The following is a 144,179-nucleotide window of genomic DNA, read 5'->3' as shown; positions in this document are numbered from 1 at the left end:
AAGACTTTCCTAATGTCAAAACTTTTGCATCAAGGTACCTTTCAATCTTTGGAACAACATACCTGTGTGAACAAACATTTTCAAGAATGAAATACGTGAAGAACAATTTGAGAACAAACTTGTCCGATGATAATCTCAGGTCACTGTTGATGTTAGGGACAACAAATCTAAAGCCAGAAATGTCTGCTATTTTGGCATCCAGGAAACAATTTCACCATTCACACTAATACAGGTGTTCATGTGTAGTGTATGAATGTGTTATTAAATAATAACTGAATAAAATAATATTAAATAAATAATTAAAAACAACATCCATGTTTTGATTGTTTTTTATTTGGACCTCAAGTGTGTAGTCGGCCCCCGAACTGCTGTTTGATAGTTAATGCGGCCCTCGGGCTGAAAAGTTTGGAGACCCCTGGTCTAGACTCTAGACAGTATTTGGTCCTGCCATGAGGGCAGGGGACTGGACTTGATGGTCTCTCGAGGTCCCTTCCAGTCCTAGTATTCTATGATTCTGTGATTCTATGAGCTTTCGTAGGCAGAGCCCCCTTCTTCAGATGACAGGAGAATGGGTACTTAAACCTAAGCAGATAAAAATCAAAGACAATAGCTAGATTCCTAAGATAGGAATGATACCACTCAGGGTATGTCTACACTACCCTCCTAATTCGAACTAGGAGGGTAATGTAGGCATACCGCACTTGCAAATGAAGCCCGGGATTTGAATTTCCCGGGCTTCATTTGCATAAGCTGGGCGCCGCCATTTTTAAATCCTGGCTCGTTCGAACCCCGTGCAGCGCGGCTACACGCGGCACGGACTTGGTAGTTCGGACTAGGCTTCCTAGTTTGAACTACCGTTACTCTTCATTCCACGAGGAGTAACGGTAGTTCGAACTAGGAAGCCTAGTCTGAACTACCTAGTCCGTGCCGTGTGTAGCCGCGCGGCACGGGGTTCGAACGAGCCGGGATTTAAAAATGGCGGCGCCCGGCTTATGCAAATGAAGCCCGGGAAATTCAAATCCCGGGCTTCATTTGCAAGTGCGGTATGCCTACATTACCCTCCTAGTTCGAATTAGGAGGGTAGTGTTGACATACACTCTGAGAGCTGTTAGCACCTTCAGTGGTTATTAAGTAGGTAGATACACCCAGGGTCTCTCCCCAGCTGTATTGGAAGCATTCCTTCAGATCCTGCTTACATACAGTTCATCAATGAGAGCTCCCGAACATAACTCCCAGCTTTGTCAAGAACCTGTTCTGTGACCTCAAGTCAGTCATTTAACCTACCTCCTCAGTGAAACTGTCACTCTGCTGATGAGCTATCTCCCAGAACTGTTAGGTAATGTCATTAGGGCATTATGTGGTAGGGAACGCCAATTATGATAAACTAGCCAATTAGCCCATCATAAGACAGGATTTTCAGGTCTCTCCTCCATGTCAGTCTTCTCTCCTGAGCCTCCAGTCTCTCTCTCTCTCTCTCTCTCTCCCTCTCCTACTGCCTTCCCCTCTCTTGCTCTCTGCTCTCCTACGCCTCCTGACTCTCCTTCTGTCTCTCTCTTTCTCTTTTCCTCCCCCTCCTGCCTCTCACTCGGGGGACCATGGAGCCCAAATGGCCTTTTAGACTCCATGCTCCTCGTGCTGCACAGGGAACATGGAACCCAAATGGTCGCTTGCGCCACTTGCTTCCATGCGGTGGCCTGGCTGAGGAGCGCAGAAGTGAACCGAGCGCCATGGGGGGAGGCGAAGGAGGGCGGGATGGTGACGTTCATGGCCAGGGGGTGGGGCTTGGAGCTGCTGTTATGCCACACATAACCGCCCCGCCTGCCTTCCCCTCCCACCGTGGTGCTCAGCTGACTTCTGCGCCGCTCAGCCTGGCCGCCACGGGGGAGCAAGCAGCTGTTTGGGCCCCACACTCCCCATGCAACACAGGCTACCCAGAGGGAACAGCCAGCATTTTAGGCAACAGCGCTGCCTAGAGGGAACAGCCAGCATTTCGGGCAACAGCGCCACCTAGAAGGAACAGCCAGCATTTCGGGCAATAGCACCGCCTAGAGAGAACAGCCAGCATTTCAGTGTTACAGACTCTCAGACATTGTGCTACTATATATATGATAAATGATTCGTATTCCAAACAGATCAACTACTTATCTTTAAAAACTTACAGGTAGAGCCGGGGGAATTTTTCTTCAGGAAACAGGGTATTCCCTCAAAAATGAAATTTTCATGGCCTGGAACTATTCACAAATTGGGGCAAATCCACAAAACAGTTAAGGGGGCGAAAAAAAGAAAAACACCTGAAAAAAATTCAGAGTTGTCAAAGTGTTTCAATTCTATTTTTTCATTTTAAAACAGCATTTCATTTTCAATTTGTCTAATTAAAAACAAGCAAACATTTCAATAAGAACCAAACTACGCATTTTCACTTCTAATGTGAAATCAGTGCTGCTGTATGGCTCAGAGGCGTGGCACATTATCCAGAGCAACATTAGGAAAATTCAGACGTTTGTCAATAAATGCCTTAGACACATTCTCCAGCTAAGATGGTACGATAGAATGCTAAACGAAACCTTGTAGACCAAAACAAATAATAAACCAATGAAGGTCCAGATTAAGAGGAGAAAATGGCGATGGGCAGGCCACTTCTTGCGTAAGGTCTGTGAGGAATGTATCATGAGACAAGCATTAGAATGGAATCCAAAGGGAAAGAGGAAACGGGGACTATCACGTACCCGCCCCCACCCCCGGGGGATGTAGGATCAGGGCGCCCTCGTTGGCGGCACGAAGGCTCCGATTCTGAGTTTATTCTAGGCCCGCGAGGCACAGGGGAGAGGCTTACTTGTGTATTGAGGCCCGACCCCAAGCACGGTAGCCTACCCCCCTTCGAGCCACTTGTCCCTCCACCACGGCTATCCGCTAACGGGTTGTAGTCCGCGCTTGCTTTGGGCATCCCTTCTCCCATCGCGTGCCAGAGTCAGTAGTAAGAAGAAGAAAAAAAAGTCCCTCTCAATGTTCCATCTTCCCGTCTTTACCGACGGTCAGTCTTAGGTTGGGTAGGGGAACTCGGGCACTTCCCCGCTCCTGAGCTCCAGCCCCAGACCCGAAAGTAAGGACGAGCAGACCCTACCCGAATGATGAGCCACACGTCAGTCACTCACCACCCCTCTCGGGGATGTTGCCGTCCTTCTTGACATCCCCGTCCTGGAACCGCTTCCTACGGGTTTAAACGCTTCCCCACTAGATGTTTCCTCCGGCTATGGGAAAATGCCGCTCCAGCAGCTGTGGTGATTGTCTCCGTTTGGGTGCCGGGGTTCCGGTCTCGACCACCTGGGCGTCTCGCGACACGCCTTCGGGGCCCTCCGCCTTACCAGGTGCTGCCTTCCTGACCCCGGCATCCTCGGTGGTTTCTGCGCTCCAGCCAGCTCTGGGATGTCTGGTGGCTTCTGCCCTCCTGCCGGCTCTGGCTGGCCCCAGAATCCCCGGTGGTTTCTGCCCCGATCAGCGGAGCCAGCGCTGCTTTTGAACGTGGCACGCAGCTCAGGGCGCATGTGTAACAGCACCGGAGGGGGCCGCGATGGTCTGTTCCCGGGCCGGGAGCCTCCGGCGCATCCGGACCCGTGAGGAGGGAGCGGCCCGTCCCGTCACACACCGTCCCCTTTATGTCTTGTCCGGCGGTTTCTCCCATTTCTTCCCCACTCAATCTAAAAAAAAAGTTGGCATTACTATGCCTCTTACCCGGTCTGTGCACCACTTCAAATTCATAGGGTTGCAGTGCTAGGTAACAGTGCATTATCCGTGGGTTTGTTTCCTTCATCGAGTTTAGCCATCTCAATGGCGCATGGTCAGTGACTAGGAGAAATGGGTCCCTGAGCAGGTAATAACGTAAGGCCTCGACTGCCTATCTTACAGCCAGTGCCTCCTTCTCAATTGTGGAAAACTGGCGTTCTCTGGGGAATAACTTACAGCTTATGAATAATATGGGGTGCTCGCTACCCCCTTCCTCTTGGGCCAGGACTGCCCCGAGTCCCACCTCTGAGGCATCGGTCTGTAAAATAAAAGATTTGGAAAAGTCAGGCTGCGTTACTACCGGCAGCTGGGATAACCGAAGCTTGAGAGTCTGAAACGCCCGCTCGCATGGTTCGGATCAACTGATTTTCCATGGCTGGTTGTTCTTCGTTAACTCCATTAACGGAGCTGCTATTGTCGCGAAGTTGGGCACAGATCGCCTATAATAACTGTCTAAGCCTAAAAACTGCCTGACTTGCTTCTTTGTTGTCGGGGCCTGGTATTTTTGTAAGGCTTGTACTTTCCCTAACAGAGGTTTTAACTCCCCCCTCCCATGGTGTACCCGAGGTATGTCACCTCGTTCTGTCCAATGCTGCACTTGTTCGGATTCGCTGTTAAGCCTGCCTTTTCTAGTTCCCCGAGTACGGCCTTTAGCTGTTGTAGGAGTTCTGCCCAAGATCGACTGTAGATAATAATGTCATCGTTATAAGCTGCCGCGTAGGATTGGTGTTTCTGCAGTACTTTGTCCATCAACCTTTGGAAGGTTGCCGCAGCCCCATGTAGACCGAAGGGCATAGTAATAAACTGAAAAAGCCCGAAGGGGGTAGAGAAGGCCGTCTTCTCTCAGGAGGCTGGGGTGAGGGGAATCTGCCATTACCCTTTGGTTAGGTCTAAAGTTGACAGATACTTCGCTTGCACCAGTCGTTCCAACAACTCATCTGCCCTTGGCATCGGATAGGCATCAAACCTTGAGATTGCGTTAACCTTCGAGAAGTGTATACAGAAGCAGATGGCCCCATCTGGTTTAGGCACCAGTACTATGGGGCTACGTCATTCACTCTTGGACTCTTCTACTACCCCTACCTATAACATGGTCTGGAGCTCCCGCTGGATGGGTTCCCACATTTTGCAGGGTAAAGGCTTGATCGTATCGCGGACCTTCTGTCCCAGACTAGTGGCTATATGGTGGTTAGTTAGTATCATATGCCCTGGCTGGGCCGAGAGGACATGGGTCAATCAGTTTACTAACTGCTGCATCTTGGCCTACTGCGCGGGATCTAAGTTCGCCCCTATGGTCACCGTGCCCGCTCTCTCCGTCTCTCTGAGACATGGCCCCAATTCTAGCTGTCGAGCCTGGGGCATAATCAGTAAAGCCTCACTAGGGTGCCACTTTTTTAACACATTTACGTGGTACACCTTGGTATCCTGTCTACATCCCGACGGTTTAATTTCATAGTCCACGGGTCCTAACCAGCGCAATACCTCATAGGGCCCCTGCCACCGTGCCAACAACTTTGACTCTCTAACTGGTAGCAGGAGGAGCACCCTATTCCCAGGGTTAAACTCTCGCACTTTCACTGTCCGATCATAATACTGCACGGCTACGTCTACACTGGCCCCTTTTCCGGAAGGGGCATGTTAATTTCAGCTATCGTAGTAGGGAAATCCGCGGGGGATTTAAATATCCCCCGCAGCATTTAAATAAAAATGTCCGCCGCTTTTTTCCGGCTTTTAGAAAAGCCGGAAAAGAGCGTCTACACTGGCCCCGATCCTCCGGAAAAAGCGCCCTTTTCCGGAGGCTCTTATTCCTACTTTAAAGTAGGAATAAGAGCCTCCGGAAAAGGGCGCTTTTTCCGGAGGATCGGGGCCAGTGTAGACGCTCTTTTCCGGCTTTTCTAAAAGCCGGAAAAAAGCGGCGGACATTTTTAAAGTAGGAATAAGAGCCTCCGGAAAAGGGCGCTTTTTCCGGAGGATCGGGGCCAGTGTAGACGCTCTTTTCCGGCTTTTCTAAAAGCCGGAAAAAAGCGGCGGACATTTTTATTTAAATGCCGCGGGGGATATTTAAATCCCCTGCGGATTTCCCTACTACGATAGCTGAAATTAACATGCCCCTTCCGGAAAAGGGGCCAGTGTAGACGAGCCCCACTTGTTTGGCCTGGGCCTCCTGCAAATTGGCCCTGGCAAATTCCCCGAGCTGCTGCAACTTCTCCCACAAGTTTATAATGTAGAGTACCGATCCCATGGCCCTAGATTCCTGATCCTCCCAGGTTTCCCTAAGCAAATCCAAGATCCATCTTGGCCTCCATCCATACAATAACTCAAACGGTGCGAACCCAGTAGAGGCCTGCAGTACCTTGCGAACTGCGAATAGTAACGCAGGCAACAACCAGTCCCACCCATGGGGCTCCTCCGCCACAAATCATCTCAGCATGGCCTTCAACGTTTGATTAAACTGTTCTACCAACCCATCACTCTGGGGGTGGTAGACAGATGTGCGTAAAGTCCTCACCTCCAACAACCTGCACAACTCTTTCATTAAAGTGGAGGTCAAGTTAGCTCCCTGGCCAGTCAGAATTTCCCGGGGGATACCTACCCTCAAGAATATATCTATCAACTCCCTGGCTAACGTCGAAGCCAGGGTATTCCGTATCGGCACCGCCTCAGGGTATCATGTCACATAGTCAACCACTACCATAATATACTGAGAGCCCGTCTTTGATTTTTCAAGGGGGCCTACCAAGTCTAACTCTATGCGTTCAAACGGGACTCCTACGACTGGCAGCAGCACTAACGGAGTATTAGGGGCAGGCTTTAAGTTAGCTCGTTGACACTCCAGACAAGACTCACAGAAATCCCAAATCTCCCAATATATCCCGGGCCATAAAAATCGTTGGGTGACCCGCTGCTCCATTTTTTCCCAGCCTAGATGTCCTGCCCATGGATTCACATGTGCCAAGTCTAAAACCTTACGCAGATATGAGCTTGGGACCAGGAGTTGCCGCCATCGCCCCTCCCCGCAGGGTCCTTCCACCACTCTGTAGAGGCGGTTGTTCCATACCTCAAAATGGGGCCCCTGCGGGCCCTGCGGTCTGGGGTCTTCCTCCTCTGTCATCCCTTGGGCTTGCTCCCAGGCTCGACTGAGTGAGGGATCTTCGTGCTGCTCCTGCAAGAAGTCTCCCTCTCCCTGGTTTTCTAAGTCTAGGGGCGGCCCTTCCACTACCTCCCCCTGGGCTCCGGCCTGGGGACCTCCCCCCGCTTGTTCCCCTTCGGCATCTTGGGGCTCCTGCTGGCTCCACTCCAGCAGCAGCAGTCTGGTCAGAGAAGTCTGACTGTGCCCAGCACAATGGAGCCCTGGCAGATGTTGCCCAGAGTTGGTCAGAGTTGACATGTGGAATTAGGACCCCCCTCTCTTGTCGCTCTTCACCCCAGTTCCAGCAGCAGCCGATTTTCCCCAGGCAGCGGGTGGTGTTGCAGGTGCAGGACCACAGGGATGACAGGTCTCCCCTCTCCCTCCCGAACTCTGTGTCCAGAGAGCCACTGAGATAGGTGGTGATGTCCTGCTGGGTGGGGGCCTTCACGATGCGCTGGTGTGCAGCCTCCTTCATGGCAGCTTGGGCAATGGACTTTACTCTGCGGTCGGGGCATGTCAGGAGGTGGAAGGCGTGGGTTGTGAGGGCCACATTGCACAGGCCGCTCATCTATGAAACATTGGCCACCCCCCTGTCTGTGCAAGCTGTATATAACGTCAGTGCTGGCCCTCTGGGGGAGGTAGAGCCACTTTTGAATCAGCCTCCAAGTGGTGCTCTTTGCCTTGTTGAGGGGCACCTTGGCCATGATCGATCCCCTCAGAACGAAGGTGATGCAGGGAATCAGGAAAGTATCCAGCGCATTGATTTTCTGCCAGGGTATGAGGGAGTAGTCGATTTTATTGGTGTCCCTCAGGATCGTGTTGATGGTGTCAACCGGAGTCTAGTGGGTGTGCCCAGGTGCTGGTAGAACTGATCCTTTCTCAGGGCTATCACGGCTCACCTAGTCTCTGTAGTCACCGACGGTATGGAGGGAGGTGCACTTCTTGGCGTCAAATCACAGGCCCATCCACTCCGCAGCACAGCTGGTGATGTCCAGGAGTTGGTGCAGTCCCTCTGGGCTGTCTGCAAGCAGCACCAGATCGTCAGCTTAGGCCAGGACGCTGATCTTTTGGCCTTGTATGTTGAATCCGCCTGGACTGGTTGAGATGGCTTGCAGGAGCAGCTCCATGGCCAGGTTGAACATGATGGGGCTAAGGGGGCATCCCTGCTTGATGCCCCACCTGATGGGAATGGGGGCCGTCTCTCCTCTTTGGTGTGGATGGTAGTGAAGCAGCTGCTGTAGAGGTTTTGGAGCACCTGGAGGAAGGAGTCTGGAATTCCAAAGTCTTCCAGAGCAATCAGTATGGGCTGGTTGCGTATGGACCCGAAGATGATGGTGAGGTCGAGCCAGGCCACAGTGCACTCCCTCTGGGACCTTCTGGTTGAGTCGATGGCCAACTGGAGGACAAAGCCTTTTTGCACTGTGCTGATAGTGCCCCTATTCACTGCACAGTCTGTGAGCCTCACTGCGAGGTGCTGGTATAAAGTGTATATAGGGTGCTGGACAGGGAGATGGGTCTCCAGTTGCCCAGGTTATCTGTCACCCTTCTTGTGGGAGAGAACCATCACAGATATCTTCCATGCGCTGGGGATGCACAAGAGCCACTTACAGAGGTTGTAGGCTGCGGCGAGCACCAGGCATCTGGGGTCTCACTTCTTCAGGAGCTGGTACCTGATGCCATCCTTCTCCGGGGTGGTGGTAGAGCTCCTCATGAGTCTGTCTTGGACTTCTTTGGGTGTGAAGTCTCTCTCCAGCTCATCAGTGGGGTCAACGCAGGGTAGCTGGAGCAGGCACTCTGGGCAAGGGATGTCTCTCTGTACTTCACGGTTGAAGACATCTGTGAAGTAGACATGCAGTCTCTGGTCGGAGATGGAACAGAAGTCCAGGGTCTCATCTAGGATCACCCTCATAGACTTGGGGCGGCTGGTCCTGGAGAGGCACTGGAGGTGGGTAGCAGCAACCGGGTCTGTTCAGCAGGTGGCATCTCCCCCTCCGCCCTCTCTGGGGACAGCGGCTGTTCTCAATGCTGAGGGCCTGTGCGGGGGTGGGGGCGGGGTCAATCATCTTGCTTGTAGCCCCTCCGGTTGGGCGTGGCTTGTTCAGAGAGCTCAGCAGTCAGTCTGCAGAGCGTGGCTTCCAAGTGACCACCCTGGCCAGCCCCTCTTTCCATAGGTGCTGCCACGGCGTGGCCATGTGCACTCAGGGGTGCCGTTCCCCTTGGCTCTCTGGTTTGACTAGTTTGGGCTGGGTGGGAGTCATGGCAGTGGGCTGTGGATCTGTGGGATCACGAGGTGGGGATCTGCGAGCAGCAGGATGGAGCTCCCTTGGTGCATCCTGAGTGAGGTGGGACCTTGCTGGGCGAGTGAGGCTCCTGTGACTTTGGTCGATGGGTGCTGGTGGGCTGCAGGCCTCTCTAGGGGCGTTGGTGGTGGAGCTGAGGCTGGTACAGGTGGCATCTGGCTGGCACATCCTCTGCTGGCTGTGGGACCTGTGGCGGGTGCTGCTTTGGTCATGGCGGGCAGGTCTGGAGGGGGCAGCAGACATCCCTGATGGCTCTGGGCCTGCGTTGGTTCTGCCCAAGTGGCAGGGGCTCGGGGAGTACCGGTGCTTATTGACATGGGGTGCGGGTGCTGATGGGGGTGCTGCACATTGTGCTGGGATGCCTGGTGGCAGCATCCAGCTAAGGGACCCTTCTATCCACCTCTTGTTTTCTGGTTCCCCCCATAGCAGTGTTGGCTGACTGGAGCTGTTGGGTGGGGGCGTTGGTCCACCTCCCATCTAAGTTGTGCCTGATGCCTCCGATGTATTCTCTCAAGTTCTGGGAGAGGTTGGAGGCCTGGGTGGAGGCAGGGGGACTCTTTCTTGTCAGGTCTGAGAGGAGGAATCGGGAGTGCTGGCTGGTCCCGCTGGCAGTGGTGATCCGGCTGCTGGTCCCAGGAGGGGAGGTCTCAGCTCTCTCAGGCACCGGTGGGGCGTATGGGTCCTGATGTGAGGCTGGAGGCGTGCTCTGCATCAGTGGGGTCACAGCCATGGGTTCCATGGGAGCTCACTGGTAGGAAGTGTGGGGGAGGGGAGCAGGGGGAGGGAGCTGCCCTGTCTGATGGGACTGGGCAGGTTTTCTGGTGCCCCTTGTTGCGCCTTTGAGACTGGAACGGCTCACCACATCTGGCACAGCAGAAGCTGAGCCGCTTCCGGTGGTTCTTCCACACGTGTTTGCTGAGGGCCCCAGCAATCAGTGCCCCGTGGAAAATGGGGCAGTCTGGGCAGGGGAGGCAGCCCTCGGGGAGTGGGATGTACCTGAAGATGAATTCCTGGACCTCTCTTTCCGCTGCAGCTGGTTGGGCTTCTGCGACATCACCGGGCACCCATGGTGGACTTACAACCGGGACAGAGTGGGGGAGCGGGGGAGGAGCCCTTGGGCTTTGGGCAGCAGGGGGGGGGATAGTCTGTGAGGGTATGTCTACACTACCACCCTAGTTCGAACTAGGATGGTTAATGTAGGCAACCGGAGTTGCAAATGAAGCCCGGGATTTGAATTTCCCGGGCTTCATTTGCATCTCGCCTGGCGCCACCTTTTTTAAATGTCCTCTAGTGCGGACTCCGTGCCGCGCGGCTACACGTGGCACGGACTAGGTAGTTCGGACTAGGCTTCCTAGTCCGAACTACTGTTACTCCTCGAAACTAGGAAGCCTAGTCCGAACTACCTAGTCCGTGCCACGTGGACATTAAAAAATGGCGGCGCCCGGCTTTATGCAAATGAAGCCTGGAAATTCAAATCCCGGGCTTCATTTGCAACTCCGGTTGCCTACATTAACCATCCTAGTTCGAACTAGGGTGGTAGTGTAGACATGCCCTGAGGTACCTGCCATGGGGGGCTGCGGTGGGGGGCAGGCTCTGGTACGCTGGGGGGGGTGAGTACCTCCCTTATTATACAGAAGTCTGGGGAGTGAAGTTGGCGTGATGGTGCGGGGTCATATCAACCTTGAAAGGGGTAATGGAACTCAGAATGGGCCAATTAATATGAAACCCCATCAGAGGGAGTTACACTAAAGAATCAACCCCTGATGGGAAGATGAAACTCAGCTGAACAGGTGGCCAAGGGTAGTATAAAGGCAGGAAACAGAACAGAAATGGTAGCAGTGAAGGAATCTGCAACCATCCTCCTGGAAGCTTGGCCCTGAGGGAAGGGCGTACCCAGAAAAGAGAAGATTGGAGAAGAAAACTGGTGGGAGGTGGGTAGGAAGCACCCCTGGGAGAGGGCAGCAAGGCTGAAGACAGTGCAGACCTTGGATGTGTGCTGTAGGGGGCCATGGCTGGAACCCAGAGTAGTGCACAGGCCCGAGTTTCCTTCCAGCCACTGCTGGAGTGGCATGGCCTGGACAGCTGCGCGAGTGAGTCCCTAGAGTCTAGACCCCAGAAAGCCATCCCCAAGATGGGGAGGGTTAGCTCAGTGGTTTGAGCATTGGCCTGCTAAACCCAGGGTTGTGAGTTCAATTCTTGAGGAGGCCTTTTAGGGATCTGGGGCAAAATCTGTCAGGGATGCTACTTGGTCCTGCTGTGAGGGCAGGGGACTGGACTTGATGACCTTTCAAGGTCCCTTACAGCTCTAGGAGATAGGCAATTTCCATTCATTTCAAGAGAAAGTGGCTGGAGGGCTGAGTCATGAAGAGGATGCTGAAGTCCCTGGCGGGAGAAGAGGACAAAGGGTGGGGAGAGACTGCCAAGGGAGATGTCAGACCCAAAAGTGCTAGCTCTCAGGATGGCCAAGAGAAGGCACCAACCACCTTGTGGTGAGCAGAGCACCCTGCAGCAGGCCTGCTGAGATTCCTTCAGTATGATGGCTGCTCCAATACTCTCAGCCCTCCCCAGTGCAGCACATCTCTACTGGACCAAGATATCACAGTGCTTTGGCACTAATTACTCAGAACAGAGCTTTTATGGCAGGGAGCCTGTTGAGTTCTCTGGCCCCTGAGGATGTCCCATCAAGCCTAGTTCCATGATCCATGATGTGACCCACCCCTTGACCCACCCCTTCCAGGAACAAACTTGGCAGCTGGTCACTTTGGAATAAGTCATCCCAAAATATGAGGAAAATCCATTTCCTGAACTATTGTAAGTCCTATTTTCATTTTCCTATTGGACTTATAGACTCATAGACTTTAAGGTCAGAAGGGATCACCATGATCATCTAGTCTGACCCCCCTGCACAATGCAGGCCACAGAATCTCATCTACCCATTTCCAGAATTGTTACAGCATGCAGAGCAAAGCCATCTGGTTTTGACTATCTAACTTGGCTCTTTGTTCATATTTTCTATGAGTCAAAGGAAAGCCCCAATAGGACAATAATGGCATATAAATCTAAAACCACCAAGGGAAACACAGAACAGCAGTCAAGCTGATGATATTGCATAATCTTTTTTTGAGCTGGAATAGGTCCAATTCTTCCCCATAACTTGTCTTTGGGAGCAACCGAACCGATTCACCTCCTTGTGAACGCTATGCATAGTGTCTGAGCTTTGCAAACAAGCAATAAATATAATACCCACATGCACGCAAGGTAATATTCTAAACCTTTGCACCAAGCAGCGTTGCATTCTTTGGGCAAAAATTATTGCATGCTTCCTGGCATGCTCTGGTAAGTTCATCCTGGTATTTCTGTCTGCAGTTTGGAGACAGGCCTTAAGGGAAAAAAGTGATCCACTCATAGATGTAACAAATATGAATATGCTGACGGAAGGATTCCATGATAGGAAATACTTTCTAGGACAGACATTCTGAAAGCATTCCATGGTCTTTCATCTGTGAACTGGGGCAAACCATGACGTGACATTAATTAGCAGCACTATCCATGGGAATGAGTAATCCAGTTCCAGCACACACAAAGTACCAGCCGAGTCACATCACGCACATGGCTATGCCACAGCCACCCCGCAGGCTAAGTGTGGCTTTGCAGCTCCCTGCCTCAGTTTCCCCATACCAACGTTTTCTCTTTCCTGGAGATTCAAGTGACTCAGACAATGGCAGATTAAAGCACAGGTCCACAGGGCCCATGCCCAGTTCGATTTAGGGACCCCAGGAATGCTGGAACCTGGAAAGAATGCCAGAACTATGGTCATGCCCTCACACCTCTTTCTCCTGAGATCCCACTCTCTGGGCAGGCTAGAAACCAGAAACAGACCAAGGTAAGAGATACCCAGGGAGCCCCAGCTGCTGTGGAGAGCCCTAGATCTTCCACCAGCCCACACAGAGGGGAACCGGGGGGCTGAGAGCAGCCCCCCAGTATGTTCCCACCACCCTGCAGGTAGAGAGTCCAGGGCTCCCCACAGCAGCCCAGGATCCCTACTACACCCAGGGCTGCTCTTAGGAGCCTCAGCAGGGAGAGAGGATGATCAGTGGGCAAAGCCCCATTGTGAGTGAGGAGACTAATCGGGTGGCACTGCTAGCAGGGGCTACATTTTGCAATGTGGGAGCTCTCCCACCACAAAGCACAGTCCGTGCCAGAGTCTCTACATGTGTTAAAAAGTGGGTGGGCTCCCTTACATTGATGGAGCAGAACACATGGCCATAAGCTGCAAGTACTCAGTTGGTATTTAGCAGGCCCACCCATGGGGAGGGACAAAGTGGGCAACTGCCCTGGGGGCCCACTGATGCAAAGGGGCCCCAAGTTCCATCAGAAACCAGAGTCCCGAGACCCTTTGAATTGCCACCAGAGTGCTGGAATGCCACTCCACACCGCTCTAAGAGCTGGGGGTGCCACAGTGTGGGCAGTGCTAAGGGCTGCCAGACCTCGGTCCCACTCACTTTTAGGGGTGCAGAGATGCCCCCCACACACCTTGCCCCGGGACCTATGGTGGCTGTTGGACCTGCTGGTATTTAGTAAATAATAATGCTACATGATGTAGAAAATCGATAAAGGACAGCAAAGGGACACAAGGAGACCTCTATGGCAGCAGAGCTAAGAACAGCAATAAGAAGTTTTTTAAAAGTATATTAGGAACAGAAAGAATGCTAACAATAGCATTGGTCCATTACTAGATGGAAATGGTGGAATTATCAATAATAATGCCAAAAAAAACCCAGTAGTGTCCAATAAATATTCTGCTCTGTATTTGGGAGGTACAAACAAGTGATGCACCCATATCATATGATAATGCTCTTTCTATTCCACTAGCACCTCAAGAAGATGTTAAAAAGCAGCTACTAGAAGTCTCAGAGGGGTAGCAGCTATTTAAAGTTAGGCATTTTTAAACCATCAGGCCCAAAACAACTGCATGCAAGAACTTTAAGAGCTGACTTAGGAGCTCATTGGAGTGTTGTGACTGCCTTTTTCAGTAAGTCTTGGAATTATGGGAAAATCCCAGAAACATGGAAGAAAGCTAATGTCATGCCAATATTTAAAAAGAGTAAACGGGATGAACTGATTAATTAGGGTATGTCTACACTACAGCGCTAATTCGAACTAACTTAGTTCGAATTAGTTAATTCGAACTAAGCTAATTCGAACTAGCGCATCTAGAACTAAAAACTAGTTCGAATTAGCGTTTTGCTAATTCAAACTAGCGTGTCCACACTGATTGGACGCAGGGGAGCATTTAAGAGCGGCTGAAACCGGTTCGGGCAGGGCATCAGGTCAGTAGTTGCTTTGTGTGGCTGCTGTCTGAGGCTATCTGAGGCTCGTGCTTAAAGGGACCCCCGGACAGCCGGTTCTCAGTTTTTCCGCTTGCTTGCCAACCTCGCCGAGGGACAGCAAAGCGTTTTTCTCTGCGCCCGTCTGTGTCGGTGCTTCCCTTCGGGGGGGACTGCCGCAGGTGGTAACATGGAGCCAGAGCTCGCCCTGCACTTTCTGGTGCAGTTTATGGACTTGCTGCTGCAAGCCTGCCAGCAATGGCTGGAGGCTGCCTGATTCCACCTGGTGCACGTCAGCCCCCTGCCTCTCCACCTGGCCACCCTGGGGGCCATGGAGCAGCTGCGGCAGCTCCTGGGCGCCGGCATGCCCTGCCGCATCTGGCGTCTGGACACCAGCAGCGACTGGTGGGACCGCATCGTCCTGGAGCTCTGGGGAGACAAACAGAGGACCCAGAACTTCAGGATGAAGAGGGACACCTTCCTGGAACTCTGCGAGTGGCTCGCCCCTGCTCTGCGCAGAAGGGACACTCGCATGAAGCCCGCCATCCCCCTCCAGAAGCGTGTGGCCATCGCCCTCTGGAAGCTCTCCACGCCGGACAGCTACCGATCCGTCAGGAACCAGTTTGGCGTGGGGAGATCCACTGTCGGAGCAGTGCTCATGCAGGTACGGCACTCGCCGGCCACTGGGCTGGAGGCAAGGGGGGCTGCAAGGAGGGGATGGGCCGCCCCAGGGAAAACAGGGGCTCGGAGGGGGAGGAGGCAAAAGTTCCCTGCACCGGAGGGGCCGGTCTCTCCCGGCCGTACTGCACGCTGCCCCGGGGGGGGTTGCTCCCGGGAGTGGGGCGCGGGGCACTGCCAGGGCATGAGCACTCCCAGCCACCCAGGCACCCCACTGATTCCTGCTTTGCTGTGTCTCTCCGCAGGTGGTCAAGGCCATCAACCGGGTGCTGCTCCACAGGGTGGTCCGCCTCACCGACCCAGACGCCGTAATCCGGGGGTTCGGCGCCCTCGGCTTCCCCAACTGCGGGGGGGCCATCGACGGGACGCACATCCCCATCCATGGCCTGGAACACCAGGCCTTCCAGTATGTGAACCAAAAGGGGTACTTCTCCGTCCTCCTGCAGGCCATGTGTGACCACCGGGGACAGTTCACGGACATTAATGTGGGCTGGTCCGGCAAGGCACACGATGCCAGGGTGTACCGGAACTCCTCCGTGTGCCAGAGGCTGCATGCCGGGACCTTCTTCCCCGTGGACATGCCCGTCTGCCTGGTGGGTGATGCGGCCTACCCCCTACTTCCCTGGCTCATGAAGCCCTACACGGGGCACCTCAACCCCTCCCGCCAGACCTTCAATGCGAGGCTGACCAGGGCCCACATCATCATTGAGGGGGCCTTCGGGCGACTGAAAGCCCGATTTAGGTGCCTCATCACCCGCTTCAACCTCGCCGAGCACAACATGCCTCCCATGGTGGCAGCATGTTCTGTGATGCACAATTTGTGTGAGAGGAAGGGGGAGGCTTTCCTGCCAGCCTGAATGGCTGAGGCTGACTGCATGGCTTGCCAGTGTGCTCAGCCCCGCACCGCCGCCATCTGGGAAGCCCAGCGGGGGGCCGTCCGGATCCGGGAAGCCCTGCGGGAGAGCTTCCAGGGGGAGGAGGAGGACTGAACTCTCCCTGCATGCCCCACTGGGGCCTTCTTCCACCCTCCCCCCCTTCCCCTTTCCCTTCCCTAACTTCCCTTCCTAATGTCAAATAGGGTATGTCTACACTACCAGCCTAGTTCGAACTAGGGTGGTAATGTAGGCAACTGGAGGTGCAAATGAAGCCCGAGATTTGAATTTCCCGGGCTTCATTTGCATAAAGCCGGGTGCCGCGATTTTTAAATGTCCGCTAGGTAGTTCGAACTAGGCTTCCTAGTTTCACGAGGAGTAACAGGAAGCCTAGTCCGAACTACCTAGTCCGTGCCGCGTGTAGCCACGTGGCACGGAGTCCGCACTAGCGGACATTTAAAAATGGCGGCGCCCGGCTTTATGCAAATGAAGCCCGGGAAATTCAAATCCAGGGCATCATTTGCAACTCCGGTTGCCTACATTACCCCACTAGTTCGAACTAGGGTGGTAGTGTAGACATACCCATAAAGACACCTGTTTTGGCAAAAAAAACCTCTCTTTATTTTACATAACTGGGATGGGGGAGGGAGAAGTGAGGATGGGAGAGGGGAGGGGGAAACCTGGGAGGAAGGAGCTGGAAGGGGGTGGAAGGGGAGGAAGGGAAGGGAAAGCTCAGGCTGGGGGGTCCGGTTGGCTCTCCCATCTCGCAACACTGTGGGTGCGGGGACCTCGGGGGGGAGCGGGTGTGGAGGGTGGGGCAGGAGGGACGGGGGGTGCGGAGGAAGCGGGAGAGGGAGCAGGGGCAGCAGAGGGAGCAGGGGCAGCAGGGGTGGGAGGAGGAGTGAGAACTGGGGCAGCCGCAGGAGCCGGAGCAGGAGGAGGCAGGAACCGGTCCACCAGGGTCTGGAGGTGGCCTCTGAGGCCACGGCCCTGCTCCTCCAGCGCATCCACACTCCGCTGGCGCAGCCGAAGGTACTCCCAGACCCAGTGCTCCTGGTTGTGGAGCAGCTGCTCCATGAACCGGAGGTGCTGCCGCTGGTAGTCCTCCTGGTTTCTGGCATGCCTGCTGGCCCGGGCGCGGGTGGCTGTTGCAGGTGGGGTGGTGCGTCCTGCAGTCCCAGGTGCTGCGGCTGTGGTGAAACAAGAGCAGCGGTCAGTTCTTCCTGGGGACAAGGTGGGTGAAACCTAACCCCCCTCTGCAAGGCCAAGGCCCCTGCATGACACCCAGCTGCTGCTCCATGGTGGGCAAGGCCTAGGCGCATGGTCCCTGGGCTCCCTCTCCCCCCCACCCTCCTGTATACATAAGGGGAGCATGATGGTACTCACAGGTGGAGGCCTCCCCGGCCTCGGACGACACAGGAGATGTTGTCTGTGGGGTTCCTCGGGGGACCTGGGTCGGCTCCTGGCAGGCTCCTGGCTCGCGGTGTCCTCCGGCTCCTCCTCCTCTGTGTCCAGGACCGGTCCCTCTGCCCCGGGGTCGATGACCACCCGGGGGCCATCAACGGCGTGAGCCCCCAGGATGCGGTCCAGGGCGTGAAAGTGGGGGCAGGCAGGCCCGGGAGTATGACTGCCGCAGGTCCTTTATTTTGCAGCGGACCTGCTCCCGGGTCCGCTGGTGGCCTCTGGTGGCCAGACTGTCATCCATGCAGCCGTAGACAGCCGCGTTCCTGTGGCTAGTGCGGAGATCATGGACATTGGAGGCTTCCCCCCAAACCTCGATGAGATCCACGATCTGCGCACCTGACCAAGCGGGCGCCCGCTTCTTGCGGCCCCGGGCAGGCTCGTGGGAGCCGCCAGGCTCGTCCCGGGAAGAGGCGGAGGGCTGGGGGGCATCGGGTGGCTGGCTCATCTTGTGGCAGGTGCAGGGTCTGCTGGCTGGGTGCTGGCAGCCTTGCAACTGGCACAAACTGTGTAGCCAACCCGTCGTCCTTTAAGGGCTCCAGGGCTGGGAGGGGGGCAGACAAGTTTCCCTGGTGTTGGCCAGAGTGGCCACCAGGGCAAGCTGGGAAGGGCTAGCCTCCCACTAGTTTGAATTAAGTGGCTACACAGCCCTTAATTCGAACTAGCTAATTTGAACTAGGCGTTAGTCCTCGTAGAATGAGGTTTACCTAGTTCGAACTAAGCGCTCCGCTAGTTCGAATTAAGTTCGAACTAATGGAGCGCTAGTGTAGCTCCTATCAAAGTCAATTCGAACTAATGTCTGTTAGTTCGAATTAACTTTGTAGTGTAGACATACCCTTATAGACCTGTCAGTCTGAGACAGATCCTAGGTAAGATAATGGAGCTGCTATTATGGGACTTGATTAATAAAGAACTAAAGGAAGGTAACTTAATTAATGGCATTCAACATGCCTTTATGAAAAATAAATCCTGTCATACTGACTTGACATCTTTTTTTTATATGAGATTACAATTTTGATTGATCCAGGTAAATATTGGCCTAATAAACTGACACTTCTATAAGGTATTTGACTTGATACCACATGGCACTTAGGTTAATTGTATCTTTCTAATTATTTAGACAATCACACATTAAATGGATTAAAAGCACTCTGCTGGGTCTCAAAACGGAATTGTAAACAAAGGACATCCTCCAACAGTTGTGTTTCTAGTGGGGGACCAAAGGAATAGGGTCTTGGCCTTACCCTATTTAACTTTTTTATTCATGGGCTAGAAGGAAACAATCATGACTGAAAAATTTCAGATGCCCTCAAGGTTCGGGGGAAATAGTAAATATGAAGAGAACAATCTGGATCTCATGATAAGCTGGGCTCAAGTAAACAATACGCGTTTTAGTACAGCTAAACGTAAATGTGTACATCTAGGACAGGGTGGGGGAGACTATCCCGGGAAGCAGTGGCTGACCACTATTGGAGCTCAGCATGGGTAATCAACTGCACATGAGCTCCCAGAGTGGTCAAAAGAGCTAATGTGATCCTAGGGTACAAAAACTGGGGAATCTCAAATAGGAGTAGGGAGGTTATTTGACCTCTGTATACAGAACTGAAGTGACTGTTGCAGGATGACTGTGCCCAGTTCTGATGCTTGTAATTCAAGCATGATATTGACATATTGGGGAGAATTCAGAGACGAGCCCTGAAAATGATTAAAGGATTAGAAAACATGCCTAATAGTTAGGGTTCTACCAAATTCTCAGTCCATTTGGGTCAAACTCATGGTCAGAGGACTCTAAAAATTCTAAATTTCATGATTTTGGGTATTTAAATCTGAAGTTTCAGGGTGTTGTAATTGTAGGTATCCTGACCCAAAAAAGGAGTGGGAAGGAATTGCGCTAAAGATCGCTACTCTTACTTCTGTGCTGTTGTTGTTGCTGCTGGCAGTGCCTTCAGAACTGGGCAGCTGGAAAGCAGGGGCTGCTGGCCGGGAGCCCACGTTTAAGGACAGCAGCAGCAAATCCGAAGTAACGATAGCATGATATTGGTATTGGTACCCTTACTTCTGTGTTGCTGCTGGGAAGGTAGTGCCTTCACAGCTGGGCACCTGGTCAACAGCTACTGCTCTCCAGCTCCCAGCTCGAAAGGCAGCACAGTACTGAGTGTGGCAATACTTGTGACCCCCTGCAACTCCCTTTTGGGTTAGAAGCCCTAATTTGAGACAAGCTGGTCTCCTTTGTGAAATCTGCTCTTTTGTGTTTTCACCCTATATTTTACAGATTCCTTGGCAGGAGACCAGAATTCATGGTATTCGATGTGTTTTTCATGGCCATGAATTTGATAGGGCCCAACTTACAATGATAGACTCAGGAGCTCAACTTAGCTTAACAAAGAAAACTTCAAAGGAGGACTTGATTACAATCGGTTAGTACCTTTCTAAGGAACAAATATTTGATAATAGGCCCATCAGCCGAGCAGAGAAATGTATAGCAGAGGGGTGGGGAACCTTTTTTGGGGTCGGGGACCATAGACAAATCAGTTGGGGGCTGTACACAAGCAGGGCCAGCCCACAACATTTTGGCATCTGAGGTAGGGAGCTCAAATGACGCCCCCATGCTCTCTTGCCTGGGCCAAAACTTTGAAAGGTCTCAATTCTGCTTTCTTCCTGTTCTATTCTACCACCATCTCTGTGCATCTAGAGCAGAGAGAATACATATGCACGAGCAGCAGACACAATTTTCTACACTCTGGGTCCTAGTGGCGCCTCCCCACAGTCCAGCACCTGAGGCAGCCACCTTAGTTCACCTCATGGTAAGGCCAGCCCTGCAGACAAGTGAGAAGCAAAAACCAAAAAAACCCAAACCCTCTCCAAAGTGCCCTCCAACTGAGAGGGAGAAAGATACTCCCCACATTCCCCTAGCACACCAGAGCCTTTGGCAGGGCAGCCTAATAGATTTTGTGTGCTCCAGCCCCATAGTGGGGTAGCAAGGGGACTGGAGCGTCAGCGTGGGTTCCCCAATGCTGGGGGGTGGGTTGCTGAGCCTCAAGGGCCAGATCCAGGGAAGCTGGGGGCCGCATCCATCCCCCCAGGCCTTAGGTTCCCCTGCCCACCCTATAATCCCATGGCTAAAAACTGAAGATAGATAAACTTAGACTGTCAGTAAGTCATAAATTGTTAACCGTGAGAGTAATTTAACCTTGGAACAATTTCCCAAGGGTTGTGGTAGATTCTTCACCACTGACAATTTTTACATCTAGCTCGGTTGTTTTTCTAACATTATTTTGGGAAGTTCTGTGGCCTGTGTTATCCAGGAGGGCGGACTAGATAATCACAGGGATCCCTTCTGTCCTTAGAAGCTATGTAATCTGTGCCTGTCCATATAGCTGTGTTTTAAGGCAGAAGGCTATCTGTTTAAGTAATGCTTTTTCCAAATGAGGAGCTGACCTTTCTCTATTCAGTGTATATGCAGGGTCTGGGTTCTACCTTTGGCCCAACTGTATATGCAAACAATGAATTGCTCCTCACAGAATAACCTGATCATGTTCTGATGTTCTCTGTATCCACAATGATTATTTTCAAGCTGCAGCAAATTAAATCTAGGTGAGGCAACTTCACTGAACTAGAGTTAATTATAAGCAAGTTCTGTTCACAGCCTGCCACTCTGATTTAGAATATTAAATATATGTTGTGTACAGTGAATATAGTGTAAAGGATTATTCTTATTTGTAACAAGCATTATTTTCCTCCCTTCCTGGCTCAAAGGGGAAGTGGAGTATTAAACATGTTATGACATGAGGCTATAAAGCCAGAGAACAATCATACAGAGTTGGAAGAGAATGCCATCATATTTAAAGGCAGGATTTTTTGTGTTCTGTAGCTCCATCTAGTGGATAGTTTGCAATTTCACTTCAACAGCTGAAGTCTCATTCATGGATTGCACCATAGACTAAGCAGGCTTCCAGTATGCCCTAAGGATTTAAATTTAAAGTAATATTATGTGCCCAATCATGCATTCCCTTCCTACCCTACATTCCCATTGATTTCAATAGGGCCTTATTTGCTAATTGAAAACTTGGACCCCAAAATATCTGAAACACATTATCTCCACACACAACATTGCTCCACACGATGCACAGGAATTCTGCCCACCAGCTGGAGCATGACTGACCAAAATTGTGGCCTGAGTACAGTAAACCAACATGCAGTCCTCCGCTGTGTCAATTTCTACTGGTGCAGCAGCCAAGAAGACTGCCAGTGGGTGCAGAACTTTCGTTTGCACAAGGCCACATCCCTGGGTCTGTGTGGTGAACTCATCCAGCCCCACACAAAAGAGAGCTGCACTGTAGAAATTGCAGTGCCAGATGATTTACTGTCAGATGGGAATCAGTTTGGATTCAGGAAATCTACCGTGGGGGCAGTGGTCATGTACGTGTGCAGAGCCATTCATCAGCACCTGCTCTGTGGGTCTGTGGCTCTTGGCCATGTGCAGGCTGGAGTGGATGGCTTTGAAGCTAGGGGTTCCAGAACTTCAGTGGAGTGACAGCTGGCACGTATGTCCCTATTTTGGCACCAGATCACCTTGCTGCAGAATGCCTCATTAGAAATGGCTGCCGTTCTACGGTTATACGAACACTGGTGGACCACTGAGGACACTACCAACATCAGTGCAGGTTGGTCATAGAAGGTGCAGTGACACACATCATTAAGAACACAGGACTGTTCAGAAAGCTGCAAACAGAAACTTTCTCTCCCAACCAGCTGATTACCATTGGCAATGTTGAAATGCCAACAGCATAGGTGATGCATATTGTAGGCAGGGAGAAGCTATGCCTTCCCAAACAACCTGGTGTGACCCCACCCACACTTCACTCTGAGGCCATCTCCAGCTTGCCCTTCCTTCTTGGCCCCTTCCCAGACAGGCTGCTCATCTTCAGGGAAGCATGCTGGGCTGGGGCAGCCAGGACTTGGCGGGGTTGGGGCTGGCAAGATACCTTTTTAAGTGGTAACAGCTAATTTAGACCCCCATCATTTTGTATGTACAGTTAGGATTATATTTGGCCACGTGCATTATTTTGCATTTAACAATAGTGAATGCCACCTGCCATTGTATTGCCCTGGTTTGTGAGATCCCTTTGTAAATCTTTGCAGCCAGCTTTGGAGTTAACTATTTTAAGTAGTTTTGTATAGTCTGCAAACTTTGTCACCATACTCTACCCCTTTTTCTAGATCATTTACTCATAAGATGAACAGCACTGGTCCCAATACAGACCCCTAAGGGACAACACTATTTAAATCTCTCCATTCTCACCATTTATTCCTACCCTTTGTTTCCTGTTTGTAAGTTGCAGACCTGGCAATATTTTCATGATCATCTAATGATTCTTCAATTCATTTAATGACAAGCCTTTCATTAGCTTAATCACCCTCCCTCTGTTTATAAACAACTCCCTACCCCAAAGGCAAAGCTGAGAGCAGCTCAAGCTCTGTTGCATGTGGGGTTAGGACAGTGTTTCTCAACCAGTGGTATGAGTATCCTCAGCGGTACTCGAGAGAAGTCTGGGGGGTACGTCCACACAACTGAAATTTGAAGAAAACTGAATTTTTGTTTTAAGTTTTACAGCGCTTTATTATTTTTGTACCTTTTACACCCAAAAATTACATCGCCCGCCCGGCTACGATTAAGTTGTTTAAATAAATGTGTTGCAATGGTAGAAAAAAATTGTGTGTCTGAAAACTGTAGGCCATTCGGGGTACTTATAATTTTTTTTTAAGGGGGAGTACTTTATAAAAAAAAGGTTTTTTATTAAAAAAAAAAAAAAAGGTTAGAACATACCGAGCTCAGGTATGACAGTCAGAGGTTCAAATTTCAGGGGGAAGGGGTTGCTGCCCTGCTTAAGTAGTGCCCCTGGGCAAAGGGCCATCTCTTTTCTCCTCACTGTAAATACTTCCCTCTGAGCAGCTGCCCCACAGTAGGGCTGGCAATTTTCTACTGAAATTTTTCTGCCATGGAAATTTGCATTTATGACGAAACAAAACTTGCCATGGAAAGTTGAGCTAGTGAAGGATGGGGAACCCTGCAGAACTTTGCGTCCTATTGGCCTAAGTCAGATCAGAAATGCACACTTAATTCACACTTATGTACTGGCTTGACACTGACTGTCCTACTCAGAGGGTGGGCTATGAGGCCAAAGTTTACTTTATATCTCCTAGAGTGATACACAAACACTTAATTCACAGCAAGCGGGGGAGTAAATTGACCTCACACTCATTGTTCCCGCTAATTTTTTCCATTCATGTGTGCAATACATTTTGTTATGTGCACCGAGGCATGTGCAGATAGTGCACCACCAATAAAAACACATACTGCTGGCTGTGGGAAGCTGTGGGTGCTCTGCTACACAGCTGGGTGGCATTTGAATCTCTCCTGGGCGGCTACACAAGTGCTCAGCTGACAAAGAACACAGTTCACACTACACACACCACCACACATTAAAGATCTGTGTGGACACTGATACTGCACAGCCAAGTCCGCACTTGCCAAGTGGGGTAAATCAAAGTGCACTGAAGAACTTTTAGTTCCCAGCAGGTGGATCTCTAGGGACACTTGGGGCATGTCCAGCTGCTACGGGGTAGATTTACACCCCACCTTCCTGAAAAGTAAGTGTTCATGTAGATAAGCTTTTACTTGGTTTAAGATTTCTTTTTATTATTATTTGTACTTTAGTATTATTTGTGCCTAGAGACCCCTACTGAGATCATGACCCTCAGCATGCTAGCTGCTGTAGAAAGAGACAGCCCTGCCCTGAAGAGTTCACAGTCTAAACAGAAAAGCTAGATAAAGGAAGCAGTATTATCCCTATTTTCTAGATGGTGAGTTAAAGCCCAAAGAAATTAAGTGACTTGCCCAGGTTTATATAGGAAGTCTGTAGGGTATGTCTACACTACAAAGTTAATTCGAACTAACAGCCGTGGTGCTACACTAGCGAACCGCTAGTTCGAACTTAATTCGAACTAGCGGAGCACTTAATTTGAACTAGGTAAGCCTCATTCCACGAGGACTAATGCCTAGCCACAGGAACGCGGCTGTCTACGGCCGCATGGCAGACAGCCTGGCCGCCAGAGGCCACCAGCGGACCCGGGAGCAGGTCCGCTGCAAAATTAAGGACCTGTGGCAGGTCTACTCCCGGGCCTGCCAGCCAGGGGCCGACCCAGAGGCCTGCCCCCACTTTGAGGCTCTGGACCGCATCCTGGGGGCTCACGCCGTCCATGCCCCCCGGGTGGTGATCGACCCCGGGGCAGAGGGACCTGTCCTGGACACGGAGGAGGAGGAACAGGAGGACGCTGAGAGCCAGGAGCCTGCCGGGATCCTGCCCAGGACCCAGGACCCCTGAGGAACCCCACAAAGCACCTCGCTTGTGTCGTCCAAGGCCGGGGAGGGCTCCATATGTGAGTACCATCATGCTCCCCTTATGCGTAGGAGGGGCTGGGGGGAGAGGTAGCCCAGGGACCGTGCGCCTGGGCCTTGCCCACCATGGAGCAGCAGCTGGGTGTCATGCAGGGGTCTTGGTGTTGCAGAGGGGGGCTGGGTTTCACCCACCTTGTCCCCAGGGAGAATTGACCGCTTCTCTTGTTTCAACACAGCCGCAGCATCTGGGACTGCAGGGTGCACCACCCCACCTGCAACAGCCACCCGCACCCGGGCCAGCAGGTGTGCCAGGAATGAGGAGTACCAGCGGCGGCACCTCCAATTCCTGGAGCACCAACTCCACACCCAGGACCACTGGGTCCAGGAGGACCTTCGGCTGTGCCGGCGGAGCTTGGAGGCGCTGGAGGAGCAGGGCCGTGCCCTCAGAGGCCACCTCCAGACCTTGGTCGACCATTTCCTGCCTCCTCCTGCTCCGGCTCCTGCGGCTGCCCCAGCTCTCACTCCTCCTCCTGCCCCTTCTCCCCCTGCTCCTGCTCTTCCTGCTCCCCCTGTTCCTCCTGCCCCTGCTGGCCCTGCTCCCCCTCCTGCTTCCTCCACACCCCCCATCTCTCCTGCCCCACCCTCCCCACCCATTCCCCTCCGACGCCCCTGCACCCACAGTGCTGCGAGATGGGAGAGCCAGCCAGACCCCCAACCTTGAGCTTTCCCTTCCCTTCCTCCCCTTCCACCCCCTTCTAGCTCCCTCCTCCCAGGTTTCCCCCTCCCCTCTCCCACCCTCATTCCTCCCTCCCCCCACCCCAGTTATGTTAAATAAAAAGAGGTTTTTGTTGTTAAATTGTGCAGCACAGAACATGCTGCCACCACGGGAGGGATATTGTGCTCAGCAATGTCGAGACGGGTGAGGAGGCATCTAAATCGGGCTTTCAGTCGCCCAAAGGCCCCCTCAATGATGATGTGGGCCCTGGTCAGCCTCACATTGAAGGCCTGGAGGGAGGGGTTGAGGTGCCCTGTGTAGGGCTTCATGAGCCAGGGCTGTAGGGGGTAGGCCGCATCCCCCACCAGGCAGACGGTCATGTCCACTTCCCCGACCCTGATGTGGCGGTCAGGGAAGAAGGTCCCGGCCTACAGCCTCTGGCACACGGAGGAGTTCTGGTACACCCTGGCGTCGTGTGCCTTGCCGGACCAGCCCACATTAATGTCTGTGAACTGTCCCCGGTGGTCACACACGGCCTGCAGGAGGACGGAGAAGTACCCCTTTTGGTTCACGTACTGGGAGGCCCGGTGTTCCGGGGCATGGATGGGGATGTGCGTCCCATCGATGACACCCCCCCCCCCACAGTTGGGGAAGCCGAGGGCTCCGAACCCCCGGATGACGGGGTCCAGGTCGGCGAGGCGGACCACCCTGCGGACCAGCACCCGGTTGATGGCCTTGACCACCTGCAGAGAGACACAGCAAAGCGGGAATCACTGGGGCGCCAGGGTGGCTGGGAGTGTTCGTGTCCTGGCAGTGCCCCACGCCCCACTCCCGGAAGCAACCTCCCCGGGTGGCATGTAGTACGGCCAGGACAGACCAACCGCTCTGGTGTGGGGCACTTTCACCTCCTCCCCCTCTCCCTCCATTTTCCCTGGGGCGGCCCATCCCCTCCTTGCAGCCCTCTTTCCCCCCGGCCCAGTGGCCGGCGAGTGCCGTACCTGCATGAGCACTGCTCCGACAGTGGATCTCCCCACGCCAAACTGGTTCCCGACAGATCGGTAGCTGTCCAGCGTGGAGAGCTTCCAGAGGGCGATGGCCACACGCTTCTGGAGGGGGATGGCGGGCCTCATGCGAGTGTGCCTTCTGCGCAGAGCAGGGGCGAGCCACTCGCAGAGCTCCAGGAAGGTGTCCCTCTTCATCCTGAAGTTCCGGGTCCACTGCCTGTCTCCCCAGCTCTCCAGGACGATGCGGTCCCACCAGTCACTGCTGGTGTCCAGACGCCAGATGCGGCGGGGTACGCCGGCGTCCGGGCGCCGCTGCGGCTCCTCTATGGCCCCCAGGGAGGCCAGGCGGAGAGGTAGGGGGCTGACGTGCACCAGGTGGTGCCAGGCAGCCTCCAGCCATTGCTGGCAGGCTTGCAGCAGCAAGTCCATAAACTGCACCAGAAAGTGCAGGGCGAGCTCTGGCTCCATGTTGCCACCTGCAGCGGCATCCCCGAAGGGAACCACCAACATAGACGGGCGCAGAGAAAAACGCTTTGCTGTCCCTCGGCAAGGTAGGCAAGCAAGCGGAAAAGCTGAGAACCAGCTGTCCAGGGGGGTCTTTTTAAGCACGAGCCTCAGATAGCCTCAGACAGCAGCCACACAAAGCATCTACTGACCTGATGCCCTGCCAGAACCGGTTTCAGCCGCCCTTAAAGGCGCCCCTGCGTCCAATCAGTGTGGACGCGCTAGTTCGAATTAGCAAAACGCTAATTCAAACTAGTTTTTAGTTCTAGATGCGCTAGTTCGAATTAGCTTAGTTCGAATTAACTAATTCGAACTAAGTTAGTTCGAATTAGTGCTGTAGTGTAGACATACGCTAAGCTATCTATCCTCTCCAGGCAGGTGCTCTTCCACCAACACAGCCCGAGATAAACTTAGCCTAGAAGATTTCACCAGCCTTATGTTCCCTGCTCCATTTCACAGGGAAGAGAAGTGGATTGGCTTGCAGCTAGAACACAGAACTGGTAGGGAAAGCAGGAAAACCTTGGGTTCTACTTGCAATTCTGCTGCAGACTTCTTGTATGACTGTGCACGCTGTCATGTAATGTTGGTAGGGTATGTTGGGGAAAATATTTCTGTACTTCACTTGGGTGTGGAGAGACTTAGGACATGGCTACACTAGAGAGTTTACAGTGCTCTATAAGCTCTTTAATGTAGCTGCTCTAAGCTGACAGGAAAGAGATCTCCTTTTATCTAATCTGTGTCATCTTAGTAGAAGAAGCTCCCTCATCAACACAGCACTATCTACATCAGCATCCATGTCTGTAAGGCTACGTCTACACTGCGGAGTTATTTCAGGATACCAGAGAGATTCTGCGTCTTAAGAGAAAGCCCAATATATTGAACTATAATGGGCTTGCTATTCCAACATCCCCGTAAACCTCATTGCACAAAGGGTCATTTTGGAATAGTGCTTTATTTCAAAATTTGGCTCTGTTTAAACACCATCAAATTTTGAAATAAGCTATTTTGAGGTAAGGGTGTAGTGTAGACACACCCTAACTTACGTTGTTCAGGGGAGTGATTTATTCAACCACTCAGCAACATAGGTTATGCCCACATAAGCTGTGGTGTAGCCGTAGCTTTAGCTAACAATTTTCTGGATGGGTTTACACAAGCTAGTGCTTATCAACAATAATCTGTGTTCATTTAACTAGTTAATTTTAACTACTAAGTGCCATCAATTGTCACGAATATGACAGAGGCATAGGAACTTTTAATAAATGCCTTTGAAAGTTCAGGCACTACGTTTCTCTTCACAAATGAGGAAGAAGAGTGTACAAGCTAAAAACCTGACCTGGTGGAGAGTAGAAGTGAAAACATCTTTAAAACAATCAAATAATATGGAACAAACGGAAAAAATGAAGTTGATAGTAATGAATACAAATAAGAAGTAAGGGACTGTATAAAATTGAAATGGGAAGCAAAGGGACACAAGGCAAACTCTACAGCCAGCAGAGGTAAGAACAATAAGAAGGTGTGTGTATGGGGAAAGGGTGGAGGGGTTTACATATATTATGAATAAAAAGAATCCTGACGTTGTACTAATTTTTTTAAAAGGTAATCAGATTATACAGTTAATTATAGGCCTGTCAGTCTGATATCAATGCCAAGCTAAGTAATAGAATGTCTACTACATGACTCAGTAAAGCATTAAAGAAGGATAATGTAATGAATGCAATCAATATAGGTTTATGAAAAATAGATATTGTGTAATTAATTATATCTTTTTTATGAGATTACAGGGTCAGTTGATAAAAGTAATGGTGTTACTGTAATTTACTTAGACTTCTGTACTTGGAACTACATGACATTTTGATTAAAATTAAATATAAAATTAAATATTTTAATTAAATATTATATATTACAATTAACATGGCACATATTAAATGGATTAAAACTGGCTGATAGGTCCGAAAATGGGGAATTGGCATTAAACAGGTGTGCTTCCAAGGTTGTTCTTGCTGGGATCAGTTCTTGACTCTATGCTAGCTAACATTTTTATCAGTGACCTGGAAGAAAACATTAAATCATCACTGATGAAGTTTTCAGATGACACATAACTTAGGGAAATGGTCAATAATGAAGAGCTGATGTCACTGTGTACATCTAGGAACAAAGAATGTAGGCCGTACTTACAGATAGGGGAGTATCTGGGGACGCAGTGACTCTGAAAAAGATTTTGGGGCTGTAGTGTGTAATTAGTTGAATGCAAAGTTCCAGTGCGAAACTGTAGCCAAAGAGACTAATGTGGTCCTGGCATGCGTAGAGAGGGGAATTTCAAGTAGCACAAGAGAGATATTTGGCAATTTCACAATTCCTGCAGGAATACTGTGCCAGTTCTGGTGCTCATCATGTAAGAAAAATGTTAATAAATTAGAGACGATACAGGAAATGTTCCCCGTAATTTTTCCATTCATATGCAGAATAAATTTTGTTATTTGCACCAAGGCATGTGTATATGTGCACCACCAATAGAAACACATGCTGCCATCTGTGAGCGGGTCTGGGCGCTTTACTAATCACTGGGTGGCACTGGAATCTCTCCCACTCAAGTGCTCAGCTTACAGGGAACACTGGAGCCAGGGAAGAATCATGAGAATTAAAGAATTAGAAAATATGCCTTACCGTCAGGGTATCCAACCAGTTCTGAAGCAGTAGCCACAATAGCGAACTAGCCACACTCAGCTGGCCAAATACCCACATTGTTCAAGCCAACTAGCCACACACAACCAGCCAAATAGCTACAGGTGGCTAGTAACTAGCATGTTGGACACCATGGCCTTGTAGAGATAGTCTCCAAGAGCTCAGTCTATTTAGCCTAATAAAGGACAGGTTAAGGGGTAACTTATAAATACTTGAACAAATATTTGATAATGGGCTCTTCAGTCTAGCAGAGAGATGTACTGCATGGGCCAATGGGTAGATTCCTAGAAGCTGAAACTAGACATATTCAGACTGGAAATAAAGCATAATTCTTGAACCATTAAAACAACACACTGGGGCTACGTCTAGACTGGCATGATTTTCCGGAAATGCTTTTAACGGAAAAGTTTTCTGTTAAAAGCATTTTCGGAAAAGAGCGTCTAGATTGGCACGGACGCTTTTCCGCAAAAGCACTTTTTGCGGAAAAGCGTCCGTGGCCAATCTAGATGCTTTTTTGCGCAAAACAAATCTCAGTTGTCTACACTGGCCCTTTTGCGCAAAAGGGAGTTTTGCCCGAACGGGAGCAGCATAGTATTTCCGCAAAAAGCACTGATTTCTTACAGTAGAAAGTCAGTGTTCTTGCGGAAATTCAAGTGGCCAGTGTAGACAGCTAGTAAGTTTTTCCGGAAAAGCAGCTGATTTTCCAGAAAAACTGGCCAGTCTAGACACAGCGAAGGGGTGTAGTAGATTCTCCATCATTGACAAGGTGGATTGTATTCTTTCCCAAAGATCTGCTCTAGGAACCATTTTTGGCAAGTTCTCTAGCCTGTGTTACATAGCAGGCCCGCTGATGGAAGGGGGAACTGCGGAGGGCAACTGCCACGTTGCCCCCTGCGCCCCACAACTGCCCCAGGGCCTGGTGATTCAAATGGGCCTGGAGCTCCCAGCCACCGCTACAGCAGCAGGGATGGCGGCGAGAGTCCTAGACCCTTGCTGTCAGAGACCCACGCAATATGCCCCAGGTGGCTATGGGAGCAAGGGGAGCAGCATGGCAGGGTCCTGGCCACCCTGAGGGCTGGCTACCACCATCCCCATCCTGTCCACTTGAGGCCCTGCCCCTTCTGGGAACGTAGAGCCCCCCCATACTTTGCCTAGGAGGTCGGCAATTCTGTTGGCCCTCATGCACAGAAGGTCAGCTGGTCCCTTCTAGCCTGGGAATTATGAATGTCCAGCCTTTATTTGCTGCCACCCTCAGCTAGAGCTGGGTGAATTAGTCATAGAAAAGAAGTTCTTTGTCCTTTTAATCTAGATCTGTACAGCAGGTAGCAGAATGGGAACTGGCCACAAACCAAATAAGCAATTGTCTCCTTGTCTGTTTGCAAACAGACTTTGGGGCAGAAATGCTTGGGTGGTGCGAATACATGCTTGCATGAGTATTAATGCTGCTTTCTCTCACTGCACATAAAATGTGCTTGTCTGAATGTTGGCAGAAAGTGAATAAAACGGATATCCAGACTGTATTCACAGATTTATTCCAGCAAAGGACAGTTAGTAGTTATTCACGCCACTGTTGTAGTGGCTAAGCCCCGCATGGAAAGGTTAGCAGTGCACTGCAGACAACACAATACATTACACTGACAGTACCTCACAGTCCAGAGAGCTCACAGTCTAGAATGTGGACACAAGCAACAGGTGAATAAACGGACAAATAGAGGTGGGACGGATGAGGTAACAGTAGAGAGAGGTGCATTAGCAGCAGGGCTGGCAACAGATGTCACCGAGCCCTGAGCAATGTGTGTGTGTGTGGTGGGGGGGCTCCGGGCCCCAAAGAAAGGGTGGGATCTTGGACAGAAGGGGTGGGGCTAGGGCAGCCAGCCCTCAGTGCCACTTGGACCATGCCACACCTCCCCCAGCCAGCCCTCAGTGCCACTTGGACCATGCCACACCTCCCCCAGCCAGCCCTCAGTGCCACTTGGACCATGCCACACCTCCCCCAGCCAGCCCTCAGTGCCACTTGGACCATGCCACACCTCCCCCAGCCAGCCCTTAGTGCCACTTGGACCATGCCACACCTCCCCCAGCCAGCCTTCAGTGCCACTTGGACCATGCCACACCTCCCCCAGCCAGCCCTCAGTGCCACTTGGACCATGCCACACCTCCCCCAGCCAGCCCTCAGTGCCACTTGGACCATGCCACATCTCCCCCAGCCAGCCCTCAGTGCCACTTGGACCATGCCACACCTCCCCCAGCCAGCCCTTAGTGCCACTTGGACCATGCCACACCTCCCCCAGCCAGCCCTCAGTGCCACTTGGACCATGCCACATCTCCCCCAGCCAGCCCTCAGTGCCACTTGGACCATGCCATGTGAGACTCTAGTGGCAATCTAAAGGGCCCAGGTGTCCAGCAGTCACTGCAGCTGCAGTAGCGATGGTAGCAGCCCAGAGCCTCAAGCCCTTTAGAATCACTAGGCCCAGGTGAAACTGCCCCCTTTTGCCCCACCCTTTCTGAGGCCCTGATTCGTAGTCACAAGCTTAATGAAGTGACTTCTTTGGCACCTTTGACCAATCTCTTCTCAGCACTGAGGTTACATTAATAGAATCAAAGATGATAAAGCCATAAGGAGCTACTGTGATTCCCCCAGTCTGACCTCTGTATAACATAGGCTGCAGCTCCATTCACAGATTCCAGCCTCTGCTGCTGCTGAAAGCTGCCCCTCCCAGAAACAAGAGGCAGTCTGAAATCTTGTTTTAGCAAGGTGACAGTCAGGCTCTCGCATCATCTGCTGTGGCCTTATTGCCTCTTGATTATTAGCTACAATTCCAGAATCTGGTCAGCCCAAAGCATGCGCCCTGTAGAGGCTGGGGAGTACAAAGTTGTAGGGAGAGGGATCACAGCCTGCTACTGCTCTCTCCTGCCCTCCCCAAGTCCACTAGATGGCAGCAACAGTTTATCTTTTCCTCTTCTTTGCATTGCTCCCATTGCACTTTTGGAAGACACAGTAAGCTTTAAGGCAGCTTCTGTGCCCTCTTTTGTGCTGTACAGTGCCCTCCCCGTTGTTGGTAAATAATTGTCTATATCACAATTTCTAATAGAAGGGCTTTCCCTTATACTCTGGTGCTTCTGGAATCCAACCTAAAAACATCATCCTAGGGCCTTCTTGCAATTCCTACTTCTTTGTCCATATTAACCAAGCTGTGACACTCCAAGGACCTTTTCTAGACCTGAAGAGCTCTGTGTAGCACAGGAGATTGTCTCTTTCACCAGCAAAAGCTGGTCCAATAAAAAATATTACCTCACCTACCATGTCACACACACATATGAATCCAGAAGCAAAATGCAGGACAATGTAGCACTTTAAAGACTAACAAGATGGTTTATTAGATGATGAGCTTTCGTGGGCCAGACCCACTTCCTCAGATCAAATAGTGGAAGAAAATAGTCACAACCATATATACCAAAGGATACAATTTAAAAAAATGAACACATATGAAAAGGACAAATCACATTTCAGAACAGGAGGGGAATGCAGGGGGGGGGAGGAAGGAAGGTAAGTGTCTGTGAATTGATGATATTAGAGGTGGGGAGAGTGGGATGTCTGTGAGCTAATGGTATTAGAGGTGATAATTGGGGAAGCTATCTTGGTAATGGGTAAGATAGTTTGCGTATTTGTTCATTCCTTCCCGGAGAGTGTCGAATTTTAACATGAATAACAGTTCAGAACTGTCTGGCCCACGAAAGCTCATCATCTAATAAACCATCTTGTTAGTCTTTAAAGTGCTACATTGTCCTGCATTTTGCTTCAGCTACCCCAGACTAACACGGCTACATTTCTATCACTATTCTATATGAATCCAGGGCTTTGTAGAATGTGTAGCATTGCGCACATCTGTGGATGTGTGTTGTAATAAAGAGTAGTTGGCTTCATCAGCACTTTTATATGTTTTGAAGACATGAGGGTATCATGCAATCTGTTCTTCGCTATCTTATCTGTCCTGAACTTTTACAACTCGCCTGTTTCAGGAGCTTGACGACTTGGGCTGGGATTGTCTGCTCTCAGCTGTAACCTAACCTGGAAAATCACAGCTAAAGACAAAGTCTGAAAGAAATTTCCACACCACTCACGTTATTCTGGCCAATAGGGTGACAGACATGTGTCATGATGATTAATTCACTAGCCCCCTGGATTCTCTTTTTTAGGAGGTAAAAAAAAATCACAAATCAAAGACTGGCTTCTGTTTTATAGTAACAATACCTAGCTCTTATCTAGAGCTTTTCAACCATAGATCTTAAAGAACTTTATAAAGGTCAGTATCTTCACCCCTATTTTACAGATGGAGAAACTGAGGTACAGAGTGCACAGGTGATTTGCTAAAGTCGCCCAGCAGCGATACCAGGAACAAACTCCAGGTCTCCTGAACACAGACTAGTTTCCTATCCCTGAGGCCACACTGCCAAGTAAATTGTGCCTAAAGAGGTTCAACTGCTGTGGATACTTTTTTCTTCCCCCAGAGAGTATGAAATGTCTGATGAAACTGAAAACTTCACACACACTTGCCTTAGGGTTTCCCTCCTTCCAGTTTCAGTATTTCCCCATATGTCATACTGCCTTGGCAAACTATTTAATAAAACCATGAACTGCATACGGCTATGAGTATCTCAGTGCTGCTCTCTTGATAGACTCTGCTTCTAACTTACAAATAAAAGGTGCGCTAGTGCTGGCAGTGCAATTTCATGGAGTCTCTGCTCTCTTGTGACCCAAAGATAAATCCCTTAAGTTGGCCACTGCAGCCCTTCTGAAGAACCTGGCGGATCAAAAGACTCTTAAAAATACAATGTGATTCATCATTACCCCAGACACACATCACAGTTCTGAGACCCCTCTAATAATTAAGCTGAGCAACTTCAGTAACAGAGTTACCTGCCAAACAGTTCTGGGCACAGATAAAGCTAGGGCTGGTCTCTCAAGGACAAAATTCAGAGCTAGATCTGTTCCCAAATCTAGTCCCTACACTTGCAGGCTCTGTCTGTAGAAAGCCATTCCCACTTCCCCTCTGCCCAGATGGGGAAAGTCGGCAAATGGTAACAGCGAGTCAGCAAAACCCACTTAACCCTTTCCCTCCACTGAGGGCCCAACCCCACTTGCTGGTTAAGTGGTTAACAGAGTCATCCTGTCACTGGATTGTTTCATACGCGTTGTATCTCCATGAATGATGTGGGGTGGAATTGTGCTCACCCCCACAGAACCAAATGTGATATGTACAGGTGACCTACAGGAGTTTGAGGCCCTCTCACCCTTTAAGTAGTGAACAGGGCAGATGCATAGCTGGGCCTTGTCTGCAGTGTACAGTATCTTCACTGGGGTGGGAGCCAGTGGATCAGCTTGGGTTGCCAACTCTCTCAAACAGACAGACCAGACACCATTGCCACAAACTGCATCTGGTCAGGAGAGATGCAACCCTCTTCAGTTCACTGCCTGTACCCTTTCCCAGCCTGTCCCAGCACCTCTCACTGTTGCCATAGAAAGATGCTGTGGCAGTTCTCCATGGTACATACGGGGCATGGGTTCCCCCTCCTTTGGGGCCTCCAGCAGTGCAGGAGGCTATTTTCTTAGACCCTGCACTTGGTTTACTGTCACAGTTTCCCCCACACATACTCCCCTCACCAAAAACCTCCAGGCCCAGAGCTGTGCTCTGGTTCCAGAACCCCAAATCACTGAGATGGTTCCAGAAAGTCTGTCACAGTGGAATGGCAGGCGCACCAGACAAAGGACAGCCATGGAACACAGATAGGGAATCGTCTTTTATTGAACAGTGATTCTATGCTGTGCAAGTCACAAGAGGAAATGGGAAGAAAGGATGTTCCAGAAAAGCTGAGATAGTTAAACCTGTTTAAATCTTGGGAACCAACATTATCGCCTTTTTAAAATCCTGGTGCCAGTGGCCTCGGGAGGTGACATTAATGGGAGCAAGAGCAGAATGTCTGCCCGGATCCTGGGAGATGTTGAACAATAAGTATCCTCTGTTCACACTGACTGGTGAGGAACTGAGGGGAGGAATCCCTCATCCACTGCAGATCCTGTCTGCAACACCAGCATCCTAATGAAGTGGAAAAGCCCTGCAGCCAGGCAGACATGCTTTGCACAGGCCATGAGTCAGGGAAAGGACGGGAGGAGAGGAGATTCATTGATGAGGGAGAGTCTGGAGTAGAGTCTGGAGTACTGAGAGCTACTGAGATTCTGTGCTGCTCCAGACACTGGCAGCTCTCAGAGCTTGCTGTAAATTAGAGCATCTCCAAGCTGCTCTATTTTAGCTCTAAGGTATAACAGGTCCCGGCTGCTGTAAAATGTATCAGGGAAACAAGATGGGTGAGGTAATATCTGTTATTGGACCAACTTTTATGGTTAGCGTAACAAGCTTTCAAGCTTACACAGAGCTGTCTTTCAGATCTGGGAAACCTCCTCTACGTGTCACAGCTAAACAGAAGAAGGAACAGATTGTTTAGCATAAATAGTTAATATCTGTTGCAAGGGATCATTAACAATGAAGTCACCTGCTAACACTTCTCCAGGTATCAGGAGGAAAGGGCAGCTGAGGAGGAAAAGGGCAGCTGAGGGAGGTTGTTCAGTAAATAGTCAATTGTAATAAGCCATAAATTCAACGTCTCTACTATTAGCCCATGATTTTATATGTCTATATGTTATAAATTTAAGGTCCCGGGTTCATGTTTTGAAAGTATTGTGCATATTTACACTGGGGATGAGGACTGACAAATCAGATGTAGCATGATCGCTTTGCAAAAAAGTGTTTTTCGCTTCTATCATTTGTGAGGTCATGCCATACTGTAACCATTGTCTGGTTTCTCCCACATAGTCATTATTGGGGCATTTAGTGTACTGGATGAGGCACACCACATGCTGTGACAGGCACATCTAGGACCCATGGATTGCGGGGCTGGGAGGAAGCAATGGAGTGTTGATCATTGTACCAGCGGAGAGATGTCTGCAGGTTGGCATCTGTTCTTCTGGCAGGGTCTGGTGCCGCTTTGCATTGCTCTGGCCTGGTTTTTGGGGTGTTTGCTCCTGATGATAAGCTTGGAGAAGTTGCAAGTTGTTTGAAGGCCAGAACAAGGAAAGATTTCTTTCAGGATTGGGTTCCCATGCTGTATGGATTGAAGTCGTTCAATAAAACCCTGTGTGGTTCCTGTGCGAGGTGTTTGGTGACACCTAGGGGTGTGCCATCAGAGGGGGGTGTTATTTCTGTATTAAAGCAGGTTCCCTCAGATTATTTGGATGGCCTGTTCCATGATGTGATCTGTTTCTCTGGTGGAGTGTCCTTGTTTGGTGCCTGAGGTAGCCCTTACCACAGTCCTGAAACAAAGGGCAAAATGGGACTTACGGCTCCCCTCTTTACCCCCATCCTCTTGGAAGCACAGTACAGATGGGTTTAAAAGTGCCATAGGATCATGTCTAGAAAGTCCATTGGGTTGGGAATCAGCTCAGGGCAGATTCACCTCCAAATTCCAGTCCAATGTGCAGCCAATAAGGTTAAGAGTGTATTTTTTTCATTTAGGTTTTTATTTGAATATTTTACAGCTCCAGTGCAAAATATGAACGAGAAATGTACAATGAAGAAATATTGTTTAAATAAGTATCTTTCACATACAGATATATATTACAGAACATATTGTACATATATACACAGCAGGATTTGTTTACATAACATTATGTTCCAATACACACCATAGCTATGAAATGGATATTGTTCTCACCTATTTTAGTTCAAAGAATAACTGCACTTTGCATGCTCCTGAAGCTTTTCAATCTGCATTTATTTATTAAGTAAGCACAACATCCTTCTCTGAATGTCAGATAGAGTAGAAGCAACTAGTTATCAATATCTAGTTGAAAGAAATCTTTCCACTGCTGTTGAATGTATTTTTAGACCAGCTATAATCAGGAGGTCCAAGAGGTTTTGTGCATTCTGTAATGCTTGTTGATTTAAATACCAATAAACATGGGCACATGTTAATCCTGTCTTCAAGAAGTTGTAGCTGCAATGTGTTCCCCACTTGGATAATAAACGCATAGGTGATAGCACACAGAAATGAGAACTGGGAATGGCTCAATGTACCTAGCACAATTCAGAGCCCCATCCTATCTATTTTGACAGATGTCCAGATTTCTTTGTGTGGCAAGAAGTTTGAGGCTGGGTGAGCTGGGTATAACATGCACACTGTGTTGTCCTCCAACCTGTGCAAAGTGGCAGTGAACATTTTTTAATTCCTGTTCTAAGTGGCTTATAAACCAATTAAATCAAAATGTTGGAGTGGGAGGGGATGTAGTTTCTGGACAAACAAAACCTTTGTTTCAATGCTGAGCATGTTTAATCACATCCCGTTATTTTACCCATTTCTGAAACAGTCATTTTGAACTAAAAAATTCAAAACTTTTTTTTAAAGGAAATATTTTTATTTCCTCTATGTCCTTTATAATACCTTTATAAGATATTTTGGCCTTGGAAAGGGTTCAGAAAAGGGCAACTAAAATGATCAGGGGTTTGGAACGGGTCCCATATGAGGAGAGATTAAAGCGACTGGGACTTTTCAGTTTAGAAAAGAGGAGACTGAGGGGGATATGATAGAGGTCTATAAAATCATGAGTGGTGTGAAGAGGGCCGATAAAGAAAAGTTATTTATTAGTTCCCTAAATAGAAGAACTAGAGGACACGAAATGAAATTAATGGGTAGCAGGTTTAAAACTAATAAAAGAAAGTTCTTCTTCACACAGCGTGTAGTCAGCCTGTGGAACTCCTTGCCAGAGGAGGCTGTGAAGGCTAGGACTATAATAGAGTTTAAAGAGAAGCTAGATAATTTCATGGAGGTTAGGTCCATAAAAGGCTATTAGCCAGGGGATAAAATGGTGCCCTTGGCCTCTGTTTGTCAGAGGCTGGAGAAAGATGGCAGGAGACAAATCGCTTGATCATTGTCTTCGGTCCACCATCTCTGGGGCACCTGGTGCTGGCCACTGTCGGCAGACAGGATACTGGGCTAGAAGGACCTTTGGTCTGACCCAGTACGGCCGTTCTTATGTTATGTTCTTATGTTCTTGTTTGCATGAGTGTGTCTGTGTTTCTCACCATTTTGGCAAAACCGACACAAATTCACAAAACATTTTTGTTTCGCAGAAGAGGCAGGCCACCATAGGAGCCAACTCTGTAGATGTTCGGGGCTGGGGCACCCATGTGGAAAAATTAATGGGTGCAGCAGAGCATCCACTGGTATCAAGCTTCCCCCAGACCCTTCTCCACCTGTACAGCACACCAGTGACCCTGCACTTACGAGCTCTTCTCCCTTTTATCCAGTGCTTCCTGAGAGCTACAAACAGCTAATTCCCAGTATTCAACCTCCAGAAGGGAGGGAGAGAAATAAGGTAGGGTTGTGCCTGGGGAGGAGGCAGGATGGAGGCAGTAAAGTGGTGGAATGGGGGCAGGGCCTGGAGGGGAGAAGGGTCAGGCAGCCCCCTGGCAAGAAGAGAAGTCAGTGCCTATGCAAGGCACATTGGTCAATGACATGGGAAGCAGTGGGGTCATGTTGTTAGATCATATCCAAGGTATGGGCCAGGGCAGAGCTGCACAGGGAACTGTAAATGAAAAATTCAAGCTGAGATGGCAGACAAGCGAGAGCAACTTTTTGATATGGGTCTGTGCAACATCTAGTTAATGAGCAACCTTCCTGATGCAGCTGGTGTTTGCTGGTCCTTGAAGGGTCAGTTATGGCAGATTACATAGTAATTCCACAGATGTTTGACTTGTTTTTTAAAACCCATTTATTTGCCTAAGGCCAGGCGCACATTCTCCTGTTCATCCTGTGTGGCACCTGACTTGGAGTAACTCTGTTTGGGACCAGGGATGTAAGCAACTAATCCCTTGACTAGTCGCTTCCCCCCCTTACTGCCTCTATCAGAGGCAGCAAGGGGGCAGAGCAGGAGCCAGTGCTGGGGGGAGCTGGCTTAAAAGCCTGTTCCCTCCAGCACTGTCTCCACAGGGGGCAGGCAAAGCAGGGGGATAGTGGGCACCAGGCACAAGCTGGGAATCAGCTGTCCCGGCTCAAACCAAGTCCCAGATGCTGCACCTCTGCTTTTTAAAGAGCCTGCTGGCTCTTAGTACATTGAAAAAGCAGAAGCGCAGGGGTGGGGGGAGCTGGGACAGCTGGGACAGCTGATTCCCAGCATGACCTGGCTGGACACCAGCCGGCAGGTTCTTAATACCTTTAAAAAGTGGAGGCACAGCGTCTGGGTCTTGGCACAAGCCAGGAACCAGCTATCCCGGCTCGCGCCAGGTCCCCCCACTGCATACTAGCCTTTTAAATGTATAAAGAGCCTGCCAGCTCTTAGTATATTTAAAAGGCAGAGCCGCTGTGGGGCTAGCTCCCACCACCAGGAAGTAACCCCGCTGTGGCTCCCCCACTTATTGACTAATCAACTAATCAATGGAATTTCCATCGACTAGTCAATTAATTGATTAAACTAAATTTAAAACAACTATTTGAGACCGCTTACAGAATGAGGCACTTTTCCCAGGGAGTACGGAAAGCACTCTGTAAATCTGGCCTTTAAAAGCTAGTTCATTGAAGAAATGAGCTTTCCACCCAGCAAAGAACACAGATGAGTGTTCATAATTTTGTAGTGACACACCCTGGATTTAGGGGACTTTCCCCCAAACATCTCACAGGGTAGCTTGATTTCAAGTGTTTCATATGCACAAAACTCAACTTGCTTCTCTTGCTCCATTCCTAATTAATCACAAGCACAATGAACTGCCAAAAACAGGGGGGAAAGGCCATGTTTGAGGAAGCTGTCATTGCTGGCTGCCTACAGTCGGTGGAGAGTGTCTGATACAGCAGTTCTTTTCTGCACTGCTAATTGGTTTACCTTTGTCAGAGAGCAGCAGAGTGGCAGTGACCTATTTTAACACAATAGCAAATAAGGCTTTGAACCAAAATCAGCTCTGAGACTGACACCAGCCCATACAAGGGCAAAAGAAAGGACTATTGTTTTCCCATACTGTACTCCTCATCTGTTAGATCCCAACAGCAGTTCACACCACCTCAGAGGATTAGAGGAAACAGCTATTTAAACTGTCGACTGAACATGAGACTTCTACAGCAAAAAAACCATTAAAAATTAGACTTTTACAGCAGGGGAAATTTTCAGTAAACTGAGTTATATGGATGGAAAGACAAACTCAGCTCTGACGCCAGTTATAAAACTAAGATACTGTTTACACTGTGTCCACAATCCATTGCAATGGGAGAGGCTATCCTAGGGATTAATGTAAATTCTATTCTACTAATGTGCCTTTCCATGTAAACAACTGAGAGGGACACAAAAGCTAAGTGTGACATCCTGCTTCTCCTCTGTGGACACGCAAGGCCCCAAATATTGTGGAAATGCCATCTTTCTGCTGAGCAGGATGCAAGGTGGCAACCATTCACCAGAAGGGTTCTGCAACTCTGCGTGCCACGGAGCCGTGGTACATAGTGGCTCTCTGTGCAGCACTGTGGAAAGGAGCATTGTGGGAGGTCTAGGGGGAATGGTGGGGCTTGGTGACTGACGAGGCGTCTCAGCCCCGCACTGGCTGAGGGGAGGCTAACTAGGCTTGCTGGGCTGAGAAGGCCTCTCCCCCGTGGCCTTGCTGGGCATGCTCCAACTGCAGGCCTGGTATAAAGGCCAGAGAAGCAGCTCAGTTGGGGCTGAACTCCAAAGGGGAAGGAGGTCCTGCTGGAGAACAGTAGCAGCTGCCCTGGCTTTCAGAGCCCGAAGTACCGCCCCAGCCAGAGCTACAGCCACAACCACCGCGCCGACATCAGCCACCACGCCAACCGCCACACTAGCTGCCGCCGCGCCCATTGTCGCTACCTCACCAGATGCCAATGCTGCATCAGACGCCGGACCAGACAGCGCTGCCAGACCTGCCCACACCGCTACCGCAGCGAGCTCTGCAGACAGAGGTGGAGCCTACGCCGGCCAGAGGGACAGGGTAGGAAGCAGCCCAGGGCAGGGAGCAGAAGGTGCCCCGGAGGGCTCGGCACATTTCAGAAAGAACTCCCTGCTGAGCCAGTGGTGGGAACCACCCACTACTGATAGGACCCTGGGCTGGGGCCTGGTGGAGAGGGAGGGCCGGGCCCCCTTAGCCCACCACACCCTTACACCCCCGACAAGGGGCATTAGAGACTTGGCCGCTGGGACATATTGACCCCCAAGAGGCGTGGGGCGCACCAGCCCCATGACAGTGACCTAGTTCCCTACAGAAGCAAGATGTGGCTCTGTCCACTGCTCTCCTCAGCAGTCGTTGCCCAGCTAAGCAAGAATCTAGCAGGAGGATTCTACTGCACCAAACCATATTCATTCCCCCTGCCAGTTGAACTTTCTGCAGGGAATCAAGGTTTGGATTTATGTGATCTTCTTATCTTGAAACACTCTGGTACGCCTCCTTGCATGGCCTGCAGGCTGTTTCCAGCAGACAAATGCTGTTTGCCATTCCAAGTAACTTTCAAGTATGCTATGATCTCAGATGTTGCCAGCTGATGATGGACCCTTCATCACACTCAAGGAGGGTGGCCTCTGACTATCCATGTTAGATCTGAGAGAAAGGAAGGAAATTTATGTGAAACTGAAATAAAAACCACATGTGTGTGTGGATACAGTCTCAGGACAGAGTGAGGCATTAAACCCACCTGGGTAGAGAGCTCTAATCTAGCAGCAAGATCCTATGGTTGAAAATAGAATCTAGACAACTTCAGATTAGAAATAAAATGTAATTTATTCAAAGTGAGGACAATTAACCATTGGCACAAGGAGGGATGGGCCATCAATTGATGCCTTTAAATCAAGACTTCATGTATTTCTAGAAGATATACACCAGCTCACCCAAAAATTATGGGCTTGTTGCAGGAATCACCGTGAAATTTCTCTGGCAAGTGTTAAGGAGGAAGTCAGACTAAATTACCATGAAGTTTCCTAATGGCCTTAAAATCTATTAATCTGAATTCTGTTGAAATGCCTTGGACTAGAAGAGATTTATGGAAGGACCAAATAGAAAAACATTAAGTATTTGTTGAAAAAGAAAAGGGATTGTCACTCTAAGCAGAACTGGATGGAATATCTGAACATGCTCTGTGATTCACTCTGCTAGCTCCAAACAAGAAAAGAAAATTAGGAGCCAAGAATAGTGGATTCTATTCCCAGCTCTTCCACTGACCTACTTGTAACTCAACCAAGCCACTTAGCTGTTCGGTCGCTCAGCTACTCTATCTGCAAAATAATACTTAATGATGCTCAGTGATGTATCAATGGAAAACACAATGTTAGAGATAAGGTTAGTCACTGCAGATTTGTATTGGAAATAAAAAATGGCATTACAGTGACTATTACATTATCTAGCTACAAAACTATAAACACACCTATATGAATAAGTATTGACATGCACACACTCACCTTTCTTAAAAGCAGCAGCAACAGACACAGTTTCCATATTTTTCAGTCTTTATGTCTGTTTCTTTTTCAATTCCCACACAATTTTCGTAAACCACTGCCAACAAAGTATTTCTTTCTGTCCAACTGAGAGTTCCTTTGATGTCCAGGATTATATTCAGATGCTCTTTCCTTTCCAAAAGTACCAGGAATCAGACCAGAGAAAAAGAGGAGACAAATACACTTGTTTGATCAGACCCAATTCCACAGGACCAGAAGTTGTCTTGGAGACTGTTAAACTCCGACCTAGCACTAATGGCCGCCTAGCATATTAAAACTGTATTTAAAATTGTGACCTTGTGGTGGTTTAGATGCTGCTTGTAATTATTAGAACTGGGAACACTGGCTGTTGGGAGTCTGGAAGCACAGGAAACAGGAAGGAGAGGGGAGAAGATTAGTCAGGACTGAGTGAGAGCTACAGAGGGATGCAGCAGCTTTGTAAAGAGGTTTTACTTTTGGTAAATAAAGTCCTGTTGAAGTTTGTTACTACCTTGCTTGCATGATATACCATTTTGGAGATGAGGATGGATCTTCTGCCTCTGAACCCACCTGCACCCTTTCTGCAAAGCCCAGGTGAGCCTCCAATTGCTTTTACTGCCTGGATCCATATGTTTGAGATTTATCAGCTTGCAATCAGTGCTACAGAGATTTCTGAAGTAAGAAAACATGCTCTGTTAATCCACTGCCTTGGAGCAGAAGGGCAGTGTATATTTTACACTTTTCCCCTTGCTGATGATAAATATGAGACTACACTCACAGCATTAAACAACTTTTTTCTGCCAAAAGTGAATGTAGTAGCTAATCACTACATATTTTGCCAGTGTGAGCAGAAACCTGGGGAGACTATAGTGCAGTATATTGCTTCTCTGAGGACTCTGACTGTAACTTGTAACTTTGGGAATATGGCAGATGAGATGATTAGAGACCAGCTCATTGAGAAACAACCATGTTTCGTGTAAGAGAACGTTTGCTTCTAGAACGACAACTTACACTGGAAAAAGCAATAACCATTGCTACCCAGATTGAGTCAGCTATAGCAGAAGCCAAAATAATGAGCATGGATACAGGAGGCCCAGTCCAGGCTGTGACTCCTTTGCAGAAAAGTCCACTATCACTGCAGACAAACAATTACAAGGAGAAAGCTAATGAAAAACCACAGAACCAGAAAATTCAAAGCACAGCAAAAGCATGCTTTCGCTGTGGATCCCCACACCTTGCAAGCTACACAAGATGTCCTGCAAAAGTAGCTCAGTGCAATCATTGCAAAAAGATTGGGCATTTTGCTAAGGTATGCCGCAGTAGCCAGTCCAATCAACAGGTGCATGCAGTTACAATACCAGATGTTACTGTGCTGCGGACAAAATCGCTACTACATATTCCAGAACAGATAAGGTGCACTGTAAATGTTTCTGCCTCATCTTCAGGCAAATCACATCCTATTTAACTAATGCTGGACACTGGCTCAGCAGTATCTATACTACCTGATTCCATCTATTTGCATTACAGGCAGTCCCCGGGTTACATGGATCCAACTTACATCGGATCCCTACTTACAAACGGGGTGAGGCAACCCCGCACTAGCTGCTTCCCCCCAGCAGACCAGGGAGACACGGAGCGGCTTTTCTCAGCAGACACCTCAGCTTGAGAATAAAGGACTGAGGGAAGTGAGGTGACAGCCACCCTCTGCCTCATATAGAAGAAGTATTTGCAGAACTCCGTGGAGCAAAGATGTTTTCTACTCTTGATTTGCAGAGTGCATGCCACCAGGTTATGTTTTATGAAGATAGCAGAGACTTCACTGTATTTATTGCACATGAGGGACTATTTCGTTTTGCCTCAAGTGCCTTCCAAAAAATTATGCCAATGATTCTGAAGAATCAACATGAAGTTCAGTGCTATCTGGATGATATTATTGTGTTTGGAAATACTTCTGAGGAGCATGGCCAGGGCTTGACAAACCGTGGCAAGAGCTACTCACCAGCTCCGCACCGCGCATGCGCAGTGCCGGTGAATGGGGCGCACGGCGCAACCGGCTGAAATCTACTCGTCACGGGCAAGTAGAATCAGTGGTTTGTCGAGCCCTGAGCATGACAGTAACCTGCAGTCTGTACTAAACTGAGTTAGCACAGCAGACCTTAAGCTCAACTTGTCTACATGAAAATTTAGACAAACAGAACTCTCCTTGCTGGGGCATACCATTTCACCGGCTGGACTAAAATCTGATCCAGACCATATCCTAGAAATTTCAAATGCTCCTCCTCCAACAGATTTGCAAACCTTACGTTCCCTCTTGGGTCTTACGTCCTGGTATGCAAAATTCATTCCCAATTATGCTTCTGTCATTGAACCGTTACAAGAATTATTACAGAGAAGTTCAACCTTGGTGTGGACAATGGATGCACAAGCTAGTTTGGAAACTGAAAGATTTGATTGTACATAGTCCAATACTTGCACTATTCACTCCTGCATTGCCCACAATTGTGACTACTGATGCTTCTGATTATGCACTTGGAGCTGTCCTCACACAACTTCATGACGACAACACAGAGGACTGTTGCATTTGCTTCAAGGACACAGAGTGATGCTGAGAGAAAATATTCTACAGTTGAAAAAGAAGCAGTTGCTTGTGTCTGTGCTACTGAAAAACGGAGCACTTACCTGTGGGGCCGCACATTCAAGTTGCGCACAGACCACAGCCTTTTGACAACATTGCTAACCACAAAAGGACTGGGAGGAGCAGGGAATCATATTGCTAGATGGTCTGCAAGATTACTCTCTTTCAATTATGAACTGAAATATCAGTCTGGAAAACAAAATGTGATAGCTGATTGCCTTTCTCGCCTGCCTTTGTCTTCAACAGATGGTCCTCTGGAGGATGAGGATGAAGTAGTTGTGCTTATTACAAGCACTCTTACTGCAGTTACAAGAGAGCTGTTCTAAGCTGCTTGTTCAGCATGTCCAATTCAACAAAAGCAATGGGAATTTCTGACAAAGAGATGGCCCAGTAAGCCTAAAAGCCTTCACCCAGTTTTGCTGCCTTATTTTAGAGTTCAGGATGAACTTTCTTTGCTTGACGGCTGCGTGCTATGAGGTACACACCGGCTACTTGTGCCAGAAGAATTACAGTCAAAACTCATACCACCTCGCACACGATGCTTATCAAGGAATTGTCAGAACCAAACAACAACTACAGGATCTGTATTGGTGGCCAGGGAAGGACTCCCAAACTGAAGCAATCATAAAATCCTGTGTCACTTGCCAAATGCATGGTAAGACAGCAGTGACATGCACCCCACCATACAGCCTGTTCCTCTTCCTGATTCTGCATGGGAAAAAGTTGTGATTGACATTGTAGGACCCTTTGATACTGCTCCAGTTGACTTTCATTATGCCATCACTTTAATAGACTATTTCAGTAAATGGCCTGAAGTAGTGTTTACATCACAAATCTCTTCTGCTACAATAATTAAGTTCCTCTCTACAGTTTTTAGCAGGGAAAGTAACCCCAAAGAACTGGTTTCAGATAATGGTAGTCAATTTACTTCCCTGAAATTTGAAAATTTTCTAGCAGAGAGGAACATTTTACACAGAAGAACATCCCTTTATTACCCTCAAGCCAATGGGGAAATCGAAAAGTTTAACAGAAACTTGAAAGAGAGTTTGCAAACAGTTAAACTGGAAGGGCGATTGTGGATAACCTTCACTACTGACTTCTTGCAAGCATACAAAGCTACACGACATGCCACAACGCAAAGATCACCCGCAATGTTACTGCATGGAAAACAGATGAATATTAAAATGAACATTGCTGGATTGTTAAAGGCAAGACCTGATGCACCAAAAGAGGATGATGTGAGAAAAACAGTTGAACAGAACCAAGAAAGGTATAAGGCTTTCACAGACAAATGGCGGGGAGCTAAGGAACCAAAGTTTGAGTGTGGTTTCTTCATTAGAGTAAGAAAACCTGGAATTTTACGCAACGGGAACCATAAATTCACATCTTCTCTTAAAATCATTGAGAAGAAGGGACCTTACACCTATCAACTTTCTGATGGGTGGGTATGGAATGCTTCTTATCTTGCACCTGCCTATGCACCAAGAAGAGATGACGTCAACACCCAATCCACGTAATACCAACACAACAAGACATTGCACTACAAACAGGGTTTGAGAGACAGTCTGTCAGACCCAGACGACCACCTGTCTGGATTAGAAACTATGTTATGTAATATTTACAGTGTTTTCAGTATAATATTTCTGCCAACAGTACAGGGGCTTGTTCCATAGTTGTTGCTGTGGTTAGAACAACTGGCAGTGGGTCACTGAGGCAAGGAGGGCATAGGGAACTGGTGGTTCTTAGAGGGGGAGGACCCCAGAGTGTGGGGGCACTGTGGCAGGGCAGTACCCAGAGGGAGGACGCCATAGTCTGGGAGGGACTTGGTTCCTAACACAGAAGTGGAGAAGAATAGGTAACAACAGGCGTGACAGCAGCCAGAAGGGGGTGCGCTGGCACCAAAGAGCTAATTCCCAGAGTGACCAGCAGGTGGCGTGCTGGAGTCACACTGTTACAAGCATGAAATGAAAAACAGGACTATGTAGCACTTTAAAGACTAACAAGACAAGCGTGAACGACTAGAATCCATTCCATGTCTTACCTTAGATCTGGACACTTGTGGAGAAGAAGCACAATTTGTAATTTCATTGCTTCAATGTCAGTAAGTCCAATAAAATCTATGGTTCTTTCAATAGGATCATCCAGTGAAACAGTCCTAGGGCCCTAGGGATATAAGAACATGCATTCAACTAGTGTAGAAGAGAAATCCCAGTGTAATGTGAAGATCTGGCTTCAGGTTTAGATTTGGGTCACCAAGTTGGGGACCAAAATGAGCTATAAGCATTGCAGGGGCTGTGAAGTATCCTCCCTCCCCCCAGATGGAAGAATAAATAAGGTAAAACCTAACCGTGCAACTGCATTAGTACCCCCTACTGACCAATATATTTATCCACATCACTGCTGGCTTTAAACAAATCTGCCACGTGAAAAAGTGTTTGCTTTGTGCAGTCTAGGAAGTGCTGTGGATAGTCAGCTCTCACTAACTTGAAGCACACTACAGGACCGAGGCCTATACAATCAAGTAAAGAGCTGCTACATTTTTCATGACATTTGATAAATGAGGATTGGAATGAGCTGCCCAGAGATAGATTTTGAGTAGAAAGGTAATATGAGCAACTTGCTGCTCTGAATTATTTATGCAACAATATCAGCATAAATTCTATGGCACAGCAAAGCTAGGGAATATGCTATTCAGATTAGTTCAGGATGGGCATACATTCCCATGATATCTACTTAGCACTGAGAATCAGACTGGATTTTCCAGGAACCAGCACGTCTCAGCATTGAACATAAATTCAAAAAATAATATTTAGTGACAACCCTTCTCTCTCTCTTCCTCTGCATTGCAGCAATACAGACGGTGTGCAGTTCTGCATAGCAAGAAAACTGGAATTATTGCCACATTTTTGCTCCCTAACATACTCGTATGGTACAATATGTCTTGTTTGTCAAGCTCATTATTATTAAATACTATGTATTATAGTGTGCAAAAAGGGTCTCTACATACAAAGAGCTAAGATCTCTGTTCTACAACTTTAAATAGCCAAAGTGTAGGAGTAGTAATGCTTAACACAGTCTTGTTAGATCTTCTTTTACAACATATGCAATTATTATTTAGCAAACATTTCTTTAAGGGGAAGACTCAGAATTTCAAAATGTGTTTTGAGAAAGGACTTGAAAAGGGAACGTATGGACACGTGGCAGACTAGATCAGGAAACAGAAACCAAGGTAGTAACTGAATGCATAAATTGAGTGTGCAATATATATTTTGCATGCACAATTGTGCATCTAACTTGACTGAACATCAGACCCTTCATTTGTAAGTATATTTCTTCTAGGAAGATTTCCAGTGCTAATACCCTGAGCAATGAGACAGAAAAGAACATGAGTGAAGGGAGAGCACTTCACCAACTGCATATAGATTTGTTCTTTTATATTATAGGTTGCGTGTGTATATATATAATTAGGGTTGTCTGTGCATTGCTCATTTTACATGATAATATTAGCTCTTCATTCCATGTCTTACACAATGCTGAGCACAGCATTGCTGGAAAGTTTTAAAGTGATCTGTTAGAGAATTTTTTGTAACAACATATTTTTGGTAGTCTTGGAAAGCTTTAAGTTTTCCTTAAATGGCCCTAATACAGTTAGTTTTAAAAGTACAGTTTTCATTTTTCCATACTGAGACTCAGACCTGTCCTTTCCAAGGGACTGTCTGGGGTGGTCACCACTGGCCCTACACTTTTGGGGGCCCCATGGTCAGGCCTGGCCTTAGGGCCTTTGGCTGCTTGCTCTCTGCCCACGCTGGAAACCACACAGCCACCACAGCATATCACCTTGGGCCCTGCAAACTCTTTGGCTGGGCCTGCCTGCAGTGGCTACCCCAACTGTCCTATGGATGGGATTCGCGAGGTTACCTGGGGCCGGGGTCCTGGCACAGTGGCAGCAGGGCTTGCTCCCGCACTCACCATGGTGGCAGGAGCCAGAGCAGCCCTGCAATCTGCTCCTCTTCTCCCTGTCCTGTCACCCTCTCCCAGCCCGCTGCGCATGGCTTCTCAGCAGCAGCAAGAAGCAGAGCACCCTAGCCCCAGGAGGTCCTGCTTCCTGCTGCAGTGGAAAAGTGGGATGCCGTTGGCTGGGAGACAGTGGTGCGTTGGGGTGGCACGAAGCAGGCTGTCATGCTGCTCTGGCTGCTGCCACCATGATGAGTGCCACCTTGCTGCTCCATACCAGGCCCCCCATAATCCATTACTCAAGGGAAGGGGCAGAGCAGGGCTGGTGGCAGGGTGTGGGTGTTACCCTGGGCCCCACATCTGGGCTAATGGGGGAGACTAATGGGTTAATTGCAGTGAGTCTGAGCTTTTTCCAAGGGAGGCTAAAAACAGGGGACCGGTCTGGATCCACCTAGTCCCAGGGCGCTCTGCTTCCCACCTCCATAGAAAAGCCATGTGCAGTGGGTCAGGAGAGGGCCATGAGGCAGGGCAGAGCAGGCTGCTGGGGCTGCTTTGGCTCCCACTGCCACCATGAGTGCAGGATGGGGTGTGAGTCCTGCTGCCACTGTAACAGGTCCCCAGCTCCAGGTAATCCTGAGGGTCCTGTCCATAGAATGGTTGGAGGGGCCACCCCAGGGCTCCCAAAAGCAGGGGGCCTGGTGCAGTTGCCTCAGACCGTCCTATGGACGGGATGGCTCTGCTCTGCAGTGCATTTCATACATCTCTGTACGTGTATTTTAGAAACATTCATGATAATCCTGGTCCCAGTGAGATGAGTCACCCACCTCTGAAATGCAGTAAGTAATTTCTATACTCAGTGGAACACAACAGCATCCAACAACCTGTCAGAGCAGGAAGAGAGATGGGTACTCTACTACAAGTGAAACTGCTACAGAAGACTTTCAAGTATAATTGCCTGAGTTAAAATTTGGCCATGACACTAGGATTAGTTTGGCTATGACATTAGGACTAGCAGCCCAGGTTTTGCAAAAGCTGGCACATGATCCTTTTTAACCCTCAGCAGTCAAAAGTGTGTCATGTAGTGTTTGATTCAAACAACGGGGTAATAAATCCCAATGACACACACAAAATGATGGGGTCTAAATTAGCAGTTACAACTCAAGAAAGATCTCTGAGGAGAGTTCTCTTAAAACATCCACTCAATGAGCAGCCACAGTCAAAAAAGCTAACAAATGTTAGCAGCCACTAGGAAAAGGATAGTTAGTAAGAGAGAAAATATCATAGTGTCATTATATAAAATGTACGGTATGCCCAAATCTCAAATGCTGCATGCAAATCAGGTCACTCCATCTTTAAAAAAAAAAAAAAGAGAGAGCGAGAGAGATATTAGAAAAGGTGGAGAAAAATACAACAAAAAAGATTAAGGGTATGGAATAGCTCTGGTATGAGGAGAAATGACACTGTTCAGTCTGGAAAAGAGATGACAAAGGAGAGATAATAGAAGTCTATAAAATCTTGACTGGAGTGGAGAAAGTGAATAAGAAAGTATTATTTATCCATTCACATAAAACAAGAAACAGGAATGACTCAATTAAATTAACAGGCAGCAGGTTTGAAACAAACATAAAGAAGTCCTTCATACAACGCACAGTCAACCTAGTGAACTTACTGCTAGGGGATGTTGTGAAGACCAAAAGTATAAATGGGTCAAAGAGAAATTAAATAAGTTCCTGGAGGATAGGTCCATCAATTACTATTAACCAATATGGTCTAGGATGTAACACCATTTTCTGGGTGTCATTAACCTTTATTTGCCTGAAGCTAGGAAGGGATGGCTCACTCGATGATTGTCTGTTCTGTTTGTTGATTGCCTGCATTGTTCATTCCCTCTGAGCATCTAGAATTAGCCACTGTCAGAAGACAGAATACTGGGCAAGATGGATCCCTATTGGACAAACCCCTGTCCACTGCAGAGTAGCCATAAGTGGCTAGTGCAGCCCACAAAGGAAGCAATGACAGGACAGCTGTAGAGTAGGCCAGGTCAGTGCTTCATTTCACTAGCTCCTACCTGTGTAGCTTCTATAGGACTCTACATTGCCCATCTGGCAATAGCCTCATTGTAGAGCAGCATGGACAGCAACACCTGTTCTACTGAAGCAATTGCCCCATGAAGAGCAATGGGCCTACCTGGTGTAATTTACACACCCCAATTTTAAGTCTCTGTCTGTTTCCTGTTACAGGGGAAAGAGTGGAAATCTTGTGGTCACCCTACCTTCCAAAGCTACAATCTAACACTGTTTCCCCCCACTGATAGCAGATTTGAACTGCCAATACAATGTCTTACACACAACTGATGTTTACGTATGGAGATCCATGTAAAAGTTCGTTATATGCCCCTCACTGTCCTGAGAACTGTAGTCGGTGGTGGAAATAATATGCATAATATTGCAAAACCAAATCAAAGACTTACAAAGTTTTCTTCAAATAGTGTTCGCATTGCCCTGTGATCTGCTTTAATTTTGTTGGCAATATTCCTCCGCTTCGCAGAAGATGACTTCCCAGAAATAGTTAGGAGAGCCTGCATGTACTCAGTGACAATACTCTGATAGGCAGCCTGGATGAGAGTCTGTTCCAGACAAAAACAAAGATTAGCCTCTTTGTGCTGAGTGGGTAGATATGAGTAAAGGCCAGACACTGGCTACTTTATCTTCACTTAGACGCATGCCCAGATCTTCCCCTCTCTACCCTTTTAAAGAGTCTAGCAGAGTTACTCTAACATCTGGATGTACTAAGGTAGGTAAAATTTGCTTGGAGATGATGGTGATGAGGGTCATGTAAATACTCACAGGGAAAGATAGTGATCTGGCCCTCAATATCACTAAAACAGTCCATTGGACATAACTATAGTTCATTAGCCATTTAAATTAGGTCAGTTTTAGGCTGCAGTCCAAGCACAGTGGAAATCTCTAATCCTGCCCCAAACAAACTTGGCAATACAGATTAGTGTTCAACAGCTGCCCCAGCACCTGACATGGCATTCATGTGACAAATGTCCAGTGACAAGTTCTAAAGAGCAAACAGAATTGTTACAAAATTCTACGTGGCAATGCTTTTTGTGTCTTTAGATATTTGGACTGAAATTAGCGATGATGGAAGGTGACCCATTTACAGATGTGAAATTGGAAGTATTTTTTTTTTAACCGTTGCACATGTATAGCAAGGCAACAGCAATGCAAACCTCCCCACCAACAAGAAGAAGGATAACCCATTGTTTCGGGAACTAGCCTTCCACATAAAAAACCCATGTTCAAATCCCTGCACTAGTGCAGACTTCCTGTGAGACTGAAGGAAGTTATTTAGGTTTCTCTTGGCCTTCATTAGCCACCTACAAAATAATGATAATAGCAAATCCCTGCTTTTTAGGAATCTGAGGATAAATGCATTAAAGAGTATGAGGGTTTCAGATACTATGGTAATGGGGGCCTTGTAAGTGCTTAGCTAGACAGATTACTACCGGGGTGGAGGGGAACCACCTTTTAAGATAGTCCAACCCTCCCATCTCCCAGGCTACCCATTCATTTCTTGGTTTCTCTGCTAAAATCACAAGAGTTGTAATAGTTGTTTCTGTGGTATTGACACCTGTCTTTTAGGAACTTGACTGAGACCATTAAGTCCTCTTCTAAATCATTTTGGGCTAACTGGGAGTATTGTTTACCTTTGAAATACTTAGCTATCCCAACACCCAATGGCATGGTTTGTGGTGATTTTTCTTAGTAATATCTTACTTCTTACCTCATAGGTCTGTGTATTTTTCATCTCAAACCCTGAAAAACTTAACTGTAAAAAGTTGAGAAATGTGTTCAAATCACTATAATCTTTTCTGAAGTGATTCTTCAGTACCACCTGAGGAACAGGAAATAACCGAGGTCAATGGGCCATTTAGATTCACCACAGAGCTGATTTGTAGACATCATTTCTGTTTGCTTCATCCACTTTTAGATGTGGATTCATTCACATGCTGCAGCATTTTCTTTTTATTCCTTTGTTTCAAATTATAAGCAAAACAATGAAAGCAGTAAACAATTAAAACCCAAAATAGACTACATTAACATGTTACACCCCAACACTGGAAGACCTCAGACTGTGAAAAAGACAATGAGGGTGAGATAATACCTTTTATTGGACCAACTTCTGATAATGAGAGAGACAAGCTTTTGAGCTTACACAGAGCTCTTCTTCAAAGTCTGGGAAACTAATTCAAAGTGTCACAGATAAATACAAGATAGAACAGATTGTTCAGCATAAATAGTTAAAACACATTTCAAGGAACCATTCAAGGTGAAGTGGCCCATTAACCCCTCCAACTAGAGGAAGGAGGGATGGGAAAGAGCCCTTTTTAAATACTGGCATCACATTAGCTATCTTCCAGTCATTAGGTACAGAAGCTGATTTAAAGGTAGGTTTCAAACCACAGTTAATAGTTCTGCAATTTCACATTTGAGTTCTTTTAGAACTCTCGGGTGAATGCCATCTGGTCCTGGTGACTTGTTACTGTTAAGTTTATCAATTTGTTCAAAATCTCCTCTAATGACACCTCAATCTGTGACAATACTTCAGATTTGTCACCTATAAAGAATGACTCAGGTCTGGAAATCTCCCTAATATCCTCTGCCAAGAAGACTGAAGCAAATAATTCATTTAGTTTCTCCGCAATTACCTTATTGTCTTTGAGTCTCCTTTAGCATCTTGCTCATCCAGAGGCCCCACTGATTGGTTAGCAGGATTCCTGCTTCTGATATACTTAAAAACATTTTGCTATTACTTTTTTATTTTTTTGGCTAGCTGTTCTTCAAACTCCTGTTTGGCTTACATTATAATATCTTTACAATTATTTTGACAGAGTCTATGCTCCTTTCTATATTCCTCATTAGGATTTAACTTCCACTTTTTAAATGATGCCTTTTTATCTGTAACTACTTTTTACTTGGTTGTTAAGCCACAGTGGCAGTTTTTGGGTTCTCTTACTGTGTTTTTTAATTTGAGATATATATTTAAGTTGGGCCTTTATAATGCTGTCTTTGAAAAGTCTCCATGCAGCTTACAGGGATTTTACTTTTGGCACTGTACCTTTTAATTTCTGTTTAACTAACCGCCTCATTTTTGTGTAGCTCCCCTTTCTGAAATTAAATGCCACAGTGTTGGGCTACTGAAGTGTTTTTCCCATCTCAGGGATGTTAAATTTTATTTTATTATGGTCACTATTTCCAGGCGGTCCAGTTATATTTATATCTTGAACCAAGTCCTATGTTCCATTGAGGACTAAATCAAGAATCACTTCTCCTCTTGTGGGTTCCAGAACCAGCTGCTCCAAGAAGCAGTCATTTAAGGTATCAAGAAACTTTATTTCTGCATCCCATCCTGAGTACACCCTGACGTGTAACCAGTCAATATGGGGATAGTTGAAATCCTCCACTATTACTGAGCTTTTTATTTGTATAGCCTCTCTAATCTTCCTTAGCATTTCACAGTCACCATCACTATCCTGGTCAGATGGTTGATAATATATTCGTACTGCTATATTCTTATTATTAGAGTATGAAATTACTACTCATAGAGATTCTATGGAACATTTTGGTTCATTTAAGATTTTTACACTTCATTTGATTCTACATTTTCTTTCATGTATAGTGCCACTCCCCCACCAACATGACCTGTTCTGTCATCCTGATACATTTTGTACTCTGTTATGACTGTCCCATTGATTGTCCTTATTCCACCTAGTTTCTGTGATGCTTATTATATCAATATCCTCCTTAAATACAAGGCACTCTAGTTCACCCATCTTATTTTTTAGACTTCTAGCAAAATGTTGAGTATAAACATTTTAAAAATTTGTTCCTGTTTAGCTGTCTGCCATTTCCTGATGTGTTTAAATGGCACTCTTTTTCATTTGATTGTTTCTCATCTGTTAAACATCACATGTTAAACATTACATTTAGCCAGTTAACCACTTAACCTGACTCCAATGGGTGGCGAGGGTCTGGCTGGGCTTAAACCCCCCCCCCCCACACACACACACACCTGCACCATGGTGGAGGGCTGCTGCAGCCTGTTCAGGCTTGCTGTGCTGCAGGCTGCTCCAGTCAGGCTGAAACGAGCCTGCCACAGGTAGGGGCTGCTTGGGCCAGGCTGGTCCCTTCAAGCTGCAGGCCCCTGCTCCATGCCATGGGCTGGGAGGTGTTTCAGCCCAGCCAAAGCCATCACACCACGGCTGCTCCATACCACAGGCTGGGGGCTGCTCTGGCTGGGCAGGGCTCACTCTTCTATGCTGCATGGCATGGCAGGCCTAGCTAGACTGGAGAGCCCCCACCCTCTGGGGTGCAGCACAGAGGGCCCAGCTGGGCTGGAGTGCCCCTTGCCCATGGCATAGTGGGCTCGGCTGAGCTAGAGTAGCTGCCTGCCCACAGCGGGTGGGGGGCTGCTCCAGCCCAGCCATACTGCCAGTTAACTGGTTAAATGGTTAGCCAGTTACATCCCTAATCCTTACATTGACTACTTCATGGAAAAAGTAACTGTGAAATTCCTAAACACCCCATCCACCACAATCTCCCCACCACCAAGAAGCTGTTCAGTCCTGGAAATCTATTCACCAAGTAGTGATCAAACCGGCTTCATTGTACTCCTCAACCATGACTGTGTTAACAAGCCAAACCAACAATTCTCAGACACCACCTACCATGAAGAATTCAAAGACCCGCACTTTACAATCTACCCAGGAATTTAAGGATGTCATTAAATCATTCCGCAAACAAGTTCAGCAGAAACTCTACAATTTCATTTCCTGTAAATGCAACCCAGCAACCTTCTACATGCATTGCAAGATACATAAGCAAAGGAACGCAGGCAGACCCATGGTGTCTAGCCATGGCACTAAAGAAATATAAACTACCCTCAAACCACACAAAGAGCAAGCCTCCTCCAGGGCACAACTCATTTCCTTCACAAACCCCACAACATTAACAACCCCTGTGAACATCATCTTTACAACTGTGGATTTCACCTCCCTGTACACTAAGGGTATGTCTACACTACAGCGTTATTTCAAAATATCTAATTTCAAAATAGTTATTTCGAAATAACTTATTTCAAAATAACGCATCTACACACAAAATGCATTTTGAAATAGCTTTTTGCTATTTTGAAATAGCACGTCCACACTGATTGGACGCTGAATCGCATTTAAGGCCAGCCAGAACTGGTTCCGGCAGGGCATCAAATCAGAAGTTACCTTGTGGCCAGGGCGGCCAGCAGGGCACCCTGGGAAGGGCTGAAGGCCCCCTATTTTGAAATAAGCGTCTACACAGCGCTTATTTCAAAATAGCAATTTCAAAATTGGGGCTATTCCTCGTAGAATGAGGTTTATCAATTTCAAACTAAGCCCTCCGCTATTTCGAATTAATTTCAAAATAGTAGTTGGCTTGTGTAGATGCTAGGAAAGTTATTTGAAATAATGGCTGTTATTTAAAAATAACTTTGCTGTGTAGACAAACCCTAACATGCCTCACAATGCATCTGACAAAGTGGTTTTTACCTACAAAAGCTTACGTTCAAATCTGTTAATTTTAAGTTGCCACAGGACTCCTCATAGTTTTGCAGATTGAGGGTGTGTCTAGACTACAGGGTTTTGTCGACAAAAGAGGATTTTTGTCGACAAAACTATACCTGCGTCTACACTACCGCTAAGTTCTGTCGACATAACGTCGACAGAACTCAGCAGTTTTGTCGATGCTGGTAAACCTCATTTTACAAGGCATAACGACTTTTGTTGACAGAGTTCTGTAGACAGAAGGTGTTATTGCATCTAGGGTTGTGTCTAGACTACAGGGTTTTGTCGACAAAGCAGCTTGCTTTGTCGACAGAACTGAATGTAGTCTAGACGCTCTTTGTCAAAACTTCTGTCGACAAAAGCCTGTAGTCTAGACGTACCCATAGATTAACACAGCTACCCCTCTGAGATGAAGAAAACTGTAATCTACAGCAAAACATTCACCTACAATTACAAACTTAGAGCAGCCCAGCTCTACTGACACATCTGGACTGCTGTAAAAGCAGTTGTGTGGCTGTGATATGCCGATGAGAGAGAGAGAGAGAGAGAGCTCTCCCATCACTATAAGAAAATCAGCTCACTAAGTGGACACAAGCACTTATGCTGGCAAAACTTATGTCACTCAGGCGGGTGGTTTTTTTCACATCCAGGAGCAACAAAAGTTTTGCCAAAATAAGTGTTATTGCTTCAGATACCGCAGAATATGCTCAGAGAAGAGCATCCCTAATTATATACACCTTAATACACTCAAAACCAGCTCTGGGTATGGATTTTTCACATAGCTGAGCAATGTAGTTATACGGATGTTGGTTTGTCATGTAGACCTGCCCTGAAAAAATTTCCCAATTCAAAAGAAGAGCTCTGTGTAAGCTTGGCATTTTGTCTTTCTCACCTTCAGAAACTGATCCAATAAAAGATATTACCTCACCTGCCTTGTCTCTCTGATACCCCGGAACCAGCACAGCTATAACAACACTCAATCAGACTGGAAACAGACAGCCTGTCAGTGAGCGACAGCTATATCAGTGGGGCTACGTAGGCTGTGTCCACACAGTTTAGGATCACAGGAACTGCAAAACTGAATCAGCTCTGTAGTTCATCTAGTCCAGCATCCTATCTCCAAGAATGGTGAGCAGCAGGTGCTTCAGAGGAACCCTGCAGCAGGCATATGTGAGATAATCTGCCCTCCATATTAAGTCTCATCCTGGTCTCTATGGGCAAATTGCGCAGCTTATTTCAAGTGTATTTCAAAATAGCTTATTTTGAAATTTGGTGCTGTCTACACAGTGCCAAATTTCAAAATAGAGCATTATTCTGAAATGTCCCTTAATCCTCGTGGAACGAGGTTTATAGGGACTTTGGAATAGCAAGCCCATTATTTTGAAATAGCTTTTGAAATAACAGGCTTGTTTAAAAGATGCGGAATAGCTATTTCAGGATACCAGAAGTATCCCAAAATAGTGCCGCAGTGTAGACATACCCTAACAGTCAGAGACTGACTTGATGCCTCAAGCATGAGGATTAAAATCTCTTCCCAAATTTTGTTTCCAACAGCTATTATAACTCTGGATTTTCTAGATAAATGTCTAGGTGCTTTTGGAATCTTATTAAATTCTTGGCTCCATTGACTTCCTGTGGCAATGAGTTCCAGAGTCTAATTATGCATGATTGAGAAAAGTGTTACATTAATTTTGAATTTGCCACCTTTCATTGTCACCAGATGACTCATAATTCAAGAATGAGGGAACATAGAGAACAGAAGCTCTCGATCTACCTTCTCTTTACCTAGATTAACCCAGGGCAGATATACACACAGGTTTGACAGCCATCTGATATGTTTGCAGTGGTCTTCATCTTAGGGAAGAAGTGGACAGTACACCAAAGATAAATGGCATCACATTATTTAACTTTGTTCATTGAGAAATTCTTAGCCACTAGAAATCAATATTTTTCGTTTCGGCTCTTGGGACTAGGCAGCCATAAACACATGTTTAGTAATAGCAGTAAGGATTATGACTCCAAAAAAGTGGAGTATTAGAATCTTGAATGATTAAATAGACAGAAGGTCCAAGATACAGATCTAAAACGTATCAGTTCATCTGTCCCACAGACAAAGCCCTACATCACCCCCAGTATCAGGATAGGAATATGTGCCTAACAGCATGAAAACCTCATTAAATGTTAACACTGGTCTCACATACCTTGGCTTCAGAAGCAATTGCCTGCAGAAAAAGTTTTCTACTCTGTTCTTCTGTCCCATCTATAAATTCCTTCACCTTAGTGTCAGTTTCAGCACTAGCGCTGTAGATGTAGGTAAGCTTATACCAAGCAGCTCTATCAAATAAAAACAAAACACAAAACAAAAAGTCACACAGGGCCATACTTTCAGGTCATGGTCTTTTTTAAGATCTGATCCTGCTCCCATTAAAGTAAATGGGATTTTTTTAAATAGCTGAAGATTGTTCCCGTCTTAATGACATCACTGGCTGATGTGCATATATTTTGTGTGCTCTCATTAATGTGTGCAACTTTACACAAATGCCACTTGTACATGCAACTCAAACTTTAAATGGGATTTGCAAGTGCAAATCTGCCATTTTCCCAAATGAGAGGACACAAAAAATAGCACACAAACAGAGTGCATGTTTAAGAAGCTTGCAGATAAATGGAGACTGGATATTTCAAATGCAAATTGAATGGTGCTATACATTCAAAAGACCGCCAAAGTTTACAATAAAAAAATATAAACATGCACAATCAGAGCATTCTTCAGGTCTACATAACCATGCAAGTCCTAGGTTAATGGGGGTCACAAATCAGAAATTATCATTTTTATTTTCTACTCAGTGGCGCCAACATAAATCTTCAGTTTAGGATTCACACTGTTTGCAACATATCATGGGATCCTTGGCATCATTGTTAGCGACATATCTTAGCACATATATTATAAATGAAAAAATTACTTGCACATAATGACCAATTCAAAAATTAAAGTAAACACTATGACTACTTTTGGGGCTAGAGTTTTTTGGCTGGTTCCAGCTCTTCCTCAGGTAATCTTATAAAGAAAAACCACTAGAGAGGTTTTCACCACTGGCACAAGCACTACTGAAGTGAGCATTTTGGTGCCTAGAACCTCCTCTCTCCTTTTATTCTTTGTTGCTTCCTGTTCCTTTTAGAAAAGAAAAAGGTCAAATGTAGGGTGTTCATGCAGGGTGGTTTGATCCGGCAAAGCACTTAAGCTCTTGCTTAACTTTAGGCACTCAAGTAGTCTCATTGACTTCAGCCAGAGCTAGATGAGGCCCATAAAGCAGAAAATACACTTCACCTCACATGCATCTGATGAAGTGGGTCTTTGCCCATGGAAGCTTATGCTCCAATATATCTGTTAGTTTATAAGGTGCCACAGGACTTCTCGTGTTCTTGCAGATTCAGACTAACATGGCTACCCCCTGATACATTTTACCTCACATGCCACCCTGGTCTGTTTTCTCACCTGAAAATGCAGCAGTTCTCAAGTATTTGCAAATTGCTGCACATCACAGAAAAAGTGTCAACTTGGAGAAGGCTTCTTGTTTCATTTTTATAACTAGGTAAAACAAAGTGATAAAGACACGTTTAAATAGAACAGTCCATAACACTTCTGACATTACAGAATCAGCTACCTTGGCAGTAAACAGACCAAAGATTCCATTATTACTTTGAGTCTTCCCATGCATAGTTTTACTCTTTTAGGAGCTTTATATAATAAGAAAAACATATAATCCCTGCCCTAAATAGCTTAGGAGGGGTAGGGAAGTAGTACTGTAATAAGACTGGGCGTATACTCATCTTAAGTATGTGTCATCAAAATAGTTCTGGGGATTTTGTGTGTTTATTTTTTAAAACACTTGCTCTTTGTAAGTGACAAAGCAAAAAGGATGGAGCATTTCCAGAAGCCACAATGTGCATGAGTAATCAGTAAAATCTGGTGACTGCCTTGAGCGCTCAAAGGCCTCAGATACATGGGTCTCATTCTTGCACTTAATTCCTTCCCTCTGCTAATTTAAAGGGACTCTGAACTTTAAAAGAAACAAAATCACAGCCCTCTGAAAATATTTTGCCTGCAAGTAGCTTCAAGTACTAGCGCCCAGCCCTGCTCCTTCTGCCCAAGCTTCACACTTGGCAATTCTGTCCGCAGCCCTCCCTGACACCCATTCCCAACTTCTGACACACAGATGCTATGGATGCCTGCCCTATTTTTTAAAATATTAACATTTGTTATAAATAGGGTGACCACATGTCCTGTTTTTAAAGGGACAGCCCCATATTTAACACCTCCCCCCCCCAGGTGTCTTGACTTTTTCTTTAAAAAGGGCCAATTGTCCCATATTTTCTATCTCCCACCCCTCCATTAGTACTGGTTAGTCCCACTGCAGCCCCTGCTGTGTGCCAGCTCTTGGCCACCAGGATCCAAGCCTCCCCCATCCCTATCCAGTTTCTGGTTGGCACAGCCGTGAGCTGCAATGAACTATGTGTCTCCTCTGCTACTAGCCCTTTATGTTCTCCTTCTCTTGCTGTCCTCTCCTGCACAGTACCAATGTACTAGAGGTGTGCAGGGGTGTGAGTGTATGTAACCCCTCCCCATGTGTGTGTGGGAAGGTGGGTGGATGTGTCACTCCTCCCTTTGTGGACTGTAAAGCCTTTAAAGAGAAGGTAAGTAGAAATAATCCAACTACACATTACTTCTTTTTAACAAAGTCTCCATCAACTTGATGTTAGTTTGAATGTTTGTACGATAGATTGCTGTTGAAGTCATTTGAATGCAAGTAATTTTACCAGGTGTCCTGTATTCAGTATTGGGTGTTGGCACTCTGTTCACCCTCCAGTTTGAAATGGGGAGCCAAGCAGAACACCAAGTTATAAATGTTATAAATGTATTGTTTGATAAATGTGTAATCAGAAGCGTCACACCATTTAATAAAAATCACCATAACGAATGCACCCTAAGTAAAGAGACTTGCTGTGCAGTATGGTGAGAGCCTGTTAAATAGAGAGACATGATTATTATATTAATGTAGAATGTGTTTTTTTTAAAGCTCACTGTTGCACTGATTATTGTATTGTTACATGGCAAGAATTTGTAGATCTGTAAAAAAGAAAAAGAAAGAAAGCTCTTTCTTTCAAGTGTGAAAGGGATAAGAGAAGTTAGTGTCCTCTGCTTTTAGTAACTAAGGGTCTGTCTGCGCTGCACCCTTACCTCGAAATAAGCTATGCAGTTTGCGCTACACAAATTGTGTAGCTTATTTCAATCTAATGCCAAATAGTTTGTTTTGAAATTTGGCACAGTCTGCACAGCATCCCATTTCAAAATAAACTGTTATTCCAAAATATCCCTTAATTCTCATGGAATGAAGGTTACAGGGACACAGGAATAGTGCGCCCGTTATTTCAAAATCTATTTTGAAATAATGGGTGTGCTGAAAAGACGCAGACTAGCTATTTCGGGATACTTCTAGTATCCCAAAATAGCACCGCAGTCTAGATGTAGCCTAAGAGTGGGGAAAGAGTCTTCAGTCCTAGCAGTTAGGAAAGAGAGTTAAAAAAAATAATCTTACTGGTAATTTAGTGAGAGCCTTATTCTGTGTCTGATCCCAAATCCATTCAACTCAATAAGAGTCTTTCCATTGACTTCAGAGGTCATGGGGCAGGACCTTCAGACCCCCAAATGTGCCAGCATGTCTGATCTGGGCACTAATAGGTGTGAAATATCCTGTTCTATCCTTTTCTAGAATAAATGTTGATCCAAGTACTTAAGTAAACCTAAAAAGACCAGGGGAATAAAAACTCCAAAAAAGGGAATGAAACTTGAGTCTGGCATGAAATATTTAATATTCAGCTCTCAAAGGCCTGGTCAACACTAGAACAAGCAGGTCAGCTTAAAGTACCCCATCCAGCTACTCGAAATGTGTAGCTGGATTCGGCTTACCAGAAGCCGAGCCACCACAACGTCTACACTGCAGGAGACCTCCGGGAACACACGTTCCTATCGGCTTCCCTTACTTCTTGCAGAATGAGGAGTAAAAGAAGCTGGCGGGTGGTGTCTTGAGCATTCGATTTGGGGGTCTACACTAGACCCACCAAATTGAACACTAGAAAAATCGACCTCCAGAGGGTCGATCTCCTCCATAGTGTAGATGTACCCAAAGAGAGCAGCCCCTGTTTTAGCAGCTTGATCAGAACTTGCTGTAAAATGGGGAAACAAAAGGTTCAGACATACAAAAAGTCACCAATAAGTCTTCCAGCATTTCTTCTTTCTTTTACTTACTAAAAGTCAATTCAGAAACAGACGGGCTTCTTACCTACACAGAAACTGCAGAAGTTCTTCCAAACATCCTGCTTCCACCTTGTCTCTTATGGTGTCACTGATATGCTGGACTGCCTCTGACCTCCCTGTTAACACCTGCCAATTTAAGTAGTGAGAGAAAATTCCAAAGTTATTCACATTTTTTTTAGGTGCACGTGATTTCTCCCATCTCTTTCGCCTTTGAAAGTCCCTTCATCTTCTTAGGGAATGATTTAGTTCCTACTTTTAAAAATCCTCAGGTGAATAAAAATCCTGTCTGCTTGGATCAAGAGATGGATACCCAGACACCAAGGCTATGTCTAGACTGCAGGCTTCTTTCGAAAGAGGCTCTTTCGAAAGCATCTTTCGAAAGAGCCTCTTTCGAAAGATCGCGTCTAGACTGCACGGAGAAATTTCGAAAAAGCGGCTTGCTTTTTCGAAAGAGAGCACCCAGCGAGTCTGGATGCTCTCTTTCGAAGACGGCCTCTTTACATTGAAGAACGTCTTCTTTCGAAAGAGGAGCTTTCGAAAGAAGGCTTTCTTCCTCGTGAAATGAGGTTTACCGCCATCGAAAGAAAAGTCGCGTTCTTTCGAAATAATTTCGAAAGAACGCGGCTTGAGTCTGGACGCAGGGGAAGTTTTTTCGGGAAAAGGCTACTTTTCCCGAAAAAACCCCTGAGTGTGGACACGGCCCTAGGGAGTAGTATTTTACTCCACAAATGCCACAGCTGAAGTGAGCAGGACCTGTGCAGTAAGGAACCGCTCAGTGCAAACAAGAGTGGCAGAATCCTGCCCCATGTTTGGGTGTTACTACTAATACTGAGCCACAGGGCCCAATTCACCAATGTTTGGCAGTTGTGAAAATATCTTCATTTCTGTAGGGACTGCCAGCAATTTTAGCATGACTTTGTACTTGAATAGATATGACTATATAGAGAAATGCTACCTTTGACCATAGAAAGGTGCCTATGTAAAAACTTATGCAGCCAGCCAGTATTCCTGCAGTGAAATGCCTATTTCAACAGACAGGCAGGATCTGTCTCATGTCATAAGATAATAGAGTCCTGGCAAGCTGCTCATGCTACTTCCCCCTGACGCCACCTTATAGTTTCAGTGGTGGGCCAAGCTGGGCACTTAGTTTCTTCCGGCCAGAAGGATGAAAATTAGTCTCTGGATTGACATGAACAGGTGGTAACTTAACACTACTAACTGCTCTGTGGAAATGGAGCCTTGCTGTAGAAAGGGACCAGATGGAAAAAAGGAGAGACACAGAATAATATCCTGTGCTCTGCCAGCGAGCTGACTAGTGTCAGAGAAATAGATGATGACTCACATAGTGAGTGGGAGTTTCCATGCACTCGCCACAATAAACATATCAGTTCAGCAAAAAAGGAGGAAGGAAACACATTCCCCTAATCTGAGCACAAGACACATACTGTGAAAATATTGATGGTCAGTTCATCTTTAGACATAAAGAAAATGAAATTGCAGGAGTAATATTTTCATGATCTTACATAACGTGCAATATATGCATGATCGTCAGCATCATATTTATATACCTACGTGCCCCAAGAAGGGATCAGGTCCCTGTTATGCTAGGCACTATACAAACACAGAACAAAAAGAAGCTGAGTACCATTTGCAGGCTCTCACATTTATACAGCACTTTTCATTACAAAAGAAATCCCAAAGCCCTCTCCAAACAGCACCAACTATATGCATCGTGGAAATGCAGCCTGATCTGTCAGTTGTTAATCAGTGTACAGTAACACTGTGTACCAGTGTAGGACAGAAAGTAAAGAATGCCTTACTCAATTGATATGTGCAGAATGGTCGCTTGGAATCACAGTCCACCTGAGTCTGGAACTTGACCAGGACATCAAGTTGCAAAGCAGTGTCTCTTGGAAGAAGTGGCACACCGCATTCAAAAGGCAGTCTTAGGACCACTCCACAGTTAAATTTTGCTGGCTTTGGTACTTCATTTCGGAGTATGAAAAAAAAATAGTCATGTCTATGGCTGACATGGTAATGCTGGCAAAGGCCTTAGTGACTGTAGATGCAGTGCTTCTGGCAAAAAAGTGCTTTTACTAAAAGGGCTTATTTTGTCTGGGTAACTGGTATAAAATATACTAAAAGAAAACTATTTGGCCAGCATAAACTATGTCTCCATTAGGAGATTTTGCCAGTCTACTTGTAGACCTACTCTGGCAAACCTTTTCTAATGTAGACAAAGCTTTAATGCTGGCTGCATAAGTATTAAACATGAGAGCTAGCTAGTCTAATATACCTATGTGCTACGTTAAAGACAACAGTTTCCACTTTGCCTTAACCAGGCCAGTGCAGTCATTTGTGGCTACACTAGCCTGGATGATTCAATACCAATACTTTCACATCTGATCACATTTCCAGGAATAATTTGTGCCTGAAGAGAAATTGAGGTACCATCAGATCCAAACTCTAAGGCAATGATACTCAATAAGATCTTGCCAACATGAGAATTTTGTGACAAGAAGCAGGCCATTGGTGAAAAAGACTGACAAAGGGAAAAAAATAGGCTGCTAACAAATAAAGACCTTGATTGTAACATAAATACCAGCATTTCTATCTTTTAACAAAATTTATAAATCAGTATTATCCCCTGCAGTGCTTGCTTTGTAATGAAAGAGATGCTGCAGCACACATGAATCACTTGTTAGGCAGCCAGATAATGGCACCTGGTGGCTAGGCACCCAGCTCAGAAGGATCCTCAACTTGGCCTCTGTATGTGCCCATGCAAATTTCCTGTAACTGCTATTTTTTGCAAACTTTCAGCTGCTCATTCCTGGGTTGGTTTGAGATTATTTTTTTTCTTTAGAAATCCATGTTGACCATTACTTATCACCAGGGCTCGCCAAGAGGCAGCGAGCCCTGCTCGCCAGCTGTGCGGTTCGGCACACTGCACATGCACAGACTGTGCTGCGCAGCTGTGCCAGCTTGTAGTCTACTTGCCACAGGCGAGTAGATTACACTGTCGAGCTCTGCTTATCACCGTATTATCTTCTAGGTATTTGTAAATTGATTGTTTGCTCAACTATCTTTCCCGGTACAGAAGTTATGGTGGCTCTTCTGTAATTGCCAAGTTTTTCCTTATTCCCCTTTATAGATTGGCACTAGATTTCCCCTTTTCCAGTCCTCTGGAATTCTGCTATCTTCCATGACTTTTCAAAGATAATGGCTCAGATATCTCCTCGGTCAGCTCCTTGAGTATTTTAGGACATATTTCCTCAGGCCCTGTTAACTTGAAGATACCTTATCGGTCTAAGTAATTATAAACTTGTTCTGTCCCTATTTTAGCTTCAGATCCCTCATTTTCACTGGTATTCACTTTGTTAGATGTCCTATCTCTACTAATCTTCTTGGTGAAAACTGAAACTGAAAGGGCCTTTTAGCATTTCTGCCATTTCCACATTTTCTTTTACTGTCTTTCCCCCCCTTGTACAGCAATGGTCCTCTCCTGTCCTTGGTCATGTTTGGAAAATCTGGATCCCTGCCTCTCTAAACCATCATTATACACACACTCAAGTTTCCTGCAAACATGCATGCAGCACGTAGAGCATAAGCCCACCCACAATGAAATCAGTGGCAAAACTTCAGTGGGAGCAGGGTCGGGCTATTGCTGAGGCACTAGAGAAACACGGGACAGTTCATAATTCTTCTTTTACACAAAAGAGGGGAAAATCTGCTGCCAGTAATACAGCTATGGCTGAAGTTGGTTGCAGGGGCAGATGACCATTTTGCGGGGCCCAGGGCAGCCCAATTTTGCGGGTCCCCTCTTTGCCACGGCGCATGCGCAGGGCTTCTTGAAGCGCGGGGCCCAGGGCGGCCACCCCGATCACCCTGCCCTATATCTGCCCCTCATTGGTCGGATTGCAGGTGTGTAACAGGGCAGACCTGAGCCTCGTTCTGTACAATTATAGTACATGCTGAGAAGCTTGTGTCGATAAGGAACATCAGCAGTGGCTTACCTGAATGATTGTAGTGTCTGTGTAAGGTTTTCTCCCTGCGTTAACGACTTCTCTGAGTGCTTCTCTTACTTCCTTCTGAAAGTAACAAAGTTAAAATACAAACCTTAACAATGCAACCCAATTTGTAATCTGTTAGGTTTCCTTGTCTCACCCTGCACCTCTGTCTAATGCTGACAGGCAGAATCGAACCTGGGATCTCTGAAGTAGGGATGTAAAGGGTTAACAGGTTACCCAGTAAGCACCACTCTTTCTGGAGAATGCTTAGCAGAGAATTGGTTAACAGGTGGCCTGGCCAGACTGGAGCAGCCCTGCCAGGCCAGGCCCACCATGCCACACCATGGGTGGGTGGCACGCCAACCTGGCTGGGCCAGCACTTTCAAATCAGCTGTTTGTGACTGTTAAGGGGCTGGGAAGGAGGGGGATGAGGGAGACAGAGCACCAGTCAGCAGATTCATGGTGCTCTGAAAGTGCTAGGAAGGAGGGGGAGTAGGAGGAAGTGCAGGGCTCCAGTTCCCCAGTGCACGAGAGGTATAAGGGGAAGAGGACAGGCAGGGAGTGGGTGGGCCATATGTGGAACCCCAGTGGGCCACAGGCTGCAAGTTGCCCACCACTGGCAACAATCATGCAGCCCACTGAGACAAAGGAGGGCCATTCATACAGCCCACTCACTAGCCTTGGTTGCCTAGCGCTGCTCAATGGTATTTCCTGAAGTGGTTCGGCACATTGTAGTGGTCCCTGCCCCGGACCCCCACTAGCCGGCTTGCAGTGGATGTTGCTTGAGAGAGGCTGGACAAAACAGAAAGTGATGATGTTATAGTGCATGGTGTGCTCTCCTGGCAGCCAGTGCTAGGGAAAGTTGGCTGAGGACCTACTATGCTGAGGTTTTAGCTGCATTTAAAACCATTGCAACGTGGTCTCAGCCCCTTCATTTGGCTGCAACGTATACCCTGTCCAAAGCTCTTCTCTTTCCTTTGGAGCCCACATTCCAACCCTGCTATGGGGCTTTCAATTAGAAAAAAAAAATACTGTCCTGGAAGCCTTGGGAGCTGAGTCATTTGCTGAGTGTAAGGCCCTCTTCCCACTCAAACTCACTAAGGGCATTTCTACGCTGCAATGTAAGCCCAGGGATAGTGGCACTTGGCCAGCTGACCCATGCTAGGGAACCCTGGGCATTTATACTATATTTTAATCCCTTGTTATGACTTTCCTAACCCACTTTCAACTCTAGTCCTCTGGCATCAACTCTGCAGTTCACAGACCCAAGTCAAAGGAACCATATCCCAATCTCCAAAATGTGACCACTATCACTGGGACCAGTGTGCCCTGCAGGAAAACTTTATTGCTTGCCCTGCATATTACCAGGAAGCAGCTCTCTTTGCAAAAGGCTTGAGCAATTTGCTCTCCATTGCAAACCCAGGAGACTCTCTGATATTGGGCTTGCAGATTGGTGACTGGAAGAGAAAGGGTTAATGCGTCCTGAGCTGCTGCTATTTGCAAACTGGGGGAAGGGAGGAGGGAGCCTTCAGTTTTCAGTAGCGTGGATTGCAGATTGCCGAGACAGGACTAAAGAAGTGGTCCCACGGAATTGTGGAATACCTCCAGCTGACAGCTGGGACTTGAGTCAAGCAGGGTTGTGTCTACATTGTAAAACAATAGGATTTAGCTACTGAGTCTTGGGTTAACTTGAGCTCAGGCCAGCAGGGTAGATGAGTACATCGAGTCTGCCAATGACTTCAGCGCACCCTAGGTCTGAGGCTTGGGCTAGTGCAATCACAGTATAGACGCAAGTGAGATTAGGCCTGAGCCCATGCTCAAGCACAGGCTAATGTTTCAGTGTAGACATACCCTTAAAGGTCACGAGCTGAGTGACTCGGTATACTGTGCTAAGGAAACCGTGTGTATGCCATCCCCACAAAGGTTAGCATGGCAGGCCACATTGGGGGCAGGCTGGGAGGGACTATAGCTCCATATTACACAGATCCAGAGGCCTAGCGCCCTGCATGACTGATGCCAAGGATCTGTGACTCTCAGTCCAAACTATAGGCTCATTAGCATCCCCAGAGAAAAGAGTTCTGTAGTCCCATGACACAGCCCTGGGTTAGTTGAAGGAGAGGGGAGATTTCACTTTCATAGCCTCTTAGTATTCCACCTAAATATAGCCCAAATGTGTGTGTGTGTGGTGTCTCCCCCCACAGAGCATGTACAGTAATAGCATGAAAAGAGACAACACAAGGCTCCCAGCAGCCCCTTCTCAAAAGGGGCATCACCTATCAGTAGGGTTACCAGGTAGGTTTGGAAAAAATACCAGACACACTTGATTGGGACAGGGGGCGGGGCTGGCTGAGCGGGGGGGCGGGGGCACAGCGTGGCTGGCCGCGGGAGATGGGTGGGGCTGGGGGTCAGGGGAAGCGCAGCTGGCCCAAGGAGATGGGGGGGTTCAGGGGCAGTGCAGCTGGCCAGAGGAGATGGGGGGGTCGGGGGCAGTGCGGCTGGCCGGGAGAGATAGAGGGGCTGGGAAGTGGGGCTGGTGAGCGGGGGGTCGGGGCAGCGCGGCTAGCCCAGGGAGATGGGGGAGGGGAAGGGGGCAGCAGAGCTTGTCGGGAAGGGTTGGGGAGAGCGGGGGGGGCCGGGACTGACCCCGTCACGTGCAGATCCCGAGGTGCTGTCAGGTCCGCACACGGTCCAGAGAAGGGTGAGTGAGTCCGGCTGCAGCTCCACCACAGGCTCAGGAACAGGGACAGGGCTTCTCCTCCTCCCCAAGGCGTCAGACGCAGCCAAGGCTCCCAGCACCGATCGCGCCCGCCTCCCAGCCACTCCCCCGCCCCAGCCAGAAATCCAGGAATTACCGGACATTGCGCATGTCCGGTATTTTCTGGATTTTTTTAACCGGACAGAGGGCCCAGAAAATGGACTGTCCAGTAGAATACTGGACACCTGGCAACCCTACGAAGGCAGATTGCTGTTTGTGAACCTTCAGTGCTTGGCTTCTGTACTGGGATGGGGGCCATTTGTGATGTAGGCAGCCATCAGCTAAGAAGCCCACTGAGACCACCAGCTCATGCAATACCATTCTGTGTGGCCTGTTTTCATTCTCCTACAAAATAAACAGGTCAAGGAGTAGATTCAGAGACTAGCCTTGACTATTTGACCTTTTCTGTGCATGAGCCAAAACAACCAAGAAACGTATTATGAAAAAGGATAATTTGGGATGGTAAACAAAGCGTCCTAAAACTCCATGATCTTACCTGGGTGACTGTGAGCAGCTTTTTCTCCATATCTGAAAAAATCCACTTGAGATAACATGCATCAGCTAAGAGCAGCATCGCGCTGCCACTGCACACAGAAAACAAAATCGCAGTCAGCAGTTTTCCAGGAGCTTTGTGGCTTTCCCAGTCCCTGTACTGGCAGTCTATGCTTGGCTATGGCCATGTTAGTGATGGGTAGCTCAGCTGGCTACTTGCACACACAAGGCAGCATTGCTTTCTCCTCTAAGGAACAACTAGTTATAATATTTTTCAATCCTCCCCAGCTCCATTTATTTTTTATTCTCCTCTCTGTGGTTCTTGTTTGTGACCCCATTCTCCAATTGTATCCTCTCCACTCTGATTCCCTCTCCTCTGTCTGCAGGCCTTCCTGCATCTTTCTCTTGGCCTTGTCTGAACTGGAAAGTTGTGCCACTAGTGTAGACCTCTCCGATCCCTAGTATGGTCACAGATATATAGGTTCAAAGATGCTATTCTTGTATGGGAAGAGGTATAAACTATACCTATATAAATCAAAAGGCTTTGGAATTTTCTTCTTCACTTAGTCCAACAGATCAAAGATTTGGTGTCCTTCAGAACACTCTGTATGACACACACACACGCATGCATTTTCCCAGGCTTTTCTTGGAGAGAATGTGTGTACGACTGATGGATGGGATGACTGAGTAAGGAGGCTGGGCAGAGTGACAATGGAAAGAGGAAGCAAACATTTTTTCCAACGGCACCTCCTGGTGTCCCTGGGTTTGGGCAGCCTGTTATTGATCTTTAAAATGTGCTTTAGTACTATTTGTATAATGAGCCTGTGTTGAGAAAGGTGCAGTGTACAAGTTCAGACAAATGCTTACATCTGAGAACATACAGTTGTCGTTAAAGAGCTATTCAGCATAGTTACAGGCAAAGACATTAGCACCATCAGCTCTTTCAAAAATTCTATTAGGTCTGGGCATTCAAGATTCTCTGTTGGGAAATGAGGGCTTGTCTACTAGACCGTGAATGGACACTGCAGTGATTGATCCACTGGCAATTGATTTACTGTGTCTGCTTAAAGATGATAAAATTGACCTCCGATCACTCTCCTGTCAACTCCAGTACTCCACCAGGACAAGAAGAGTAGCCGGAGTTGATGGGAGAGCAGCCCCTGCTGACCTTACTGTGTGGAAGACACTGTAGTAAGTACATCGACTTCAGCTACGCTATCTGCATAGCTGCAGGTGTGTATGTTAGATAGATGGGGGGAAGGGTAGCGTAGACTAGGCCTGATAGATATCTCCTGCTAGTTCCACGCAAGATAAGTTGGTTCTTGTGCAAGAGTCAATCATTAACACAGACATTCATATGCATGATACAGTCTGTGTGTCTGGGTGTCATCGCAGGGCAACCTCCAACGGCTGGGGGAGGAGGGCTCTACACACACCTTGCGTTAGTTTCCCTTTAACGTCTCCAAATAATCCACTTATACACAGAATCTTTAAAAACAATATCCCCCTTCCTTTATTCCGATTAATCAATTCCCCCAAAAGAAATCTCCTGCTAGATTCAAGGTTTCACAGCCCTCCCTCTTGGTCTGTGTTCATCTAGCCCTGACCTCCCCAGCTTGTAAAATCCCTCCTCAAGTTCAGAGCATCAACAGTCCTCCATTGTGGGACCTGCTTGTGTGTACCCAGTTAGGGTTGTGGACTTTCCCCAGAAGTTCAGAGATTGCACAACTCTTCTTTTTGTGACTATAGGTAGCAGAACTTTCCCCTCAGCAACTTCCCCTGACTAGGTTTGGAATCTCCATTTTGAGTCTGCCTCCCATTCACTTGACTGCTCCCTAACTGCTTTCCAAGTGGTCGAGCAACCCAAACCCCTGACCACAAGGGGTAAGATAATAAGATATTTCAAAATTAGATATTTCGAAATAATGCTGTAGTGTAGACATACCCTTGAGGTTCAACGGGGACCATACTCAGAACTGAGAAGAGGGAAACTGAGAGGCATAAAGAAAAGAAGGAATTACTCGGGACATACCTTCTGTACATATTAAAGCCCCATTCATAAATGAGAAGACATTTGCTGAAGCTCAGATTACCGTCTGTAAGTGTGGAAAAGTGAGACAACAAACAGGCATTACAACATTTTGTGTAGGTCGTTAGCAATTCTGCTTCTTTGAAGAAGTCTCTTTTGCATCTCAGGTTGGGGAAAATGTTGCTTTCCAACTGACTCAGATGATCTTTAAATGCAGGCTCATCTATGTTGCTAGCTGACACAAAGGAGGGAATTTGTGTTGCTATGCACTCCATTAGCAGTTTCTCCAGATCTCTATTCCAGTATTTGGGACTCCAAGTTGAAACAGATTCCATGTCTTTGCCACTGTCAAACCATTCTTTTTCTTTCTCTTTCTCCCACTTCAGTGATGCACCTACTGATTTCAGTGGTTCGAGTAATATATTATCACCTCCACTGATAGCTTCTTGCACAACTGACCACATTTTTTCTGCTATTTTTTTGTAAAGTGAATCAATCTTCATTTTGGTCTTGTGTTGAGATTGTTCCAGATCATAAATGTGATTACAAGCTTCAAGAAATTTTGCTTGATCTATCAATTCACAAATGGCTTGACCTGAAACAGAGTAAAAACACAACCAGAAGTTTATTGGTTGATCTATAGACTTTTCTATGGCAATCATTACAGCAATTACTAAGCATCACACATATAATAAGAAGGAATTATCATAATAGCCTTGTTAGGTATGGAAGTGGTGGTATTCCCATTATACAGGTAAGGAAACTGAGGCCCAGTGGGTTAAATGATTTGCCCGCAGTCATCTATAATTAAGCTTGGCAGAATCTTGACAAATAGTGTTGATGTTAACAAGTAGTACTGATGTTTGTTTTTTAATACTTGTTTCTATTTTATCCATTTACATTTTCACAGCTGCACAAGATTATGGTGTTTAATATTTTATTCATTTGTATTGATTTAAACTTTCACAGTTCTGGGAGATGGGAGGGTCAGACAATTATTTAATGACAATATATGTTGCGATTCAAAAAGTTAAAGCTTTATAATGATTAAAACACTATTGTCAACTTCATGAATCAAAATATACAAAGCAAATAGCCTTAAATCTATCTCTAATAAGTTCTCAAGCAGCAGTTTTCTTATTCTGCCTATCTGTAAACTTTGATTGTTAGTGATGGAAGTATTTTTATCAATGGGTGTGCACAATGGTGTGCACAAAGAGAAAACAATATTTACTGACATTTACCAATACACATCTAACTCTTCCAAGCTTAACTCTAGCAGAGCCAAGAAGGGAACCCAGATTGCCTGGGATCTTATGCTGCTCCCAGTGATATAGAAGATAGCTGAAAAGGCTGGTGTAACTGGTCACCAATCTAGAAACAATTTCAAATCCATCTGTGGAGAATGAGAGAGTTGTATGTTATTTTTTATACCTATCGGCTACGTCTACACTGGCCCCTTTTCCGAAAGGGGCATGCTAATTTTCCAGGTCGTAATAGGGAAATCCACGGGGGATTTAAATATCCCCCGCGGCATTTAAATAAAAATGTCTGCCGCTTTTTTCCGGCTTGTAGAAAAGCCGGAAAAGAGCATCTACACTGGCCCCGATCCTCCGGAAAAAAGCCCTTTTCCGGAGGATCTCTTATTCCTACTTTGATTTACTTTGAAGTAGGAATAAGAGATCCTCCGGAAAAGGGCTTTTTTCCGGAGGATCAGGGCCAGTGTAGACGCTCTTTTCTGGCTTTTCTACAAGCCGGAAAAAAGCGGCGGACATTTTTATTTAAATGCTGCGGGGGATATTTAAATCCCCCGCGGATTTCCCTATTACAACCTGGAAAATTAGCATGCCCCTTTCGGAAAAGGGGCCAGTGTAGACGTAGCCAGAGTGAAAAGAGGAAGGAAGAGAGAAAAATAGCAAAGACTAGGTTCAGGCCATAGGAAGCAAAGCATCTCTAAGGAGACAAACAAGAAGCCAATGACTGGGGAATACATAATACCTGCCTCCAGCTTCTATGGCAAAGGGCTCTCCCAACCTAAACCAGGGTCAAAGGGGATGCTAAAAGCTTAAAGATGTTGGCCTAGGAAAGATGGGAGTTGAGTGTGTTTTCACCATACCACACTGACAGATACACACATTGGGAGAGGGAGTCCCAAGAGCACGTTGCAGAATGCAGTATCACTCTTCCAACCAGTGACAAGACTAACTGTTGTGTGGAGTTCAAAATTTGCAAAGAAAGATTATGGTGTAGGTTGGGGGGAATAAGCACACAGTCAGTTTTGCTAAATACCTTTGCTCTGCATGCTTTGTACCTTTGAGTAAATAACCAATGCTTTGTTCTGAAGAAGCTATTTCTGTGTCCCTGCACCCCATTCTGTCAGAGGTTGCCAAAGGAAAAGGACATGCAGATGCCAAACCTTGTTGGGCTGTCAGGTTAGCAGGAGAGCTGCATCCTGAGATTTTGTATAAGCCACATGAATCCATCCATGAGACTAGTTTAGGTAGCCAGGTCTGTCACCTGAGCGGTGCACTCAAGGGGGACTAAGGGTATGTCCACACTGTACCGTGGTACTGAAAATAGCACTGGAGCCAGGCCACAGGACTGAAGCCAATCCATGGTGCAGCTGCTCATGGGTCAGGGCTGCAGTACTAAAAATAGCACTGAGGCCCTGGCTCCAGCCCAAGCACACAGGGCAGCTGCCCGCCATGCTGCCCTGCCCAGCAGGTGTCAGAATGGCAGAAAGGAAGGGAAGGGGCAGGAGGATAACTAAACAGAAGGTGGGCGTGAGGAGATGAAGGAGCTTGTGCTGAAGGGAAAGGAGGGGGCCAGAGCAAGAGAAGAAGGGGGAAGGCACCACGGGGAAAGGTGGAGGAGAGACTAATGCCAAGGGGCCAAGAGGAGACAATGTGGAGAAAAGGCAGGAGGAGAATGGGGAGAATGGGAAGGTGTCTGTGGGGGTGGGAGAGGGTAGGGGACAGGAAGAAGAGGGGAGGAGTGGATGCGTGGAGAAGAGAGGTTGAAAGGAGGGGTGGGCATGAGGAAGGCATGGGAGGGAGCAAGTCATGTGGGAGGGGGCAGAGAGGTGTGAGGAGAACTGGAGCAGAGAGTGGTGAGGGGGTGTGCACCACAGGGGAAGAGAGCAAGGGGGGAAGTGTTGGGAGGGCAGAGCAGTGAGGAAAGAGGGAGGCACCAGGAAGGTGCAGGGGGTAAGGGAAGGTGCAGGTGCCAGGGGGACTATGGGGGTGAAGCAGAAGGGGAGGGGAGGAGAGTGGAAGGAGGGACGAGCACCAGAAGACAGAGGAGAGAGGCAGGGCAGGTGGGTAGAGGGAGGTGTTAAGAGAGGGGATTTGGAGGGGAGCTAGAGGAGAGGTGGGCACAGAGGGGAAGGACAGGTGCAGGAGTCAGTGAGGATGTGGAGGCAGGGCATGTGCCAGGAGGGCTGAGGGGAGTGAGAAGGGCAGGAGCCAGAACAGAGGAGGGGGGCAGCAACAGGCACCAGGGGAACAGATGGGGCAGGGGAGGGTGGGAGACATGGCAGCAGAGGGGGAAAGGGAGAGGTTTATAACTTGGGTGCCACAGCGGCACACATCCGAACAAGCACACATGACCTCAATATTGGTGCACAAGGCAAAACTCAATCCGCTCAGAGATGGAAAATCTTAGAGGGAACAATGGTCAGGGCTTACCTTCCAGGACTCCTATTCCGCTCCCCCATCACCCACTCTTGCCACTCTACCAGCAGTGGGGGCTCACCGAAATAACCCCTTCTAGCTACACCACTGATTCCTACAAAATGCTTTGTCAGATTTTCATCCACTTAAAAAGAGTGCTTTTAACTCTCTGCTTCTTACAACAACTGCTAAATATTAATTGCCCGTGGCAACAGATTTCATTGGTATAAACATTTAAGGGCCAATAGAGGGAGCTGTGTTGGCATAAATTACTTACACATGCCTCCCTGCACATTAAGGGTGTATCTACACTGCATTCGTAGCTCGAAATAAGCTATGCAATTTGAGCTACACAAATTGTGTACCTTATTTCAAGTCAATTTTGAAATAACTTATTTCATAATTTGGTGCTGTCAATACAGTGCCAAATTTTGAAATAACCCACTATTCCGAAATGTCCCTTACTCGTCATGGAATCAAGTAACAGAGGGGTAGCCATGTTAGTCTGAATCTGCATAAACAACGAGAAGTCCTGTGGCACCGAACAGACTAACGGATTTATTGGAGCATAAGCTGTCGTGGGCATGGACCCACTTCGACAGATGCGTTAGACCCATGCATCTGACGAAGTGGGTCTTTGCCCACGAAAGCTTATGCTCCAATAAATCTGTTAGTCTATAAGGTGCCACAGGACTTCTCATTCCTCATGGAATGAGGTTAACAGGGATGTTGGAATAGCGGTTATATTTCTGGGAACCCGAAATAGCACTGCAGTGTAGACGTAGCCTAAAGGAAGAGCAGACAACCCTTAACACCAAACTTTGTTTTATATCACATCTTTCTTACAAAATAATCCAAGGCCTTTTGCAGGGATGAAAATTACATTTGCAAAGTGAAACACCAATGAGCAACAGAAAGGGGAGTGAAATTTTAAAAATGTAGGTAAGGAGAAATATACATTTCAGAGAGGATTTGAAATGAGAGGTGAATCCTTGAGGAGAGAGATAGAAAGCCTATTCCAAATGGCAGGAGCTGAAGGAAACAGTCTCCATGGTGAGAAGAAACAGAGGAGGCCAGTGCTAGCTAAGCCATGTGGAGAACAGACGAGCAGAGAGTACCTGAGAGATACTGCCTCCCACCAGACTCTTTGTCCACAAGCATCTCTTCAGTTTCCTCCTTCTTAGGGGACAAATTCTTCAGCACTTTGACTGCAACATTTTTCATTTTCTCTATCCCCTTAGATTTCTCCTTCTCCTTCTCCTTCTCCTTCTGAGTCTCTTTAGGAAGCATCTGTGCATTTTCACCAGAAGATGCTCCCCGCAGCTTTCCCCTTCTAAAGGCTCGGCTGCAGGCAAGCCTCACTTTTCTCATACTCCCAGCAAGAGCCAAGCGTTTGCTATGAGATGGGAAAGGCTAACTGGAAAATACTAGCAACACTGTAGCTGAAAGTGCTTTTACAGTCTCAGCCTTAGGACTGATTCTGTACTACTTCCTGCTTTAACAGACATTCAAACAACTCAGTCCGTTTCATATTACAGTGTAGTCCAGTAGTTTTTATATGCTGCCAGCTCTATTATGTAAATGATCTCCTGTAGCATTACAGCAGCAAACATTTCATACGTCACCTCACCACAAGGGCTCAGGAAAAGCCCGTGGAATTTTTAGCAGTTTCTAAATTATTAAAATTCCCCTCGATCCTGCCAATTTATTTAAATTCAGAGTCCTCTGAGTCCAACAGATTTTGTTATTGACAGGGTCCATGGAATATACAAAGCACATTTGTGCTGAGGCACATGCCTTTCTAATGATTCGGAGATATTTCTCAGCATCAAGAGCAACCCTTATTTAGGCCCAAACTGACTTCATGAAAATCAAGTATTCCACCGTTGGGTGTGCAAACCCACAAAGGCCTGGCATTGGTTTTCATTGTTGAGCTATGAAGCTCTTATGTTGGGCCTGAATCCCTGAGGTACCCAGTGGCTGCCTGGGATTGCCCCCCTGCAGTTATATAAAACCCAGCATTTTTAAAGGAAGAAAATGAAAATTTTAAAGTTATGGGGGTAACTACCCCTTTGGTTATCTACCAACCAAGAGAACCAGTCAGTCTCTCTCATCCCTCTCTATACGGTATTCTACATAACTAGGGTGCTTCTTTTCATATATGAAAGTACAGTAGCTCCCATTGTTATTCATGGGGAAGGCTGTAAACATGGAAAGAGGAATAGACACATTAAAATGCACCTTAAAATGTATCTATTGTACTACTCAAAGTCTACTGATCTGTACCTGTTTACACCAGTTACGGATCCAACCCTGAATATTTAAAGGGCAAGGCAACTTGCTCTCCTATAAATGCTCATAATCCCCAACTTTCTTCCAGTGTAATTATGACCTACTAGAGCAGAGAAAATAATCTGTAATGAAAAGAAAATCAATTTATTAAATTTTGCTCTGTGTGTGTGTGTGTATCTGTGTCTGTGAAATGAGCATAAACAGAATGTAATTATCTTGTCATTCAAATGTATTCACTAATTGCATTTCTGCTAATAACTCTTGGGTGGCAAATAAATTAATCATCATGAATGTTAGAAATTTGTGCTATATTGCTGTACAGGTCACCTAGTATTGCTTTTCTCTTTCAACTGTCAATAAGTAACCCCAGGCTGTGAATTACAAAGCTGAGAATTCTATAACTGAATACACATTCTGAAATTTGCTTTTTGGCAAACATTAGAGAATCCAAGCTGAGATTCTGATGTCCTCCAGCAGTTCATGCAAGGTAAGGTCAAGAAGAACACAAATATTTGCAGCAAACCAAATCTTGCTCTCACCTTGGGAGTAAAAGGAGCAGGACTCAGATGGACCCATTTATGTGCAGAAAAAACACATTTGACCTCATCATAAAGGGGAAAATGTTTTCCCTCTCTCTTGAACACAGCAGAAATAGTTAAGTTTTAATGCACTGGGAGTGGTGGTAAAGTGCAGAAAGCCCAGAAAAAGGTCCTCAATATGGTAAGCCACATGGCTATGCTTCATGATGTGTCCTTTGTCCCAGATAGCAAAAGATCCAATGGAAGGGTAACATAAGTAAGATGAGGAGCAGACTCCAATGCATAAGTAGCCATGAATATCTGCTAGTCAAACTCCACACTGGAGGCAGAGGAAAATTCTTCCCCCCTCAACAATAAAAGGTCATTTTCTTGGGCTTAGCTCTAGGAAGAGGCTCTGGCACAGACTGAATTCATAGACAATAAATCTAATTTAATGCATCAAATTGCAAAAAGGTAAATTCATGTCTTAAAACTAATGGGAGAAAGGCAATTGAGGTACTTAAGGAGCACTCAAGGAAGGTAAGGCCACTGCAGAGAAACTAAATGAATCCTTTGCATCAGTCTTCATTGCTGAGGATGTGAGAAAGTTTCCGGCACCTGAAACATTCTTGTTAGATGAAAAGTTCATAGAATCATAGAATAATAGGACTGGAAGGGACCTCGAGAGGTCATCGAGTCCAGCCCCCCGCCCTCAAGGCAGGATCAAGCTCCGTCTACACCATCCCTGACAGATGTCTATCTAACCTGTTCTTAAATATCTCCAGAGAGGGAGATTCCACCACCTCCCTTGGCAATTTATTCCAATATTTGACCACCCTGACAGTTAGGAATTTTTTCCTAATGTCCAATCTAAACCTCCCCTGCTGCACTTTAAGCCCATTACTCCTTGTCCTGTCCTCAGAAACCAAGAGGAACAAATTTTCGCCTTCCTCCTTGTGACACCCTTTTAGATATTTGAAAACCGCTATCATGTCCCCCCTTAATCTTCTTTTTTCCAAACTAAACAAGCCCAGTTCATGAAGCCTGGCTTCATAGGTCATGTTCTCTAAACCTTTAATCATTCTTGTCGCTCTTCTCTGTACCCTTTCCAATTTCTCCACATCTTTCTTGAAATGTAGCGCCCAGAACTGGACACAGTACTCCAGCTGAGGCCTAACTAGTGCAGAGTAGAGCGGCAGAATGACTTCACGAGTTTTGCTTACAACACACCTGTTGATACAACCTAGAATCATATTTGCTTTTTTTGCAACAGCATCACACTGTTGACTCATATTCAACTTGTGGTCCACTATGACCCCTAGATCCCTTTCCGCCATGCTCCTTCCTAGACAGTCGCTTCCCATCTTGTATGTATGGAACTGATTGTTCCTTCCTAAGTGGAGCACTTTGCATTTCTCTTTATTAAACCTCATCCTGTTTACCTCTGACCATTTCTCTAACTTGCTAAGGTCATTTTGAATTATGTCCCTATCCTCCAAAGAAGTTGCAACCCCACCCAGTTTGGTATCATCTGCAAACTTAATAAGCGTACTCTCTATCCCAATATCTACATCATTGATGAAGATATTGAACAGTACGGGTCCCAAAACAGACCCTTGAGGAACTCCACTTGTTATCCCTTTCCAGCAGGATTTAGAACCGTTAACAACAACTCTCTGACTACGGTTATCCAGCCAATTATGCACCCACCTTATCGTGGCCCTATCTAAGTTATATTTGCCTAGTTTATCAATAAGAATATCATGCGAGACCGTATCAAATGCCTTACTAAAGTCTAGGTATATGACATCCACCGCTTCTCCCTTATCCACAAGGCTCGTTATCTTATCAAAGAAAGCTATCAGATTAGTTTGGCATGACTTGTTCTTCACAAACCCATGCTGGCTATTCCCTATCACTTTATTACCTTCCAAGTGTTTGCATATGATTTCCTTAATTACCTGCTCCATTATCTTCCCTGGGACAGACGTTAAACTGACCGGTCTGTAGTTTCCTGGGTTGTTCTTATTCCCCTTTTTATAGATGGGCACAATATTTGCCCTTTTCCAGTCTTCTGGAATATCCCCTGTCTGCCATGATTTTTGAGGAACTGCTCCCTGCAGTGTCAGTAGAGGAAGTTTGGGGACAAATTAATAAATAGGACAGCAATAAGTCACCAGGCCCAAATGGTATGCACCCAAGAGTTCTGAAGGAACTAATATTTGAAACTACTAACTGTGAGGATGTCACTTATTGCTTAAATATATCTCTATAGCAGATGACTGGAGGATAGCTAATATTATGCTGATTTTTAAAGAGGCAATACTAGTAATTGCAGGCCAATAAACCTATTTCAGTACCAGGCGAAATGGTGGAAACAACTGTAAAGAACAGAATTACACATGGAGAAACTCAGTCTCTTGGGGAAGAGTCAATACAGCTGTTTGTAAAGGAAATCATGCTTTCCCAATACAGTAGAATTATCTGAAGGGCTCAACAAACATGTGGACAAGGAGGTCTAGTAGATATTGTGTACGTGGACTTTCAGAAAGCCTTCAACAAAGTCCCGTACCAAAGATTCTCAAGAAAAGTAGGCAGTCATCGGGCAAGAGGAAAGGACCTCTCATCAATCTGTAACTGGTTGCCAAACAGAAACCATAAAGTATGAATAAATGTTCAGGTTTCAGAATGGAGAGAAATAAATAGTGGTGTCCTCCAAGGATCTGTACTAGATTCAGTGATGTTCAACACATTCATAACTTATCTGTAAAATAGGGTAAACAGTAAGATAGTAAACCTTGTAAATGATACAAAATTACTCAGGATAGTTAAGTTCAACGCAGACTGCAGAATTATAAGGGGAGCTCACAAAACTGGGATTCTGAGCAACAAAATGGCAGATGAAATTCAAGGTTGATAAATGCAAACAATGCACACTGGAAAACTATACAAACAGGGTGTGTCTAGACTACGGGGGTTTTTCGAAAAAAGTGGCCTTTTTTTCGAAAAAAACTTCCCCTGCATCTAGACTGCTGCTGCGTTCTTTCGAAAGTAAATCGAAAGAACGCAGCAGTTTTTTCGACCCAGAAAACCTCGTTTTACGAGGAATAATTTATTTAGTTATTTATTTAAATATTTTACCCTGCCTTTCTATTTAAAATATTCAAGTGCTCTTTTGAAAAAAGGCGCTATATAATGCAAACTGTGCTTTTTCAAAAGAGAGCATCCAGACTGCCTGGGTGCTCTCTTTCGAAAAAGTGGCTTGCTTTTTCGAAAGTACTGGTTGTAGTCTAGACGCTCTTTTTCGAAAGAGGCTTGCAGTCTAGATGTAGCCCCAAAAAGATGGGGTCTAAAATAGCTTGAATGGCTCAAGAAAGAGGTCTTGAAGTAACCGTGGATAGTTTTCAGAAAGCATCTGCTCAATGTGCCCTAGTAGTCAAAATAGACAATAGAATGTTAGGAACCATTAGGAAAGGGATAGATAATAAAACAGAAAATATTATAATGTTACTATATAAATGCATGGCATGCCCACAACTTGAATATTGCATGCATTTCTGGTCACACCAGCTCAAAAAAGATATATAGAACTGGAAAAGGTACAGAGAAGGACGATTTAAAATGATCAGATATGGAACACTTTTTGTATGAGGAGAGATTAAAAAGACTGACACTTTTCAGCTCGGAAAAGAGGCAACTTAGGGGTGGATATGGTAAAGATCTATAAAATAATGAGTGTGTGGGGATAGTGACTAAGAAAGTATTATTTACTCCTTCACATAACATAAGAACCAGGGATCACCCAATGAAATAAACAGGCAGCAAGATAAAACAAACAAAAGAAAGCACTTCTTCATACAATGCACAGTCTATCTGTGCAACTTGTTGCCCAGGCATGTTGTGAAGGACAAAAGCATAAGTGGCTTCAAAAAAAGATTTAAATAACTCCATGGAGGATATTAATCAAGATGGTCGGGGATGCAACCCATTCTCTAGGGGTGTGTCTAGACTACATGCCTCCGTCGACGGAGGCATGTAGATTAGACAGATCGGCAGAGGGAAATGAAGCCACGATTTAAATAATCGTGGCTTCATTTAAATTTAAATGGCTGCCCCGCTCTGCCGATCAGCTGTTTGTCGGCAGATCGGGGCAGTCTGGATGTGCCGCTGTCGACAAGGAAGCCTTTGTCGATGGGCGCAGGTATGCCTCGTGAAACCAGGTTTACCTGCGCCGATCGACAAAGGCTTCCTTGTCGACAGCGGCGCATCCAGACTGCCCCGATCTGCCGACAAACAGCTGATCGGCAGAGCCGGGCAGCCATTTAAATTTAAACGAAGCCGCGATTATTTAAATCGTGGCTTCATTTCCCTCTGCCGATCTGTCTAATCTACATGCCTCCGTTGACGGAGGCATGTAGTCTAGACACAGCCTAGGTGTCCCTAGCTTCAGGAGCTGATGTCAGGAGATGGATCACTTACTGATTGCCTGTTCTATTCCTTCCCTCTGAAGCATCAGGCATTCGCCACTGTCCAAAGACAGGATTCTGGGTTAGATGAATCATTGGTCTAACCCAGTGTGGCCGTGCATATAGAATCATAGAATACTAGGACTGGAAGGGACCTCGAGAGGTCATCGAGTCCAGTCCCCTGCCCCCATGGCAGGACCAAGCACCATCTTCTAGACCATCCCTGACAGATGTTTATCTAACCTGGTCTTATGCTCTTATGGCTAAGCTGAAATTTCACTTTTAACTTGTTCTGTTTAAATAATTGCTATTTGTTTTCTTTTCCCCTTATTACTTTTAACAAGGAAACCAAGGAGCTATACCAATTTCCACCTGCTGAGTATCTGGTCCCATTAAGTATTAAAACCATAGTTATTCTGAACCATATCATTAAGGAATGGTTTCACTAGATATCAGAACATAAGGAACAAATTGTCCACAAAGTGTTTAGAATGAATGGGGTACATTAAGTTAAAACTCCAGGTGTGGCACCAGAATTTACCTCCCGAGTAGCCCTACATTTCTATGCTAAGGAAATCCTACTAGTTCCTATTTGAAATGGTATACATTTTATACTGCTTTTTATCAACATTTTCTATTTTTAATCTGGCGCCTCAAATTTCTTGGCTCTTTCCCACAGTGAAACCCATCAGATAACAGTTATATTCCCTAGCAACAAGAGGAGGAAGAAGGAAGTAAAAACTTGTGAATACAATTGATAGAATAAACATAAAAGAGTTGGTCATAATCTGAAATTTTCACTCCCTGAGAAATTCTGATTGCAACATATGCAAGATACAATCTAGGCTGTTGAGCAGCTGTGTAACCTTGCCCTCTAAGCTAGTATGCCCTTTACTCTAGGTTGCTGCTATCGCCTTCACGCAGGACAGCTCACCACCAATCTCCAGTATACGTCACTTCCAGCTTGGTCTGTGCATAATTATAGTCTGCCAGTCACACCTAAGTTCTTACCAGCCTGATTTATACTACAAGGTGACTCTAATACACTTCCACTCACAGATCCCCCCCCCCCTGTACATCTTGAACTACCCAATCTTCTTCTGGACAATACAAGCAGCGGCGGATTTAGGCCAGGGCAAGCAAGGTGGCTCCCCCGGGCCCCGCGCTTCCCGAGGCCTCATGCATGCGCCGCGGTGCCATGGCGCATGCACCATGTCAAAGGGGGGGCCCCACAAAATTTCGCTGCCTCCAGCCCCGCGGCGCTGCCCTGGGCCCTGCAGCACTCTCATCCGCCCCTGAATACAAGCACATATAAAATCCATCATTTCATTAATAGAAATGATATGCACAAACCTGGCTACCCAAATGGGGTTTCCCAAACACTTCCATTTAGACACACTGGTTTAGATAAAACAATTAAGTACATGTATTAACCAAAAATGGAAATATGCTTGAAAAACATAATCCCATCTATACATATGAAATGATGGGGACTAAATTAGCTGTTACCACTCAAGAGAGATCTTGGAGTCATTGTAGATAGCTCTCTGAAAACATCCAGTCAATGTGCAGTGGTTAACAGTGCAAAAAAGTTAACAGAATGTTGGGAATCATTAAGAATGAGATAGATAATAAGACAGAAAATATCATTTTGCCTCTGAATAAATCCATGATATACCCACATGTTGAATATTGCATGTAGATGTAGTTACCCCATCACAAATATACATATAGGCTGTGTCTACATTGGCACCCTTTTCCGGAAAAGGGATGCTAATGAGACCAGTCGGAATTGCAAATGCTGCGGGGGATTTAAATATCCCCCGCGGCATTTGCATGAGCATGGCTGCCGCTTTTTTCCGGCTCGGGGTTTTGCCGAAGAAAAGCGCCAGTCTAGATGGGATCTTGCGGAAAATAAACCCTTTTCCGGAAGATCCCTTATTCCTTGAAAGTAGGAATAAGGGATCTTGCGGAAAAGGGTTTATTTTCCGCAAGATCCCGTCTAGACTGGCGCTTTTCTCCGGCAAAACCCCGAGCCGGAAAAAAGCGGCAGCCATGTTCATGCAAATGCCGCGGGGGATATTTAAATCCCCTGTGGCATTTGCAATTCCAACTGGTCTCATTAGCATCCCTTTTCCGGAAAAGGGTGCCAATGTAGACACAGCCATATTGTTGTACAAGGAGAGATTAATGAGACTGGGACTTTTCAGCTTGGAAAAGAAACAACCAAGGGTGGATAAGATCGAGGTCTATAAAGTCATGGCTAGTGTGAAGAAAGTAAATAAGGAAGTGTTATTTACTCTCTCGTAACACAAGACGTAGGGGCCACCAAATGAAATTAATAGGTAGCAGATTTAAAACAAACAAAAAGGAAGTATTTCTTCATATAACACACAATCAACCTGTTAAACTTTTTGCCAGGGGACTTTAGGAAGGCTAACAGGGTTCAAAAAAGAACTTGATAAGCTCATGGAGGATATGTCCATTGGTGGCTATTAGCCAGGATGGGCAGGGATGGTGTCCCTAGCTTCTGTTTTTCAAAAGCTGAGAATGAGTGACACGGGATGGATCTTTACCAATGTTCCTTCTAAGCTGCGGGGGCAGCACAGCTTCACAAGTAATTAATCAGCCCCGCCCAGTTACAGGCTCAGGGCTCCATGCACAGAGCTGACTGCCTGGGTGGAGCTGATTAATCACCTCTGGAGCTGTGCTGCCCCGCAGCTTAGAGGGAATACTGATCTTTCCCTGTTCTGTTCCTTCCCTCTGGGGTACCTGGCACTAGCCACTACCTTGGTTGCAGTCAGCCACAGAGGCAGGTGTTAGGAATGAGGGCTACTGATACCCCCGAGTGGGGAGAGAATGGCATGGCAGGTAGCGTCCCAAAGAGGACACCACAGTCCAGGGAGTAACGTGAGTCCACGGACGCATGGTGGAGAGCAGAACAGACAACAGGCGAGACATGATCAGAAATCAGCATGCTCCATAAACTGAGCTAATTCCCAGCGTGAACCAGCAGGAAGTGCCATGGTGGTGGGTCAATCCCATTACAGGTTATAAGAAAGATAAAGATAAAACGTTACTAGTGTCTAACTTAACTAGTTTGAATTCAGAGCAACATTTCTTACCATGTACCCTTGTGAATCTTACTGGCCAAACTCCTTAAGCCAAGACTCCTTCCCCAGTTGAATGGCTGCGCCCTTTGTTTGGTCTGGTGCAGTGACATGAGGAACAAAGGGAGAAGGGGTTGTCCACTGTAGTCCTTTCTTCTCTTTGAAAAGCATTTCGACCTGGGGCCTGACAACAGGAAATCTCTGTGGATGGGAATGCCATGCTACTTGTCTGCTAAAATACAGGTTTTTCACCCACACCCCTTTCCTGCCAAAGAATGGTCATTTAGCAGGTAATGGCCCATTGACGTTGTTTACACCTATCTTATCAGCTTGCCTTTGTTTCTGAGAAATATGTGTTAGTAACACCATACAATAGGATTTTATCATTTTGTTGCCACACATATTGTACCAGGACAATAATGACAAGGAAATTATGATAATGATAATTTACAAGACATACCTTGTATGAAAAGTATTAAAATAGACACGGGTATACACTCACATTCTGATATTTGGCTTTGTCCTGATTTAGGACAAAATATCAATCTTGGAATTTTTCACAAAACAAAATTCTGAAAATATTTTGTTTCAACCCTCTTGAAAAACTTTCCTTTGATAAGGATAAAATATTCTGTTTTGATTTTATCATTTCAGCTTTTATGTTATGTTATCAGATAAAATATAAGAAACATAAAATTCAAAGCAATAAATTTACAATGAAATGTTTCAACCATATTGAAATGGTTTGATAATTTCCTTTGAAATTTTCAACATGATCAATATGTTCCAACAAAATGTTTTAAGGTCAACAAATCAGATTTTTTTTCCGATAGAAAAGTATTCCACTTGAAATTTTTTGACTAGCTCTGATAAATACATTTTCAAGAGTTTTTCCAGACAAGAATGTCTGTATAGATGGGAAATGGGCATTAAAGCAGGTAAAACTCCTCTTGAAGTAACAGAGCTTTCTAAGACAGGTTAACTGCTGAATCAAGTCCTGATAAAGGCCAACCTACTGCCTGAGAATCACAGAATTTTCTAAGCACCCCTTCCATCAGAAGGAATATGGACACTCACAGAGTTGGCAGTGACCACTGCCTCATAAACCACAGATGGAAACCCCCAAATTTACACAGGGTGTAGCCATCCTTAACTGATGCCTGCCACTCTGTGCTGTTTTCTGGCTGCCTGCATAGCTCAGGCACGTAGCGCAACTCCACTGGCTGAGTTCCCCTGCACCTCCTCACTTGAAGCCAGAGCCAGGACTTTCCAGAATTAACTTCCACTAAGGTATTCATTAACCAGTGATAGGCAACTTGTGGCCCAAGGCCACATGCAGCCCATTATGGTTCTGTGTGTGGCCCATGAGACATTTTATTTAACATTGCCTATGCACACGGTTGCCAGATTCTGCTTGTTTTAATCCATGTAGGGGGGTTTTTTTCCTACCAGTATTACAAAAGTGATATGCTCTTAAAGCAAGAGCAGGTGAAATGAGGTATGTGCTGACCGCACACAGAACAGTGAGAGCCATGTGCTCCCTCTGCATCCAATCAAAGTGCTGCTATGATTCAAGTGGCACATCCTGCTAATTTTAGGTACAAAAGTGAAGTCAGCAAAACTACCCTATGCCAGGAGAATGTCTTGGTTACGACAACCTTGTGGCCCACTGAGATGGAGGGCCACTCGAGAAGCCCACTCACTAGCACAGGTTGCCCCTTAGTGCCATATACTGAGCAGAGGACAGAGCCACAGAACCTGTTACCTCCTCAACTTCACCCTCTCCTGGTCCAAGCACCTGAGGAATCCATTGTCCTGGGGCAACTGGATGTGGAATTCCTCTTTTTCCAGCCCTGCTAGTGGAGGAGGCTCTCCAGCCCAGAGTACCATATCAAAACCACCAAGAACCATAGCTCTTTGGGCTGTAGCTTAAATGGTGAGTGGGGAAGGCATGAATGAATTCACACAGAGAAGTTTAACCAAACAACCAAAACAAAGAAAAATACCCTGATCACAACTAAATACACATTTCCCCTTATTTACTCATGATCCCTTTGTGGTTCAGTCCACTTCCATGCCCCTGAATTCCTTGGAGGCATAGTAGTCCTTGGGGGCATGGTAGTCCTGCCTAGGTTTAAATCATTGTCTCCCAACTCCTGGCATTAACTCACATACAAAGAAAGCAGGCAAGATATTTATATATGTAGTCCCCTTACTAAAGGTGCCTCTGACTTTTTCTGGGAGGATACTGTGTGCTGCAATCTCGCCCTAGAGTCTACAACTCCCATGAGCTCTTGAGGAAACCAGGAAGAGAGGGTTTCTCTAGGCATGTTGAAAGAGGGTCTCAGCAGTCTGGTGCTCTCCATTTTGGGGGAGGGGAGCCAGACTGCTGTGGAAGAGCCCTATATCCAGCCCAGGAGCTGTTGTGTTGCGGCTACAGCCTGGGACTGAAAGTCTGCCATCCTTGGATCTATCAGGCTGCTGATTGCCCTAGAGGGGAGAGACTCTGGCTTCAGCTGTGGCTGAGGAGGACTACACAAAAGCCAACACACAGAAGGAGGCTATAAGTAAATGGGCTCTTTGGGAAAGTGTTGCCTGGGACAGACCTCAGAGATATAGACTAACTCTGGGTCCAAAGAGAGGCAGAGTATTCAGCCCAGTGAACCAGAACTGCTGGTATTTGGTGGAGCCTGCTCCAGTGGCAGAGAGAGTTTGCAGCTGGCTGCACAGCTTGGATTAACACACACACAACCTACAGAGAACCTCCACTCCCTTATGCCTCATGAAACGAGGTTTACAGGAGCAGTCGACAAAGGCTTCCCTTGTCAACCGATCTGCATCTAGACTGCCACGCTGTGCCAGATCAGCTGATTGTTGGCACAGCGCAGCGGCGATTTTTATTTTAATGAAGCGGAGATTATTTAAATCCCCGATTCATTGACTATGTCGGGTAAACTAGTTATATTAGAACCAGTGGATTTCCAATTAGGCACATGCCTAGAAGCACTAGTGTTCTAGGAGTGCCAATGAATCAGCAGTGCAGGTGGGAAATTAAATAAAGTTAATAAAGTGAAGCAGAATAAATCTCCACCATCTAACTCCTCTCAGCCCACCTACTGGCCGGCCAAGGATTTTGCTTCATCACCCCTCCCCCCAGGAGATCAACAAGGTAGGAGCCAGCATAGGGCAGTGGGGTGCTGGGAGCGATGCACGCTAAACAACAGTGTCTCTCCCCAGAGCTGGGTGAACAGAGGTCCCTGTCCAAAGGTTCAGTCACCCTCCATCTCCCCCTCTCCCCAACAAGGCTGGACGCTGAGCCCTGCTTACTCCAGTGTCCCTGGAGCTGGGAATGGGAGTTGAATTATGAAGGGGCTTTCGGATCAGGAGCTGTTCTGGGTCTACCAGTCCCAGAGGAGACCTGGGGCCCAGGGATGGCAGGAAAGCATTCTACCCTGTCTGTTCTGCCAAGCTCTGACCTGCTGGCTCATGCCACTTGCAGCTACTGGGAAGGGAAGGGAAGGGAAGGGAAGGGAAGGGAAGGGAAGGGAAGAGGAGCTGGGAGATTGCTGTCCTAGCAGTTGGAGCCAGACTCTCCAGACCCAGCATCATCTGAAGTCTTGCCAGGACAGCTCGTCCCTGTGCCACATCCCAGGTACCAGTTCTGCCTGCTGACAGGATTGTGAAGCCTGGGGCAACTTGGCAAGCAGCATTCAAGCAAAGTGGCTAGTAATTTGTCTGGGAACAGATGAAGCTGGGGGCCTTCCTCCCCTGTAATTACAGCTGGGGGACCTCCCCATCGAGCCTGCTTGAGGGGTAGCTGCAGAGTTCCCTACTCAGAATCATAGAAAAATAGTACCAGGGACCTTAAGAGGTCATGAAGTCCAGTCCCCTGTACTCATAGCAAGACCAAACACCATCTAGATCATCCCTGATGGATGTCTATCTAACCTGCTCTTAAATATCTCCAATGATGGAGATTCCACAAGTTCCCTCGGCAACTTATTCCAGTGCTTAACCACCTTGGGTATGTCTACACTAACCCCCTAGTTCGAAGTAGGGAGGCTAATGAGGGCAACTGAAATTGCTAATGAAGCACAGGATTTAAATATCCTGTGCTTCATTAGCATGTTCCCGGCCGGTCACCATTTTGGAAATTGACTAGCCCAGAATAATGGCCCGCATCTACATGCAGCAGTCAAATAGGAGATAGAAGTAAACTCCTTAACTCAAATTAGCTGTTAAACCTTATTCCACGATGCGGGCAGTGATTCCGGGCTAGTCAATTTCCAAAATGGCGACCGGCTGGGAACATGCTAATGACGCATGGGATATTTAAATCCCATGCTTCATTTGCAATTTCGTTTACCCTCATTAGCTGCCCTAGTTTGAACTAGGGGGCTAGTGTAGACATACCCCTTGAGAGTTGCGAAGTTTTTCCCATGTCCAACCTAAATCTCCCATGCTGCAATTTAAGCCTATTGTTTCTTGTCCTATCATCGGATGTTAAGGAAAATAATTTTCTTCCTCCTCCTTGAAACACTCTTTTAGGCACTTGAAAGTTGCTATCATGTCCCCTCTCAGTCTTCTCTTTTCAAAACTGAACAAACCCAGTTCTTTTAATCTTCCCTCACAGGCCATGTTTTCTAGACCTTTAATCATTTGTGTTGTCCTTCTCTGGACCTTCTCTAATGTCTCCTCCTCTCTCCTGAAATGTGATGCCCTGAAATGGACACAATACTCCAACCACTCCTTGTGTCTTGCTTTCAACACTCCTGTTGATGAAGTTTGCTTTTTTTGCAACAGTGTCACACTGTTCACTCCTATTTAGCTTGTGGTCTACTATGACTTCTGGATCCCTTTCCACAGTACTCCTTCCTACACAGTCATTTCCTATTCTGAATGGCTACGTCTAGACTGGCATGATTTTCCGGAAATGCTTCTAATGGAAAAGTTTTCCATTAAAAGCATTTTCAGAAAAGAACATCTAGATTGGCACAGATGCTTTTCCGCAAAAGCACTTTTTGCGGAAAAGTGTCCATGGCCAATCTAGACGCACTTTTGCGCAAAAAAGCCCCGATCACCATTTTCGCGATCAGGACTTTTTTGCACAAAACAAATCTCAGCTGTCTACACTGGCCCTTTTGCACAAAAGTTTTGCGCAAAAGGGACTTTTGCCCGAACGGGAGCAGCATAGTATTTCTGCAAAAAGCACTGATTTCTTACAGTAGGAAGTGAGTGCTTTTGCAGAAATTCAAGCAACCAGTGTAGACAGCTGGCAAGTTTTTCCAGAAAACCGGCTGATTTTCTGGAAAAACTGGCCAGTCTAGACACAGCCCATGTGTGAATCTGATTGTTTGCTCCCTAAGTGGAGTACTTTCTGTTGTCTTTATTGAACTTCATCCTATTTACCTCAGACCATTTCTCCAGTTTGTCTAGATCATTTTGAATTATAACCCTATCCTCCAAAACACTTGCTTGAATATAAATTGAACAAGGAGGGAAAATGGAAACATATGTACATAAAAGATAAACCTAGCTATCCAGCTAGTGAATGGGAGAGATCGCCAATTTACTATCATGATGAGGGAGGAGACTGTAAAAACTAGCATGGCATCGGTGGATACAGCAGTCTGAGCCCTTAGGAGGGCTTCCTGAGTTTGAAAAGAAATGAACACTTTGAGGATATATGCTGAGACAGGAAGCCATTTTGGAGACCTTCACCCGAGGAGTCAAAGGGTATGTCTACACTGCAGAGTTTTTTTGGAAAAACAGCCATTTTCTGAAAAAACTCCAGATACATCCACACTGCAATCACATTCTTTTGAAAAAAAAATTGAAAGAACAGAAGGGTTTTTCCAACATTGGTAAACCTCTTTCTACAAGGAAGAAGCCTTTTTCTGAAAGAGCTCTTTTGGAAAACGGTGTGTGTGGATGGGGAAGAGGGAGTTCTTTCAAAAGAAGAGGAAAGAGGAAAAAAGCACAGGTATGGTAGTGACCACTCCGTCCATAGTAATCACAGCTTAAATGCGAGATAGCGTCCATTCAGTGTGGATGCTATCTTTAGAAAAAGCAGATTGCTTTTTTGATGCACTTTTGCTGTGTAGATGCTCTTTTTCGGAAGAAATTTTACTGGAAGATCTCTTCTGGAAAAGCTTCTTCTGAAAGAAGCCTGTAGTCTAGACACAGCCAAAGAAACTAAGTACTTTGGGCTCTGTATTGGATCTTGGGCCAGCCCTAGCCAATCCTGATGGAAGAATGACTATGGTGAGAAAACTATTCTGAACAAAAAAACCCCTAGGCTACGTCTGCACTGGCACCCTTTTCCAGAAATGCTTAAAATGGAACAGTTTTCCGTTATAAGTATTTCCGGGAAAAGCGCGTCTACATTGGCAGGACGCTTTTCCGGAAAAGCACTTTTTCCGGAAAAGCGTCCGTGGCTAATGTAGACGCGCTTTTCTGGAAAAAAGCCCCGATCGTCATTTTCGCGATCAGGGCTTTTTTGCGGAAAAGACTACTGTGCTGTCTACACTGGCCCTTTTCCGGAACAGTTTTTCCGGAAAAGGACTTTTGCCCGAACGGGAGCAGCATAGTTTTTCCGGAAAAACACTGACAATTTTACAGTAGATCATCATTGCTTTTCCGGAAAAGCAAGCAGCCAGTGTAGACAGCTGGCAAGTTATTCTGGAAAAGCGGCTGCTTTTTCGGAATAAGTGGCCCAGTGTAGACACAGCCCTAGTGTGTGAAGTTAGGTTTTAGTCTTAGAAGCATATTGTTACTTGTAACGATTTCTATTTCAATTCTATCTGTTTGGTATCATTTAAATGGCTGCTCTTTGTTAATAAACTTTAACTAAACATCCATCCCATCTCAGTGCAGCTTTTCAAACTAAAGAATACAATCCTCAGACAAACTAGTAGGCTAATGATAGAAATGTAGCCATGTTAGTCTGGTGTAGCTGAAACAAAATACAGGACTATGTAGCACTTTAAAGACTAACAAGATGGTTTATTAGATGATGAGCTTTCGTGGGCCAGACCCACTTCCTCAGATCAAATAGTGGAAGAAAATAGTCACAGCCATATATACCAAAGGATACAATTAAAAAAAAATGAACACATATGAAAAGGACAAATCACATTTCAGAACAGAAGGGTGATGCGGGGGATGGGGGGAAGGAAGGTGAATGCCAGTGAGTTAATGATATTAGAGGTGGGGAAGGGTAGATGTCTGTGAGTTAATAGTATTAGAGGTGATAATTGGGGAAGCTATCATTACAAAGATAGCTTCCCCAATTATCACCTCTAATACTATTAGCTCACAGACATCTACCCTTCCCCACCTCTAATATCATTAACTCACTGGCATTCACCTTCCTTCCCCCCCCCCCCCCCCCCGCATCCCCCTTATGTTCTGAAATGTGATTTGTCCTTTTCATATGTGTTCATTTTTTTTAAATTGTATCCTTTGGTATATATGGCTGTGACAATTTTCTTCCACTATTTGATCTGAGGAAGTGGGTCTGGCCCACGAAAGCTCGTCATCTAATAAACCATCTTGTTAGTCTTTAAAGTGCTACATAGTCCTGTATTTTGTAGTAAGCTAATGGTGTGCACTGTCTCTTTAAAGGAGCTGCCAATTTGAGATGGGGTTGTTAGTACTACAGTGAAAGGACTGGACACTGCAGAGGAGATGGTTTTGGGGAAACCCAGAACTGAAAGAACTGTTGGTGTCACCCTGGAAGAAAGGTGCAACCAGGCTGGTAGAAGCCAGGGTAAAACTACTGCAGTGAACAGGCTGCTGGAGTCAGTGCTCTGAATCAGAGCTGAACAGCACAGAAGCCTCCAGGGTTACAGGGAAGGTGGTGACATGATCCCCTACTGTCCTGGGTGAAACCCCAAAGTATCCAAGATGAGTGTGTGGATAAAAACATTTAACAACATTCCCTGCTTCCCCCTTCCACATTGACCATAGCAGTGGATGGAATGGCAGTAGAATACTGACCAGAAGAAAATACTATCATAAATAGAATTCTGTTTCTTCACAGCCACCTTGACCTCGTGTGCCAAATGACCACCTTTTTCCTCAAAGCTCACTTTTTCCAGGCCACGGCCTGGCCTACCAACTCTAATCTACCACTGTACTAGAACGCACTGTGTCAGACATTGGATTAGATCTCTAATACTGTTTTATCCATAGTGCCGGATGCTCTCTACGAAGCCTATTGAGGGCAACTTTCCATTCTGCTCGGGCCCATTACATAATTCTGGCCAGTGGGAAAAAAGAGTGTAGCACTACAGGAAGGGCTCTGTACTGCTCAGATGTAGCTGAAGCGCCGTATCATTGCCATTTTTCAACAGTCTATGATCCCTTTGTCTTTGGGGACTTTTTTTTAAACAAGAAAATATTTCAAATAAATTCCCTGTCAAGTTCTTCTATTCATCTTAGACTTAGCCTTGCTCTTTAGCAGGTTCCTATTTTTTGCCTGTATACAAAAAGAACTCTTTATAATAATTGGATTGTATGGCTCAATTGACCAATAATTGGTCATTAGATTTGGATGAAGTCAGACTACCTGCACTTCTCTTATTATATAATGGCTTTGTAAAAATCCAACAGCAACAATTAATATTCCAACTGCAACCACGTAATGGTGCCTCAGCTCATTTTGTAGAGACTGCAGATGGGGATCTGTCATGTAAAGACACAATGATGAATGTACAATGAACACTATTTGCTCAGTAGGAGCTGCTATATGACATGGATATGAATGCTGCCATGGTAGCTGGCATCAAGATATGCAGAGAGGGATAAATTGCACCTTTTGCTTGAATTCTCAACAAACTGACATCACCACCACTTTGAACAAAATGCATTAATATGTGAGAGAAAAACCATTCATTGTAGTGACAAATGGGGGACAATGTAGCAAATGATGCTACAAGTTAGAATGGAAACGAATGCAAATACATTACTACCTTATGCCAGGTGGAGCCAGCAGCAGCCATGGCCGGGTTCAATATCGAGTGGCTCTAATTTGTTTACTTACGGGCTCCACAGCCACAGAGCCTCATAGAATCATATGGCTCCCATTGGCTCCAGTTTACTGTCTGCAAACAAAGGGAGCCGTGGGAGCAGCGGCCCAGGTCATGTCATTCCTGCGGCTTCCCTTACCTGCAAACAGTGAACCGCAGCCAGAGGCTGTAGAGCTGGTAAGTAAACAAACTGGAGCCACTTGTTAGCAGCTTTCTCAAAGCAGGCCAGTGGCCCACCTTGAGAAACACACTGCATTAGTGAAACATAATTTTGTTTAGCTTCTTTCTTTAGTGCTACAACATGACTGTGTTTTCTCAAGTTCCTACACAAGTTAGCATTACACACAACTAGTACTACATAACTATGTGAAGTAGAGTACAGTTTTGTACTGTCCCGTTGGATTATTTAACGTCTTTAAATATTTGCATCGCTTTATTGAGCCAAAAAAGTGCCACTTACTTGACCCCTCCACTTCCTCCTCTCCCTCCTCAAGTGGTTGCCATGATCTAGTGAGGCTGGAGTTCTGTACTAGCTCTGAAATCACACCATGATGAACATCATATAGGAAGCAAAGCAGCTAAAACTGTTTGGGAAATTCTCAAACTTTTTTCATTGAAAAATGAAGACTCATCAAAATTGAAACATTGTGGGAAAGGGTCAAAATAATCCAGGGACCTCTGCAGAGAGCACAGGGATTACAGAGAGCACCTGTGTCTGGGATCTAAAGAGTAGTTCATCAAAGAAGATCATATAGAGTCTCTAATGATCACTATCATTGTGTTATTTATGTGGAGATAATATGTACGGAGTCATATGTATATGTGTGGGAATATGTGTATTAAAAATAATGTTCTCTAGATCTGCCTTAACTCACAGGTCAGCAAAAGGTAAGACACATACTTCTGTCAGACACTAGGAAAAAGACTCTCCTCTCTTGCCCAGGACATATGCAAAATAAGTATCAGTTCACTTACAGGCTGAACAAAATGCTAATCAACAGACTGTGGGGCTGCAAGAAAAAACAAAAACAGCAGATGTAATTTCACAAGAAAAGTCAATGAACTTTTGAAATTCTATCACAGGTACGGCTGAACACCGAGCTCTTCCTGAGGAAGTGAAACAGTATTGTATTTTGCTTCATGGAAAAGGGATCTCAGCCAGGCATGTCTGAAAATGCTGCAAAGAACTCTGGGTATGATAAAACTTCTTTAGACAGAAGGCTTCCATGTGAGGAAGTTTAGGCTCCAGCAAGCATGTTTTGATTTTTTTTTTATATGTGACCATTTGTTTCTATCACTTATACTTATTTCTAGTTGAATCTCTTTTATTTTAAAAATACATTTCCTTTTCTGCTACAGGACATCCCCTCTGTAAGTCATCCTGGTATACATCTGTTCTGCACTAAAGTCATTCCCTGCTCTTAAATCATGCCAAATGTGTGTGTGTGTATGTGTGTGTGCGCACGCGCACGCGCAAATGGAAGTCAGCTGCAGGGAAAAAATTCCCCGCTTTAAGTTGTTTCAATATATGTTACAAAAAACTTGGACTTATCTTGGACGTACAGCGAGGACGACCTGTGCTATACTTGAACTTGAGTGCTATGTGTGAATCAGGAATTGTGGGCTAAGCTAAAACTGGGACACAGGACAAAGGCAGGGCTGGCATAGCCCAGAGAAGAGTTTTGGACGGGTAGGCTGGTTGTGTTGTGGGGGGCTAACACTTAGCTGACACAGGCAAGGCTCCCTCACACTGGAGACAGCAGACAATAAGGTGATTCACAGCACAGGGTGCGGAGAAGCATCAAAGTTCTTGACTCATAAAAAGTTGGCGGAAATGGAGGGGGGGAAGAATCCACTTTTGAAATGATCAAACTGGTGCAACTGAACATTTTCCAAACAAGAGGTTTTAGGATTTTTTGTTCTAAATGACTTTTCATTTTGAAATTTAACTTAATTTATATTTTTAAAAGTTTAAAAAGAAAATTGAGATGTTTCAATTTTAACCAAACCCAAAACAGTTTTTTTTTAATTTTTCCAGTTCACAATATTTTTTAAGATTTCAACTTTTTAATCCTAATTCAGTACAGAAAAAGGTTTTGAAATCTTGAAAATTTTCATGGGATGGGAAAACCATTTGCTACCCCGCTTTAAAAAACAACTTGACGATGCCTAAGGAGGAGAAAATCAACAACAAAAGATGATCAAATTTCTGGTGTGTTAAATGCCCCTAGTCTCTTGTTGGTAGGCAATTCACAAAGTCCATATTTTCTTCTTTTTTACGAGGATATGACTTCAAACAGACAGCAATTTTCATTTAATTATTAACCTACTTTAGTGCTCCTTTGAAAACATTTTAGTTAAGTCCAATGGGTATTGCCGCAGTTAGGTTTTGAATAAAAGAATCAAAGATCTGCCATGTGTAAATTTCCCCCTCCCCCCTTAAAAACATATACAAACAATAAAAAAACCCTGGGTTACAAAGATATGCAGAAATAGGACCTGTGTGGAAGCTGTAGTGGAAGTATCAGTATCTTGCCCTCTCACTAATTGAAACATAATGGACTCATGACAGAAAAAGTACACAGCATACTCAGGCTGGGGGGAGATCAAAGGGGGCAGTTGGCTTGGGGTCCAGTGATTCAAAATGACCTCGGCTTCCTAGCCACTGCTGCTACTCACTACCCAGACCCCTTTGAATCACCCCCAGCCCTGGCTCTTCTGCCCGAGGCTCCACCCCATCCAGGAGCGCAAAGCACCCCCCTCCTCTTTCCCAGGGTTCTAGCAATACTGTCACACACACACACCTGGAGTGTGTTATGTCGTGGGGAGTTTCACAGCATAGGAAGAAATCAGTGGAAAGGCAGAGAGCTGGAGTAGGTGCAAGTGTCCATTTTATTGCATAGCACAGAACTCACTAGAACAAGCCCAGACTAGCTGGGCTGACCCCAGTGACCTACTCAGTTACCATAACAACAAGATCTATATCTACAACCCAATATACAACATATTCCTCCCCCCTTAATAAAAATGTCCCTTTAAGAAAACAAAAACTAACTATGAAATGAGGGTAGAACGCCTCAAGTTCCCAGCTAACCCTGGGGATTATTTTGCCCCATCTGTGAGTCAATCTCAACTAAAGGTCCAGCCGTTGAGGAGGCCTCCTTTCTCTAGGTGGATTACGGCGGACATCCGGCGTTCTCGCACCCGAAGATGTTATGGGTGCAGGCCTGACACTGGGCTGGGAACTTGAAGTGGGAACAGGTGAGGCTGTTGGATCAGCCTGCTCAGGGAGGAGGTTATTGTTCGCCGCTGGTGGTGATGGAGGAGGAGAGTCAGGAGCAGGTGATTCTTGACATGGTAGCTCACCAGCAGTGGGAAGGACAGGCAACTCAACTGGAGATGTGCCTTGGGGGCAGGAATAACCTGTCAATCGCTGATCTACATGCCGCCGCCAGATGAGATCTTTCGCAGTCCGGACAGTATAGGAAACAGGTCCTGTTTGAGCAATAATAGTGGCAGGGACCCATTTAGCTCCAGGAACATAGTTCCGAGCCAAAACTGTCTGTCCAGGACTAAAGGTTCGGTCTTTTGCTCTGGATGCACGCCTGATGACTTGACCTTCCTGCTGACGTTGCACAATTTGTCGTGGTTCTGAAGGTTTCAGCAAATCAAAGCACGTGCGTAGCTGACGTCCCATCATTAGAAAAGCCGGGGACACTTTGGTTGTAGCGTGAGGAGTGTTTCTGTAGGATAGTAAGAAGGTGTCCAGACTCTTTTGTATGAGTGAATGTCCTCTAACCGATTTCAAAGCTTGTTTCATTGTCTGGACAAACCTTTCAGCCAATCCATTTGTGGCCGGGTGATACGGTGCTGAAGTGATGTGATGGATCCCGTTTGCTTTCATAAAATTTCCAAACTCCTGAGACACAAACTGTGGACCGTTGTCACTCACAAGTTGTTCAGGAATACCCAAATGACAGAAGATTCCCCGTAATTTTTGGATAGTACTCTCAGCAGTAGTGGAAGGCATTATAAAGACTTCTGGCCATTTGGAATGAGCATCTACCACCACCAAAAACATGCTACCTTCAAATGGGCCAGCAAAATCAACATGAATAGGTTGCCATGGTTTTTCAGGCCAGTCCCATGGGTGCAGAGGTGCCAATTGAGGTGCATTCCTCACACCCTGGCAAGAAATACAAGCTCTTGCCTTCTCTTCAATGTCACTGTCCAAACCAGGCCACCAAAAATAGCTTCGTGCAATTTCTTTCATGCGCACCATTCCACAGTGACCTGAATGCAGTTGCTCTAACATCTGTTGTCTCAGTATTTTTGGAATAATGACACGTATTCCCCACAACAAGCACCCCGAATGGGTTGATAACTCTGTTCTCCTGGACATGTAAGGGACAAGGTCAGATGAGACCTGAGAGTTCCGTAGAGATGTTCCACGCATCACTAGTTCCATTACTTGGGAGAGTACTGGGTCAACATGAGTTGCTCTCTTAACTTGTGCAGCAGTGATGGGCCTGTTCTCTACTTGGTCAAAGTAAAAGATTTCCTTCTGGCCACTATCTTGATGTTTGACTGGCAAAGGCAGCCTAGAGAGACCATCTGCATTGCCATGTAGAGTGGCTTTCCGATATCTGATCTCATATGTGTGTCCTGAAAGCCACAATGCCCATCGTAGCATACGACTAGCAGCCATTGGTGGAATACCTGAGTGTGGACCAAAAATTGCCGTCAGAGGTCGATGGTCAGTGAAAAGTGTAAACTTCCGTCCGAACAGGTACTGGTGAAATTTCCGAATTCCAAAAACAATTCCCAATGCTTCACGTTCAATTTGCGCATAGTTAGTTTCAGCTGTGCTTAAGGTGCGTGAAGCAAAAGCAATTGGTTTCTCCTCTCCTGAGGGCATAACATGTGACAAGACCGCTCCCACTCCATATGGGGAGGCATCACAAGCCAACTGTAAAGGTAAGGATGGATCAAAATGCGTCAGGACCTCTGCATTTAGCAATGCACATTTAGCCTTGTTAAATGCAACATCACAGGCGTCAGTCCACTTCCAGACCTTGTTCTGGCCAAGGAGCTCGTGAAGTGGTTTTAATAGTGTGGCTAGCTGTGAAATAAACCTTCCATAATAGTTCAATAGTCCTAGAAATGAGCGAAGTTGACTAACATTTTGAGGGGGTGGAGCTTCCACAATAGCCTTAACTTTTGAAGGGGACTTATGAAGACCAGTAGCATCAATGATGTGTCCCAAATATTCAACAGAGGGCTGAAAGAATGCACACTTATCTTTACGGACTCGTAGGCCATACTCTTCCAGTCTTTGTAGGGTAGCCTCTAAGTTCTTAAGGTGATCCTCCTCATTCCCACCTGTGACCAGGATGTCGTCAAGATAGCACTGAACTCCTGGCAAGCCACACAAGATCTGGTCCATAGCTCTCTGGAACAAGGCTGGGGCAGAAGTTATTCCGAAGGGTAAGCGACAGTAACGATAAAGCCCTTTATGAGTCACAATAGTCAACAGCTCTTGGGATTCCTCATCAACTTGCATCTGTAAATATGCTTGACTCAGATCAATCTTGCTGAACCTTTGTCCCCCAGCCAGGCCCGCAAAGATGTCATCAATGCGAGGAAGGGGGTATTGTTCTGCACATAAAACAGGGTTAACAGTGACCTTAAAATCCCCACAAATCCGAATAGAACCATCTTTCTTCAATATTGGAACTATTGGAGTTGCCCATGGACTATGGGTAACCGGTATTAGGACTCCATTTTTGACTAGGCGCTCCAGATCTGCTTCAACTTTTGGTCTGATAACATATGGCACAGTTCTGGCCTTCAGATATTTTGGTTGGCTACCAGGTTTAATGTTCAGTTTCACGGTGATTCCCCTCATACTTCCCAGATCCTCTCCAAAAACAGCAGCATGTCTCTTTAATATATCAGTCAGACCTGTTTCTTCTTTAGTCATCCGGTGCACTTTTGCCCAGTCCAGTGGGATCTTCCTAAGCCATGATCTCCCTATTAAGGCTGGGTAATGGCCTTTCACCACAAACAGTGGTAATTCTGCAGTCCATCCATTTAGTTCCACCTTAACATCAGTAGTGCCCAATAAGGGTACTGCTTCTCCTGTATATGTCTTCAGAATGATCTTTGTTGCCTTAAGTGGAAGATGCTTCAACTTTTCCTTATACACCGAGTCTGAGACCAATGAAACTGCTGCACCAGTGTCCACTTCCATGCGTACCGGTTTGCCATCCAACAGTGGGGTTACCCAGTATTCATGGGAGCCCCCTTTCAAAGACAAAACACAGCATGGTGCTTCTTCTTCAGACAAGGTGTCACTTTGATCATCAGGCATCTGCTCGATGGTATGCAGATTTTCCTTTTTGTTCCGCCAGGCCACAGGCCTCTTTTTCTTTTGTTTGCAGGCACGCTCAATGTGTCCTTTTTTTCCACACTGTCGACACACTAGGTTCTTACACCAGCATTCTGATGCATGGTGACCTATCTTACCACAGCGGTAACATTCCTGGCTCCCCACTGTTTTGTGAGTAGGTTCTTGGGACATTTTATGCACCCCAGGGGGTGCACTAAGGTATTGTGCCTCCTGTGTGGCCAGTTCCATGGAGACCGCAATATCAATGGGTGAGCTGAGCTTCTGTTAACAGACGCCTCCGTATAGCTTCACTGTGCAGGCCACACACTAACCTGTCACGTATGGCATCATTTAACATCTCCTTAAATTCACAGTGTTCAGAAAGCTTTTTCAAATTGGCTACAAATTGTACAATTGTTTAACTTTCTTTTTGGTCTCTGCTATGGAACCTGTACCTTTCTGCAATTACCAGTGGTTTTGGAGCATAATGTGACCCCAGGATTTCCACAACGTCACTGTAAGATTTGGTCTCTGGCTTAACAGGGAGCAGCAAACTGCATAGCAAAGAATAGGTCTTAGCCCCTACAACACTTAAAAATATTGGCACCTTCTTCTCTTCTTTAATGTCATTTGCAATAACAAAAAGTTCAAAACGCTCAGTATATACGTGCCATTGCTCTACAGTTTCCTCAAAAGGTCCCAGTGGCCCTGTAAGTGTAGCCATGGCTGCTGCACTCCCCCCTTTTTTTTACTTTTCCAGTCTCTGGGCTCCTTGATCTTAGTTTCAGTTTGCACAGTGTAGCAGTCAGTTCTTACCCCCACCTTCCAGAACAGCCAAAAAGAGTTTGTTTTCTTACATTGACTTCTACTTCTTTTGTTGCTGGAGGCAGCACAGGTATCCCATCCTCGTCGCCACTTGTTATGTCGTGGGGAGTTTCACAGCATAGGAAGAAATCAGTGGAAAGGCAGAGAGCTGGAGTAGGTGCAAGTGTCCATTTTATTGCATAGCACAGAACTCACTAGAACAAGCCCAGACTAGCTGGGCTGACCCCAGTCACCTACTCAGTTACCATAACAACAAGATCTATATCTACAACCCAATATACAACAGAGTGCACCTTGTTAATGGGCATAGGAGATGCTGCCATGGTGCACACTGTCACAGCACTCAGGAGCCATTGTGTCTACCTCCACCGAAATTCCTCTGGAACAGTGGTCCCCAACGTCTTGCCCGCGGGCGCCATGGCACCCACTAGGGCATTTATGTGCGCCCGCCTAGTGTCCAGGGCCAGCCCGAGCCATTCTTGCACCCTGGTATCTGGCGCATGCACAGCCCCCGCCCCGGGCACGCGGCACATGGGCGGTGCCACCCCTGGGCGCCCGGCAGCCCCAAAAGGTTGGGGATCACTTCTCTAGAAGCTGCTGCTCCCTGAGCCCAGCCACTTTCTTTAATGTATATAGTGGCTTAAAGACACAGTATAGCCCTAGCAATATAAATAGTGGTCCTTGAAATAAAAAGGAGGCACAAAGTCACCTTGGATTCTCCCTGTCATTGAAACACCCCTCTCCTAGTGCTCTCAGATGCCAGCTAAGCTCCTACAGCGAATTACGACCTTGAAAGCACTTGGTATAAAGCAAACAATGCTCTTGCAAGGATGTGGAATGCTAGGAACTCAGAAGCCCCAGACAAACCCAAGAGGTTTTTCTGAGCTGCAGTTAAGAAATGATATTTCCTTGTGCTCCAAAAGCATCAGCTGGACCAGAGGTGGGCAATAATTTTTTGCCAGGGGCCACTTCAAAAATTTCTGGGCTGCACCAGAAGGGGCGAGGCCTCAAGCAGAATGGTGGGGTCGGGATACTTCTGTGTTCCCCACCCTCAGACCATGACCTTTGCCCGCTTGCTCCCCCTTCTCCCTAGGTGTCCATGCTTCCCCAGTCCAATCAGGGCCTGGGGATCATGCAAAGTCTTCTCCCGCCCTGCCAGGAGCACGCAGCCCTCCTAAGAGTCACGTGCTCTTCACAGGGCGGGGACAGAGCAGAGGAAATTTCACATGCTCCCCTGCCCCCACACCCTGATTGGCCTGGGGATAGGGAGCACGCGAAGCCTCCTCCAGCCCTGTCAAGAGCGCCTGGCACTCCTGGCAGGGTGGAGGAAACTTTGTGTGCTCCCTCTGCTCCTAGGCCTTAAATGGCCTGGAGGGCGAGGGAGTGGCAGCACCTCCATGGTGCCGGATCCGGCCTGTGGAGTCCCTTTTGCCCACCCCTGAGCTGGATGGAGGTCCCTGAATTCACTGAAAATGGTGCAAAAACCCCAAATTGGATTCTACTGCCCAGCACAGCTAGGAACATGGGCTGTATAAGGGAGAAAATGGATGTTCCATTCCTTTATGCACCAGAGCCTCCACAGATGATGAGTGATCAGGGAGATGAATGGGCATGGAGTATGCAATGGGTGCAAAGCATGTTGTGCTCAAGACAGACCCAATCTGAAGGATGTACGTCCCATGACCTTCACAGTTGTGGGTGGGCACGTGTGACAAGATTCAGGGATTATTTATCAAACACTTACTTCTCAGCAAAGTGGGCTATAAATCTGCCCCATTCTAGCCTGTCACCAACCAAGTGTGGGCCCTGCTGTTGTGCTCTAAAAGTTCCCTAGTGTGCTCTAATCTAATGCTGTTTCAAAGCATAGTAAGTCAAAGTGCACTATGGAATTTTCAGGACCCACCTGGATAGAGAAGGGTAGATTTACACCCTAGTTTGCTGTGAACTAAGTGTCTATGTAGCAAAGCCCAAGGCCTAACAATACGTGCCTCTAGCCCAGGAGTTCTCAAACTGGGGGTTAGCCTAGGACCCTCAGGGGGTCGCATGGTTACTACATGGGGGGATAGCTAGCTGTGAACCTTCACCCAAAACCCTACTTAGCCTACAACATTTATAATGGTGGTAAATATATAAACAAGTGCTTAATTTATAAGGGGGTGGAATGCACTCAGAGGCTTGTTATATGAAAGGGGTCACCAATTTGAAAGCTTGAGAACCACTGCTCAAGCCAAACCCAAAGGCAGAGTAGCCATACTACACTTACCAGTGTACGACAGGTTTAGAAGACTCCTCTCCTACAGGAGTGAGTAGCCTGCCAGGCTAAAAAGGGAGCAGGGAAGCAGATCCTGAGGAACTGGAGATCATGAAAGGAAGCTTTTCTCTCTCACACACACACACACACACACACAAACACACATCCTGCTACTTCACACTTTGCATTCATTCAGCATCACCTCCTCTTCCCAGAGCTCACATTGTTCCCTTCCTTTGTGCTGTAGGAACCTATCTCACATGGCCTCAGAATGCCAGTAGGAGCATATGTTGCTAGAATAGAACAGAGAGCAGCTTTTACGCTGGATCCCCAGAGGCCTATAGCAGTGTCAGTCTGTATAGCATCCCTGGAGGGCAAGCAACCCACAGCATATTAACTTTGAGATTAGCAAGGCTTCTACTTTCCACATCAGTAAGCATTAGGAATGTTACGATTAGAGTTATATTAATGTAGAAGTTTATCATGGTAAAATTAAAACATTGATTAGTGTCCCTTGTAATGTAAATACATATTTTTATTATAAATAATTGGTAGCATTTGTTAAAGACATTAATAACATTTTGACCATATCACTATAGCTGCTTTTAAACTGATCCATGAACTAGCCTGCATTTTTTAAAAATAAAGCGTGTATTAATAGGGTACAGTGTCTATTTGTGCCCAATATGACAGGTTAACCTGCCTTTTTAAGCTGATCTGGGTAGATAGACATCCTCTTGCACATTTGTCATATACCACCTATTGCAATAAATAATTCAGGTTTAATTTTGCAAGCCCTGTCATAAACTTCTTGAATATCACAGCTGTAGCTCAATAAGGCCAAGTATATATAATTGGAACAGACAACCCATATTATGGTTTCCAAAACTATTCACATGGTGCTTTTTGTTTTGTTCTGCTGCCACAAGGGGCCAGTGCTTCTTTAATTTTTAATCACCAGCATTTCTGTGGCATTGCATTGCTCTCTCTTCAGAGGCACATCTGCTGAGCACCACCTGGGGGCTACAAGTCATAACTACAAATTGGTTTCCAGGCCAGCTTGCAAGCTGTCAGACAGGAGCACTACACAACTAAGCTTTAATTTAGGATCAGAACTCATCCATTTCTAGCACTGGAGGACAGTCAGAATTTAAAGCTGCCATGAGTGCAGAAGTAAGATAAGTGATAGAAATGTAGCCGTGTTAGTCTGGTGTAGCTGAAACAAAATACAGGACTATGTAGCACTTTAAAGACTAACAAGATGGTTTATATGGTTGTGACTATTTTCTTCCACTATTTGATCTGAGGAAGTGGGTCTGGCCCACAAAAGCTCATCATCTAATAAACCATCTTGTTAGTCTTTAAAGTGCTACATAGTCCTGTATTTTGTTTGAAGTAAGATAAGGTATCTCAGAATCCAACAGAGCTGGAAACAGGAGCTTTAGGAAATGGAGATCCCAGTTTTTCCGGTGGGATCAATATAGATTTGATGGGCCAGATTTTCCATGGTGAGCACCCACAGTTGTGGCCAGGTTAGAAAAAATTGCTCAGCTCCCCTTTAGGCACCTCTGTAGGAGCCAGATTTTCAGAAACACTCAGCACCTAGAAGCTCCCACTACAAAACTCCTGCCCAGATTTTTAGAAGAGTGATACACCAGCACACTGATCTCTTTTGAAAATCTGGCCCTAAATCTGAATGCTAGTTAATTCTCAAAATCTGACTTCTATTCCTGGAAAAGCCTGGGATATCAAATTTGAAATTAGGAAGTTATGTAGAGAAAAGTTAGTTCGGGTTCATTAATCATTACAATTCCCCCTTTCTCCCCGCCCCTTCTGTAATTGTATTCAAGCTACCTAAGACTTTCCATGGCAAGAGGTGCCCAAAACCATACCAAAAGATTTTTAATAATTCTCAGTTTTCAGTACAATATACTGCATGTACAGATTATTTGGAGTGGGATAGATGAAATTGGGATGAGTGTTATAACTTGCTCAAAAGAAATGCAGCCATTCCAAATTCATGTTGATAAAACATTTATGCTCTCTCGCCTTTTTTATTCCAGATACACAAATGCACTTAGTTCCCACATTAACATGACCAAAATGCTTACATCATGTGGAAGCTCTGGAGGAGCCTTCAGTTTCTCCTGTCCCATCTGACTGTTAAAGGAAAGAAAGAAACATAGATAAGAGGCAGGTGAGCAGTGGGCCTGATAAGGCAAATTACCCAGAAACAGGCCAGAGAGAGAGATTGGTATTTGCAGAGCATCCCATTTCTAGTCATGTCACAATAGATCTTGTCTTCTTACTTCTCTGTTAGCTACACAAACGCTATCTTGATAACAACAAGTATAGGCCAATTTCTGAGCCAAGTTGAGCACTTGCAAAATCTTAGCCCAATAATAACTATGCCTGATGCTCATTACCAACACTGCAGTTTCTAGGGTTCCCTGATGGTTTAACCAAAAATACTGAACACCCCTTTCCTCCTCCCCCCCAAAAAAAACACCAGGGAAAAAATTCTGTTGAGGAAAAAAAGGGGGAGAGTTGTTGAGCAAAAAAGTTGTTGAGCAAAAAAAAAAAGGACCCCAAAAGTTATTAAGCAAAAAAATTTTTAAAAATTAAAAAAAAACCATCATGGCCCCTTCAAGAAATGCTTGTGAGGCTTTTTGGCTCTAACAGGCTGCCGGTGGCCATCCACCATCTTGTCTCGCTGCTCCCGGTCAGACAGCTCCCTTGCGGAACCAAGTAAGCACCTGGGATTTTTGCCTCCTGGCTGGGAAAAAATCAGAAAATACTGTACGTCTTAGGCATCTGGTATTTTCTGAACTTTTTTACCAGACAGGAGGCAAAAATACTGGACTATCCGGGTTAATACCAGACACCTGGCAATCCTACCAGTTTCTCCTCGCCTGAGCAGTGTCTTCTCCTCACATAGCTGAAAAGGCACATTGTGGTGACATTTTGTTGACTGGGCTATATACAACAAACTGAAATTCAAAACAAATGTAAATGTAAGGTGCTAACGGGAAGAAAAAGCAATGCACAAATACAGAATGGGGGAAACCTGGGTTGGCAGCAGCACTGCTGAAAAGAATGTGGTGGATCACAGCTTCACCATGAGTCAGCAATGCAATGCTGTTGCAAAAAAAGCAAATGCAATTTTAGGTTACATTAACAGAGACATAGCATGCAAGTCACAGATGGTGAAAATATCACTCTATGTGGCACTGGTTAGACCTCAGATGTAGGATGGTGTCCAATTTTGATTACCAATATAAAGAAAGACTATAGAGAAAACTGAAGTGTAGAGGCAAGCAACAAAGATTATCAAAGGTAACCAGAGAGTAATTTGTGAAAAATCAGGACAAGGGATGGAGGTGCCTATATAAAACAAATCCCTGAATATTGGTCACCAGCAGATATTTCAGGAAGCCCAAGATGGAATTTAGCATTATACAAATCATATGCTATAACAGACTTGCAGATCAAGCAACAATATTTATGAGTCATATATTTAGTAAATGTATGAACACTTATTTGCATTATTTTACAAAAATAAACAAAGGCTTTTGGAACACATGATCGATAGGGCCTGATTTTTAAAAGCTGCCTCCATTTTGGGCACCAAAACAGTAGCCAGTGAAATTAACTTCAAGTACTGATGATAGCATGTAGATGATCATATAACTAATTTACAAGGACTATTAGATAACTAGCTGCCATATGCACATGCAGTTATTTGTGAGTGAAAAATGAGAGGCTTAACTGAAGCCCCTTTACACATCACAACCAAAAATATAGTCAAATGAATGAAACCTTCTGCACCATTACAGCATTTCCCTGCTGAAAATGAACATCCTGGCTCTGCCATGCATATATAAATCCACACGTAACACTGCATCATATCATTGATTTTCTATTGTGCCTGCATCTAGTCTGCAAGTCCATCTTGTCCACAGAAAGCAATAGCTGAATGCCAAAATTAGATGTCAAATTTATGAGTTCACAATGAGCAAAACAGTACCAAAAAAATCACATAGTGTGCCCAAGGCCTGTACATTTTGTTCAATGTTCTATTCTTATGAAGAGCTGACCTAGATTCTCTGCCTGAATGAGAATGTTTCCAAGCAATTGAGGCTGTTCAGAGAATCAGGAATTCAAGTGTTGCCTGAAAACTTACCATGGGAAGAAAATGAGGCTATAGTTTACAGAGAAAGCAACACTGTTCATTAGTCATGTGACAGGTTCTCAACTATCCACTTAAAGTGCACCACTCTCTGCACTAGCTTTCATTTCAGAGTTTGACACAAACTGCATTTGCAATTTGTACCCAAGACAGTTTCCAGCACTGTGCCACCTTGGAATAAACAGTATGAAAAACTTTGCCATATGGCAAATTGAATCTTCTGTAAATGGTCTGGCAGTTGAACAGGAATCAGGACTCCTTGGGTCTCTTGCTGTTTCTGCCAATGACTTATTCTATGGTCTTGGGCAAATCATTTCCTCTTTGTGCTTCGGTTGACCCAGCAGTGAGATAAACGCTACAACTGTTTATTATTAACCAGTAATAATTGCCCTCTCACACATATGGGCTGTGTCTACACTGGCAAGTTATTCCGGAAAATCAGCCGCTTTTCCGGAAAAACATGCCAGCTGTCTACACTGGCCGCTTGAATTTCCGGAAAAGCACTGACGATCTAATGTAAAATCATCAGTGCTTTTCCGGAAAAACTATGCTGTTCTCGTTCAAGCAAAAGTCTTTTTCCTGAAAACTGTTCCGGAAAAGGGCCAGTGTAGACAGCACAGTAGTGTTTTCCGCAAAAAAAGCCCCGATCGCGAAAATGACGATCGGGGCTTTTTTGCGGAAAAGCACATCTAGATTGGCCACGGACGCTTTTCCAGAAAAGCGTCCTGCCAATCTAGACGCGCTTTTCTGAAAATGCTTTTAATGGAAAATTTTTCCGTTAAAAGCATTTCTGGAAAATCATGCCAGTGTAGACGTAGCCATGGGTTGTAAGGGATAATTCGTATGTGTAAAACACTCTGGTTTCCCAAAATGAAAGGCACTATAGAATAGCAAAGTTATTCTGTTCTTATTCTGTGTACCGTACACTTTTTAAATCTTGTATCTTATTCATTTGGAATTACATACCTATAGTGGAATAAGATTTCTTTCTTTAACTCTTGCCCCTCTCCCCCACACACACCAGCAGTTCTACCCAAAGGATTGATTTTTGAGGACCCTGGCCATTGCAAACCCTCATTCATTTCAGAACACAGGACTGCTATGTGAAGTAGGGCTGCCAACTATCCCACTTTCTCTGGGAGTCCTCTCAAATCATATCCTCTCTCCCAGAGGCTGCCTCAGCCAAACTGAGAGATTTAGTCCAATGTGAAAGCAGTCTCCTTTACCTGCTTTCACTGTGCTGCTCCCAGAATTAGCCAACACTATCCCTAAAGCCCCGGGGGGAGGGGGGAGAGTAGAGGGATCTCTGCACACTGCCTCCACCCAGAGTGCCAACTCTGCAGCTCCCAATGGCTGGGAACTGTGGCCAATGGGAACTATGGGAGTGATGCTAGAGGGCAGCAGTGTGCAAAATAGGGTTGTAAAAGAGTAGTCGATTAGTCAACTACCCCCCATAAGCCCAGGCTTATCAGGTAGTCGAGTTGACTACTCGCATTTCCCCCACCCTTGCTGCTTCTATATATCAGAGGCAGCAAGCAGGGGATCAGAAGCCGGTGCCAGAAAGAGCTGGTTTAAAAGTCGGTTCTCCCCAAGCACCGTCTCCACAGTGCCTCCTGCTCCCCACCCTGCACTGCTGTCTCTGAGGCTACATCTAGACTGCAAGCTTCAAGAGATGTTCTGGAAAAACTTTTTTCAAAAGAGAGTGTCTACACAGCAAAAGTGCAACAAAAAAGCGATCTGCTTTTTCGAAAGATAGCATCCACATTGATTGGGCGCTATCTTGCATTTCAGTTGTGATTACTGTGGATGGAGTGGCCACCAGAGCACCTGTGCTTTTTCCTGGAGGCCTCCTCTTTTGAAAAAACACTCTCTTCCACATCCCCACATGCCTTTTTCCAAAAGAGCTTTTTCGAAAAAAGGGTTCTTCCTCATAGAAAGGGGCTTACCGCTGTCGGAAAAAACGCTCCATTCTTTTGACTTTCTGTCGAAAGAACCCAATAGCAGTGTGGACGTAAGTGTCATTTTTCCAGAAAAACAACCGTTTTTCCGGAAAAGCTCTGCAGTGTAGACATACCCTAATAGAGGCAGCAGTGCAGTGGGGGGAGCCAGGAGGGGCTGCTCCAGCAGCAGCCCCTGTCCGCAGAGATCCCAGCTCCCCTCTGGGACCCCCACGGACAGGGGCTGCTGGACCCAGCATGTGCCGGGACAGAGCAAGCCCACCTTAGTTCCAGCTCATGCCAGGTCCGGTACCCTTGCTGTGGCTCTGCAGTTTAAATGTATAGGAGCCAGGCCTCTGGTATCCCGAAAAAATCCCATTGTCTAGACGTAGCCTGAGTGAGGGTGGGAGGGAGATGAGCAACAGAGGCAGGGGGGATGGAGGGAACAGGAGCGGGGTCTCAGAAAAGGGGCGGGATGGAGCCCAGGCATGGTTCAGCTAGAAAGACATTGTCCTTATGGTCTCATAACTGAGTTGTACCCACTTCTCTGCTTTGCTAAAACACCCAGCGAGGCACTGATGGTGTTAAAATCCAACTACCTCTTTCTAAACTCAGATTTTGTTGTCTGGATTCAAACACCACATCAGACAAACAGGTTTTCTCTACTGTGCTCCTTTGTTGTGTACGGGTAGCACACAAACTAGGTCATTTATTTTTCTGTTGAAACACTTTCTACAGCTGTTATTTTTAGCAAGCTGTGTGAGGGTCTGACTTTCATTTATGAGCACAAAAAATGAATGTTGAATATAATACTGTCTGTGTCGTTTGTGTTTTTTAGTTTCACATCTGATTACTGAGACCCCTTACTCTTCTGCCAGGAGACTGAATGAAGAAATCTTGCTGACAAGACTCCATTGCCATCTAACAAAGCAGAATAAAGGTGCAGGTGAGCAAATAAAACTAGACAGGGACCCTGTCAGGAAGTAAAAAGGCAGACGTAAGGATGTAGGTGGTGAGAAACCAGGAAGCATCATGTGATAATCTATGACAAAAATATACCAGAGAACACACTCCATTCTTAAACCCTCACACTTGCCTAAGCGTTTGTGACTGCAGAACCCACACTCAGATCTTCAAGGCCTGCTGTGTGAGGCAGAAGCAGGGTCTCTGCAGCTGAACGAAAAACAGCTGGCGTTCCAAGTTTAGCAACAGAAACCTTGTTTATGGTTTCAGGTTCATTTTCAGAAGGTTTGGGGTTTTTGTTTTTGTCCCCCACAACCTATCCACAACCAAAATAACACAAGGCAGTAAAATCTCTGATCTTGTTTTCATCATGCAGCTTAACAGTCTAAATTCCAAATGACTCAAAACAGACTAGACATAAACCGGGGTCCTTTCCCCAACTTCAGAGCTTCTTGCCCTAGCTTTTCAAGGTACCAACCAGGATCCCTACTTCCCTGAGCTGCCAGCTGGAAGTTGGAAGGAAGTCCCCATGTGGGAGTCTTGTTTGTCGGGCCTTACCGTAAGGCGTTTCTGCTAGAGGTGCTGGAGCTATTTTTATAGTGGGAGTGCTGATGATGGAAATCAGGCATTTGGTGTTTGTTATTAAAAACTTAAAGCCAGGGGATACAGCACTGCTCACAGTATCCCCAGCATCAGCACCACTGGCTCCTACCTTTGGGTGCTTCATGGTTGCTGGGTTCCCTACCAGCGCAGGGGAGAGCTATACTGCAGAGTGACCACCGGGGGCAACCACACCCCCAAGAGAGTGGCCAGCAGGGCTGGGGCTTCACCATCTTTCCTTCACCAGACTGATACTGTAGCCCTCCCTGCCTCGGACCCTTTCCCCCCCAGGTCCTTGGCCGCAGCACTGGAGGAGGGAGACAGAAGGTCCCACTGGCTGGTGGGAGGAGAGAGAAAGCCGAATCAGATGGGACCCCCTGCCCGGAGACCCTCCTCACTTCTCAACCCTCACTCTTGTACACACACCCCCACATTCCCAGCCCCTTATCCTGAGCCCCTCCTCCACCCCCCACCCTGACTCCTGCTCTCCTCACATCCCCAAGGCCCTGCGCTGACTCATGCCCCTCCACACACTGCCAGCGTCCTGCCCTGAATGACTCCAGCAGTGCCAGGTAAGCCTTCTAGTAAATGATATTTAAAAAAACAAAATCAAAAGATACTTTTTAAGCATAAACCTGAAAACTCAGACCACCTTCAGGGTAAGTTGGTGGGTACTGCTAGTCAAGGTATTGTACAGGTTAGATCTCCCTGGTCCAGCACGCTCAGGACCTGACCGATCCCGGATGAGGCTGTCATGGCTCCAGGCCCTGCCAAACAGCCATGCATGATGGCTCCTGGCCCCACTGAGCCACTGCCACCATAGCTCCCAGCCCCACCAGGCACTTATACGCTGGATCTCCGAGCCCTGCTGCCACGTGCTGGATGGCCCCGCTGACAGCTTGCTGCAGGCAGCCCGTTGTCCTGCTGGCCCCGCAGGGCTCCCTGCTACTGGCCCTCCACCAGAACTCTCTGGTCCTTCAACATCCATGCTGGACCATGGATGTTGCTGGACCAGAGGGTCCCGGTTTAGAAGGTTTCAACCTATAGCAAGATGTACACGTCTAAAGTAGCACCAAGATACTAACAACATCAAGATACTAGATCAAAGAGGAGTCAAGTCCCTGATGTTTTCCTGGTCTTGTTTTCTTTCAAGCAAACCTCATCCTTTCCCCATGTCCTTTGTATCCATCCATCCATCCAAGCTAGTCTCTTTCTCCTGTCCTAGTTCTGAGCAATCAAGAACATGTCAAACATCTGGAATAAGTGATATCCTTTTTGGGAAAAATGAGTAAACTCAGTGGCCAAATGGTATTTGCAATTTAGCTCCTGCTCATCTTGAACAAAGATAAAGTGACTAAATATCCCATGTTGTCTGGCACAGTCCCCATTTAAGCCCTGTCCTCAACATCCTAACTCTTGGCAAAACTTGGCATTGCCTCATTTGCTCTTGCCAACTGATGATCAGTTGACAAAAAGTGGGGCTCATACCTATGGGGACACAAAGAAACATTGGGGAAGGGTAGGCAATGATGCCAGGCCCTGTATGGCTCGGATCAGGCTGTCAGCCCCTCTAGTATCCCTTTTTCACTGTGGTAAATATGGCCACCCTAAAAAGATGAATTAAAATGGCATTAATTACCAGCATTCCGCACTGCAGAATAGGAGGTCCAGGCCCTGCAATAGTAGGCAATATGGTGTGAGAACTATGCAAGAAGGAGCTATACAAGCTGTATGCTGTGCTCAGAGCAAACATTTATAATCCTTCCTGTACAATAAGGGGTGAAAGGATTGGGAAGATACCGTGATATGGACTTTCAGTCGGATGTGTCAGGTGGCTGGTGGGCAAGAAGCCATTTGCGGAATAGCAAGGGGTATGTCTACACTACCCCGCTAGTTCGAACTAGCGGGGTAATGTAGGCATACCGCACTTGCAAATGAAGCCCGGGATTTGAATTTCCCGGGCTTCATTTGCATAAGCCGGCCGGCGCCATTTTTAAATGCCGGCTCGTTCGAACCCCGTGCCGCGCGGCTACATGCGGCACGGGCACGAGGCGTACAGATAGTGCAGAATGGCTTGCTAGTTCGAACTATCTAGCCCGTGCCGCGTGTAGCCGTGCGGCACGGGGTTCGAACGAGCCGGCATTTAAAAATGGCGCCGGCTGGCTTATGCAAATGAAGCCCGGGAAATTCAAATCCTGGGCTTCATTTGCAAGTGCGGTATGCCTACATTACCACCCTAGTTCGAACTAGGGTGGTAGTGTAGACATACCCTAGGAGTGTAGTGAGATGTCCACCAAGCTTGTTGAAATGTGAGACCTTTGAGAGAGATAAAACTTGGGATAGCTAAGCAGTGCTATACTACTACCTAAATAGATTATGGCACAATATTATAACAAAGGTTTCAAGAAAGTAAAGTCCATCTACACTGGCCAGAGACTACATATTAGAGCAGCAGAGCTAGCATTAATCCTGGCATGAGACAAATGTGAATTGTACTGCATATTTCTGTAGTCATCTTCCTCTAAATAAATACATGTCAAAAAGCCAACTATTGTGGGAGTCACATTGATGTAGGTATTTACAACTTGCCATTAAAAACAACAATTTAATACTTCAAAGATAACTTAAAACAACAAGCAAGTATTACATGTGTTGGTGCCAAACTATATGTCCATCTAGCCCTATCCTCCATAAATGTATCCAATTCGTTTTTAAACCTAATACTATTTTTGGCTTTCACAACATCCACTGGCAGGAAGTTGCAGTTTGTGTGTTGTGTAAAGAAGTATTTCCTTCTCTTTGTTTTAAACCTGCTGCCTGCTCATTTCATTAGATGGCCCCTGCTTCTTGTGTTATGTGAAGGGGTAAATAACACTTCCTAAATCACTTCCTTCACACTATTTTATAGACCTTTATCATACCCTTGTTGGTCATCTTATTTCTAAGCTGAACAATCAATTTTAAATCTCTCCTCATATTGAAGTGTTCCATACACCAAAACATTTTTATTGCCCTTCTCTGTACTTTTTCCAATGTTAGTGTCTCTTTTTAGGTGGAATAACCAGAACTGCATGCAGTATTCAAGGTGTACTGTCTCAGTACAGATCCTTGAGAAATCCTGCTATTTACCTCTTTCCATAGTAAAAACTGACCATTTATTCTTATTCTTTGGTTCCTATTTTGATCCATGTTGATTGATCTATGAGAGAACCTTCCCTCAAAACACGACTGCTTACTTTGTGTAAGAACCTTTGGTGTGGGACCTTTCCAGAGGTTCTCTGAAAGTCTAAGCATAGTATATTCACTGAATTGCCCTAGTCCATATGTATACTGATGCCCTCAAAATATTCTAATAGATTGGGAAGGCATGATTTCTTTTTACAAAAGCCATGTTGACTCTTCCAACATACCTTGTTCATCTATGTGCCTGATAATTCTGTTTTTGACTCTACTTCCAACCTGTTCACCAGGTACTGAAATTAGGCTTGCTGACCAGCAATGCCTCTGGAGTTTTTTAAAAAAAAGATCAGCATTACATTAGCGATCCTTGATTCATCTGATACAGAGGTTGATTTAAGCAATAGGTGACAATGGTAATTGTCCCTAGTAGTTTTGCAATTTCATATTTAAGTTCCTTTAGAACTCTTGGATGAGTACCACCAAGTCCTGTTCCAAAACCTCCTCTATGGACACCTAAATCTGGAATAGTTCCTCAGATTTGTCACCTAAGAAGGGTGGCTTAGGTATGGGAATTTCCCTCAGATACTCTGCAGTGAATATTGATGCAAAGAATTGAATTTCTCTACAATGGCCTTGTCCTTGAGTTCCTTATTACCTCACATCATTGTTAGCTAGACCTTGGGCCTCACACCAACCACCTGTGATACATGAGCTTCTGTCTCAGGTCCTCATCTTATTACATTTGGGACTTCCTCAAGCCATTAGGAAATTTCAGAAAAGGCAAGATTACAGGAACAATAAAGAAAATCTTAGTTACATAATGACAGTTAAGCATGCAATTCATCAGAAGCGGAAGTGTAATGTGAGCTAAATTACCAGCAGTACTGCAAAAACAGTTAGTTAATTCTGCTCTCATATCAGGGGAACTACACTGAAGTTCATGGAGGTATCCTCAGAGGTTCAAGTAAGGCAGCAGCGGCCAACCCATTCCAGGCAAAGAGCCAAGATATCAGTGGATCCAGCTGTCGAGGAAAAAAAGGAAAAAAAAGAAAAAAAAAAGGGGGCTGCCCTTTAAAAAAAATGCATTTAGAGGCTTTTTGGCCACATCAGGCTCCTGCCGGCCAACACTATCATTAATACTGTCTTTAATGGCCGTGCCGGACGGCTCCCCTGCCCTGGTGAGCACAGGTAGCCGGGAGGAGAGGGCCGTTTTCAGGGGCATCAGGGTGGCTTTATGAGCCACGGGGTTGGGGGGGTTCGTGAGCCGCACCCTGGGAGGGGGGAAGAGCCACATGTGGCTCGCAAGCCGCAGGTTGGCCACGGCTGAAGTAAGGGATTAAGAGGGCAGTGCACTACCCCTTCTCTGATAAGAAAATGGGGCACTTCCCCTTGTCCTGGCTTGAGTAAGCAGTTCTACCCCGCCAGGCACACCTTCTCGTCAGCAGATGCAATGAGGGTTCCCCAGCCCGTTTCAATCTTCTGGAATCACTGGTCATACCAGAGTAAAACTGGTGTAAGTGTGAGCAGATTCAGGTCCAGACATCCTAGGAGACAGGGTTGGAACACATCAGGCTGATCCTGCATTCCTTGCATGCTCTAAACATTCATTTTCCTGGCCTTAGCATGAAATTCAGATCCAATGCCCTTTGCAATAGGGCGGCTCTTGTTTTATTTAACATGACACTCTAGCAACATGAAATGTATGCAATGTAAGTTATATCCCATCACAACTGCAAACCCTTCATCGTTATTCTGCAAGAATCTGATCCCAGACATTTGTTACCAGCCACACAACTTCCTAGCAGGAATACTCTCATGGGGCCTCTTTCACGTTTGCATGCAGTACCTGCAGAGAGCACTCCCTGCACAGAAGGCCCACCTCCCAAGAATAGCCATCTTTGCTCTCCGCCACAGACACTTTCAGTGCAGGGTACGTTGCAGGGGTGGGCAGAGGACATTCCAGCATGAACTGTAGGGATATAGTCCGGGGTATTATCCAGGTGCTGCTGCAAGGCTCATATATAGGTAAAGATACAAGTCTGTCATGGAGGTTGTGGATTCCATGATTTTTTGAAACATCCATGACTTTGTCTGGAGCTGTCAGAAGTGGTCCTGGAACAGCTGACTGGTGGCTGGCCCCAGATCTGCTGGAGCAGCAGTCTCCAGCAACCAGAGTAGCAGCTAGCATAGGGTCACTCTCCCTTGGGCTAGCGGGTCAACCCCTGCTACAGGAGCAGTGGTGGAGCTGGAGCAGCTGCAATCTCCAGAAGCACTCTCCTGCCCTCCTCTCTCCCCCCACCACACACACACACACACTCAGGTATTTTTTAATAAAAGTTAGATACAGGCCACAGGCTTCCATGAATTTTTATTTATTGCCCTCAAACTGTCCCTGACTTTTTCTGAAAATCTGTGACAGAATCTTAATTGTAGGCAATCAGACAGCAGTTAGGGCAGCTCTCAGGGGAGCACTCTGTTTGGAGCAGGGACTTTCTGTTTTTGCCTTGTTTGTACAGCACCGAGCACTAGACTGGGGTTTCTAGTTGCTGCCATAACACAAATAATAAGTAACAATGGCCTCACTTCTGATCCCAGCAATTAGCTAAATTGGGGGTGTTGCAGGTTGTTCCAGTTAGGAGAAGATATCGATAGCAATACTCGGTATTTTCCGTAATGCAATCTTGTTTATTTACAAATATTCGTCATAAAGGCCTGTATCCCTGAACGTAATAGGGATAAAATACCAAGGAGACAGTTTTCTTGGCTGGCAGTTCCAAGCCTGCTTCTGCAGCCAGCACTCTGCACCCAAATTTCAATCAGTGCATTCACAGAAACACACACAACCCTTACCCAAGGAACACCCAGACAAGCCATCACTTGCATAGTTCAAAGTCGAGAGTGATCTTGTTTAGATTGGAGATATGGGCTGGTTGGGATAAATACCATTGAGCTATTTCAGCCATCTGATTACATTGGCTTCTTTACATTCATACTGAATGGATGGTAATAGTTACACCTAACCCACAAAGTATAATCCAACTTCTCACAGGGTACGTGTACACTGCGGGTTAAAGTCAAGTTAAGATACACAATTGCAGCAATGTTAATTGTGTAGTTAAGTACCTTAACTCGACTTTTGGCGCTGTCTACACAGCAGGAAGTCGAAGGAAGAACACTTTTCCTTCTACTTCCCTTACTCCTCGTGAAATGAGGGTTACCATGAGTCAGAGTAAGAAGCCTGTTATTTAAGGATAGACCTAAAGCAGACTCCATCAGGAGTCCTTTTACTATTTGGCTTTGTCTACACTGGCGCGATCTTGTGCCAGAAATATGCAAATGAGGCTAAGTGTGGACTATTGCTGAGCCTCATTTGCATATCTGAGCTGCCATTTTTGCGGAAGAGGCTCTTGCACAAGAAGGAGCGTCTACACTGCCCCTTCTTGCGCAAGAAAAACCCTCTTGCGCAATGCTGTTATGCTGATTATTTTCAGGAATAACAACATTGCGCAAGCAGGTTTTTCTTGCACAAGAAGGGGCAGTGTAGTGCAAAAATGTAGTGTAGTGTAGGGCAGTGTAGTGCAAGGCAGTGTAGTGCAAAAATGGCGGCTCATTAGATATGCAAATGAGGCTCAGCAATAGTCCACACTTAGCCTCATTTGCATATTTCTGGCGCAAGATCGCGCCAGTGTAGACAAAACCTTCCAGTGGAAGCTGCAATCTTTTGCCAGCCTAGATGATGGCTAAAGAGTTGAAATCACTAAGGCTATATCTACACTGGTGGCTTCTTGCACAAGAACATCTTGCGCAAGATTTCTTGTGCAAGAAGTCTTGCGCAAGAAAACATCCACACTGCCATGTGCCAGCTGTGCTTTTGTGCAAGAGCACCCATGGCAGTGTGGATGCTCTCTTGCGCAAGAAAGCACTGATGGCCATTTTAGACATAGGGCTTTCCTGCGCAAGAAATCCCTGCCAAGCATCCACACTGCCCTCTTGTGTAAGAGCTTCTGCTCAAGAGGGCTTACTCCTGTTAAAAAAAAGCGTAGCTCTTGTGCAAGAAGCCCTCTCTTACCACGCCGTACTGTAAATTTCCTTGCACAAGAGCGGTCGGGCAGTGTGGACGTTCTGCGGATTCTTGCACAAGAACGGCCATACTTGTGTAAGAAGCCACGAGTGTAGACATAGCCTAAGGGTATGTCAGACTACATGCCTCTGCTGACCGAGGCATGTAAATTAGACATACGGTAGAGTCCCGATTATCCGACCTTCACTTATCCGACCTTCCACTTTATCTTACATAGCCATATCACTGCTGCTTTGTCAGTGTGCCCTGGTCCCAGCCCACTGTGGCCGGGCCACTCCATTGCCTGTCATGGTGATGAGTGCTGAGGGGAGTTGGGGGCCGTCCTCTTGGCATGAGGCCTCTTGGGGGTGGCAGTTGCAGGAAGGGGTGCAATGGGGGCGACACAGGGGAAGCCACGTAGGCTGCTCCATGCTCAGCCCGAGCTGTTCTCCAGGGGCTCCTGCAGCTAGGCCACGCCCACCGCAGCCGCGCTAGTGACACTTGCTTGGGGGTGACATGTAGCCCCAGCCATGTCCGTGGATTGGCTCAGCTTTGTTCCGGGGCCGCCCGGCCGCCACTTCCTGCTCCTGCTCCTCCCTTTGCGCGGCGGGGGCTAGGCCGGGCAGCAGCGGCCCTTTCAAACCCAGCCCTGACTCCAGCAAGTAGGGGGGACCGGTGCGTGAGATCCAGCCACGGGGTGCGTGCGGGGCCGAGGGGCGCTGGTTGGCTGCTTTGTCTCCGAGCTGTTCGGGGCGCAGCGCACTGGCAGTCCGCAGCGGGGTGGGAGCCCCCTGGGCCACTCGGAGGGCACAGCTGGTGTGAGAGGTGATTAAGGGGAGGACTGGCTAAAGTGGTTTGGACCCCCCCTCACAATACAGCAAAGAATTTGTTGACATCCCAAGCCATTTCCGTATTATCCAACATTTTCGTTAATCTGACCACCTATCAGTCCCATTTAGGTTGGATAATCGGTAGTCTACTGTACCAAAATAGTCAATGAAGTGGGGATTTAAATATCCCCCGCTTCATTAGAATAAAAATGGCCACCACATTGTGCCGGCTCAGCTGTTTGTCAGCACGAAGCAGCAGTTAAGACGGGGATAGGTCGGCAAGGAAAGCCTTTGCTGACCAATCCCTTATACCACATGCAAAGGTTTACAGGATCGGTCGGCAAAGGCTTTTCTTGCCGACTGATCCCCGTCTTGACTGCCGCTTCGTGCTGACAAACAGCTGAGTCAGCACAATGCAGCGGCCATTTTTATTCTAATGAAGCGGGGGATATTTAAATCCCTGCTTCATTGACTATGTCGGTATGTCTAATTTACATGCCTCGGTCAGCAGAGGCATGTACTCCAGACATACTCTAAGAGCTGAAGTCACTGGTTTGGCCTGGAACCAGACCCTTCCAGACCATTGCAGCTGGTAGGAACAACCAGCGGGCAGCCAGTAGGAGCCGCGACAGGCGGCTCGCGGAGGGGGTGGCCAGTAGGAGTGACGGCAGGCGGCCAGTAGAGCAGCTGGCAGGAACGACTGGTGGGCAGCAGGGGCAGCACACAGGTGGCATCACATCAAGCTCTCTAACGGAGGTCGTCAGGGTGATGTGTTTGGGTCTGCACTGACTGGACAGAGCTGTAAGTGGGGCGTTTGAAGTGGGGTACAGGGAAAGCTTGGGTAAATGAATGGAACCCTTACCTTGTTGGACTAGTGAGCCTGAGAGGCAAAAGATATTGCTCAATTAATTTGAGCTGGGACAGTTACTTGTGGGGAGTTATGAACTCTGTTCATGGTATTTTCCCAAGTTAATGCAATGTCACTTCTCTCTCTCTCTCTCTCTCTCTCTCTCTCTCTCTCTCTCTCTCTCATTAAAAGTTTATTTTCTACACTCAGACTCTGTGCTTGTGAGTGGGGAAGCATCACCTCTCAGAGGCGCCCAGGTGGATGTGAATTTCCCAGGCTACTGGGTGGGGGCTCGAGCCGGTTCTATGTGAGATATTGAACCCGGCCCTGGTTGCTGCTGGCCCTACCCGGCATGATATACATCAGTATATCATGAAGACATGCAGCACCACTCCCAGATCACACAACTCATTTTGCTGCCTTCTGAATGCTGTGATAATGTGCTCCCTCCTGTCTCCAGGACATCAGAAGCAGCCTGTGAAATGGATAAGATATTTGTGAGCTGTGCGTATGTTTTGAGAGCAAGACCAGAGAAATAAATACAACTACCTAGTTTCTAAAGAGCAATTGTACTTATTTTAGGGAGGAGGAGGGGAAGCAGGAATGAAAAAAGGAGAGGACAGCATGGTTGCATGGATAAAAAAGTAGATCCTGAAGAAGAGAGCTTCATTAGCTTCTTTTCATGGGAAAATTACAGCAAAGAAATGATCATTCCTAGTCACAGTCGGCAACTATGAACATGTACAGTAGATAGGGTTGCCAGGTATCCAGATTTCAAGGACCGTACAGTGTCTGATCAGAAGTACAGACCAGATACCAAAAGCATCACTGTGACAGAGGGGCCAAGGCAGTGCCCACCACAGCATGTGTGAGCATACTGGGTGCATTCACAGAGCTGGGGCAGAACAGTTGTGAGACAGATGGATGCCAATCCATGCCGTGGGATTGTGTTTGGATCACATCCTATTTTCTACCTTCATAGAATCATAGAACACTAGAACTGGAAGGGACCTTGAGAGGTCATCGAGTCCAGTCCCCTGCCCTCATGGCAGGACCAAGCACCATCTAAACCATCCCTGATAGATGTCTATCTAACCTGCTTTTAAATATCTCCAGAGATGGAGATTCCACAACCTCCCTAGGCAACTTATTCCAGTGTTTAAATACCCTGACAGGTAGGAAGTTTTTCCTAATGTCCAGCTTGAACTTCCCTGGCTGCAGTTTAAGCCCATTGCTTCTTGTTCTATCCTCAGAGGCCAAGGAGAACCTCTCTGCCCATGCAGAAACACCCCCATCTTCATGGGGCTCTGAGACTGACACAACCTGAGCCAGGGATCCCATGCAGGGTGGCCACTTCTTTGCTGGCAGGGCAAAGGTGACTTTTCAGCATCAGCTCCTACTTTGCCTCCCTCCCCATGCCACTCAGACAGGGGCTCAGTCTAGAAGGGCAGGAGAGCATGTGGCTCATTGCAAAGCCTAGCCTCCAGCTCACACACACAGCACAGAGAGGGCAGGGCATTTACCCCAGTCCAGCCTGGCTCACCTGGACAAACTGGTAACAGCCTCCACTCCTCCCCATGATTGTTTCCTGAAATACCACTGCCCACCTGTCTCAGGGCACAGTGACCAGCAGAGCCAGGTCATCAATCCACACTGGCCCTTTCTAAGTCAAGGCCCCTCCTACCTGAATTTTGTGGGCTGGTTCCATTTCAGCTCCAAACCCAACTCTGCAGATGACAGGGGACAGAGCTGCCTTGGTTTGGAGCGGCTGGTCCCCCATACTGAGGTTAGTTCCAACCTTATAGATGGAGCCCAGGGCATCCCTGGAGGATTACCTGGGAGAGGGCCTGAGGCTCCCCTGCCCTCACCATAGTGGTATGAGCCGCAGGAAGCAGAGCAACTCAGGCTCAAATGACCCGTCTAGAGCCAGGTCGATCCCATTCTGTATGTGTGAAACTGATTGTTCCTTCCTAAGTGGAGCACTTTGCATTTGTCTTTATTAAACTTCATCCTGTTTACCTCAGACCATTTCTCCAATTTGTCCAGATCATTTTGAATTATGACCCTATCCTCCAGAGCAGTCGCAACCCCTCCCAGGTTGGTATCATCTGCAAACTTAATAAGTGTACTTTCTATGCCAGTATCTAAATCGTTGATGAAGATATTGAAGAGAGCCGGTCCCAAAACAGACCCCTGCGGAATCCCACGGCTGTGTCGAGACTGGCCAGTTTTTCTGGAAAATCAGCTGCTTTTCCGGAAAAACTTGCTAGCTGTCTACACTGTCCGCTTGAATTTCCACAAAAGCACTGACTTCCTACTGTAAGAAATTAGTGCTTTTTGCGAAAATACAACTATGGTGCTCCCTTTCGGGCAAAAGTCCCTTTTGCGCAAAAGGGCCAGTATAGACAGCTGAGATTTGTTTTGTGCAAAAAAGCCCCGATCGCGAAAATGGCGATCAGGGCTTTTTTTGCGCAAAAGCTCGTCTAGATTGGCCACGGACACTTTTCCGCAAAAAGTGCTTTTGCGGAAAAGTGTCCGTGCCAACTAGATGTTCTTTTCCGAAAATGCTTTTAACTGAAAACTTTTCCGTTAAAAGCATTTCCGGAAAATCATGCCAGTCTAGACGTAGCCCACTTGTTATACCTTTCCAGCAGGATTGTGAACCATTAATAACTACTCTATGGCTACGTCTAGCCTGGCATGATTTTCCGCAAATGCTTTTAACGGAAAAGTTTTCCGTTAAAAGCATTTGCAGAAAAGAGCGTCTAGATTGGCACAGACGCTTTTTGTGGAAAAGTGTCCGTGCCAATCTAGACGCGCTTTTGCGCAAAAAAGCCCCGATCGCCATTTTCGCAATTGGGGCTTTTTTGTGCAAAACAAATCTGAGCTGTCTACACTGGCCCTTTTGCGCAAAAGCTTTTGCACAAAAGGACTTTTGGCCGAATTGGAGCAGCGTAGTATTTCCGCAAGAAGCACTGATTTCTTATATGAGATCGTCAGTGTTCTTGCGGAAATTCAAGCGGACAGTGTAGCCAGCTGGCAAGTTTTTCAGAAAAACTTGCCAGTCTAGACATAGCCTATGAGTACGGTTATCCAGCCAGTTATGCACCCACCTTATAGTAGCCCTATCTAAGTTGTATTTGCCTAGTTTATTGATAAGAATATCATGCGAGACCGTATCAAACGCCTTACTAAAGTCTAGGTATACGACATCCACCGCTTCTCCCTTATCCACAAGACTCGTTATCCTATCAAAGAAAGCTATCAGATTGGTTTGACATGATTTGTTCTTTACAAATCCATGCTGGCTGTTCCCTATCACCTTGCCATCTTCTAAGTGTTTACAGATGATTTCCTTAATTACTTGCTCCAGTATCTTCCCTGGCACAGAAGTTAAACTAACTGGTCTATAATTTCCTGGGTTGTTCTTATTTCCCTTTTTATAAATGGGCACTATATTTGCCCTTTTCCAGTCTTCTGGAATCTCTGTCTTTCATGATTTTCCAGAGATGATAGCTAGAGGCTCAGATACCTCCTCTATCAGCTTCTTGAGTATTCTAGGATGCATTTCATCAGGCCCTGGTGACTTGCAGGCATCTAACTTTTCTAGGTGATTTTTAACTTATTCGTTTTTTATTTTATCTTCTAAACCAGTGGTCTCCAACGTGGTGCCCACAGCTGCCATGGCGCACACCGGGCTATTTCTGTGCACCCACCGAGTGATAGGGGCCGGCCCCACCCCCAAGTGCGTGGCGCATGGGAGGTGCCGGCCTCTGGGCGCGCAGCGTATGGGCGGCCCCGCCCCCGGGTGGATGGCGCAAGGGCTGTGCTGGCCATGGGCACGCGGCATATGGGCGGTGCCGGCCGCCGTGCGCGCGGCAGAGGCATGGCATTGGCCCCGGGCACGCAGCACAGGGACGGCGCTAGCCCAGGCGCGCAGCACAGGGGCGGCGCTAGCCCCGGGCGCACGGCACATGGGCGGCCCCGCCCCCGGGCGCGTGGTGCATGGGCTGTGCCGGCCCCGGCATGCGGTGTATGGGCATTCAAGCCCCTGGGCACGCGGCACAGGAGCAGCGCCGGCCTTGGGCGCGTGGCGTATGGGCAGCCCCATACCTGGGTGTGTGGCACAGGAGCGACGCCGGCCCTGGGAATGCGGCGCATGGGTGGCGCCGGCACCGGGTGCGTGTGCGGCTCTGCCCCATGGCGCATGTGCAGCCCCGCCCCCAGGTGCCCGGCGTGTGAATGGCCCCGCCTCCAGGCGCCCGGCAGCCCCAAAAGGTTGGGGACCACTACTCTAAACCTACCCCCTTCCCACTACCATTCACTATCTTAGGCATTCCTTCAGACTTCTCAGTGGAGACCTAAACAAATAAGTCATTAAGCATCTCTGCCATTTCCAAGTTTCCTGTTTTTGTTTCTCCCTTTACTGACCAGTGGGCCTACCCTGTCCTTGGTCTTCCTCTTGCTTCTAATGTATTTATAAAAAGTCTTCATGTTTCCCTTTATTCCTGTAGCTAGTTTGAGCTCATTTTGTGTCTTTGCCTTTCTGATCTTGCACCTGCATTCCTGTGCTGTTTGCCTATATTCAGTTTGTAATTTGTCCTACTTTCCATTTTTTATATGACTCCTTTTTTATTTTTAGATCATGCAAGATCTCATGGTTAAGCCAAGGCGATCTTTTGCCATATTTTCTATGAGGGCTGAAAGAAGCCGGGTGGGGGACAGAACGGGGGTGAGGCTTAGGGGGAGGGATGGAGTGGTGCAGAGCAGGAGCAGAAGGGAGATTGTCCAGGGCTCCTCTAGGAAGGGCCATGTCAGATGAGACCTAGGTGGAGAAGGGAGCGAGCAAGCAGGGAGAGTGAGAGCAAGCAACTGGGGAGCTGTAGTGTTCAGTTCTAAGAAATTGAAAAGTTGCCAACCTGAGCAGACAAAACTTGTCGGCACTTTTGAAGCTTCACAATTAAAAGCAGTGGAAAATTGGGAAGGATCTAATTAAGACACAAGATTGCCAGGATTGATAGATTTTTTCTCTGCTTTGTCACCAGCTTCCCGTGTGACCTTAGGCAACCCACTTAGGCCTAAATTTTCAAAAGCGACCACAGCTAACGTAATGGCTGTACACCACTACCCCAAATAGCCACTGGCATAGTGGGCGTGGCCAAGAAAAAGGGACACAGTCAGGCCACCTCTGTATTCCAGCTATTCCTCATTACTAGAATAGCTTCTTGGAGCCATAAGCAGCTAAGCATCTCTTAGAAATACTAAAAGACTTACTTGCAGAAGGAACCAAACTGGCCTCTTGCCCCTGCAAACCCTATAAACCACAAACATGGTATAAAATCACCTCTCTCCCACAAAAGATCCAACACCGAATGCAGCTCAGCCCAAGAAACAGAGCATCTAGCTGCAGAAGTTACCATACCAAATTACAATCGTTTAGCAGAGATGGGCTCTGTGACATTGCACTTCCTATTCTTTATGGAAACATGCTTAGGAATAAGAATGACATAACTGAAATATGTATTATGCAAAATACTTCATGTAATATCATTTAAAAAATTATAATTTGCTGAATGGGTATATTCAGTTTTGTGCGTGTACCATTCCTGTATTTGAAGTTAGAAATATGGAGTGGATGTTAGAGTTTAACCCAGGGGTGGGCAATAATTTTTTGCCAGGGGCCACTTCAGAAATATTTAAAGTGGCCCCAGGCTGCACTGGAAGGGGCGGGGCCTCAAGCAGAAGGGGCGGGGCCAGGATACTTGCCTGCTTCCCCACCCACAGACCATCATTGAGGGAGCGCCTTTGCCCCTCCCCTTGAGGTTCCTCCTTGAACCCATGCCCCTGGCAATGGGAGGAGACTTCATGCACTCCCCCTTCTGCCCCCAGGCCAATCAGGGCTTGGGGGCAGGGAAGTGCATGAAGTAGCCTCCCACCCATCCAGGCCTGGGGGGAGGAGAGAGTCAGGGCCTTCGTGGGCCGGATCAACCCGCATGGCGGGCCAGATCCAGCCCACGGAGGCCCTTTTGCCCACCCCTGGTTTAACCAATAAGCTGATGCTCATCAGTCAATGCTATTGGTTAAACACTATCCTGCTCCCAGGGAGGCAGGAAACCAAATAACAGAAGCTGCTGCCATATGCCAGGAGACGCCTGCTTATGACCTAATATGACTGTTGGAAACATTTAAGATCAAACTGGGGGAAGGATCAGGCCCAAGTTGGGAGGCTTCCCAGGTTGTGAGAAAAGATTATTAGAATTACTCGATAGGGTAAGAAATTGCATGTAACACATTTTTTTGAGTATTAGGTTTAGCGAGTGTGTTTTGTTTTATTTTGCTTAGTAACTTACTTTGATCTCTCTGCTATTATTTGCAACCACTTGAATCTTCCTTTTACTGTATATTTGATAAAATCACTTTTGTTTATTAATAAAACCAGTGTAAATAATTGTTACCGGGGTGGGCACTGGTGCATCCCTCTCTTTAATTAGCAAATGGGGGTAATGTTTTATGACTTTGCTCTCTATAAAACTTTATACAGAATAAGATTTAAGATTAATTTATCTGGGATTCTGGTCCCATTGTGCAGCCAGGTGCTCTGTCAAGTCCCATTGACTAAGCTCCCCAGAGCTGAGCTGATCTCAATGTCTGTATTGCTCCGCATTCCCACCTTAACCCACTCCCGCACCCAACTTTCCCGCCCTGACCCCCACACCACCGCTGACCCCACTCTTACACCTCACTTCCCCTCCAGACTCTGCATCCCCATCCTGCTCCCACCCTCTCCTGCACTCTGAACTCCTCATATTGGCCCCACTCCAGAGCCTACGGGCCCTACAAAATCTACTAGTCCCAGGCCCTCAAAAGAGTTCATTCAACCCTGGGGGAAGCTCTGAGCCTCAGTATACCCTGCCCCCACCTAGGCTGGCACCCTAACTTGCATGAGTGAGATGTGTATCTCCCCTTTTTTTCTGCTTCTCATTCATGAGCCACATCAATGAAATTTGTTTGGGGGGGGAGGGGAGTGAGGTTTGTTTCTCACTTGTGTGTGGCCCCTGACTGATTTTTCTGTGGGTCAGTAGCTTTTGACCCCCCCCTCTCCCCCCCCAAAAATTGCCAACCACTGGTCTATTTGATCAAGGAATCTAATCCACAGATATATTTTTTAAATGCAGTGGGGCAGGATAGCTAGAACAAGAAGGGATTTTTCACTGTAAAATAGAGAGATAGAAAAGTACACATAAGGAACGACCTAAGCCCCAAATTAGACACAATAAGGCTTTTCTGCCAAGACTAAGGCAAGGCCAGGACGCAAGGCTTGCATCAGCCAAGTTAAAAAAAAAAGGTTTAATTATGTAGGTCACGTCAGTCAAGCTCCAGAGGAGAGGAAGAAAAATATAAAGCCTAGTTCTTCACTCCTCTTCCAAGGCAGCCTTCCTCCTTTTTTCTCTCAGACTCAATCCCCCCGCTTGTTGGCTTCCCTCTCCTTACAAATGGAGGGGATTGACTAATGCCCTACAGCTGCAAGGCCTTGCACCCTACTTCCCCCATTCCAGATCCTATGGGCCCTACAAAATCTACTAGTCCCAGGCCCCCGAAAGAATTAATTCAACCCCGGGGGAAGCTCTGAGCCTCAGTATACCCTTCTCCCACCTAGGCTGGCACCTTAACTTGCATGAGTGAGGTGGGTGTCTCCCCTTAGTCATTCCTGTTCCCATAGAAATAGGTTTAGCTAGAGTGACCATACACCCCATTTTGAACAGGAGGGGACTGCCCTTTCTTAAGCCCTGAGTTTTGGTATCCATTTGCCCCATTTGGTCTTGTCAATTTGATTGTTGGCAAGCACAAACAAGACAAATACACACTTTCGTCAAAACAAAGTGGGACATGGAAGAACACGTGGTGGGGCAGGACTGAGGCACGAGCAGACAGCACTCAGGAGAGCAATGACATCAGCCCCAGCCTCATGTGGGAGGCAGGGGGCAGGACTCAGGCAAGCCACAACACTAACCCCAGCCTCATCTGAGGGGTGAGCAGTGACACCAGCCCCATGCAGGGGAAGGGAGCAGGGCTCTGGCTAGCCCAACTGCCCAGCTTTCCCCTGTGGAAATATGGTTCCCCTAAGTTTAACCCTTCTCTTCCAGCTTCCAGCTTCTTTACAGTCTGTCACACCAAGATTAAGTGTAATCTGTTATTGAAAACATGATAGGAACTGCCCCACAATAGTGACACTATTCAAGTACTCTTCAAACTTCACCAGGCTGCAGGTCATTGAGATAGTAGCTGCTAAGCCAGCTGTACAAATAGATTTGCTTGGCTGGGGGAGAAGCATACATAAGTACAGAGCATTCAAGGCCACTCAGGGTATAGCAGACTGATGCCAAGAAGTGGAGCCATAGTCTCAAGGGTATTTAGGTGGCATCGTGGTTACAGACTTTTGAACACCTTCCCCTTTGCTCTGAATTGCAACATCTAGCTTAGAAATGCCTCTGATTTCTCTGAACTATGCTGGTCAGAGTTCAACTTGCTGCCTGATTTACTGAAGCATGGCTGACTAGGGTCTGAGAAATGTCACAGAAAAGAGGTCTTAGAGAGGTAGCTATGTTACTCTGCATCTGCAAAATCAACAAAGACTCCTGTGGCACCTTAATGACCAACAGATTTATTTGGGCATCAGCCTTTGTGTGTAAAAAACCACATTGTCAGATGCATCTGATGAAATGGTTTATACCCACGAAAGCTGATGCCCAAATAAATCTGTTTGTCTTTAAAATGCCACAGGACTCCTTGTTGTTTTTGCAGAAAAGAGGTCAGAAATAAAAATATGCCATTCATGAGGAGTTTCAAACTGTTCTGTGTTTGTACAGTGCCCAACATAAGAGGCTCTGGGGCTTACAAGCACTACCAGAATATAAATAATATGGACAAAATGAGTGTTGCTCCCTAATTATCTATGTGAAGTGGTCAAACACGCCTGAGGGAGTTAGGAGCACACACTTATTTAATAGAATACACCAAAGATGTGGCCCGTTGTTAATTATTTATTAAGAAGTAATTGCACAAAAGTGCAATATAGAACACAGGAGTTGGTTGTGGGTGGTAAAAACTGCAACAACTCCTGTGTGTATCTAAATATGCACAGAGATTAAAGTTCCACGGTGATCAGGTTTTGCACAGAGCTCTCAATGGTAAGGGAAGCATGACTATGATACACACAACTCTGTGTATTTAGAGAACAATGAGTAAATGAACAGAGATCAGGTAAACACTCCACAGCTTGAATTAAGTTACAGAACAGCCTTTAGAAGCATTTGCTAAAGAAGAGATCAGTTGTCAGTGGGCAATCTAGCTGAAAGCAAGGGGCAGGGTGGTTTTGCACTGACCCTGGAGAGTCCTGCTCCCAGCTCAGGCTGCAGCCCCAGCCCACCTGTGTACACCACACTTAAAACAGCCCCTTATGTTAGCCAAAGCCCCACAAGCATCAGCTGGTATGGGCCAACTGCAGGTTTCTAACTGCAGTGCAAACATACCCTAGACTGTGACAAGCTTATCTGCAGTCAGCATTACTGCATCATTGGATATGTTGAGAGGACTGAGACAAGCCAAGGCTTCTCCACTCCCTACCCACCTACACATGGGGGGAAAGTAGCAGTTCTGCAAAGTCTACTTTCCCCTGCACACAGAAAACAGTGGTATGGGGCACTGATGCAAGGGACTAAGTGGGTGCCCCCTCCTCTCGCCCCCCCCTTACTCCTTTGCACCAGCTCACCGAACAGACCAAAATATGTTATTTTGAAGAGAGAACCATGAAGCTCTTTCTTCTGCATTGTTGAAGTGTTAACAGATCTCTATGAGAGCAGCAATAACTTTAACACTCAAAGCTGGTTATCTGCAAAAACACAAGGAAAATTATCATTTTTATCACTAAATATTATTCTATAAGACCTAGGATTCAAGTCCAAATGTTATCCTTGGGGCAGATTAAACACCACCACTGCGGCGTCCCAATCACATAACTCACCCAAGATATTTACCAGTGATATGAGACAGCCCATACCACGCTGAAATAAGCAGTCTTGACAGCCACAAGTTACATTCAAAAATCATGAGTCACACCCCCAAAATTGATGAGATCACCTTCCAAACATTTTTGATCTGCCTGTTGATTCCCCCTCCGCCACCCCTCATGCCCTGTGTATGTGCACACATGTGTCTGCACATGCCAGTGCACCCAGATTTATGGAGTGAGATAATATTGGCCCCTGCTGCAGGAGCTCTCACTGGCTTTCAGATGGTGTAGAGCTTCCAGCATCTCCCTCAAACTTCTAATTTGTTTATTCTGTCTCTTCCCACACCCACACCTGCTCATCTTCCAGTCCAACTATTAAATCTACTTCCCCAGCTCCCCTGTCAATGAATATCTCCCAGGGCAGTTGCTGCAGGGTTAAAGAGAGTTTCTTCACCAGAGGGCAATATAGGGTTGCCAGGTGTCCAGAATTGACACAGACAGTCCAGTATTTTTGCCTCCTGTCCGGTAAAAAAATTCAGAAAATACCAGACACCTGAAATGTCTGGTATTTTCTGATTTTTTTTCCCTGCCAGGAGGCAAAAATACCAGACACCTGGCAACCCTACGACACACTTGGCAACTGGGCCCAGCCCCCGGCACACCGCACCTCCCACCCCGGGCCCAGCCCTAACCCCTGCTCCCTGGACTCCCTGCTTACCTGGTTCCGCAGGGAAGCTGCTTTCTGGCTCCATGAAGAAAACAGAATGGCCATGGCAAAAAACATAAATAACTGAAGCCTTCCCTGTGTCTTAGTGCTCAACTTCTCCCCTCTTGCTATCCCTGTTCTGACTCTGCAGGCACTTAAAGCTGTTTTAATGCGGTTTCATTTTTTAATTTTTTTTTTTTTTTTGCTTGCTCAACAACTTTGGTCTCCCCCCCTTTTTTCCCCGTGAAGCCCCGCCGCCACTCCACGGCGTACTTCCAAGGTTCCCGATGCTATGTCCCCGCACCAGTCCTCCCAGTCTTTCTTTTAGACGGCTCTATCTTCGGTTTCCCTCTCCCTTGCAAGACGGGAAGGGAAGGGGGGCCCGGGCCCGCCCACTCTCACGGGCCCCAGCCCAGGGCCCTAAGGGTGCGGGTTCGGCTTGACCCACCCCGGCTGACGGGGTGTACACCCTTAACTCGTCAGCCCACCAGTCGTTCCTGACTCTGCCCTGGGCCGTTTCCTTCCCTTCCCATCATCCCGCCACCGGGTCCGGGGCTCCCGGCCGGGTTGCTCACCGTCTCCAATCGGGGTCCGCTCGGGGGAACTGCTGGGGACGGGCCCGACGACTACTCTTCCGGCCGCTTGTCTCCGTCCACGGTGCGTTCCCCCTTTGCCTTCTCTCCGGGCCGCCTTTCGAGTCTGGCACCGGAGCCATGGCGCCAGCGCATCTCCACGCCCCCACCCCTCCGTCTGAGCGTCGGCCCGTTGCCACGGCAACGCGGCCGGCGTCGCGGCGCGCCCCAGCTGATGTCACCCGCCGCGCTGGAGCTGTGGGCGTCTTGCGCGGCTGCCGAGCAACCGGGACAACGCCAGTGGTTGCCTAGCCTCCCACCCCACAACGCCTCCCGGGGGGACGCCCCTGCGTGGTGCGGGCTTGCCCCGTCACACCCCCCCAATGTTTTTTTTGGGGGGGGGTCGGAATTTTTGGATAAACCATCTGGCAACCTTAGGGAAAGAGAAAAGGGACAGCAGGGCTGCCCCAGCTGCCAGGCTCTCTGTTCCCTCCTCCATGAGAATGGTCTCTGTGGGTCCTCTCCCCTGACAACAAAAAACTTTTCTGGATGCTGTGGGCTGGGGTGAGGAGACTCATTCTGCCAAAGCAGCCCTGACTAGCTGTGACGGACCGGGCCGTGTCGGGGCACAGCTGAGGGCATCCGCTCAGGGCGAATTGCTCAAATCCGGGGCTCCTTACAGCCCCCAGACTGGTGACCTCTCCAAACAGGCCACAAACCAGTCCCACAGAGCGCTCCAGCAGCCCGCCTGAAGCCTCACGAGCAAAACCCCTCCAACAACCCAGCAATATCTGTGCCCCAGATGGCCCCGGGCCTCATACACAGGTGGGGGGTCCTAGCACCCAATCCCACCTACCCCGAACAAGTCGGGTCCGGTTCCAAGAAACCAGCCACAGATCCCTGGTCAATTTACCCTTTGGACCTTACCCACAAATCACGCTGGGCCAATCCTTTAGCATCTAACAACTAAAGGTTTATTATTACAATAAAGAAAAGCACGAGCGTAAGGTTGTTAAAGGAATAGTACGTTACATGCACCGAATCTCCCAGTTCTCGATGCAGGCTCTAGCAGAGATGTCACAGCTGCTGGTTTAAAAGTTCTTGTTGCACATCCTAGGATCAGGATGGGTTCACAGGTCTTCCGGGCTCTTCGATCCCTGCAATGCTGCCTCTGGGATGAAGTGCTGAGCTGAGAACCAAGATGGAGACTACCACATGGCCTATTTATCCCTCCTTCCTGGTCTCTTCTTGGCTACAGCAGGTCACCTGGTCCACGGCTTATTCCTGTGCCCCTGCTAGTAGCTTTTAGGTATGAGTCACCACTCATTCTTTAGGTGTGTCCTTGGCCCATTGAGTGCCATTGTCCCACAGGGCCTTGCTGATTAGCATGTCCATAGGCCGGGCTCTGCCCACTGCTCAACTACATGCAGAGAAATATTCAGTATCTACACAGATTCCTAACTACACACACAGACATTATACAATCATATGACTAGTGTACATAGGATCAGCAGACAGTAAGCTCCTATACAATACCTCACATGACCCCCTTCTATACCATTTTTGGGGCCAACACCCCCACCTATGGGTGCATCAGTGATCTGGCTGCTCCCCTCAAGATCCAGTAACGTCACACTAGCTACTCTTCTCCAGCAGGAAGGCAAGTGAGAAAGGCAGCCAGAGAGGGTTTCTCAGCTGAAATTCAGGACACTTCTAGAATCATAGCCAGACAGGCTCCACCGTAATCATGTGACTAGCAAAGACCTCACAACACAGCATAAGGAATCACACATAAATTTCAATCAAGCATATTCTTTCGTGGAGAGCAGGAAAATTGGATTTTAAAATGGGATTGTACCACTTCTTTTTCTCCATGTTGGGACCTTCTTTCCCAACTAGAAGCTCCCAGCACCTATCTCAATTTAGCAATATGTGAACTACAGTAGTGACCCCTACAAACTCTAGATTGAGAAGGTATTCATTAATGATACTAATGATCTTATTCTAGGATCTATACTTTTAAATGTTTGAGTTGGGGGATGGAACTGCCTGGGAAATATCAGGAATATCCATGGGCAGGCAGTGTATATATAAGGCTTGGGGAGGGGAAGAGATAACCCTGTTTCTTGAAAACAAAGGGCAAGCCAACACCTCTAGCCAGGTGTCATCAAATCTGATTTGCAATCACCTGTCAAGTGGCCACTCTTGGCAATGAAGAGGGGCAGTAACAGATAAATCTGCATTTTAGCAAGGAAGAGTATGGAACCTCCTTTACCACCAGACTCCATGTCACCATCCTCACATTAGAGAGAATTAGGAGAGATAACCCTGAGAAAAATTCATTTCAAAGGCTGAATAGACTATAAAAATGAGAGGCAAAAATACCCCAAGTTCTCTCTTTCTTTCACCTAAGAAGACAAAGGAACCAGCCTTTGGACAATGGGATGGGTTCTGATGGGAGAATTTGGTCAGCCCTATTTCAGGGAAGATGTAAGAATTTTACCTTGTACCAAGTGTGATGGACCTGGCCAGGTCTGGGCACAGCTGAGGGTATCTGCTCAGCGCGAATTGCTCAAACTTGGGGCTCCTTACAGCCCCAGACCTGGGACCTTCCGAAATAGGCCACAAACCAGTCACACCAAGCGCTTCAGCTGCCAATCTGGCCAACCAGAAGCCTCACAAGCAAAATCCCTCTGACACCCCAGCTCTTCCTGTGCCCCAATCAGCCCCGGGCCTAACACACAGGTGTGGGGTTATAGAACCCAATCTCACCTAACCCGTACGGGTTCTTCCAGTCCCAAGAAACCAGCCACAGTTCCCAGGTCAATTTACGCTCTGGATCTTTCCCACAAGATCACGCTGAGCCAATCCTTTAGAATCTAAAATGTAAAGGTTTATTACTAAAAGAAAGAAAAGCATGAGAGTAAGGTTGTTAAAGAAAATACATTACATGCATTGAATCAGCCAGTTTTTGATACAGGCTCTTAGCAGAGATGTTGTAAACTGCTATCTTAAAAGTCTCTGGTGTACATCCTATGTCAGGATGGGTCCACGGTTCTTCACAGCTCGTTGCTCTCTGCAAGGCTGCATCTGGGATCAGGAGCTGAACTCAAGAAAAGATGGAGGGTGCCACATAGCACTTATATACCTCCCCTGGCATCTTCCTGGCCAGAACAGGTCACTGCAGGTCACATGGTCCAACGACCTATCCCTGTGTCCCATGCTGACAGCCCTTCGGCCCTGGCTGGTTTGCAGGTATCAGTCACATTCCGGAGGTGTGTATTGGCACCTAAAGCTTCATTGTCTCCTTGCTACTTAGCATAGCCATTGACTGAGCATTCCTTGCCCATTGCTCAGCCACAGACAGAGAATTTTTCAGCATCCCTACAGGATACATGTTTATAACTCCACATACAGATATCATACAAGTACATGAATAGCATATACAGAATCAGTAGAACACACGTTTTCATGTGACACCTCACATGGTCCCCCTTGTATACACTTTGGGCCAAATACCCCCCCACGGGTGCAACAGTGTAACCTGTCTGATCCCCTTAAAATCCAATAACATGACACCAAGTCTAGTTAGTTAAGTTTTAGTAATTAGAAAGTTTTTTATCTTTATCTTATAAATATTTCTGACATCAAAGCCTTATGCTTATGCTCACTTAAAACCTCTCTTTGTAGTTAAATAAATTTGGTTTATTTTAATTCCAAACTAATCAAGTGTTGTATTTAAACTGAGCTCTTTGGTAACTCCAATTAAAGTAGCAGGCTTGTGGATACTGACCCCTTACCAGGGCAACTGATTTATAATATCTGAATTGTGCAGGAGTGGGCTGAACAGTGCAGAACACAGATTTGGGGGAAAATTCAGGATTGGCAGTATGTTGGGGGTCGCACTCCAGGTAGTAACAGGCTTCTGAAAGCCAGAATGTGCTGGTGCATTGCTGCAAGACAGCTGGGGTATAAACACACACTCAGGGTATTGTTTGGCTGTTTGTGAGTCACTCTGGCCGGGTGCTAAAACAGCAAAGCTTTGTGAGGCACTCAAGCTTGCAGGGCAGGCAGGGCCAGAGTGACCCAGGTGGGAGATGGAGGCGGAGCAGTGCAGGGACCCCAACCCTGTAAAGTCTTAGGCTAGTCATGGTGAACATAAAGGACCATCCCATCTATAAGACGGTTGGGGCAGTCATTGCAGGGGCTCCCAAATCGCGGAGCCTGGAGCAGCTGCCCGGAACTATCCTATGGATGGGATATCTCTGAGGGCAGGTCATGACAATCACTCACTGGTCTGGACTGCACTCCAGAATGTGATATATTCAAGGAGAAGTAGCACATGAAACTAGAATGAACTCTTTGACAAAATCCTTTTGGAGATAACAATGAAGAATAATAGAAGGCAAAGTAGATAACAATTATGTGGCCACAGAAATGCTGACAGCTTTAATAGGATACTAAAATTCAAGATGTAGGAGAGGTTCAATAAAATAAAATTGAAAAACAATTCATGCATTCTTCTACACTACAATATCCCTTCATTTACAAGGAAGAGTGATTGTAAAATGGATGAAAAAAGTAGCTTGTGGTCATTTGTACAGAGAGAAAAACTGTACCAGACTGCCAGCTAAAAAAGAAACAATAGATTCATAGGGTACGTCAACAGATTGCTCACTCTCGGCTCTTACTACATTTAAACTGAAGAGCCACAGTAGGGGTAGCTTCTGGACCTGGTGTGAGCCGGGACTGAGGTTTATTGACAAATCCTTAGCATCCTTATCTTTAACCTCTTAACATCCTTATTCTGAACCCCATGGAGCGTTTAATATTAATTTTTAGTTATGTGTATACCATTGTAAATCAACTTGGCATATAACATGCCAAACAAAGAAAAATATTTCTACTTCTACATTTTTATATAGCTATAGAAAAGCTAATGTTTGCCAGTTCCTGAAATTGCTGAACTGAGCCTCTAGAGGACCTGCCCTATCAACTACAATAAAAATTACTACCAGAATAGTCTGACACCATTTCCCAGCATGCTTAGAGACTGAAGTGGAGGGACAGAATAGACTGGAAATTCCTGCAGAAGCCAACAGGGCTTCAGATTTCTGACTCAGTGATTTATAGCTGCAGTTTTCTAGGCCAGTGATGAGTCAGGACTGTTCAACCCCTCAGTGGGAGGGTATGGCTTGATTCAGGCCTTGTTTATATTCATGATGTAAATCAATTAGGGTTGCCAGATAGTTTCAACAAAAATACAGGACACACTTGACAGTACATCACAATCTACATTACATCTTATTTAGAAAATACTGGACATTTCATTTCTATTTTCTCAATTTGTTTCCCGAACAGAAAGCTCAAATACTGGACTATCCGGTTCAAAACCGGACATCTGGCAACCCTAAAATCAATCTATGTTATGTGTATTAAGCCAGTAGTTCCCAACCTTTTTTTATACCGGGGACCAGCAAATTCACTCACAAACTTTTGACAGACCAGTAACATTTCATTTGCATATTCAATATACAAATAATGAAAAAAAGCCCCAGTCCCTAAAGCCCCCCAGTGCCAACCATAACTCCTAGAGCCCCCCCACCCTCCTATTACCACCCAGCACAAACCACTGTCCCCAGAGTCCACTGAACCCAACCCCGCAGTGTCAGGCTTCCACCCTCACAGCCCCTCAGTTGCAGCCCCACCATCCCAAATGCCTCAGTGCAGACCCCCAGTGCTAATCTCCTGTTTCAAGTCCCACTGCACCGAACCCCCGAGCCCTTCCCAGTGCCAGCCCCCAGTATAGCCCCATCCTTAGAACCCCTCAGTGCCAGCCCCACCCCCATAGCCCTCCCATTACTAGCCCTGCCCCTAGAAGCCCCCAGTGCCAGCTCCCCACCCCAAATGCTCCAGTGGCCCCCAGTGTTGGCCCCCCACCTCTTAGAGCCCCCCACCCCTAGAGCTCCTTCGTACTAGCCCTGCCCCCAGAGCCCCGCACCTCTTAGAATCCCCCACCCCCAGAGCACCAGGAAGCATTGAGGAATAATTACTTTGAATGACTCTGGAGAGTAGTTGTCATGTTGTTGGATTTTAAAGTGAGCAGACAGATCACTGGTGCACCCACTGGTGGCATTTGCCCCAAATTCTGTACAAAGTGGGCCATGTGAGGTGTCAAATGAAAACTTAAGCTCTGCTGATTCTATGTATGCTATTCATTATTTTTGTATATGAAGTTATGAATATGAGCTCTGATCTTGTATTGTAAATATTCTCTATCTGGGAGACAGCAATGGGATTGGACTGCCTATTGTGAGGATTGTTCAGTGCATGGCTGTGCTAACTAGTACTGCTGCATGGACAATGGCTCTTTACAGTGGCCAATAGACACCCAAGGAACAGGGAGAAGTGGGAACCTGCACACTGGCCAGTGAACAATGGCTACTTGCATGTGAAACAAAGACAGATCATTTGATCATGTGACCAGCTCCAGTTTGGGAGACACCAGGAATATACAAATTCCATGAGGCTGTCTCCATCTTGCCTTCAATCTTGCTCCAGCTTCCAGATGCAGCCTTGCTAGGGACAGAGAGCCAGGAAGGACTGCTGACCCATCCTGACATGGGATGTACACCAGAGACTTTAAAGCTAGCAGTTTGTAACATCTGTGTGTAACCCCCCTTTTCCTCCCCGGGTTACTTGGGAGCAGGTCACACTCACAGGTGTGCCTGGGCACCTGATGTTTTAACCCAAAACAGATCCTGAGCACCCCAGTGGTGATGGTGTTTAGTTGGGGAAAGCCCTATCCACCCCCTTGCTGCAGTCCCATGCTTGTGATGAATGTAAAATGGCAGTGCCTCCACCTGGCTGGCCTTGTACACACTCACTGGTGTGCCTTGAGAGCCTCCAGGAACATACTCATTCCAACTATAATCTGGATCTAATTCCAGAAAAACTACAAATCATATACATCTAATAGAATACTTTAAAATAAACAATCTTTACTTAACAAATAAACAGGGATTAACAGATTTAGCAATGAATAGCATTAACAAAACATAATAATTGAAGCTTATATAGCTAACATTTGTTCAACAGTGACCCCACCCCAGAGCATGCACACCCCTGGACTCAGAGTCCCAGACTCTTGCTTGCGTTGGCACGCTGATGTTGCAGCTGTAGTGGATATTCTGTCCAGGCTAGACAGCAGCTCTGACCCAGGCAGCACTTTTTCAACAAGGCCCAAAAACTTACTGCCTCATTCTGTGCCTATCGGAAGCATCCTGCTAAATCTCAGTTCCAACAGGCATCTAGTCCCGGTCTGCAGCTGCATCCAACAGCCCCTGGACTGGATCAATGTCCTTGGCAGCAGCCTGGCTCTCCTTCGGTTCCAAACTCCAAGGCAGAGTCCCAGACTGCTAGGCCTCTCTTCTCCATGCACATGGAGAGAGGTAATCCTCTCCCACACTAGCCCTTCCTTCCTGTTTTTCCCAAGGGCTCTTGGGAATTGTAGTCTGGATTGCAGCACACAAGGTCTTTCCAGGAAAAAAAACAGGGGCCCCTTTAGTAAGGGGACTACATGTGCTTACAGTCTGCATCAAGAACTTGGTAATTGATGTATGTAATGTATTCGCCTTAATAATCTTAATCTCACATTTTTCTTTCTTTTATTAATAAACCTTTAGATTTTTAGATTGTAAAGGATTGGCTCAGAGTGCTCTTGTGGGTAAGATCTAAAGTGTAAATTGACCGGGGACTGTGTCTGGTTCTTTGGGACCAAAAGGAACTGTTTGGAGTAGGTGAGATCAGGTTTTATAACTGCTCACCTGTGTGTAAGGCCCGGGGCTGATTGTGGCACAGGGAAAACTGGGATATCTGAGGGGTTTTGTTCATGAGGCTTCCTGCTGGCCAGGTTGGCAGCTGAAGTGCTCTGTGTGACTAGTTTGTGGCTTATTTGGGAAAGGTCTCCAGTCGAGGGCTGTAAGTAACCCTGGTTTTAAGCAATTCGCCCTGAGCTGACGCCCTCAGTAGTGAGCAGACCTGGCTGGGTCTGTCACAGTAGTTATTTTGAAACAGCAGCAGATAGGGTTGCTAGATGGTTGAAACAAAAATACTGAACCCCTCCCCCCCCCAAAAAAAAAGACACCGGGAAAAAATTCTCTTGAAGGGGAACCAAAGTTGTAGAGGGGGGAAAAAAAAAAGTACTGCTGCTTATTTTCAGGCAGAACGGCTCTTGATCAAGAGGGGGGTTTTGTGCAAGAAAGAGCAGTATAGACTGCTCCTTCTTACGCAAAAACCCCTTTTGCAAAATGGCGGCTCATGAAGTATGCATATGTTCTTGTGCAAGACTGGCCAGAGTAAACATAGCCTAAGTAATAGAGAATTGCTCTGAGACAATACACCAAAAGGTTTGTCAGAATTGGGCTATTTTGCAAAGACTAAAATTCATGTTGTATGTCATCTCAGAGAACAAGAATATTTCATAGGCATAACGAATTGGATGATTCTTTAAATCAGGGCAATTATGTGGAAACCTAAAGATTAGTAAGTGAGTTTGATCCTTTCTTCAAAAAACACAAACCTCTACTGTTTTTTCTGGAACAAACAAAATTAAAAATGACCTCTCAAAGCAGTAAATAGTGTCCAATTTAATGTCAGTGGCAAAGAAACTGAGGCAGCACCATTTGTTTCTATGTTACTTGATTAAATCTCAGATACTGCCAATAAGTCTCAGCTTTCAACTGTGCTGTGTTACACTAAGGCTGTGTCTACACTGGGCCACTTATTCCGGAAAATCAGCCGCTTTTCCGGAATAAGCTGTGAGCTGTCTACACTGGCCCTTGAATTTCCGGAAAAGCAACGACGCTCTACTGTACAAAATCAGCCGCTATTCCGGAAAAACTATTCTGCTCCCGCTCAGGCATAAGTTCTTATTCCGGAACACTGTTCCGGAAAAGGGCCAGTGTAGACAGCCCAGTAGTCTTTTCCGGAAAAAAGCCCCGATCGCGAAAATGGCGATCGGGGCTCTTTTCCGGAAAAGTGCGTCTACACTGGCCACAGACGCTTTTCCGGAAAAAGGGCTTTTCCGGAAAAGCAGCCTGCCAATGTAGACGCTCCTTTTCCGGAAAAACTGAAAACGGAATAGTATTCCGTTTTAAGCATTTCCGGAAATTCATGCCAGTGTAGACACAGCCTTAGGCTGTTGTTAGAACACTGTTGATTTTACTGATGTTACTAAAAATTAACTGCACCTGGCCTTGATCAGCATTTGAAACTGTGTGCCAGAAGTTTAAATTTGGTGACAGGAAAGTGACAGCTCAGACATATGATGATGCATCAGTAGTGGCAGGCAATGTACAGGAGCCTCTGAAAAGTATTTACTGAAAGTTCCCCTGCACATTTTTGGTTCATTGCTACATATTTTTAAATCTTATCCTCAATTATGCAGCAAAGAATATCAGAGAATGCTGGATTCCTTCTTCAGAAATTTAGAAGGAAAATCTGCATTTTTCTCTCAATCTCCAAAGCAAGCTGAACTTGTTCAAAACATAGTTAAATGGAAATTGCTTTCTCTTTGTACCACAAGGTTAAATTTTCATTCCAGAGTTGTACACACTGTAAAGCTGAGTGGAAAATTTCTGATTGAATGCTTCAAAAGTGTGGTACAAAATTCTTCTGACCATGCTTGACGATTTTCACTTTGTGTTTCTTCTCCTCAACAGCAGCGTGATTGAAGTGACAGAAGTGTTGTTTGACATTCTTCAAACCAGCATGTACAATATTAAGGTTTATATTCAGCAGATTCATGAGACAATAATTCAAATTTGCTAAAAGTGACACACTTTTGATGAGTTTTGGAAAGAGAGGTTGAAGCTAAGTTCACATGAACCTTGGAAAAAAGAGCAATAGAAGGCTTAACATATAAGCATCTCTTCTCAGAGATTAGTGACAATATCAGGGAAAAGCTATTAGTAAACAGGTAATTTACTTTAAAGACCAGCCTGTACAACCAAGGCTGTGTGCGAGGTCCTAGAAAGACTCCACTAACAGGCTCTATGCTAAGCCAGAGAAATCACCCCACTGTAGAACAGTTAAGCTATATTCTGTTCAATAAGGGAGTGTGCATGAACCCTATGAAGGTAGAAGTGGTTTGTGATTCAGCAACACCACAAAGCATTTAAGAAATTCAGCCCGTGTGTTTCCCAAAAGCCTATATATATACACACCTGACCCATAGATAATTAAGTTATCCCATCTCACTTCTTAGCTATGAAAGAGAATAGTGACCCTCCCATCTGACCTAGTTACTACAGAGAAAGCTCAGTTAAGTCTACACAGCAGTTTTTCTGACAAGCATGAGTCAGCCATGTTTGCGCATGTACTGCTAATTCCCCAACATGTTTGCATCAGTGCATTCTTGGAAAATCTGACCAGCTATCTGGGATGTGCCTTGGAGGAACAAAGTGCCCAGAGGATATGCAGGCAAAATGACACAAAAGACAATGCAGTCAGGGATGCCCTATGCCACAAAGAGCTGGGAAGAAGTCAGACTGACAAACCAGTTACACAGGTGTTGC

At 46.5% G+C, this 144,179-nt stretch overlaps 1 protein-coding gene across 3 annotated transcripts; it reads right to left on the bottom strand.

Annotated features, from left to right (window-relative positions):
* Nucleotides 1-33,212: 33,212 nt before the first annotated feature.
* Nucleotides 33,213-103,789, bottom strand: LOC102454878 (exocyst complex component 3-like). Of its 3 annotated transcripts, none has more exons than XM_075926507.2 (13): nucleotides 103,491-103,789; nucleotides 73,157-73,748; nucleotides 71,129-71,216; nucleotides 67,884-67,958; nucleotides 63,896-63,996; nucleotides 61,051-61,143; nucleotides 59,756-59,888; nucleotides 53,741-53,851; nucleotides 52,419-52,574; nucleotides 48,036-48,157; nucleotides 43,930-44,031; nucleotides 43,345-43,512; nucleotides 33,213-42,490 (listed from the first exon to the last, which is right to left on the bottom strand). In XM_075926507.2, the coding sequence occupies exons 2-12, from the start codon at nucleotides 73,654-73,656 to the stop codon at nucleotides 43,350-43,352; spliced, it is 1,644 nt and encodes a 547-aa protein (XP_075782622.2). In that variant the 5' UTR covers nucleotides 73,657-73,748; nucleotides 103,491-103,789; the 3' UTR covers nucleotides 33,213-42,490; nucleotides 43,345-43,349. The 3 variants fall into 3 exon arrangements, with proteins under 3 accessions (XP_075782622.2, XP_075782619.2, XP_006120108.3); XM_075926504.2 differs by lacking the exon at nucleotides 103,491-103,789 and adding an exon at nucleotides 77,943-78,556; XM_006120046.5 differs by lacking the exons at nucleotides 43,930-44,031; nucleotides 103,491-103,789 and adding an exon at nucleotides 77,943-78,553.
* Nucleotides 103,790-144,179: the final 40,390 nt, after the last annotated feature.

Source organism: Pelodiscus sinensis, chromosome 5 (assembly GCF_052426305.1).
Source record: "Pelodiscus sinensis isolate ZL-2025 chromosome 5, ASM5242630v1, whole genome shotgun sequence".
In the NCBI taxonomy this organism is placed as follows: domain Eukaryota; kingdom Metazoa; phylum Chordata; order Testudines; family Trionychidae; genus Pelodiscus; species Pelodiscus sinensis.
Note: the sequence above shows the minus strand (reverse complement) of the source record. Positions and strands in the feature narration are given on the sequence as shown.

What these genes read in the sequence shown, in the direction of transcription:
- LOC102454878 (XM_075926504.2), bottom strand. Translation starts at nt 78,195, where the DNA reads ATGAGAAAAGTGAGGCTTGCCTGCAGCCGAGCCTTTAGAAGGGGAAAG. An exon ending in TGGGAGGCAGTATCTCTCAG is followed by an intron (nt 73,749 to 77,942) that starts GTACTCTCTGCT and finishes ACTCTGTTTCAG; the next exon opens with GTCAAGCCATTTGTGAATTG. An exon ending in AAAATACACAGACCTATGAG is followed by an intron (nt 52,575 to 53,740) that starts GTAAGAAGTAAG and finishes TGTCTGGAACAG; the next exon opens with ACTCTCATCCAGGCTGCCTA.